Source organism: Aptenodytes patagonicus, chromosome 5 (assembly GCF_965638725.1).
Source record: "Aptenodytes patagonicus chromosome 5, bAptPat1.pri.cur, whole genome shotgun sequence".
NCBI lineage: Eukaryota > Metazoa > Chordata > Aves > Sphenisciformes > Spheniscidae > Aptenodytes > Aptenodytes patagonicus.
Genome location: NC_134953.1, coordinates 27,216,547 through 27,360,725, shown reverse-complemented (window position 1 = coordinate 27,360,725; position 144,179 = coordinate 27,216,547). Strand labels below are relative to the sequence as shown.

The 144,179-nt window shown below is 39.7% G+C and overlaps 1 protein-coding gene across 1 annotated transcript; it reads right to left on the bottom strand.

Annotated features, from left to right (window-relative positions):
- Positions 1-65,593: 65,593 nt before the first annotated feature.
- On the bottom strand, positions 65,594-128,156 carry PLPP4 (phospholipid phosphatase 4). The gene is made up of 7 exons (XM_076339139.1): positions 128,040-128,156; positions 107,657-107,765; positions 103,945-104,035; positions 100,531-100,594; positions 98,907-99,031; positions 74,837-75,007; positions 65,594-68,617 (listed from the first exon to the last, which is right to left on the bottom strand). The coding sequence occupies exons 1-7, from the start codon at positions 128,093-128,095 to the stop codon at positions 68,418-68,420; spliced, it is 816 nt and encodes a 271-aa protein (XP_076195254.1). The 5' UTR covers positions 128,096-128,156; the 3' UTR covers positions 65,594-68,417.
- Between the last annotated feature and the right edge of the window lie 16,023 nt (positions 128,157-144,179).

Here is a 144,179-nt window from a genome sequence, read left to right as displayed (position 1 = left end):
TCCAGTTTCTTCCATAAGTAAACACTGGATCTTTGCCTTTGCCTGTGGATAACATATGCATTTATAAATCCATGGGAAACAGAAGAGAAGCTGTTTGTGAGCAGTAATACAAGGAAGTGCAAATATCATTAAAAAAAGAGGAAGGATTTTTTTTATTATTTTCACTAGTGTTGTTTTTTTTAACTGATTGTATTACAAGCTTTTGAGAAGAAAGTTTTAAAAGCCCACCTCCCAAAGTCATTCCCAATGCTAGGAGAAGAGCAGGACATTTACCAAGAATAAAATTAATACTGATAGCTTAGTTTAACACTGTCACATCCCGTGATCAAGGCTTTCCTTGCCAGTGCTCATTCATTTCCTGTCACAGCCAGTACAACCAGCACAGACTTTACAAGCAGGGCTGAATAAACGCGGACTTTATAAACTGACACCCTATGAGGCAGCCCTCAAAATAATTTTCTTCTCTGAGCAGCAGCTCTTCCTTTCCCGATGTACATGTATGGGCTACAGCCAGCAGCCATGGGGCTCTCTGTGCTGGCCACAATGCTGTGGTCTCCCTGACGCTGGTCGCATGCTGGGCATGTAATATCAGCCCAGCAGGTCCTCCATACCTTAGGCTTTTCCATTTCTAGCCTCAGTAGGTTCCTCAGAATAATTACGTGCTTGAAATGGATTAGAGAATTTCTATACTGCGTCTGCCAGAAGTAAGTGCAAAAATCTGTAGGCACACCTACTTCAGTTGTCCAAGAAATGAAAAATGCCAACTGTTCCTTGTTCTGCATCTGAAAGATGGGGACCATTACATGGTACAAAAGCTGAGCAAAAACGTGTCGCTTTGGTTTAGAGCAACTGTTTTAACTATCTTAAATTTTTTTGTTAAATTTCTTGCTTTAAGATTAAAACTGTAAGTATCTTAACTTGTAAAGGATATTTCCATTTTCATATTTTGCTGAAGCTATTGTCTATACTAGACCTGAATTTGCAACAAATACCTGTCACTCTGAAATCATATTTTCCAACAATAATCTGTTTAGTAAAACAACTTTGCTGTTTGTGTTTTATTCCCTGGTTGTAGGCTGCCTCAGGTCTTTCTGCCCCTTGTCAAAGGAGTGCTGGGAAATGACTCCGTGAGGACACTAAGACCTAAACAGGCCCTCACAGCCCAATGAGAAATATATCACAATCCCTGGGATCTCAGCGTCTTCTTAAGATGCAAAGTCTCTCCTCCCCAGCCTGGATCTTTTCTGCAACATTAATGTATTTGGATTTATCACCCTCCTGGGCCAGCTAGTATGGACTTGCTTGAGTCCAGACTGTTCAAAACTAGCACCCTGTAAGGCAGGCTGTATCTACACTGTCTGCACTGGGAACAGATTAAAAATAAGTTGTTCAGTTCTGGAGTCAGACTCTAATTAGAAGCAGTCTTCCTCCAGTGGCTGAGATCGGGAAAGACTGGGAGTACTGAATTAACTGTAAAAAATGCTTCTGAATTCAGTTTTTAAAAATTCTGTCTGCATTACAGTTTCTTCCTTTGACTTCAATTGAGGTAATTTATTTTCTACTAGTGGAAAATGAAGACTGCTGAGCAACTGATGTATACCTAAAAGAAACTCTAAGCTTCTACCTGAATACCATCTCAAGATCGAGTTCACTGCTAACAAAAACCCAGCAAGTGCTAAGATTTTGAGATGGTTAGAAAAAATCAGAGAGAAAATCAGGGTGCTGATGGAGCTCTTCACAAGGGAAGCTTGTAATCAGGAAAGCACAGAGTCAAGACATATAATCACTCCAAATGTGACAATGTAAAATACCACAGTTTGGTAATGAAAACAAAGATTGCACATATAATGGAAGGTCATCAGTCAAAGAGGGAAAAGGATAAGTGGCAGCCTAACTGAATAAATTCAAGACTCTCCAGTAAGGTCCAAAAATAATGCACATGCAAAGGTAGATGGGGACTGAAGGAGGGATGCCTATCACATCCCACTTGTTTTCAACACTGGAAGAAAAGGTAACATGCAGGTGGTAGCATAAATGATGGATGGGGAAGTGATGAGAATGACCTGACAGTACGCTTTGATCTGGAAAATGGTGTTCCATGAGGTGCTTTAGCAAAGCACAGAACAGCCCCGCTAATCTGTGTTTAAATCAGGCATCCCATGATAACAGCAAACATCCATAATAGAAAAACATCTTGCATAAGGGTGAAGACACAAAATTCTCTGGAGTCTCTGTCCTCCTTACCCTCATCTAATCATTGAAAAACAGTCCTTGCCCAAAGAATCACTTTGATTAAGAAAACTATGAATATAGTGAGGAACTCTTCTATTTTAGCAATTTATACAGGAGTTTCCTAAGGTCAAAATGCACATTATCATTTTCTGTTTGTGTTTTATTTCTCATGCAAAATACATTTTTTGTGTTACAATTCCTGGACTTTACTAACCTATTCCCATTATCTTACACATAATTTTTTTTCTACCTTGCTGGAGGCTTTATATTCACTGTGAAATCTACCTTGGTGAGCAAAAGCGTTGTGCGTTAAATTTTCTGGTAGAAAAAATGCTGCATTTTGTGAAGAAGCCAGAGACAGTTACCATAAACCTGGGAGCAACAGTTTGCTGTAAGGCCAGGATCCACGTGCCTCCATGTGCTCAGGACTTGTTTTCTGCCCCCGGCTATGGGCCATTCCAGTAGTGGGCTGCCCATAGGTCACTGGGACGTTTCACTGATGTCTGTCAAGAAGAGATGGACACTTGGAAGCTCATCCCCATTTTTAGCTTCTCAATAACTGTTCCAATGGATTGCAAATACTGCGATTAAAATTAATTTTTAAATCAATCTGATACCGCAAACTTATCCAAAGATAACTAAGGGTATGGAAAAGACTGAAGAAGAAGGGTCAGATTATGCTGTTCTGTTCTTGTCCTAAGCAGAAACAGATATAGAGAAGTCAGTGTCTACTGAAAATTTCTTTATTACACTTGTCAGTGAAACTTCGGTTTCAGGAGATGCTATGTTTTTTAACTGCTTCAGTAAAGTGCACAAAGGGAAGAAAAGCAATGATCTTACTAGCATGGGGCAGATTTGATGCCTGCTCATGTTTTTTCCCCACCTCTTTCAGAGTTGGTGTGCTTTTATTTTTTCACAGGTGAAAGAGAACAAAAGCAGGAATGGCAGCATGTTTTCCAGACAACACAGGCCTTCTGATTTTTATTCATTAAAGCTTCCATACCTCTTCCTTGCAGCATGGGGATGATTTTTAAGAAATTAGCTGCAAAGGAAAGCTGACAGACAGCATTCGTCATCACTAGACAGCACAACTGCTAGGATGTAGCAAATTTCATAGAATCATAGAATCATAGAATCATAGAATCATTAAGGTTGGAAGAGACCTCTAAGATCAGCGAGTCCAACCGTCAACCCAACACCACCAGGCCCACTAAACCATGTCCCTAAGTGCCTCATCAACACGTCTTTTAAATACCTCCAGGGATGGGGACTCCACCACTTCCCTGGGCAGCCTGTTCCAATGTTTCACCACTCTTTCAGTAAAGAAATCTTTCCTCACGTCCAATCTAAACCTCCCCTGGCGCAACTTGAGGCCATTTCCTCTTGTCCTATCGCTAGTTACTTGGGAGAAGAGACCAACACCCACCTCGCTACAACCTCCTTTCAGGTAGTTGTAGAGAGCAATGAGGTCTCCCCTCAGCCTCCTCTTCTCCAGGCTAAACAACCCCAGTTCCCTCAGCCGCTCCTCATCAGACTTGTTCTCCAGACCCCTCACCAGCCTCATTGCCCTTCTCTGGACACGCTCCAGCACCTCAACGTCCTTCTTGTAGTGAGGGGCCCAAAACTGAACACAGTATTCGAGGTGCGGCCTCACCAGTGCCGAGTACAGGGGCACAATCACTTCCCTACTCCTGCTGGCCACACTAGTTCTGATGCCGGCCAGGATGCCATTGGCCTTCTTGGCCGCCTGGGCACACTGCCGGCTCATGTTCAGCCGGCTGTCAACCAGCACCCCCAGGTCCTTTTCCGACAGGCAGCTTTCCAGCCACTCTTCCCCAAGCCTGTAGCGCTGCATGGGGTTGTTGTGGCCCAAGTGCAGGACCCGGCACTTGGCCTTGTTGAATCTCACACAGTTGGCCTCGGCCCATCGATCCAGCCTGTCCAGGTCCCTCTGCAGAGCCTTCCTACCCTTGAGCAGATCAACACTCCCGCCCAACTTGGTGTTGTCTGCAAACTTACTGAGGGTGCACTCGATCCCCTCATCCAGGTCATGGATAAAGATATTGAACAAGACCGGCCCCAAAACTGAGCCCTGGGGAACACCGCTCGTGACCGGCCGCCAACTGGATTGAACTCCATTCACCACAACTCTCTGGGCCCGGCTGTCCAGCCAGTTTTTCACCCAGCGCAGAGTACACCTGTCTAAGCCGTGAGCCGCCAGCTTCTCCAGGAGCTGGCTGTGGGAGACGGTGTCAAAGGCCTTACTGAAGTCCAGGTAGACCACATCCACAGCCTTTCCCTCATCCACTAGGTGGGTCACCTGGTCATAGAAGGAGATCAGGTTGGTCAAGCAGGACCTGCCTTTCATGAACCCGTGCTGGCTGGGCCTGATCCCCTGGTTGTCCCGCACATGCCTTGTGAGCGCCCTCAAGATGAACCGCTCCATAATCTTCCCCGGCACCGAGGTCAGGCTGACAGGCCTGTAGTTCCCCGGATCCTCCTTCCGGCCCTTCTTGTAGATGGGCGTCACATTGGCAGCCTCCAGTTGTCCGGGACCTCCCCCGTTAACCAGGACTGCTGATGAATGATGGAGAGCGGCTTGGCGAGCTCCTCCGCCAGCTCCCTCAGCACTCTCGGGTGGATCCCATCCGGCCCCATAGACTTGTGAGCATCCAGGTAGCATAGCAGGTCGTTGACTGTTTCCTCTTGGATTATGGGGGGTTCATCCTGCTCGCCGTCCCTGTCTTCCAGCTCAGGGGGCCAAGTACCCTGAGGATAACTGGTCTGACTATTATAGACTGAGACAAAGAAGGCATTGAGTACCTCAGCCTTTTCCTCATCCTCAGTGACAATGTTCCCCCCCGCTTTCATACTCAGCTTGCTTGTCAGCCTTGAGGGGTTTACAGGGCAGATTTTTTTTGTTTAGTTTTCCAAGATGTTAAGCAGAAACAAGAACTGTGAGAGCACCCCGGACTAGCTCATTGTAAGGCTGCATCTGCAGAGAGGCGATAGCGTAAAGGAGAAAACAAAGCCACATCTAATTGTGGGGTGAACAATTACAATATGGCATGGCCAACAGCATAAGTAGATAATAATGTAAGCAGAGTATAATTTCAAATCGGGAAATGGTTTTATTCAATGCTAATCAGCTGCCTCAATCAATTGAGGAAAAATTATGCATGATTGTGTTGCAAAATTCCAAATCCTGGTCTGACCTACTCTTGCAACTTGGGTTTTTTTGCTAGTATCGCAAACAGCCACATGACTGGGTTTTATTAGAGAAGGAATTTAGGGGATTCACAAATGAACAAATCTCTGCATGCAAATGAGTTTGAGTTTTACTTTACTTATTCCAGTTTTAAATGTTGGAGAAAGGACATGCCTTTATTCCACATAAGCAATAGCCGCAGGAAAGTCTATCAAATTCTCTGAGTGTACAGAGATCTTTAACAAATCTATTCTAACTCAGCCAACCCAGTTGCAAAATTGTTTTCTACTGCTTAATTGTGGAGTAAGCAAAAATCCCTCACTAAACCCATCATTTTTGAAGCTTACCTGTGGGAGTAGCAAATCCAGGACCTGCTTTCATCTGGATGAAGAAAAGTTCCAGGTTCCTCATAACCATTTCTTGCTTGTCAAAATTTTAGAAGCAGGATGAGGCATCTTTCACAGCCTTACCAACCTGGCTCAGACACTGGCATTGGTAAGTACGCAGTGACATAACTGTACCATGCTGATGCAGGAGAGATGTCAAAACATTGGGCCACAAATATGAGGAGAGGGAAGGTGGCTACAGATCAGTGGCTGGTTTACTCTTGCATGAGTGCCATACCAGCCATGCAAAGACCTAGAGAAAGAATTCATTCCTTATATGGAGAAAGAACAAAAGAGTCATTCTTAAAGAATTCAGTTGGAGAGTGAGAAAGATGCTTCCTTGCTTCCAAAAAACAGGGAGTCTTTTGCTCCCAGGCCATACTGCCATATCAGTGGTCAGGTAAGACCTTCTCAAAATCCCTTTCACACACATCTTGTCCTAGAGAAGCAACCTCCCTGACATATTTATGTCAAATCAGATATCAAGAGGAGCACCTTGGCTGTAAAAATGGTATCTTATAAAAGTTGCTGAAATTTTAAAAGCATACATAACAGCCACCATATAAAGATATTGGAAGATATATTCTGATGAGTAAGTGTAAAAAAGCAGAGATTTTTTTTTTTATGCATTTGTTTGTAAGTTGGATTTCTTCAGCTTTTGATGCAAAAACATTTGGTTTTGATTTTGGTTGCTTTTTTTCCTAGTTGCCATCTTTGCAGACAGTATCCTGGATGGTGCTAACATTTTACCTATTATTTATCAAAGATTCTGTAATAAGGACTTAGTTCACAGTTTTACGGAAGTTATACAGGTCAGGAAAAAATGCAAGCTTATCTTTGCATAAACATTTAGGTTTTGCAAGGATAAAGCACAACAGGAACTTTTACCATGGGATATAAAATAGGCAGTTGAGTGACTGAGACATTAACATGTGTTTGATAACACTCTGAGTTGCGCATTTGGACATTGGACTATTAATTTAAACACACAAATAAATTTCACCTTAGCGTAGTATTAATTCACAGTTTAAATTAGCTTTATTTGACCTTATTGGATGACCACGAGGTGTGTGGTATTTCCCCCGTATACAAAAAGCAACCATATGCTTGCAATGGGAATAATGCTATATGGTCTAAAAAGAAAATCATCACCAAGAACAAGCCCAAGTTCTCCAAGATAAATTATATACTGCATATGACTGCTGAAAAAAACTGATGTTGACCTGAAACAACGCACAAGTCTGCATCATCTCAGAGCTGTGGTACATTTTTCTCTAGGTAAAACCTTTGCTTGGTTCACAATATTGGTGCAATATTGTACTTGCTCAGAAAGTCTTGTCACCATGCCCTGCCTTCCTGTCTATCTTGTAAAGTATTGCTGTTGTTAAGCACTTCTTCTTAATAGGTTCAAGTTAGAAATACAGACTGCATCCTATCAAGTCCACTGATGAATTAAACACTGAAATGTCAAGGAAAGAGTTCAGGGAGAGAGGAAAGGAATGGAGTGAAGGAACTGTGATTAATCAGAAATTAGTTACCTGGGCTGCCTATACTCACCCTGGATATTTCCTGAAAACATGTTTAAAGACTTACTTACTTACCTTGTGAACAAAACTCATTGTGAGAGCAGTTATAAGCTGTTCTCCTGGGCAATATGCCAACTCACAGACCGTACTTGAAAGCTATATTGCTGTGCTTAAAGAATATAGGTTCTGAATATTTTCTTTACGATAGCACTTTAGCATATTTAAAAGGTTAAATACTCTAAAGAGAAATAAAAGTAATGGCTGGGCTACACTTTAATGCATTTTGTGAAAGTTAGTGTCCAGGTACCAAAAAGAACATTATCTTTCTCCTCAGGTTTGTAATGGGATCAGGTATGGTTTCGTCTTTTCAGGCCCAGATTTGTTGCACTGATGCAGAGTAAACTGGTGCCGTAATTTGCAATGTATGATGTGCAAGTAGATCAGCCGAGGTGACCTTAAGGACCCCTTTCAGCCTTCAATTCCCTGGTATGCCTAAGGTGAGGTATAAAACGCATTGCCTGGGATGGTGCGGGCTGGTGGTGGGCGGAAATAAAAAGGCCAAATAAATGAAGGCAGTATCTGTATTCTTGAAAGTTGCTCAGAGATGAATCAAAAATGGTCAGTTAGTTTAGATAGAAGAAGACAGGGAGATAAATTGGATGACCCCTTAGGATCCCTTCTATCTATTTTTAAATGATGTGTCAGACAGCACACCAACCACATTTCAAGATGGCAACAGGAGTCTCTGCTTCCCTCTGTGTTTTCCTCTTTGCACATCTGTCACACTCACGGGTACCAAATTCTTGTGTATGTTGGTTAGAGGAGTACTTCTTAAAGATGCTGGTGGCCCTTTCTCTCCATGTATGTCATGGCATGTTCATGGCATGTGAGTATTTTCATAAAGAGTGGTAGTTGCTACATGTCAAGAAGGTAAGATCAACTTTCCTAAACAACGTTCCTGAGAAATAGGTAGTGGAGGTAACAAGCATAATTGCCTTGTGATCCATTACACAATAAAAAAAATTGAGAGGCACCCAAATAATAGAAAATCAGGCGCACCACAATACCACGTCTAGTTTCCTAGCCAGCAGTGTTTCATATAGCACCTATCACTCTGCTGCTCAGCTGCCTTGGTAAACCACCAGCCTCTGCCACTGATACTGTTCAAGGGTATTTTTAAAAAGTGACTATTCAAAGGCAACTTTAAATTAACTATAAATTAAAAAAATATCTAATTCTTTGAATAATAGTGCATGACCTTTGTTGATGATTTCAGGATAACACCGTATTAACAGAAGAGAGTAAGTCTTCAGGAGATTCTTCTTTGAGAAGAGTTAGTAGCTCCATGTAGTGTGAGATTTTTTTCTGGTTTATATGTATTCTGTCTGTTGTTGCAAATTTTCATACTGTTCCCCATCCAAGAATTTTCCATACAGTATCATTAGCCTGATGAAGAGGACTTTGAAGAAACTGGTCAGACCCTCATTGCCTGTAATCTTAGGGTAACTTTTGACTCTTACGAATTAAAAAAAATAATCTGGCACTCCAAGCAGAGCTGAAAATAATCTGAGCAATGTTAGCTAAAGGCAAAACCATTTTCTTAAATTTCCAATTAAAGCAAACCAGAAGAAAAAGTCGAGTGATCAAGGCCTATATCTAGTCATAATTTTTCAGTGTCAATGTAATAGAGTTCTGATTAGTATGTCACCCTTGTTTCTTCAAACACTATTTTAGTCACTGACATATCGTTGGTTCTTTATTAATATGATAATTGTTTAAAAAGCACTGACAAGGAACAAGAAAAATCAAGGAGCATTAATCACATAGCCTAATTATTTTTTAACACAGTAAATACTTACCAAGTCACAGACTAGTTCTTATCTAGGTCTACAGATATGGAGAATTGCCAGGCTTTAAGGGAGCTGAGCGAGCAGAGGCTGCAAAAGGAAGCATGGAGGTAGCAGTGCAGAAGCACCCGTGAGGAAGGGGAGTACAGGGACCTTGAGCTCTGTCCGCACCGAGGGGAAGAACTGCTCTTCCAGGGTGTCACCAGCCTAGGGCCGGTTGTGATTTAGTATAATTTCCTCTTTTTTCCTGTTTTTCCCCTACTCCTCAGCTTCCCCTGCAGACCTTTTTGCTGATCTTTCTCTCTCTGTGGACCTGACAGCTCAGGTAATTGGTATTTATACACAGCATCATACATCACTGCTAGATACACCTTTAGTGACCTAAACTCTTTGACATCTGTTTGAAGAACTAGGTGAAATGAATCACTGTTTTTATTGGCAAGTAAATAAGTCTGCACCTTTTATCACTGCCAGAATGATAGTGTTAACCTGTTATTCCAGGTTAACAGTTAGGACACGCTGATGAAAATAATGTTCACGGTCACCCTGACTCACCTGGGGTTGTGCAGTCTCCTTTCTCTGCCATTATTCTTTTTCATTAAATATATATGCTATTATAAGTCTGGTGTTGTGAGAAGGCACAAACAGAAGCAAAGAGGCCCCCAAGTCAGTCCCCTAACATCACTGAGAAGCAATCCTGCAATGTTTGCTGAGAGATTATGTGCTCGCCAAAGGGGGCTGTGGTAGAAATGGATCGGAGGAGGCAAAGCTGGATTCCTCCACTTCCTACAATTGAAGTTTTGTTTCTTTTACCCTACTTAAATATACTATCACTTATCAAACTGAATCTACAGGGGGAATAATCTTCTCTGTAGTTTATCTTTTTCTCATTTACTTTGCGAAACAAAATGTTCCTCGGTACCAGTTTGTTCAACAGATGCAGTTGCATGGCAGTTTTAAATAGAGCTTAGCACTATGCACAGCTAGGGTAATATCACATTTGAGCTGTTTTCTGTTTCCACTCAATAATTGTTGATCTTTGACTTTTAAAGCCTGTCAGATGTACCTATGACTATTATGAAATCTATTATGAAGACTAACACACAGAGCTGATAGTCCTGTTTTGAGATCATTACTTTAAGCTTATCTGGAGTGTGCTACATCGCAGTGTGTTCTATCAACCTGTCAGGAAACTACGAAAACCTTTGCCTTTAATGGACACATGGAAGTAGGAAAGTGCAAAAAAAGGTCCCTTCTCATAGCAACATGTGATCATGTCAGATCCAGTAATAAGTAAGACCAAACTGGTGTGGCCAAGCAACGGATGAAAGGGCTCCACTTGTTCCCAAATGTAAACCCTACACTTCCAGAGGTTTGGTCAAGTATTCTCTAGTTTCCCTTGGTATCAGGACTATGGATTGAGATATCATGGCACTGTGCTTGTGAAACTAAAAGAAAAGCTCTAGATATATCACAGAAAGCTTTCATTATTTCTAAACTATATTTTAGACTGTTGAATATCAGATTTAGGATGTGCTTAAGGTTTCTGCAGAAAGTAATTCAAGAGTTCCATATAGGAATTTGAACCTGGCATAATTGTCTATAATAAAGTCAGAGGTGTTCACATTCTGTTATGGATAATTTTCCTCTGAAGTCTCTGCTAACCGATTGCATCATATGTTTTTACTTGCTGGCTGTCAAACTGGAATTACTTTTCATTTTTTTAGTTCAGTGAGGGTAAACATGATAGATTTTCAAATATATAAAACATTACTGAAAGAAGAAGAGGTGATTCTCCCTAAGCACCCTATAAGACAAGAAGCAGTAGCTTTAAATTGTCATGAGGAAGTTCAAGGTAGGGTAAAAGGAAAAGACTAGTAATAGTAGAGCATGGGAAGAGATTACCAGAGGTGGCTGTGGTGACTTTGTCACTGAGGGTTTCCAAGAAGATGATGGTCTGTCAGGAAAGGTTTACATAATAGTCAATTCTGTCTCAGGATGGAAGATCTGGGTCAGCAGCTTTCAGATCAACATCTGCTGTGACTGTAGCAAAGTCAATGTGGCTCCCATTTTAAGGACTAAAAACAAAATACTTCAGAGCAGATTCAGTTTTGCCACGTGGACCAGTACTGAAACCCCTGGTAGCTTCCATCATTACTGCAGCAACACTGAGCTGCTCACCCAGACCACCTCCTGGATTCCCCGACTTCAGTGGAGCCACGGTTCTGTACCATGTCCTAATCTGGCATGGTCTTATCTGGGGTGGCTGACATGCATGCTAGGACATGATGTTTGCAAAAATGCTACCAATTCTGTGAGCACAATGAGTAATTGCTGAAGGCAGCTATGGTCTGCACCACATAGCAGCAGTAGCCTGTGGAATTTCACAATTTATCTCATACCGCAATCACCATCAGCTGGAAAAATTTTCTAATCCTAAATATGAGTGCAAATAATAAGGTCAGAATCTCTTAAGAAGCTATAAGAAACTGTGGGTTTTCCATAAAGATTGAGAAAGTAATTGGTAACTAATTATACATCACATCGTGTTTCTTTGTGCTTATTTGTACCAGTTTTCATATCTGCAGCTAAAATTGGGTTTTATTGAATTTGTTTGTCATTAAAAATGAATTTATATCTGACAGGTTATAAATCAAGAGATAATGATTTAATGTCCCATTTTAAGGAAATAAAACTGGTAGTAGTAAGTCCTGACATCTTACAATATCTGGTAAAATTGATTCAACATGGACCAGCATTTTCAGAAGTGATTACAGACTCTGAATACCTCATTAGGGAAATCATGCCTAGCATTTTATGAATATCACGCTTCTTCTTCATGTCTAAGGTTGGGTATTTAAAACTGAGACATATACAAATACCAGTTACTTAGGAATTGTGTCATGACCCACAAACCTCAGGGGAGCAGGCACAATTGATCTGCAAATCCATATCTCATTTTCAAGGAACGATCCCATATAAATCCAGTTAAATCTACTATCTGGTAAAACCTACTATTCCTTTAGAAATTGTATGTATTGATACCACTGATCGAATTACAGAATATAATTTCTCCAGATCAGTTGCTCATGATCAGTAAACTTTCTTCTAACTGTTTCAAAATATGTCTGAAGATAGAGCAGGTGAAAAGGGAAACAGCACAAAGGGGATTGTTAATTTTTTCATATATAGGAAGAATAGAGATGGCTGAACTAAACAGACACTAAAATAAAATTGAATGATAAACCATTCTGAATTTTCTATTCTTGTCCACAATTAATTCATCCAAAACAACTAATCATCCCGCATTTGTAACTGTAATAACTTCATTAAAACTGTAGTTTTGAATAAAGTTACAATTGCAAAAGGTATTAATATAAAGGACAACTTTTGCCCAGTTCTACTGTAGCTTACATTTTGGTCACCACAATAATTTATGCAAGCTAGGGCCTCTAGTCAGGCACAATAATATATACCATGGTGAATGGATAACCAGTTGTATAATTAAGGTATTTAGCTACTCTGAAAGTATCTTTTGTTTCTAAAAGCATCATTGTTGAGCAGGCCATGTTACAGCTAAACTCTTCTTTGGAAATTGTTCCCATCATCTGCTGTGGACCCTTGACTTTTCACCACTTCTGGTGTTGTTTCTCTTACCTCAATTAAGAGGTAAGTATTTTGGAAGTAAATAAAGCAGAAACATTCCCTATATTGAAATGATCTTACCACCTACCTGGACTTCTTTTCTTCCTTGTAACAGTATCTGTGTGTTTGCTCCTCCTACAGGCAAACCTTCACAGAATAGATGTTACACGATTTATCTGCTGGTTCTAAAATGGGAATAATCACTGCCTACTTCAAAATACAGATAAAGTCTGCATTTGAGTCTGTGCACTCTTGGAATGGCTATCCTGTCGTCTGCTGGATTAGGAGAAAGCGCTACCCTTGCAAGTAGTCTTGTGTATTTGATCTGGGTCAGTAGGGTCAGGGCATAGGGTGATGATCTGAATGTTTTTATGCTATTTGTTATAGAATCATAGAATCATTTAGGTTGGAAAAGACCTTTAAGATCATCAAGTCCAACCGTATGCTTACATTTCTTGCTATAAAAGATCCATATAGGCAAAACCATAAGGCCATGGGAACGGCAGTTTATGCAGTGAATACTATTCCCTGTTAACTTTCATGCATGGCATTTTAAAAAGTAATAGGTTATAATTAAGTGTGTGAACATGAGACACAATAAAAAAGATAAAAGCCTGAGTATTAGGTAACAGATCTGGAGCACTTAGTAAAAGGTTGTTTTTTTGAGGATACATATGACATACTCTCCACAAGACACACAGATTTTTAACTTTGGTTGTTGACAGTGCATCCCTTTGATTCCCTGCTAAATAGCTCTGATGTCACCATATGTATTTTGAGGCTTTAAGTTAGTAGAGATTATCTTGTTTTGAAAGAGGTTAAAAAAAACAGAAAAAGGCAGACCCTTTGGAATCACAAAACTTTGCAAAAATTTCCATGTCAATACTCATCTTGCTTTTGATTTCTGTTCAGATAATGGCATCTCTTCTTCCTACATTTCCATGACATTTCAGATGAACTGACAGTCTCCTTTCCATCCTAAACTGCAGCAAGGTGTTATATGCCTTGTTAAACAGACAACCAGAGATCATTGTATTTTATTAAGAGCTGTAGTAAATGTTATACAATATGCACAGACACAAAATCTTTATACACACACTTAAATATTTTCTTAAGTATTCTGGAAACTTCTTGGAGAAGATTCGATAAATAGATGTAGAAATAAACTATTTTGCTTGCTTGCCACTCTATAAACTACACCTTCAGAATATTTTCAGACTAGCCCTTAAATATAATTTTTAATTATCAGCAGACTAAATTCATAACTGAAAAAAATAAATCTGGAAACGTTTGTCTGCAGTCTTTGGCTTAAAGCATACTTAGGTAACTGCTTGTGTAAAGAAAAAAGGTAGCGTGGTAATTGCACCTCAGGTAAAGCAACATGCACAATACATTTAGATCTTACTGAATCCAATTACTGAAAAAACCTTCTTCCTTTTAGAATCAGTAGTTTAGCTGAAATTTCAAAATTTCAAAATGTGGCTGTTCCTTTGAGATATTTAATCTGAGCTGCCCACATCAAATGAGCAATTACTTTTTTAGATAGCATTTCCTTTGATTAATATTCTCTGGCCTTTTTAGTTAGAATCTTTCAAGTATTTTTAATTAAACAAAAAAACCCTAGGTAATGCTTGGCAAATTACGATCCTAGTGGTTTGTTTAATTTAGTCTGAGACTAGTTGTTCAGGATAAATAAAAATAGTACAGATTATGAAAACACAGGAGAAGAGACATGAGGGAAAACAAACAACTAAACGAGATGTGCAGTGTCTCTGAACTTTAACAACAAATATTTTGTTCATAAGGACCCATGATTAATTATGTTTTATAACTCTACCAATAGACAAGGAATAACTGCTTTAGAAGAAAATTCTGCTATTTCTTAAAACTGTCTTCTGCCTGTGCAAAGTCACATAATAAGAATCCCTGACTGATCTGTGCCTGTATACAGATGCTTGTAGGCACAACGTGGTAGGATGTAGAAAGAGGAGTCAGCCTACACTGAACTGAGAAATTAGGTCCTAGGCTCATTCCAGGTTTCACCAGTGCAACCGGAGAGCAGTTTTTTATTCTCATACAGACCCTATTGTAATATAACGTGAGGGATTGATCTGTTCCTCTCCTCCCTAATGGAAGCAAAACTGGAAAATGATGTTCAGGTATTTCCTAGGAAGAGGAGGGAGTCAATAAAGGGCTATTGAATTGTAAACAACTAGATAGAGAACAGAAGATCTGACAAAGTGGGGCAAGCGGCATCATGGCTGCTAAGGTAATAAGGAGTGCGTTAAACAAGGTCTGTGGGGGATGGAGACCAAAGCCTGAAAAGAAATGGAGCAATGGGGGCCAAGAGGAAATTATGTAGGGAAACAGAGCCAGACTGTTCTCAGAGGTTACAGTAAAATGGCTGGAGTCAGTGGGCACATATTGAAGCAAGGGAAATTGCTTCAGACATTGGGATAAAATTCTTCACAATGTGAGTGGTTTAGCATTGGAGTGGACCCCAGAGAGGCTGTGAAATCTCCAGCATTTGAAATACTGAAAACTTAGCTGGACAAGGACCTGAGTTACTGGATCAAGCTTGAAAATGGATCTAACATCATAGTTGGCTCTGTCCTGGGTTGGGAGGACTGGAGCAGATGTGCTCTGGATGTTCATTCCAACTTACATTTTTCTATGATTCTGTGATACACATCTGAAATTGCTGCATTGAAACTGGGGAATGTGTCTACATGTTTTGAAGAACTGAGTGACTAGTGACAAAGCCAGTCACTGCTTGAACTATACAGAAATAAAAGCTGAAGAGGAAGGAAGCAGCTCAAAGCTAGGCTGAGATACGGTATTGGCTATAACATGACAACTTTTTAGTGAGAAACTGTACCTTAAGCACCAGAGATGCATGAAGATCCCTAAAATCCAGTTAGCTTAACTGATGATGGAAAGCTCACACAATGTTTCACAATGGTGGGATAAATGAAGATAATCAGAACAGTGGAATAAAATCCTCATAAACTTTCACACCAACACTCCTTAAAAAAAAGAAGTGCCATATATGTTAAAAAAAAACATGTTGTACATCTCTAAATTTGCACATTATTTAAAGTTACAAGTTATCTTAAGAGAAAACTTGTATCAGAATGATTTCTGTCCATGACAGAAATGTCTCTTCTCTCCAAGAATTAATGGAAGCAGCTGAGAAGGAAGGACAGCTGTGAGAAAGACTGAGTAGAAATGCAGACAATACAGCCATAATCTGGGCCTCACCCTTGGTTTGGGCTGTGTAGTTGGAACTCATCTCCACCAGATGAGACACAAGATCTTTCTATAAATAGAAAAGGAAAGAATTTTTGAAAGCATTTTTACTGACTACTACTACTACTTCTGCTCATGCCAGTGGCAGGGACATAAACAGGGTAGCTGAGCTCAAATGCATATCACTTTTTAAAATCCCACCTTAAGATGAGGGGTAGAAAGATGAAGGAGTAGGGGAGGTCATAAGACATGAAATAAAGGTAGTACATCTAATAAATGTTGTCAAGCACACCTAAAGCTTTTTCTTACTTTGCATCATAACTGTATTAAGGCTTCTGAATCTTATAAAGAAAGTGGTCATTTCATCTTGTTCTTTTGGGCAACTTTAATAATTTTAACATTTTGTCCAGTGCATTTTTATAAGTAAAAGTCATGCAGTAGAGTGTTTGCAGAAATACAATACCAAAAAGGTTCAAAAAGTGACTAATATTCCTGAAAAAAAAATTCAGATATTTTTGACATTATTTTACATTACGTCAGTATATTTCTTATGTGGACTGTCTCTTACCTTCTTCAATTTTATGAATAAATACTGCACTAGGCAGGCCAGGCTCGCAGAGTGCCTTTGAAATAAGTAATATTGCCTTCTCCCAGAAAAGTTCCCCACCAGAAAATCTAGACTTTTCCCTTGAAATCTGCTGTACACAAACTGGCCAGTTCAGTTAGTCAAGTAGTAAAATGACCCCATGAATCACACAATGATGAAGAAGGCAAGTAGAGTTCCTCTGTGGCAGGTGATAGATAAATCTGACAAAAATGAAAAGAATTTTCAAGGGTTCGTATTCTTTCTTTCTTTATATTGCTAGCTCTGGGTTATTCATCAGAGCTTAACTTTGGTACATACATCCCCAATACTATTCTTGCCCATGGCTAAAACAACTTTCCTATCCAAGATGGAATAATTTATTTGGTCAGTCATGTAATTTCAGCAAATGCAATTAACATAAGTAATACTTTTTCTAGTCTGAGCATTGGGAAAGCCCAGCTCCCATAAAGAATAATCGAATTTGTATAATTTTAAGTGCCATTGATACAATCTGGTTTTACTTTTTTTTGTTTTGTTACTTTCTTTACAACATCTGGATTAATGATAATGTGGAAAATATTACAGCCCATGCCTTTTAAACTCAAAGAACCTACAATTCCTGATAGTGCTCATATATTCCATTTTATTTGCTATTTGTGCACCAGCTAAACAAAAAACTACATAAAATGGAAAGTGATTATAGTTCTGTTAGAACCATATACTTCCCCACTGCTGCTCTTTTGATAAATTCTATTTCCCACTCTTGCTATTGGGATCAAGTGTTTATAGTGTCCAAAGATTTTCATTAACGAGGCTCTCAGCCTAATGGCTTCCCTGAGCTGTGGTCGCTGCATTCATCTTGGAGAGAATTTTGGAAAGCTGAACGTATGTATTACTTTTTTGTTTCTTAAGATGTCTGTATGTATTTGCTTGTATTCAAATGTTGAATCAGAGTGACTTTTGATCGGCTCTTAGCTTTGTATTTGTTGCTGAGAGGGGAGAGAATACAAACCAGTTCAATTTCTCACCTCAGGGCAAACATTAAATCCATGTACAACTTCACTGTTTCACTTATCTAATGCTTTTTCATTCCACCAAAAGGTAAAACTGTGCAGAAGTGAGTAACACTTAAGCTGAGATTTTGAAACAGGAGCCTAAATCTCATTAAATCTCAGAAGACTTTGATATATTTGACTCCTGACAATTCCAGAATTAAACAATAATATAAAGGAAATGTTTTCAAGTAAAGATGATGTTTTCAGGTACAATTCAACATGGAGCTCGTTGCATTTTTGCATTCATCTGCCAGGCACCCACCCAGCAGTTAGAAAGAACATTGTGTTCACACGGAGGCCACTCAGGAGTAAGTGTAATTGAGAATCTGCTCCCATATTAATTTCCTGATTTATATAATGACAAGGCTGGAAATAACCAGAACCATCAAAGACTGGTTATCAAAAACATCTAAGTTTCTGCCTATGACTTCGTGTACTTTCAACAACATCTGACAAAACAAGGACAAGAAACATCCGCTCTAGGAAAGCTTAAAAGAATGACATATTAATTTTATCTATTTACATATTAATTTTATTTATTTATTTAGTCTATTTATTGTCTATATTATTTATTTATTATTTTATCTATTTGCAAGACATTTTTTAGCACTTCCTAATGTGGATGTGGCTAACAATTTCATTCTTCTTCATGATACAGATGATTCTTTTACACTTACATTTCCACTCATTGTCATTTTTCTATGTTTATTTTACTATTGCAACTCGATGATGTACTTAGTTACTAAAAACCATTCTGAGAGAAATATATAAAAACCAGAAAAAAAGTATTTTTCTCTTCTTTCTAATGAACAGTAAGATCCCAGTAGGTTTTCTAGACATTAGAAGAGTTCTGTGTATCAGTACACCCCAAATTTACTTCACTTGTATCAAGCAAAGTACTTAGACCTAAATTTTCTATGCATGCCTTTCTAAAATGCTCAAGAATTACAGAAGAAGCAAGAAAACAATCCTAGAATCATGTTTTTTCAGTTGATTTCTTTAAACAGTGGGATGTGTAGAAAATTTTTATATTTTATATGGCACCCAGATGGATTGATAACCATGGTGAGGAGAAGGAGGACAACGAAGCCAGAAAGATAACAAACCAAGAGATTAAGTTGTATAAGGCTTCAGAAGGACTGTTTCTCAAAATAGGCTTTTAGCAAAAGCCTAACCTTTCAAAATTTTATATTCAGAGGGAAAAAAAAAGAGAAAGGAAAAAAAAAAAAGAAAAAAGTTACCAAAATCTAATTAGGAAGGCTATAACCTGATTTCTGTAAAGAACAAAATGGAATGATGTCACAAGGGAAAGAACCTCCAGAGATGTATTTTAAAGAGCTTCTCTCAGAAACTTTAAAAAGGAAAGAAGTTCAAATTAGAGCTGAATAAAATGTTCATAGTGAGACTAAAAGGCCAGGCAGAGTTAAAAAAAAAAAAGTTAGGAAGGTGTGTGCACCTATCTTAGGCACTGATTTCCTGGACCGGGTTTTGTTTACTGCTACACCCAGTACACAAAGAGTAGCTCCACTGATGCCAATATCTTGCCCAGATCTTCTCACTAGCATCAGTAAGAGTAAAATAAGCAAAATGGAAGCAATTTCTCTCCAAATCAATTTCTTTCTCTGATCTTAAACATTTTAGCCATTTGCCTTTGTCAATATTAAGTTAAATGAAGTCTGCAGAAGGATAAGTAAGGATGTCAGCCAGACAATTTTTTCCAGATTTTAGAAAAACAATCCAAAAATTTTAAATTTTTTTTTTTAAATATGTTTGTGTAGGTGTGTTTTTTTTCTTAAAGAGCTCCACTCAACCATACTTCTATAATAAGCATTTAGGAAAGAAAAGCAACACTGGAATTTCCATCAGACTGATATTCTGATATTCTCAACTGGCACGAAACTCTTCTGTCTTATAGGGTCTCTTACTATGTCATTGCTCTTCAGATTTGTCTCTGCTATTCCTGATGTTCCAGTTGAGGCTGGAGATGGGGCCAACCGCTCTTCTGGCTTTTTACCAAGGCAGGGGACCTTGCTACAATCTAGAAGCAAGTTGACACCTGTCAACTGTCACACACTCTTCTTCAAGGGGTTGTCTCCACAGAAAATACTTGCTCCCCTGTTTTTTTCCAGCTGTCAGTGAATGTACCAGGAAATTAACAGATGGAATGAATTTATCACCTAATTATAGTATTAATATTATGCAAGCACATCAGAACTGGCCACGGTGTGCATGAAGATAAGGCTGAGGAAACACAGTCTTCAGCAAAGAGCGAGCAGGATATGTCTTCAGACATTACTTATCATAATCCAAAGACATGATTGTTTAAAACACATATAATGTGAAAGATAGCATAGTATCATAGCTATATACAGAGGGCTTATAGGTCAGAAACTGATTCATCTGTAGTTGATTACTTAAAATAAATGGGTTTTTGTGAGTGTTCAGTGGGGTTCCTGAGGCACATCAGCCTAGCAGAGGTTATAGGATTTGAACGTGGAAATTTGATGCAGGGCCATTACAAAGGCACAGGAGCCCACATACAGTGATCAAGGCATGAAGCATGGGGTCTTCAGACTCCATCATGAATGTGTTTGTGCATATAAGGGTCTTGAATTTCAGTCCATGCATACGCATAACTTTTTGCTTGCCACTGAGTGTTGGAAAGGAAAAATTGCAAAAGCAATTAAGCAATAGACTTTCCTTAGATTTTCTAAAATTCAGGGTCAAACATCCTATATTCCAGCTCCCCTACTCTCAAGAACAGAATGACTAGGTGTGCAGTATTAGGAAGAAACGTAGATGCTTTAGGAATGTATGTAGCCGTATATGCTATCCACATGTTAACAAAGCTCCTAGCTATACCTTCTATTTGCCATGTGCTTGGTGCTATGCAGGAGTAACTGGATGCCTGTTTAGCCACTCTGTGAACAGGTTCCCCTGCCAGCTACTCTGATTGTCACTTATTCCCCAATGCTTTTTAATAAGCTGCTCAGGACCAAGGCATTAACACATTGCATCTGTTGGCCAATAATTGCAAGGGATGCCAAGTGCCAAGTCTGAGCTCAACGGTATCTTCCGCTAAAGTACAGAGCCCAGCTTTGCTGCAAGCTGATTTATTGTCACTGGGCAAGGATGCAGATCAGGCAATTCTCTCCACAATCTGGGCCATCTCATCTGGGGTAACCACACAACCCTTGAGAAAGGGAGATGTGCCTGAACAATATACCTCTAAATCCCAGTATCCCAAGGCTTGTAACAGGTAATACTGCACCCACTTCCTTTCATTGCATATTTTTTGCCTTTACTGACTAATATCAGAAAGAACCTAATTTACCCCCTCTTCATCACACACTTCAATGTAGTGAACTTTTGATAATGGACCAAATCTACTTCCCTCCATTCTGTCACCAGTGGGAGTGTAACCCAGAGCATCTGACCCATGCTGAATCTGTTGAATGGAAAGCTTGAGTGGGGATATAAAAATCACCATATGGAATATGTTGTGATAAGGAAATCCTTGTGAGTACATGAAATTTAAAATAACCTGGAGGGTTATAATTTGGTTATTTTCCTCCGTAAATGCTTGAAGCAAAGTTAATTGGCCTGTCTAAATAATCGAGCACTACAAAATTGTATTGCCAAGAAATGTACAGGCAAACATTTACTAGAGAGATTATATTTACCAATAGATGCTTAATATTTACTGGCGCATGCAGAAGTCCTCAGGAAAGCCCATCAGCTTTTAATCTTTGACATTCTAACAAGAACGTTTCCTGCAAAAACTAAACCAAACATTATATTCTAAAGGAGAGACAAAAGGTGGCATAAACAGTGTGGAGGAAGTTAGAACTAGAAAATAACACCAGAAACACTAAGTCCCTGCTTCCAAAATCCAGGCAGTGGGGTAGAGGCAGCAGGCACAGGACTTGTTGAGCACCCTGTAGAGTCACACCCTCACTGCTTATGATCAGACTTGGCCCAAGTATTTTTTTTCTTACAGTACTGCAGGTTCAGGTCAACCAAAATTGTTTGCAGAATTGATTCACTAGGTCCCAAGTCCTCTGACATCCTAGAGGAATGTTATCATTTACAAAATACTGACATGGACCATTTTTATTTCTGTTTATATTGCATTTCTTCAGAAAGAATATTTATCAGATGTACACCAGATAATTTGGTTGGCCTGGCTGGCCAGATATAGCCAATTCATTTGTAATTAAAAGATCCATTAAACACTTAAGCAGTTTTTATTTTTTTTTACTTGTCTTAGAAATACTTTTTCAATAAACTACTTAAATGTAGGAATGGATATAATATCCACCTGAGCTTTAAAATAATAGATTGTACTCAAATATATCAAAACAAGGTGATACACGACAGCATTTTGCCATCACTATTTTTATTGGTTTCTGATACCTTGGATGGTAATTCCGTGTTCTTCTCGTGATTATATCTGTGTTTGTGGATCTGCAACTGAGACATTCTGCTGTGAGAATTGCAGTGATTTGTCTTTCCTTCTTCTGTGACATGATGAGGAAGAGAAGAGTCTTACAATTTTTCTTCAGAAAACAATTTTGCTTGGACCTCTAACAATCAATTAAAGTTGTCTTTTATGTTCTAATTTACATTTCACCTTTAACAATGGAGGCTTACAAACAAGTGAGTTTGTTTTGCATAAGCATACAGATAGCTTAAAGAGGCTTCTGTAATACAGATTAAAGACTCTTCAGTTAGGGAATGGCCTCTATCTTACTAATGCTCTGTGTTGCATTTTGTCTGCATGCAAAAAAATGTACTTGGTGCCTTCTCATTGTAATAGCCACTTAAGCACAAAAGAAACAAATTAAAAATGTAAAAAGAGGTACTTTTTGTAGCCTTCAGAAGTATTTTCATGAGCTTCACAATGACTCTTTCATCTATGTTTTATAGCACTGGGTAGCCCAATATATGTATTTTTAATTATTTGGAAAGTGCTCATAAACTAGTATCCCCATCCTGTAATAGTTCATGGCTGCATGTAAAAGGAAGCAGTATCCATTATTTCAAAGGGAGTGTAAGAGAGAAACTTGCTTAGAAGTATCTGTATTGGCACTGCCAGTAAAGTCAGAAACTTTTTATTCTGATTTCAAGCTAGTTGTATTATTGTGTAAGATATGGTTTTTTAGATTCCTGACACTCAAGACACCCACAAGAGAATTTAATTCACCCTGTATCAAAATTGTTTGGAGGTCTTGGGCACATGCAACCAGCTGAAGTTTAATGAGTTACATGTATCAGGTGAGCTGTGATAATTGTCCAGAAGCAGATGAAAGCTGAATCACTTATCACAGGCTACAAAACTTCATGCCTACACAGTTAATGTGTCTCAAATTATGAGAGAGAATTTAAGCTTCAGTAACTTGATCATTTATCTGAGTCCAATCTGTAAGTGTAGGGTTTTTGCATTAGGGCCTGTCCTGCAGTTCTTTCTGCAGGATAGTCATCACGGGGTGGTGGTGGTGGGGGGGGTAGTACTAATACAATACAGTAGCAGGGATAAGAGCTATTTTCCCCAATACAGATGGATAGATCTAGGCTTTTCACACTTGTCTCTGGCTAAGCTCAGTGGCTAAGCCTATGTAAGGTTCTATCAATAATTAAGGCTATATAATGCTCCTTTGTGCTGTTTATTTACCAGTTAGACAAATTGCTCCTGTTTTACCAGTTGCTATCAATTATCAGGCATTCTGACCATTGCAAAGGAAATAAGTATTTCTTCTTATTTTTAATGAAGAATAAATAACAAGTTACCTCTGCATTCTAGGGATGAAACTTAGCTACTTTTCCAACAGTCTCTTGTTCTGAAGCACCAAGTAAACTAAAAAAGCTTGCCCAATATATATGGTTTTTTATCTCCTGTGAGATATCTGTATATCTGACCTCATTAAGGTGGTATACTAGCCTTTCTCAATATTTCATTGCATGTTTCTTCACATTACCCCTACGATCAGGCTCATGATATTAAACAACTTGTTAATGGAGAACTGAGATACAGGATACATCTACATGGTTTATCCTCGGAAAAATATGAACTTGCTCCACCTGCACTCAAAGCCCACTAAACCCAGTATGAGTTAACAAGGCACTAATGCCAGGCTTAGTATTGCTAAAGCAGAAATGCAGCTTCGTATCACAGCTTACTCATGTCTGCTGGTAGCACGCATATATCAAAGCTCAAGTTTACTTGCACTGTAACGTATAGAAACACTTCAAATCCTAAACTCTCAAGGGGCATGCAGCCTTTACATCATCAAGTACTGCAAACCCTAATTTTTAGTAGCTGCTACAGAGAGGAATCTGTAGTTCTAAATTAGATACTTTGACCTCGGTTTACAATGCCCCAACAAAATTCAGCTGCTAGGGATTGCAGAGCCAACAGTTTGAGCAGGGATTCGTCTAAGTCAACCAAGCTGAGGTCTAAGCTGCCCCTGAAATGGTAAACTCTGGATGTGAGGAGTACCCCTCTTACCAGGGGACATTAAGACCAGAGGAGAGCATTATGAGACCTCACTTTTTCCCCCGGCACCCCATGAACAAAAGGTTAAAACTTTTGGATAGGAATCTGCAGGAATTTACTTTTGTCTGATCTGAAGAACAGTCACTTGTGACCATACACCTTGGATCAGTTGGATTATAAATCCGTAATAGATATACACTGTTACAAGAATGGCTTTCCAAAGCTTGAGGTTAAATACCCCAAACAACCCTTCTCAGCTGCACCAATATTAGATTTCCCTTCTCCGGGTTGTCCTAAGAACGACGCTTTATCCACAGCGTTACAGATGCAGATTGCACTTTCTCTCCTACGCACATCAGACTTTGTAATCACTTTTTCCAACCTATGTTATTGTATTTCTGCCTCCTGATTTGCACACAGGGAGAATCAGGGACCCATAGAATGACTCGGGCTAATGGATTACAAATCACAAAGGGAAGGAAAGGGTAGGAAAATGACACCTCTGTCCTTGTTTTTCCACCTCTAGCTCACTTGGGGTCCTGAGGCAAAGGAGCAGATGCTCTTCACTGACTCATTCCTTCCCCTTGCCAAACAGCTGGGATGAAGGAGAAGCAAATTACACCTCTCCTCAGATGACAGGAAAAGGAAGAGGAAAACTGTACCATGACTTCCCTTGACTCATTATGGACTGGAAATCTCCAATTCGGTCTCCCAGACCAGCATTAGAAAATGGTTTAGTCCTAACAAACTCCTCTATTCTGTAGTTTATACCAGCTCCATCATTTTCCACAAGGAGTCAAAGCATCCAGACATTAAAATCATGTTATGGTTTCATAGAAAAGAAGCTTGCAGACATTTCCAGAGGAATAGGAAAAATAAAATCTATTTCCCAGACATTTTAGAAGGTATTTGAAGGATTAATGCATCCTTGGTTGATATATTGGGTCACAGTATGAAATAGCAAATTAATTCTGTATTAGAAAATACTTCTGCTTAGATTAATCCCTTTTCATGTAATGTTTACCAAGAAAGATTAAGACCTTTGGGAATACTTGTACTTTGTTTAGACACAGCAGATCATTAGCTACTTTATTAGTCAATGCTGGGGAGGGGGGGCTGTAAGAAATATCGTGTTGTTACCTAGAGATAATACAATGGAAATCAAATTTCTTTAGATTCTTTTGTAATAATTCATACATTTTCCCACTTAGTTTGCATAATTTTATCTTTTTCCTTCTCCATTCCTCAGATGTTAAGATAATAAACAGAAATAATAGTGTCCTCTGTAAGCCCAACAAGGTTTCACATCTTTTTTTCTCAAAATCAGTTAAGAGAAGACAGCAAAATTGGGTCTTTTTTGTGTCACTCAAGGACAGCCAAGGAAAGATTATTTATTATTGGATTAAAACACAGGAAAGTTCAGCCCTGTTGTCTTAGGCAAAAGCAAGTAACTCTTTGAAGATCTCACAATCCAAACAGACAAATGGCTGAACACATTTTCAGACAGAGAAGTAAAATGCAGAGGCACTTCAAGGTTAAAGAGAGGTCTCTCTAACCTTGGAGTGCAGCACACTCCAAGACTCCCATGCTTTCTACTTCCACTGATTGTCCAGGACCTTCCACACCAGAGTCCCTTTCCCAGAATGAGCTACAGTGTGTTAGAGACCAGGGGGCTATTACTGGAAGTCCTCGCTGGATACGTCTGACCTATAGATACTATAGTGATGAGTGAACTACAAGAATATATCCACAGTACAGCACAGAACAGAAAAAAAGGGAGACATAAGTCAACCAAACAATTCTTAGAGACCTTGTGGCAACCATTAAAAGCACCTGTCTCTCCAGTTTTGGACAGGATGTCACCATTTGTGGAATAAGAAGTCTAAATTTCCACGAAGAGCAGATTTTTCCCCCCCTCAGAAACAATTCATCCAAATACTACTGTAGTAAAAGAAAAATTTCACTAAAAAAAAATTCCAGAGGAAGTTCTTTGCCCAGCTACCTAAATGAACTGTGCATTGAGCATAACTCCCTCCCAGTCTACCTATAGTTGTCTTCCTTACAGACCTCTAGTAAGCAGCTTAATACTTTGCAACTTCTGTCTCCTTTGTGTCCCAGCTCCCTCTAGAATCTATCCAGATCTTTAGCATTATATTGCCATGGATCAGTTTTAACAGTGGTGTTCATAGTCCTGGCTTTCCCTGCTATATAAATGGAATATTGTCTCCAATGCATCTAGTGCTACAGAGTTGAGTTTTCTTTATTCCTATGCCTTGCCCATCTCAAAATGAAGAACTGCCTGGTTTCAGATGTTTCTCTGCATTCCCTCCATCCTCTGTGTTTAATTTTTTGCGAAGCATTGCCCCTGTTTCCTAAGCAGAAGGTCTACCTTTAACTCTGCATCCATCTTCTGCAGTTTCAGCACCATGTTTCTAAGGAATACAGCTGTTATTAGTAAAGGATAACTAGCATAGAAAGCAAATATTCTGCTCCATGGAGTTTGCACTAAAAACGGTTTGGCTCCTTTGGCTTTAATCCTTCAATGCCTCATTTTCTCCATCTTTAAGCAGGATGTGGGAAGGTCAATAACTGGTGGTTCAGAAATAAAGTAACAGGGCTACCTCTAAACCATATCACTACTGTGTAATATATTGTGCCTGAGTCCTGAATACAGAATTTTTCTTTCATGAATAATGATCATACCTAGCTCTTATGCAATGTTTTGCACCAGTAGAGTTCAAAGTGATTCATAAAAAAGCAAATAACAACTTAGGCTAACCCGGCTAGTTTGCTTAAAGGAAAGAAGTTTACCTTAAAATATAATAGTAAGATATAAATTAGAATTACGCCACTGAATTTTCACACTTTTCTAGGCTCCTAGAAGTTACGTATCAGCGTGACTGGGATTTTATGAAAGGTCCAGAAGCCAGCTTTCGGTGGCTAGAAAGAGCACTGCTAGCAGAGGAAACCGTTTACAAGTGCACTTCTTACAAACCATTTCTGGAATTTGCCCCTCCATCCTTGAAATCTCTTCTCCCTCTATCCCAGGGGCAGCACCCAGCCTGCTCGTTGCCCTCCATAGCAAGCAGCCCCTGCAGTTGGAAGAAAAGTTTTCTTACATTAGTAAGGTTGGACTCCAGGGAATCTTTCTAGAATCTCTTCAACTCAATTGTTTTCACTTTTTTTTAAACCCACAGATGTAAATTGCCATCTCTTTCTTGTATACGCACAAAAATAACAGAAAGAAAAAAGCCATTATTACTGCTCTTCAACTATATTGTTCAGTTCTATCAAGTGTTCTGAGTTGAAGTATGCATGAAAGGCTTTATATAAAACAGTGTTGTCACACAGTGACACAAACCTTCCTTGAAGGAGTAATTGTCATGCATAAATCAACAGACACATATCCAAGGTGCAGAGAAACTCAACTAGACTGCTAAGTATCTTCTTTTTAAAATTGAAGTAGGATCCGATAGGTTTTCCTGTGGTCTTTGGCTCATTATCCAATTATCCAAACAGCTCACTTGCCCAAGTATAGTCTGAAATCACTCAAGGCCTCCCTACTTCTCAGCTGTCTTTGCATGAATTGAAATCCATGCTGCCATGGAATCAGATGCTATAAAGCAGAAATGATTAAAGCTGACAAGTACAAAGGCCTGATATATTTCAGATACAAATCAAACAGATCAAATTGAGCAACACAGTATTTCCTGTCCAGTGCTTCAAAGGCTGCCAGCGCAACCGGGTGGCCAAGTTGGAACAATACTTTCAGCATCCTCCATGCTGAGGACGTGACAGATCTGCTCTAACCCAGCAGCAAGTCTGGCTTTTCAGTATATTAATAGAGGGCAGAAGTGATACCACGACACTGCCACCATTATAGCCATCACCTGCAGGTTATGACTTTCATATTGAAAATATATGTGTTGATCGCTGCAGAAGGCATATACTGAAGAGGCAGTGAACAGCTGTGAGGGTAATCTAGGATGTTCAGGTAGGGTTTTACAAAGATTTGATTTCATGGCACTTCTTATAGAATGCTTCCTACTCTATTTTGGGATCCCACTGTCACTAGCAGGTGTCCAGTCTTCCTTCTTGTGTTCTGGGCATGACCTAACCTATAATTCCAAAGTACAATTCAGTGTTTATACACCAAAGTCAATGCATTCTATATTTTTTGTGATAATCCATTGCAGTGACTTTTCATAATCAAAAGATATTTCACCCTCTCCTCCAACAGCGATAAACACCTTCACCCTCAATGTAATGCTTTTAAACTTCAGGGTGCAAGTACACCTAATGTGCTGCACTGCAATAAAAAAAAATGGGTGTACGTTCAAAGCACTGCACTTCCTTAATAGCTTCAGTCAAAACAGTACTTAATTTCATGAACTTATCTTATGGGAGCTAACTCCTGGAAAAGGCTTCATGAGCATATTTGAGATGGCTAGATGCACCTGGTGGTTTCACTTTTTATTCAATCACCAAAGATTAATAAGTGAGCTTCAGGGAGTAAATTGCTTCTTTTGCAGTATCTTTTCTTGAACACATGGCTCATGTAATGGCAGTGATCTATTTTCTCATGCACCAAATTTACTTTTTTGACTTCTACAACCACAAAACCACTTAATCAAAGTAAGTTTAACCCAGAAACCAGGCTATAATTCAGGGATAAGAGAAAGCAAGTTTTATTGTAGTTAAAAGAAAAGGCAGAGTTAATAGAGTTATCTGTGTGTCTGGGGAGATTAATGGAGTTTTGCTTCATATTAATTATCATGCAGAAAATTTTCTTTTGCCATGTGTGTCAACTATGTGTGTCAACCAAGTGTCTTCAGCAAAGGGGGAGGGTATGTTAGACTAATTTGAAATTTGTCATTTTTAATCTTAAATGCTGCACTGTTGACTCTTACACAAATGGGTTTCTTGTGCACCTTGAGGATTATCACTCAACAGTGGCCTATTTGGATAACCCCCTTCACTATACCTTTTTGACAGTCCACGCAGATGTCTACACACCCTTCAGTTCAGTTAGGGTGAAAGCTTTGTATCTAAATTCAGACAAGAAATGGTTCCACCTTTGAAAGTGCCCAGGGATTCCACAAGTCATTGCACATATGTGGATGCTGAAGTCAGCCATGGATTTATCTTGTATTTACACGTCACTAGCTTATACATACTTTACACATACTGTCTTACATAAGCAATAGAGCATATCTACCTGGAGGAAATGTAAGGCACAAAAGCATACACACTTTTCCTCTGTGGCAACCAGATCCTGACTGGGAGAAAGGAACTGCCGTGAATACTTTGCCAGAAAGGGACTGTAATTAGCACCAAGACTGATAGGCCCAGAATTAACTTGTTTAAAAAAATAAAAATAGTAAAGAAACAGCAGCAATATAAAGAGACTAACTTCTGCTTTTCTAAGTAAAAAGAATGTCTCAAAGAGCTAACTGTGCTATGGGGAGTCTTTGCAAGAGTAATTGGGGATTTATCAAAGCTCTTAGCTTTAACTTTTAAAAAGAAGATAAAGGCAGATGAAAGGAAAAACGCTGATGAGCTGATGAACATGATGGTAGGACCAGAATGGAAGAAAAAGAAGAATTAATGGACAGCTATGCAGCCTAGAGAAGCAACCTCTAAAAGTAATCACTTGAACTCTGGGAGCTCATGCAATTGTGATCAGATTCAGGTGAAGGGGTGGAGATTGCAGAGCGGCCTTCAGGGCGAAAAACAAAAAGGGTAAAGATGAAATGAAAGCATGTCATTGTGAAAATGACATTCAGACTTGGGGTAAGGCCCAGGGACAGAGCGTACCCCAGGTCTCCTCTGTTTCGGTAAGTCACAGCCCTCTCCTGTCTAGTGGCATACCAGGAGGCACCAGGATGTAGGAGAGACAGCTATGAAAGCGATATAGTAAAATAAGTGCACCCAAATCTTGCTAGCATGTCCTATTCATCTTGTTCTGCTTTTAACGTCCGTCAGTGATTTCCCTACCCATTTCTCTTCTCCAACCTGCGGCTGCACAGTCTATGTCATTTAATGAACACACAAATACTTCAGAAACAAAAAACAAATAGGAAGACTAGTTACCAGCTCCCTCTGCGCCATAAAGGTCTCTCTACTTCATTAATTTGCCACTCTCAGGATTTTGCATACATTAATTAATGCATATATGATACTCTCCAGTTCCTACCTGGGCTTCATTATACCCTTGTAGACCCTCACAGCCCTACCCACAAATTAAAGTGATTCCACTCAGCCTGAAAGAAACAGTGTGGGTCCAGCAGTTTGTTATACGTGCTTTTAAAGTGAAGGGTGCGAGACTGTAAGGATGAACTGAGGAAGAATAGTCCTTTTGCTTTACTTGTGCTTTTTTCTAGAAATGAGTAAAGAGGAGGAATGTTCAGAATAGATCCATCAGAAATTGGGAATAATAGAAGGAGTTAAATAAGGTTAAATTCCAAGATTATGGATCTTGAACAACTTTTCCAACAAGAAATCCTCTTTCATTTTCAGTGTTTAAAAGTAAGCTAGTCTTCATTATAAGACATGAGACAGCTTTAGCATGAAGCACTGCCTAGCTAATCACCACAGAATCCTGCTTATTAGCAGAATGTCAAGTTCAAATCCACATGAAAAATCAGGAATTTTACCCATACACAGCTTGCTTAATATTAAAGCTGTTGGGAACAAAATGAATTTTCATTATTAGCAAACTTGGGCATCTTCCAAGGAAGGAAAGAATACTAAACTTTAACAAAATAGGTAGAAGTGTACTGTTTTTATTATAGAGCACAGACCACTGTAGAAATACTTTTCCTTTTGATGCCTCTCTCTCATCTACACATCTTTGGTATTATGATTAAATTATTGGACTGTAAAACAACTTTCTCTCTCCCACTCATTTACGCCCCTCTTTTTACTTGTAAAATACTCTTTATCTTTTCAAATAGCCTATTTGAAGTGTTTGTGTCCAGCTATTCTGGGAGTTACTGTTTGAGATAGGAAATAGCTAAAGAAACTATTTTTTTGAAAAGCACAGAAACACACGAGGGAAATCAGACCCTTCACAAATGATGATTTAATAAAAATTATGTATTTTGGCCATAACCTCTGGAAATAGATTGTGTCTCCATTTTCTGTACTGTAAAGGCTAAACATATTATCACAGCTAATTATTAATTAATAACCATTCACTGAGTAACCCTAGTGTCAATTTTTCTACGTACTTGCAGAGACTGCCAAACTTGTTATTCAAACCACTCACATCCTGCAGTATTATGAGATCATGATTACCCAATTTTCCTTCCATTTACTTTTAGTTTTATCCTCAGTGAATATTTTTAGGCTAATCAGTATCTGTTAAATCAAAGCAGCAATTCCCTCTCTCATCAGCTCATGTAAGCCTTCACTTTCGGCATTTAACTGTGCATATCAGAACCACCTATATTTAATATAAGTTCGGGAATGTTTGTCAAATGAGGACAGAATATGCTGAGAAACTCTTTTAAAAATGCATGCAGCATTCAACAACAAAAGCACAGAACACCACTGTATATATCACTAAATGTTAAAATAAGGTATAGAAAAGCACACTCTCCTACATTGCCATTTACCAAAAAGTTCATTTATTAGCCATTAGAGAGAGTAATGACATTCAATGAGAAGGAGGAATAGACATGGTGTAAGTCTCCATCATCGTAGGACATGCTGAGCAGGTGGTAAGTCCAAAGGTATTAGAACTGTTCTGTTAATTATGTAAGTTCTAAATAGTCCCAAGACTTCACTGAAGGGAGACTTGGTAAGGCAAATTAGACTGGGAGTTTAGGTCATGTAATATTTTGGTGCTTTGAGGCTTTTAAATTCAAGTGGAAGAGTATTTTTGATTCATTGCTGAGAATTATTTTTCTCCTATGAACAATATAACCAAGATCGAAAATATGTTCATTTTTTAAATGTATAGCTTTTGATCTATAACCCTTGTGACTATTTTAATGAAAATTGAAATATTTTGATTGAAAAATCTTTTTGTTCAAAAGCCATTCTGATGGAAATTTATTTGCAGGCTTTTTCTGACTGGCATGCATCACAAAAAAAATTGAGATAACCCCTGTAGAGACAGAAACTCTGAAAACCCAGGAGTACTTTGCTAATATCAAAATGAAATCAACAAATTTAATTAATTGCTGAAGCCAAATGAAGTAAAACACTGTGCAAAACCAGTGTAACTTGTGAAAAGCCATTCGCATAGATGGATTGCCATGCAAGATTGAATCAGAAGGGTGCACTGGCAGATAGCCAGCTGAGGTAGCCCCTGTGCTGTAGGCAAATAAAATCAGTACAGCTGGCAACCAGACAGGACTTGGAATTCATTAACAAAATTCCAACTTTGTGTTCTCAAAGACTACATTGCTCACTACCTGGAGAGAGCATGTGAAGGAGGGCTCTCAGCAAAGCATGCTGAGACCATGGCCACCTCTCCCTACCTGTAAAGAGAACAGAATTTAGTTCTTACTTACCCGAGATGTCTACCTACTTCCCTCAGGTCACTTGAAGCTAGACTGTAATTACAGAACTGCTGCTATTAGTAGTATGTTTAAATAATGTCTGAAATTCACTGATACATAGATTTTAAGGATACAGTGATATACTTGTCATATACACAAGAGAAGATGCAGACCTAAGTTAAAGAATGAGCTATCTAGCATTGTAAAACTTTGAATGCAGCCAAACAATTATCAAAAATGAAAAAAAAATAAAAATTATTGTTTGGAAGCTGATTTGTAGGGCTTTGAGCATGGCTAGATTTCAGAAAGTACTTAAAAATATCACAGAACTGGACTTATGGGGGGCTGTTGACCCCATGTAATGAGGAATCAAATACAACTATATGACAGGGCACTATATGCCGACCGGACCCATCCCACAGGGAAGTCTGCTGCCTCCCTGGGGCCCAGGTCAGAGACATTGCTAGGAAGCTCCCTGGTCTGGTACGGCCTTCCGACTACTACCCACTGTTGGTTATACAGGCTGGCAGTGATGAGGTTCCAGAGAGAAGTCCTGCAGCGATCAAAAGGGACTTCAGGGCACTGGGGCGACTGGTTGAAGGATCGGGAGCACAGGTAGTGTTTTCCTCAATCCCTACAGTGGCAGGGAAGAATACTGAAAGGAGCAGGAAAACACACCTGATCAACACGTGGCTCAGGGGATGGTGCCATCGGAGGAATTTTGGCTTTTTTGATCACGTGGAGGTTTACATGGCACAGGGCCTGCTGGTGACAGACGGAGTCCAGCTGTCTCACAGGGGGAAAAGGATCCTCGCTCATGAATTGGCAGGGCTCATTGAGAGGGCTTTAAACTAGGTTCGAAGGGGGAAGGGGATAAAACCAGGCCCACTAGAGATGAGCCTGGGGTGGCATGCCAATGCTGGGGGCGAAATCGATAGCCCAGCTCAAGTGCATCTACACCAATGCACACAGCATGGGCGGCAAACAGGAGGAGCTGGAAGCCATTGTGCAGCGGGAGAGATATGACTTAGTCGCCATCACAGAAACATGGTGGGGTGACTCTCATGACTGGAGTGCTGCAATGGATGGCTATAGACTCTTCAGAAGGGACAGGCGAGGAAGGAGAGGCGGTGGGGTGGCCCTGTATGTTAGGGAGTGTTTTGATTGTCTAGAGCTCAACGATTGTGGTGATGATACGGTTGAGTGTTTATGGGTAAGGATGAGGGGGAAGGCCAACGAGGCAGGTATCCTGCTGGGAGTCTGTTATAGACCACCCAGCCAGGATGAAGAGGCAGATGAAGCATTCTACAAGCGGCTGGCAGAAGTCTCTCAATCGCTAGCCCTTGTTCTCATGGGGAATTTCAACTTCCCGGACGTCTGCTGGAAATACAACACAGCAGAGAGGAAGCAGTCTAGGAGGTTCCTGGAGTGTGTGGAAGACAACTTCCTGACACAGCTGGTAAGTGAGCCTACCAGGGGAGGTGCCTCGCTCGACCTGCTGTTTACTAACAGAGAAGGACTGGTGGGAGATGTGGTGGTCGGAGGCCGTCTTGGGCTTAGCGACCATGAAATGGTAGAATTCTCGCTTCTTGGTGAAGTAAGGAGGGGGGCCAGCAAAACCGCAACCATGGACTTCCGGAGGGCAGACTTTGGCCTGTTCAGGACGCTGGTTGAGAAAGTCCCTTGGGAGACAGTCCTGAAGGGCAAACGGGTCCAGGAAGGCTGGACGATCTTCAAGAAGGAAGTCTTAAAGGCGCAGGAGCAGGCTGTCCCTGTACGCCGTAAGAAGAACGGGTGGGGAAGACAACCAGCCTGGCTGAACGGGGAGCTCTTGCTGGGACTCAGGAAAAAAAGGAGAGTTTACCACTTGTGGAAGAAGGGGCAGGCAACTCAAGAAGAGTACAGGGATCTCGTTAGGTCATGCAGAGAGGAAATGAGAAAGGCAAAAGCCCAGCTATAACGCAATCTGGCCGCTGTCGTTAAAGACAATAAAAAATGTATTTACAAATATATTAATGACAAGAAGAGAGCCAAGGAGAATCTCCATCCTTTATTGGATGCAGGGGGGGAACATTGTCACCGAGGATGAGGAAAAGGCTGAGGTACTTAATGCCTTCTTTACCTCAGTCTTTAACAGGCAGACCAGGTATCCTCAGGGTACTTGGCCCCCTGAGCTGGAAGACAGGGACAGCGAGCAGGATGAACCCCCCATAATCCAAGAGGAAGCAGTCAACGACCTGCTACGCCACCTGGATGCTCACAAGTCTATGGGGCTGGATGGGATCCACCCGAGGGTGCTGAGGGAGCTGGCGGAGGTGCTCGCCAAGCCGCTCTCCATCATTCATCAGCAGTCCTGGTTAACGGGGGAGGTCCCGGACAACTGGAGGCTTGCCAATGTGACGCCCATCCACAAGAAGGGCTGGAAGGAGGGTCCGGGGAACTACAGGCCTGTCAGCCCGACCTCGGTGCCGGGGAAGATTATGGAGCGGTTCATCTTGAGGGCGCTCACAAGGCACGTGCGGGACAACCAGGGGATCAGGCCCAGCCAGCACGGGTTCATGAAAGGCAGGTCCTGCTTGACCAACCTGATCTCCTTCTATGACCAGGTGACCCGCCTAGTGGACGAGGGAAAGGCTGTGGATGTGGTCTACCTGGACTTCAGCAAGGCCTTTGACACCGTCTCCCACAGCCAGCTCCTGGAGAAGCTGGCGGCTCACGGCTTAGACAGGTGTACTCTGCGCTGGGTGAAAAACTGGCTGGACAGCCGGGCCCAGAGAGTTGTGGTGAATGGAGTTCAATCCAGTTGGCAGCCGGTCACGAGCGGTGTTCCCCAGGGCTCAGTTTTGGGGCCAGTCTTGTTCAATATCTTTATTGATGATCTGGATGAGGGGATCGAGTGCACCCTCAGTAAGTTTGCAGACGACACCAAGTTGGGCGGGAGTGTTGATCTGCTCAAGGGTAGGAAGGCTCTGCAGAGGGACCTGGACAGGCTGGATCGATGGGCCGAGGCCAACTGTGTGAGATTCAACAAGGCCAAGTGCCGGGTCCTGCACTTCGGCCACAACAACCCCATGCAGCGCTACAGGCTTGGGGAAGAGTGGCTGGAAAGCTGCCTGTCGGAAAAGGACCTGGGGGTGCTGGTCGACAGCCGGCTGAACACGAGCCGGCAGTGTGCCCAGGCAGCCAAGAAGGCCAATGGCATCCTGGCCGGTATCAGAACTAGTGTGGCCAGCAGGAGTAGGGAAGTGATTGTGCCCCTGTACTCGGCACTGGTGAGGCTGCACCTCGAATACTGTGTTCAGTTTTGGGCCCCTCACTGGAAGAAGGACATTGAGGTGCTGGAGCGTGTCCAGAGAAGGGCAACGAAGCTGGTGAGGGGTCTGGAGAACAAGTCTTCTGAGGAGTGGCTGAGGGAACTGGGGTTGTTTAGCCTGGAGAAAAGGAGGCTGAGGGGAGACCTTATCATGCTCTACAACTCCCTGAAAGGAGGTTGTAGCCAGGTGGGTGTCGGTCTCTTCTCCCAAGTAACTAGCGATAGGACGAGAGGAAATGGCCTCAAGTTGCGCCAGGGGAGGTTTAGATTGGACGTGAGGAAAGATTTCTTTACTGAAAGAGTGGTGAAACATTGGAACAGGCTGCCCAGGGAAGTGGTGGAGTCCCCATCCCTGGAGGTATTTAAAAGACGTGTTGATGAGGCACTTAGGGACATGGTTTAGTGGGCCTGGTGGTGTTGGGTTGATGGTTGGACTCGATGATCTTAGAGGTCTTTTCCAACCTTAATGATTCTATGATTCTATGACAGGATGATTTAGAGATCTGCATCTCTCGGTCTCTCCTTTCCACACTTCAGCATCTAAAGGTTTATGCCAAAAAACCTCAGAGATTAAAGAACAGTTGTTTCTATTGTCTTGCAGCTGTTCAGACTCAAAAGGTTCCATATAAACAATTAGACCTTATGATATTTATACAAAATGAAATGACTTGAAGCTTTGGTATTCACTTGTCCCTTCTCTGCAGATTGTAATTTTTCATCAGCAGCTCCTTACAGCACAATTAAGCTGGTGGCAGCTCTGACTGGACAGATCATGAGATTAACGATAGCATTAGTTCTGTGACAAATCTCAAGGTTTTGTGCTGAGCTGGTGGAATTAATACAACAAATTGCAAGTGATGGATGTAAATGATCCGAGGAATCCGAGCCTGGAGCATGTAACTGCCTGTGAATTTGCTGAGTGTTTCTGCCTATGGATATCCTTTATAGAGTAGAAGGCACCTACAGGCTGAGGAGCTGTGGGCAGTATTCCACATTTAGCTACCAACTTGCTGCATGGCCTCAGGTGAGTCTGTCCATTTTTCTGTGCCTAAATTTCAGCCTTCGTCTTGTCAAATTAGTAAATTATTAACAAAAGGCCCTTCTCTCCCCTCCCCAAACTAAATCAATGTCCTTACTCGCATGTGGTCTTCATTACACATTACATAAATATTCATAATAACTGTTTCCCATTCACTGGTTAGCTTCCTACTCCATAAACTTGTTTTAATATTTTTTCTTAGTCTGTTTAAAGACCAAAATAATGACAGTATAAACAGAAACACTTTCAGAGCAAAAAGGTGTGGTGCTATTATCTGAACGCTTTCCATTTTCCCTTTCATTAACCTTCTGTGATACAAAACTGCTGCTAAGTCACTTTGTGTGATTTACTGGTGAGACAGAAATGCACCCTTTTCCAATCACTTGGAAGGAGATTATATCCATATTTTCGGAAAGAAGTACTAGTATCCAGACAAGTATGCTATGTGCCCAAGCGTCTTTTAGTGTTTGGAGGTATTCGTGCGGGGACATTTGCTGCAGAAATTTAACCTTGGCAGAAGGACCAGGCCAGGAATGTTCTCATCAACCTTGCTGGGATGCCAAAACTGAACCTGTGGTCAATGCTGTGGTAGCCAGCCATGACAGTCCTCAGTCTCCTGCATGAATTTGCTGTGTTAACTACCTACAACTCCATTTTTTCTAGTTTCAAGTAACATGTTTACCAAGCGAGTCCGTGTTGGAGCTGGTGAAGATTGCTGATGATAGACCTGTAGCAACTGCCATGGGCCGGATGGAAACACAACGAGCCCAAACATCTTTGAAAAGCTCAGGGTAGTTTGGATATAAGCCCTGGCCACTAGGTTCTGATCACAGACTTCTTATTATGGTCTGTCTTTCAGGACAGTCCAGATCTTGCAAATTAAAAACTCCAGGGGGCATCAAGCCTCGCTGCCTTTAGCAATGGATCTGGCAGCACACAGAGATCTAATTGCAGTGTTTGGACCATGGCATGCATGTCCTTGAAAATCACTTGAAGAGCTACACTCCGACTCCACTGCAGCTGCTCATACCCACCACCTTTTATACTTCAAGAAGGTACAAGAATGTGGAAAAAAGACAAGGTCTGATTTGATTCTGGGGACAGCATTGGTGTCTGGATGAAAGCTCTGCGAGTTCCTCTTATTTTCCTTACACAGAAGTAGCACAGCCTCTGCAGGTTGGAAAAAACAGAATGATACTCCCATTTGTGTGCTTATTGAAGTACTTGAGTAAATTCCTGAGATCTCGTTTCATTTCAAATGTGCTGGTGAATATACTATTCATACCACCAAATGGTTTTGCAAGAAACCTTTTGCCCATCTCATGGATTTTAAATTTTTAATCAAATTACCTGATACAAAGCTACAGCTTATTTTAAGATGACCGAAGGTAAGGTTGGTTCAGTCTTTCAACACAAATGAAGATCAAATCTGCATTTGCATCACAAATCCAAAGCCCACCCAGATATTCTGAGCCACTCCAAATTTCCTATCAACTTCAATAGGAGTTTCAGGATTTGGCTATCCCTCGTTGCTTCTTTCAAAATAAACTTGTAGGTGCAAGGCTTTGAGCCACGTTAGCCAGCTCCTCATTATAAAGCTAGTAAAAAGCTTAATGTGCACAGCTCTGTACTACAGAGGTTATTAGGATAAGGCCATAGGAGACAAACTGTAAAAGCTGTTACGTCTGTTTCACAGTTTTGTGTAATTCACATCACACAACTGATGACATGAAATGGTTTTGCCTTCCTAAATGATGGATTTTTTAAAAAAAATGTTAGATTTAACTATACAAAAACTACATCTCTCTTAGATAATGATGAAAGAGAGAACAGAACATTTTTAAATTTCTGTATATCCAGACAGCAAAAGAATGAGAACTGCGATCTGAAATAAACAAGATATGACATGAGACTAAAACCTGGAGAAGTTTTTAAAAAAATAGTAAATTTCAACTAAAATATTAGAAAATATTCCTAATTCAATATGTCTCAGATTGGAAAACTTTCCCAAAGAAAATAGTACAGCCTTTGTTCTGTTAGCAGGATGGACAAAGTTAACTATTTAATGCAGACCTTTTAAAGACTGTAAGAAATTAGAGGTGAAAAACTATTACTTTAAGTTCAAATTTTCAATAGCCTGAAAATTGAAGGTTCATCTGTTTGTTTTGTACTGGAGTCCCTATCTGCAAGTCCAAAAGAGCTGAGAAGGATTTAACTGTCTGTTTAAATATAAGCATGTCATTAGAAGCAAAATTATCCATTTAGAACATGTAAGCAGGGTGTTACAAGGGCCTAAATCATGCACTCACAAGAACTTCAGGTGCATTTTTAAAGCTCCATTATGAAACTGGCTTTCAGCACTTCGTCATTTCCCTTTTCCATTTTTAAATATGTTCTTTAATATTCTATAAATATTAAAGATGACTGTGTTTACTTTGGGCTAAACATATTAGCTTGAGATACCCTTGGACTTGCTGGGCAAATCATCATAGCTCACTTGATACCACTTCTATGAACTACGTTATGATGGTTTAGGGCTCTCCCTAAGATCATTTTCCCCATACAACTGTTTCCTCATTTTATGATAATAGTTCAATATTCCTTAAGTCCAACTTCTCCTTATCAAGTGTATTTATTAAAGCATCAAGATCTTTATAATTACCATTATTGGCAAGGGGAAAGGATTTGTTCTAATTAAGCCCCTATAAAACTAATTATCCAGTGCATTTCTATAAAATTTTAATTTTATGTTCATCTGTGTTTAGTTCCTTTTATAAAGTTCCCAGTAAGCTAATAACCTTTTGTGTGTTTTTTCTTCTCTAGAAGAAAGAAACATCCATCCTTTTTGGGGTTACTTTTAAATCCTAATACTGAAAGCCCATAGTTTCACATGGGCTACTGCTTTATTGGTCTGTTCTGCAGCAACTCTTTATCGAGCCCTCCTGGCACTGAAAACATCAGCAAAACTTGCTTTAAAGGAACTTCCTGAGTGCTGAGCAATCAGACTGTCTGCCAGTAAACCCGACACACCTCCTGCTGTGGTTTGTGCTCTTGCTCTTCCTCAGCTATGCATGGACCTAGAGCCAAAATTGCCATGCATTTTTATCAAGCTCAGAGCAGCCTCAGGGCTTAGGCTGATTGAAATTAAATCTTGGCTGGTGTCTGCTTTGGCTGAGGAGCTTCTCCAGGCTTCATCCTTAGAGTCAAGGTCACTTCTCTGCCCTGAGAGACACTGTTACTCCTCCCAAAAGGACAACACAAACTGTGGAAGGAGTCCGGTACACAGACAACTTCGTAGTTTAAAAGCCAGTAGGCTAGGCTAATGGGCCTTAGGATTGCCCCATCCAAATTTTATCGCCATGAAGCAGAATAAATTCCATGTATTTGTTTTCTTATTTAGTATTTTATATTTTAGTGAGATAAAATGGCACACATGTAATGCTTGATAGTCAGTGTGATTGTAATACAGTCACAATTGACCGTATTAGGCTAACAATATCAGCAAACATTTTGCATACAGACTGTTAAACCAAGATAACTTTTCTTTGGGGTGGATGCTTTCTTTCCTCAGTTATACCATTCATCGTCTGCATCAGAAACACATTACTGTGAATTGCTGTTCTGTTCACACACAGAGCAGCAAGGGGCAGCATGTCCTCTTTGCTCAACGCTTGTTAGCAATGAAAACGGGAATTTGCAACAGGGCTGCACTGCCTGAATGGAGGGGGGGTTTGTCAGCTCAGTGCTGTGCAATTCCTTATATTTGAGTTGATGCTTCAACATCCACAGTCAAGAAGACATTTTTAGAGAGCTTGTAGATAATTAGATTAATGAGTTGACTCTCCTCAAACACATGATTTGCAGTAAGTCTTTCTGCTCATTTCTTTATTGACTGGCACAGTAATGATATCTATTAAACTTCACTCAACCATCAGGTAATACAAACATATTCTTGCAGTTGGATGCAGTCAGAAAGGCCAGGCACACTAGGGTGAGAGTACATATGTATTCTGAGACAATTAGCAACCTCAAGTTGGTATTAATTGGGAAGAAATAGGACTCTAACAAAGGACAAAATTCTTTCTTGCTGGAGTAGAGTTCTCTGAAGTATGATGTCCACAGAAGGATTGTTTTATAGGGATTCATCTAAGCCTTTAACTTTCTATTGGTAATGAGATAAGTCTGTCAACCTTCAGGGTAAAAATCCTGGTTGCTCTGAAGAACCACCTTGACAAGCAAGAGAGTTAGAAACGGCAAGTGCCTTATGCAAAGCACCTTATTCACCTCATCCCAGCCCAGCAGCTGGAATTCAGGTTTTTAGCATGGAAACCTCTGTCAGTGTCCTTCGGTGATTCCCAAATAACAGCTAGCAGAAGCAAAACAAATTAACAAAAACACCTTGAGTAGAAGATAGTAGAAGTAGCAGGATGGTAGTTAAAGCCTCAGAAAAATGAAAGGAAAGAGGATGTAAATAGCAGAATATGTAAGTACCCTGCACCTGTGAGCTACAGATACTAACAAATCTAGTCAGAAGACAACTTGTTTCTGACAATATCTGTTTTTCAGGCACTTGCTGTTTTAACGGTGTTCAGTTAACTCAGGAAGATGAGTTTAAATAATGCAATTCTGTTCCAGGAGTTTGAGGAGCCATGCACTCACATGAAGCATACAAAATATGTGCTTTAAAGGGAGCCGAAAAAGCACTGATATTTTCTTCAGTTTCACCAATTAGACTGAATGGAAAAATTTTACAACTTTGGCTAAGCAAGTCCTTTCTGGGACCTTACTATGACTGGTATGAGAAATGAGAAAAGCCATGCAGAAATGCAATTGGCCCCCAGAATTAGCCCGTGACAAGGCAGTTAGCACCTGCAAGGCAAAGGGACCCAGTCAGTCTCAGCAGTTTGGGTACTATAAATGCAATAGAAAAATCAAAATTACCCAGTGAAGAGGTCTAAGCTGAACAGGCACACAGGGGAAAGAGTTCGTTAATAACAGCAGAAGGAACAACAACAAAAGAGAAGCGATTGACAGCACTAGAAGTGTAGAAGTCCAAGAAATTGACACAGTTCTTGTGACAAGCACAAATCCCCAAAACAGGAAAAAATCCTGCACAGCTGGCTATCAAAAGGGTTAATGAAAGTACTAACTTCTTCCACCAGCTTTTGCAAAGCTGCAAGGCAAAAAGCATCTGCTATAGTATGTTGTAGAGCAGCACATAGAGCAATAGTTAGCTAAATTGCAGAAAGAGATTGGGGTTGGGGGCACTTATTTTAGAGTAAACCAATAAGACAGAGACACTGCTCTGTAATAAATGTGGGCCCTCTCTGGAACGAAACAGGAGACCTGGTTACCCAGGATACGGAGAAGGTGGAGGTATTCAATGACTTTTTTGCCTCGGTCTTCACCGGCAAGTGCTCGAGCCTCACCGCACAAGCCGCAGAAAGCAAAGGCAGAGATTGGGAGAATGAAGAGCTGCCCACTGTGGGAGAAGATCAGGTTCGAGACCATCTAAGGCACCTGAAGGGGCACAAGTCCATCAGACCCGATGAGATCCATCCGCGGGTCCTGAAGGAACTGGCAGATGAAGTTGCTAAGCCACTATCCATCGTATTTGAGAAGTCGTGGCAGTCCGGTGAAGTTCCCACTGACTGGAAAAGGGGAAACAGAACCCCCATTTTTAAAAAGGGGAAAAAAGAAGACCTGGGGAACTACAGGCCAGTCAGCCTCACCTCTGTGCCTGGGAAGATCATGGAACAGATCCTCCTGGAAGCTATGCTAAGGCACATGGAGGACAGGGAGGTGATTCGAGACAGCCAGCATGGCTTCACCAAGGGCAAGTCCTGCCTGACCAACCTAGTGGCCTTCTATCATGGAGTGACTACATCAGTGGACATGGGAAGGGCTACAGATGTCGTCTATCTGGATCTCTGTAAGGCCTTTGACACGGTCCCCCACAACATCCTTCTCTCTAAACTGGAGAGGTATGGATTTGATGGGTAGACTGTCCGGTGGGTGAGGAATTGGTTAGACGGTCACATCCAGAGGGTAGTGGTCAACAGCTCAATGTCCAGATGGAGATTGGTGATGGCATCCCACAGGGGTCCGTATTGGGACCGGTACTGTTTAATATCTTCATCAATGACATAGACAGTGGGATCGAGTGCACCCTCAGCAAGTTTGCAGATGACACCAAGCTGAGTGGTGTGGTCGACACACCAGAGGGACGGGATGGCATCCAAAGGGACCTGGACAAGCTTGAGAAGTGAGCCTGTGTGAACCTCATGAAGTTTAACAAGGCCAAGTGCAAGGTCCTGCACCTGGGTCGGGGCAATCCCCGGTATCAAGACACGCTGGGGGATGAAGGGATTGAGAGCAGCCCTGCTGAGAAGGACTTGGGGGTACTGGTGGATGAAAAGCTGGACATGAGCCAGCAAGGTGTGCTTGCAGCCCAGAAGGCCAACCGTATCCTGGGCTGCATCCAAAGAAGCGTGGCCAGCAGGTCGAGGGAGGTGATTCTGCCCCTCTACTCTGCTCTGGTGAGACCCCACCTTGAGTACTGTGTCCAGCTCTGAAGCCCTCAGCATAAGAAAGACACAGACCTATTGGTGCAGGTCCAGAGGAGGGTCACAAAAATGATCAGGGGGATGGAACACCTCTCCTCTGAAGAAAGGCTGAGAGAGTTGGGGTTATTCAGCCTAGAGAAGGCTTCGGGGAGACCTTCTTGCAGCCTATCAGTACTTCAAGGGGGCTTATATAAAAGATGGTGGCAAACTTTTTAGCAGGGCTTGTTGTGCCAGGACAAGGGGGAATGGCTTTAAACTAAAGGGGGGTAGATTTAGACTAGATATAAGGAAGAAATTTTTTATGCTGAGGGTGGTGAAACACTGGCACAGGTTGCCCAGAGAGGTGGTGGATGCCCCATCCCTGGAAACATTCCAGGTCAGGTTGGACAGGGATCTGATCAACCTGATCTAGTTGAAGACGTCCCTGCCCATGGCAGGGGGGTTAGACTAGATGACCTTTAGAGGTCCCTTCCAACCCAAACTATTCTATGATTCTATGAATATGATATTTTTGGTGAAAAGTAGCAAACTGTTCATACAAGTGATTACCAGTTGGAGAATAGAAGTGTCCTGTCCATGTGTGATGGTGTTGGATACTGGTGCATGTGCCAGGATGGTGCCAGATGCCTCAGGCGATAGAAAGCAAACAGCTGGAGCATGGAGAGCAAGCTCTCACTAAAACGTGGGACCTAAACACATATGGGGAGGGGTGTTTAGTCAAATGTGTTGGCTGCTATGTGGATGAAAAGGATGAGTTCATTAGAAAAGCAGGGGAACAAAACATCCCATACAGAGAGTAAGGATGGATTCCTACAGCAGGCAGAGATCAGAGCTGAAAGGATCTGTGTGGTCCATGAAGCATATAACCCCTTGGCTCTCCTGTTGTGGTGTGTTATCTGGTCATAAGGAAAGAGGACCTAATCCTTATAGACCCAGCAGTTCCTGATAAACAGATACAGAGGAACCCATCCTGCTGCCTACAAAAGCAAAAATTCTGAGTGAGAATTAAAATATTTAAATGCTACACATCACTGGGGTTATGGATGGTATCCCTAAAAATAATTTTTAAAAAATATCAAATTTGTAGTACCTATTTGAGCTACACTTGGCACCCCAGACACGCCAGAAAGAAGCATGGCAAGTAGTGTAACAGTAGGGAGGAGACAAATATGCCAATAATGTAAGGTTGGGAAGAGCAGCTTTGGAAAAGGCCTGAGCTGTTAAGCTAAAGCAGCAATGGAAAACTTTCTTGACAGTTGTCAAAATGCTCTTAAAACAGCACTGCACCATCTTATTGTAGTTGATACCAGTCTCAGTGCTTCGATGATAAGTTGGGTGTTTGTGCGAATAGCTCGCTCTCACTGACCTAAATACACAGAAACAGCAACAGTAGATGCCACTGCCACATACATCTAATTCAGCCAGTTGTCTGGGGAGTCCCCCGACAGCACAGCTCTCCCAGCAGATCTGAGGAGGGTGAGCCCTGCAGGACTCAGGCTGAGCCAGCAGCACTGTCCTTCAGGCGCTGGCTGGGCTGGGAAAGGTCCTGGGACCTGGAAGGGCTGTTACAAAACTGATGCTGGGAGCAATGAGAGCTGGCAGAAAGAGCATGCAAAGCACAGCTTTGTTTGGGGGTCACAACTCCACCACTGCAACACAGGATGCATCAAAAATAGGTGACTCTGCTCATAAGTGGCAGTAGGATAGGTTATCCAAAGTGGTCTGATGGCTACATGAAGTTGTTTCTTCAAACATATGTATAGTATAGGAGGTGAGGTCACCTGCAGTCCCCAAGGTAGATGTAGAAGATGCTAAGTTGGGTTTTTCAACTAAATCTGAGAAACACAAACTTCAGGAAGCAGGGACAGCTGCACTGCAGTCATCATAACCAAAACTAATGGAGTTTGTTACCTGACTACAGTGTTGCTAACACAAAAACCACAGAGCAGTACAAAACAAGGTGATATTGGCAAATACTTTTAGGCATCAACTTTCTGCATTTCATGAGTGTTGGGTTTTGTGAAGGTATTTTGCCTGAAAAGGAAGATAGAGGGGACTGTATCTTCTTAAAGGGTTGTGCCCTAAGCCAGATGAAGGATGGCTGACATCTCCTAGAGAGATTCTTGCTGGGAAACTGATCAGTGACAACTTGTGCGCTGCATTTAACAAGTGACTGCTAATCAGCTTAAGAGCTACCCAAAACTTTAGAAAGTATTCAGACCCAGAGAACTGACAGGATGAGGACACATCCCACACTGGAAATGTTTTTTCTTGCCCTAGAAAACATAGCCAAACTGTACCTCTGTGAAACAAGGCTTCCTCCAGATTTCCCATGTATAAACTGATATTTTAAATATATTATTCATTATTTACCCAGAACATTAAGACTTGTTATGTTCCTAACAGTATACTCTCACAAAGAAAACAGCACAGAATAACGCTGTGTAGGGTATTACCCGTGTAACCAGGCTGAAGATCTAAGCCTAAATCTACCCATATACATCACTGCTAGCCCTCACTTTCTCCTATTTATGTGGAGGATTTGCCTAATTCTCCACCAACCCGAGGCATAAATATGATTGAAAGGGAGTATAAATATATGGCAGAATATGCAAGTCTTTAGGTATTTGGTATGTGTTGCTTCCTGCAAAAGCATCCGTATCAGCACAGGAATTGCTGATAACCACTGTCCTCCATGGGAGGTGTATCATCCTTTCTAAGAACACAGTGAGCTACCAGGACGGTGCATGGCCAAGAATACCTTATCTAGCTGCAATCCAGCAGGAGCTTAGGATACATGAATATCCTTACCAAAACAGATGCATCACTACTGCAAATCCCTGCTTTTTGGGTGTTTAAAAATTTACAGACTTTGTTTAATCAGAAAATTGTAATGAGAACCTTAATGATGCCAGGTGGTGAGGTATTTTTATTAGTATCAAGTCTAAATGAATATAAATCTAAAAATTTGGTTTGTTCTTGCTCCACAATTTGGAGATAGGCTCAGAGATAAGTTATGGAAAAAAGTTACATTTAGCATGTTAAGTCTTCAGTGCAGTGGGTAGATCTCCATCAGGAGCTCATGCATCCAGAGCCAAAACCCACCTAATATCTTTTTGCTGGCAAATTACTACATAAGATATATGCCTATTTGCTTGTGTGCATTACCAAGTTAATACTGCTGAATTATAAAGTGAAAGAGACCCCCCAAAACATTATGTCCTAGTAGATAAAAATATGTAGGAAAAAATACAATAAAAATTCTTCCTGATAGCTTTTGCAATAGATGTTTGGAAAATTAAACGTGTATTTGTCAGTCAAAAAAGACTGTGGAGTGAGGGGGAGGAAAGGGGTTAAAAAAGTTTAAAACTGCTAAAATAAATCTATGATATGCATTTAGCATCCTTGTTCTTCCAGTAAGTCCTGAAGACCTAACCTAACTTCCCTTGCAAACTGATGAAAAGGAAATAATTCCAACCTAAGGAACTTCTCTGAAATTTTTCCTTTGGACCTTTTTACCTGTCAGAGCCAGAGTCCAAATTCTAAGGACAGAGATTGTTTCCTGGTTGCAAGTTTAATCATCCACTTGTATAGATTAATGGATTTTAAACAAGAAAAAAATATGATTATTTTTCTTTAGCCTGACTTCCCATTAACCTGAGATTTCATTAGAGCATATCTTTTAGAAAGACACACAGACCTGACGTATAGTCTTCAAATAGTGATAATTTAACTACTGCTTATAATTAACAATCAGAAAGGGTTAGGAATACACCTCTTCACTTAGGAAAGTGGTATCTTATTTCCAGTTTGATTATTTCTGTGTCAGACTTTCTACCACCATTTCTTGTTCCAAGCTTTGATTTTTACTTTAGAGATTCTACCTTCAGTGTAATAACGTTGTAGGACCTTCAGCCAGGGGTTAAATATTCACCCTGACCTCATTTGGTTTTTTAAGCCTCTGGCCATGTAAGTCTATCCCTCACAACACTGAGGTAGGTGTCAATGTGCGGTGTGCCAAATGTGTGCTATCCCTGGTAGAAAAGATTTTGCTGCCAGCTTTCTGCATAGGTACGTAACTGCAACTAAGCTGTTGCTTAACCTGCTCTGGAATGTAAGAGCTGCACTATTATAGTGATTGGTACACCATCGGTCATTAAAATTCATTAGTAAAGATAAATGTATGTTATTTAGCCAAATTTCCATGTAACTGATCCATAGTCTTTCTTGGGTATTTCCAGACTTATCCCTTGGTGGATAAGTATACCATTTATAATGGATAATTCATTACAAATTAATGTAGAGGAAATAAAAGCCGTTCATACATAAACTGTTGGTAAAAACTCAAGAGGTATGGAAGTAGCATTCAGGAAGCCAAACTTTAGAGCTCCTGCCAAAACTTATCTGATGCTATGTACTGATCAAGAGGCAGAATCCTCGCAAGCAGAGGACATCTGCAGCCAGTCTGCACCGCAGAGTGCTGAGGGTGCAGGCAATGCTGCTCTTCAGGGGTCTTCAGTTTTGCAAAACCTTCTTTCTCCAGAGACACAAGAATGATCTATTAATAGCATCATTAAGGCTTTCACTGAATATTAGAACTTACATAAGCAAGCTACAAAATTTGCTGCCACATGAATGTCTGTCTTTGAACAATGAATTTTGTTTTTATGAAGCAACAGTCTCTTTAAAATATGCTGTTCTGATGGACATGTGCAAAGTACTATTGATGTTAACTGGCAGGATTAACCAGAGAAATGGAACATGCTATGTTCTATGAAATTTAATATACAAGCTAAAAATAAATTAGAGAGGCATAAGTTACAAACAGTGGATCTTTATAAAAGTAGCTATGCTAATAAAAAAAGAGAAGTTTCCTAGTAGAATATCAAAGGCATAACACTGAGTGAGCTGGGGAAGCAAATGCTTCTTTCCAGGAAATCCAATCCCTATTTTGGGATTAATATTAGCTGATAAATGTTCTCACCTTTGATAGTTATTTGCTTATGCAAATAGTTATTTGCTTATGTATTGGCAATAGTTTCCCCCCCTTAAACACAAGGTAAACAGCGGTTTAACTTGGAGAAATTATATAGTTTACGAGTCAATGCAGTGTTTTCTATCATGCATAAATATGGATTAATGTAATTTTAACAGGATATAATAGGATATAGATATAGGATAATAATACGTATGTAAGGTTATTATAGATAACCATCATAGAAATGTCAGAGTGACAGATGACTTTCCAGAATAAATTAGTAACAAATTGGATGGTCACCTAAGGATGGCAAACTCACTGCTGAATTGCAGTGGACTCTTTTTTTGGCTTCAGGATGTGCAAGGGCATCTTCTGAATGCCCTGAACATTGTTTTGAGTCTTTGGATACAGGACTAAAAAGAACTTATTTACTTGGCTGTAACAAGGCACAACAAATGAGCTTGGCTCCTTGCAAAACTCCTGGACCCTGGTTGTTTAAGAGCTTGTACTAACCTGAAGCAAAGCTCTGGATTTGAGGACTGTTGTTGCCTGAAACCCTGGCCATAAACTGCTTCATACCTTCAGAATATGGGTTATTCAAAAGCACTCATCTCTACTACCGTAAGTCACAGGTTGCTTGAAGTCCTAAGCCAAAACCCTTTTGGGCTGTGGGTAAAGTGGAGCTGAGTTTTCATTTTGCAGTGAAAGGTTAAGCTGAACATCACAATTACGCTCCACACTGCACTTCAAGAAAGAGCATTAGAAAAGGTGTGCAGTTTCTTGACACCCAGGGATGGGACAGGGTCCCCAGACAGAAAACCAAAAGCAATACTCTAGACAACTATTTGGGGGTATAAGAACTGCCTTGTTTAGGAATCAAAAGGTCATACAATAGTGATGAATTTGGCCTACTGTTTCAGAAATAAAATATTCTACAGTGATTCTTCATGATTTTTATGATCTTAAAGTTCTGCTCAGAATAAACTTAACTAATCCCACACATTGATTTTTATTCTGCTGAAAATTACAAACTGTATTTAGTGGAAGTCCCTGAAATATTTTCTTTCATGTCATGTGTGATGGAAGTAATCCTCACTGCTTTTTTTTTTTTCCTCTATGTGTTTTTATTTTTATATGAGTAGAACATGTACATTTTAGGCTATTTCTAGAAAATTAGACTGGGGTTTCAAAGGAAGCCACCACTTTCCTAGTGCAGGTGTACTCTGACAGGTAGTCCACACTGCCCTGCCTTGTTTCCTGGTTTTGTATCTTCTCTCCATTTCAGACTTTGCCAAATATTTTAAAGGTCCAGGGTCTGATGTCTTGCTGCAGTCGCATTGTATAACACTACTGCACTTTACACGCTGCTCTGATTTTAAATTTGACCAACAGCTAGAGACACAAAAAGAAACCAGCTTAACCATATGCTAAATGGCCCGCAGCTAGGTGCCAGGGAGTCATTACAGTACATCTATCTAACCAAAGGTAGACAGACTCATTTGCAAATGAGCGACCCAAATTCAGACTGCATGGTTTGAGGGTTTGAAAAAGTTTGCAGGATAATTTATCAGTGTCATTGTCTGCAGCTTTCCAGATGTTCTTGTCCTGGAACATACACAAAGGAGAAGATCCCAAATATATCAATAAACCAGTTTTGAGACTTTTTTCTACTAGGAGGCAAGAAACCTGAAAAATTAAAGATGTTCTCCAAAAGTGACATAATTAATGAATGAATTTGGATCAAGGCCAGAGGCAGGGAAAAATGTCACTGCAGTCCTTCCTGCTTATATCAAAGTAGAGTGGGTGTCTAACCACTATTACATGTAAAGAAAATTGTAAAAGCTTTCCCATGGGAAGAGGGATACCCTACTGAATGCCCAGCCAGTATCCCAGGGAAGACACCTGTTTCCCAGTCTCGCACACCATGTTGATAACATCGTCTCACAGGCTTCCGTTCACAGCAGGACTTTGTTTAATAATGCTGGTGGCTAATCATGCTGTCACCTTCACCCATTTAATGAATGTGCATTCCATGGATACCCACCCAGGGGATGCCACCCCAGCTGAGACACTGGTAATCTCTTATATGGGTCGCTAATGCTTGCAATATTTCATCTTTGTGCACAAAGCCACATTCCTGTGGATTTCACAGATAATTTGCAATGCTAGATGGAACAATTTAATTTAGTCTTACATTTAAAACACAGCCTGTGGAGCTGACAAATCCACGCAAGTAGCCTCTGGAGTTCATTGTAGTCTCTTATCAAATCAGTCTTCTCCTTCATTCACAGGTAACAAATTTCCTGACTTGCTAAGTTGTAAAACAACTAGCTGACATTAATTTGGACCATACAGAAATACAGTAGGTCATTAGTGATTGCTGCGGAGGAAGTGGAAATGCTTCTAGTTATTTCTTGTATAGCATGCATGCTGAAGCGCAAGTTGCCTTTGTTCCTTTTTCTCCTGAGAAGGAACACCTGTTTTGTAGTCCCAGGATCACAGTTTATAGTGCACAGCATATAGCTCTTTTCCATACTCCATGGCTTCCCTCATTAAAATAGAAATGAGGGACTATTGCAGAAATGAGGGACTGCATATAACCATAAAGCGTCTATGACAAATAACTACTTGGCAAGTGAAGTATGGTCACTGAGATTTAGAAGGAAAACCAGACCTCCTTCCACATTACAGTCTAATGAGTCACAAGAATTGGAATGAACAAAAGAGTTGAAGCAAACCATTTCTACTACATTCCTAGCTGTATCCAGAATAAATTGTCTATGCCCCGCCAGATGAATGGTATTAATCTCCATCTGCTTCAGGGAGAGGCTGTTGGAGTGTGCCCTTGCACAAGGGATAAAATAGGCCTTCATTGAGGAAGCCTCTGGGGCTTACCTCAGCCATTCCCCAGCTCAAACTTTCAAAAAGATAAAACGTTTGCCTTGAAAGACTGCCTGAATCTCCCTTTTCTGCTTAGCAATGAAGATAAGGCAGTCAAAATGAAGGCAGCCACTGCTTTCTGCCTGCACAAAAGCAAAATGCTCAGCTCAAAGCATCTCAGTCAGCTGCTGACTTTGTTCCTCTAGCTCAATCCTCTGTTGTGATCCCATTTCAATAAAATAAGAAGTGACCCTGAAGCCAGGAACACTTAGGTAACAGTAGGGTCACGGCACACGGTCATCTAACAATGAAAAGCCCTCAGCTGTTCAATAAAATAATAAGAAAAGGGGAAAAAAACCACAGCCCATGAATAAAACAATCCACCAAACAAAGCAGGGAGTAACCCTATGTTTCATTTCCAAATTCTAATCAGGATTTTCACTTAGCACAAAACCTAAGGAAGAGAAAAGCATAATAATATGTATGATCAATAATTAACCTACTTGATTTTAAGTATGTGAAATAAAGGTTTGTTTAATACCTAGCACTTAATAAAAATTTGGATGATTCTAACTAGAACTAGGCATTAATACTTAATGACTTGAAATATTCCAGACTTATAGCCTATATAAATACAGGGCTCATACAAGCTTCACAGCTTTCGAAGGCTGCAGTGTAATTTTGATTGTTGTGGTGGTGTTAGAATGTCTTTAAGTTTACTCTTCACATTCATTTGCCCTGTTCAAGCAGTTACTAGCTTGGCTACGAAGAAAGACACACTGAAACCCATCCTGGGGAAGTTCTGGAAGGGGCACTTCAACCACATTCTCCCATACTGGAGGCAAGTTTGACCATGGACAGCAGCTACAGACTTGAAAAGTGGGGGTTTGGGTTTTTTTTTTTTTGGAGTTAATAGCTGTCAGTACCAGCAGGATCAAATCCATGCTGAAGGTCCAGGAAAAGGGTAGCAGAACTACATATTCTTAGAAAAGATGATCATACAGCAAGTATTATATTCAACGTGTGGGAAGGGCTATGCATGAGACAACACAGTGAATAGGCCTCCAGCAAGAAACACCAGACATCAAAATGGTACCTCTGGAAGGAAGGCAAGTCAGAGTGATGCTCCTTCAGGCTTTTGCTGTGGAATAACAGGGTGCTATTATGCTCAGTGCCAATAAATTCAGTGGCTCTCCTTTGAAGTTGATGGTATCGATGTAACTCTAGATATTGTCTGAAATATTGCCATGCATCCAGTATGACATGCATATTTTCCTTAGAAAACATACCATGTGAAGGAGGAAGGCATTTTCACTGGACTCATTTAACCATAAAGAAATAAAGTGTCATCTATTCACTTCCTCCTAGGACACCACTTATGTGGGGATGAACAACCCTAAACATGAGAAATTATTTCTGTCAGACTTAAGCAGTGAACAAACCTTGGTGATAGTAAGTATGGCCTCTAAAAAGAATTGTCTAAAAACACAAACCCTCTCATATCAAATTGGGTTTACATTTCATTGAACAAAACCTGCAAGTCAATAACTTGTAATATTAAATTTCTAGTGAGTGTTCTCACATCTGGTTACTGTGACCCTGGAAAGGGTTAACTGGTGAGATTCTGTTGCTTCAGCAATTACACTGCTGCAGATGAAGAGATGAGGCTCAGATATTACAGAGCCATGGGGGACCTCAGAGTACCAAGATGGCAACTTGCTTCTGTAGCATCAAAGACCTTTGTTGTAACAAGCACTGAACAAAGGAAGAAGGGGAAAATGGCTCCTGCCTAGTGGAATTTACAGGCAGAAGAGCAAAAGGAAAGATGAGAGCTACTTTTATCCCTCAAGCCCTTTCATGTCCTTCATTGGAGGTTATCAGGAATTAAAAAAAAAAAAACAACCAACCTTTACAGGTGATTAGAAGTGATTCAACCTATGTGTACCCCAGACAACTATCCATCCCACTATCTGCATTTGCTGTGTAGCAGGAAAGAGTGAAAGATTGTATCAGAGCTTGAGTATCAGGGTGAATAATTGATATTAAGATTTGTTGAAATGGAACAGTTTGACTGACCCACTTTTAGATTTCAGGGAAGTTTATCTCATGTAAAGAACTAATTTGAGTTTATGATGACTTGTTTAAGAGCATAAGCATACCTGCCAGCTCACCTTATCACAAATTTATAGAAAATAATGCACAGTATAATACTAGTATTCCCCAACTATATTTGGCCTCCATTGATTTCAGCAGTGATCAAAGGAAGTTCTAATTCTTAATGACCAGTAATGACATTAATTTTGGTCTAAACTTTTCCTTACCAAGTGCATAGACAGATGTCTGTATTTGTCCTAAACAGAGTCAGGGATTCACTTGCAGCTGGAGGTTTAAAACCTCCTTTAGAGCAGTTTAAGTACTGAATGGTCTGTTGTCTATAGAGAAAGCCCAGAGCCACTAAGCCTCATTTAAGGACCCAATGTTAGGTGGAGCCTGGCTCAGAGCCCACTTATATGAGCCAGTTCCAGCTTCTCTGAATAAAATCTGAACTGCTCAGCTGTGTATCCGGTACTGCTGAAAGCAAAAAAGAAACTGTCATTTAACTGAAATACTAAGAGCCAGCACTTTGCAGGAGAATCTCAGTTTCTTAAATCACCTTTGGGAATCACTGTTTAATAATAGCGAGGAATCGGCACACACAAAAGATACTGAGAGCCCATTTAAAAAACCTCACACTTAAAAACTCAGCTTCTAGATGTTTTTTTCCTCTGTAGAAGCATTAGCTCACAAAAGTTAGTGGGAGCACTAATGTAAGCATTTAGAAATGACCCAAAACATAAACACACAATTTAGTCTGAAGATAGACATGGTGTGTTTTATGAAAGCACATCACTGGACCATAAAATATCAGTTGTGATGCTACACTGAGGGCACTGTGAGAAAAATGTCTGTGAATCTTTCTCTACTTACCTGAACATTGTACGATTAGCTTCCCGCTTTGAACCTAACCTTTATTCCTTTAACACACTGAGAAGAGGAAATTATACCTCTTGCCCTTCTTTGAAACTAAGTGAAAATTCAGCATGATGGCAAAGTGACAGAAAAGCTTTTAGTCGAGTTCAGCTGACAAGAAGATGTATTTTTGTCCTGATCTCTCCTAGCAAAGCCATTGAAATTCAGGTCACAGGATTGTTTTAGATTGTATTGCACCTGTTAGTTCTGGTGTTTAAACAAGTTCTTCACAATCTTGACATACCTAGGTGAATGTCAGCAACGCTACCAGCAAAGATTTAGCAGAGGAACAGCAAGCTTACAGTCCTTAATGTATGATTTACTTCACTAGGTTCTGAGGATGTTACACCTCATGTACGATTCTGAACATTAGTACTAATTACAGCAGTGACTCTAGTTATTTAGTGGATTATCACAACATAAGGAGGGAGTCTTTCTATGATTTAACTTATAAGCACCTTAATTCATAGCTGTGTTAACTACATTATAAATGCTTCTTATTGTATAGCCATTACCAGTGCCATTAAACTCAATAAACCACCCTGTCATGACTATAGTTTTACAGGAAGATAGTAGTAGAAGTAAGTTTCCCTCTTATTTTTAGCAAGGACAACATAATGGCACAATATGTACTTACTTGCCTAACAGTTCTGTGTAACTCCTTAGAAACTACTATAAGCATTAAATAGATACAGGTTCAGAAAACTAGTTGACTTCTTCAGAATAAGCATTCCATAAAAGTAAAGCTGGAAGACATTAATAGTCTTGATTCGTTATAAACCAGTACACTTCAAGTTAGAAGCCAGGCTTTATTTAACAGCAGATAGAAATATGCTTAAGAACACAAACCCTGGTGCTTCTCCATTTATTAAGAGTTACAAAAAAATATGAAGCTGAAAAAGTTCACTAGGTGATCAGCTCCAATTCTCCCTGCTGCAGAAACCTTCCACAAACTAAGGGCCATGAAACAAGGTCAATTCTTCTGCCCCCCTTTACACATAACAAGAAGCTGTTCTACAATTTCACTGCATTAAACCATGCAGTGTTTAAACATCACAATATCCCAGCTGAAATGCGCTCACAACTGATTTATTTCCATTTACCTTGGGAATTCCCAAATAGAATAGAGACTGTTTTCATCTCTTCATGTAAAATGTAAATCCACTTGCAAGTCATGAGTTCCTGTAGCACCTCTTCTTGCACCATAGGCCCGTGCCCTGTCCTTTTCCTGAGCTTGCCAGCCCCTACTTAAAATGTTGCTGCAGGAGGCTGGGTTTGTCGGTGATTGTGCTTGTTCTCCATTAGCCTGAACTGAATACTCAGATCAGCTGTACTCATCTCTCTGGGGGTTAGTAGCACAGGAGTTTTCTTTTAGTATTAAAAAAGAGGGGACTCTAGCTGATGCTAAAAATAAACTGGTCAAAAATTAAAATGAAACTATTTCCCATCAGAACAATTCACAGAAACAGAATAGTTGCACTGACATTTTGGGGCAGGTTTCTTAGCCCAGAAAAGAATTTATGATCAAATTAGGAAGGAACAAATCACCCACGTGAGAATAACCCTGTTACTATGGGCATTTGCTTGACACGAGTGGGTTGGAAGCCTTGAAAGAGCAAGGGTAGAAATCCTTCTCTCCATACGCTGGCAGAGGGCTTTATAGACTGAGCTGTATGGAGAGATCGTGAGCTTTTTCCATTAAAATATTCCTAAAATTCCGAGTTTTATTAACATATGGAATTAAAACTATTTTCTAACCCATCACATGCTTGTGAAATGGAATTCCTGTTTCCCAAACAAGCCTTGGAAACATGATTTCTAGCCCTTTGTTTCATGAAATGATTTGTTTGAAGAGGCCAGCTCCAGTCTTTTTCACATTCACTGATACAGAGGATGTTTTAAGTTGCTTTATCTTTGTCAGACAATGCTGCAGATATGAATTCCAGCACATTCACTCCATAGACAGGCTTACACCTCAGATTAGAGTGACATTGTGACATTGCTGTAATGTTCTTTTCCCCTTCCTCTTTCACAGTGTTATATTGGTTTCAATAAGAACTCGCATCTGAATCTTTTGTTGTGGCTTCAATCCGTTGGACTGGAAATGAAGATGAAATGCAGTTTTGTATATACAAATGCTCTGTTATGCTGATAAGAAATGATGTGCACAGAATACAGACTAATACAATAGTATTGTATATTCAGCCTGTCTGGTAAAGGAGATGATAGTTATTCAGCAGTCTGTTGAGTAACAATAAATCATTTGTAAACATCGCCCTAAATAAAGTGGGGACTCCTTTCTCCTAATGACCCTGATACAAGGGATTGAATACAAAGCTCAATAGAATTTTGACAATAATATGACTCCTGGGAGCCTTCAGTGAGAGTCACCTGCTCTGTGTGTCCAGCAAGGGCCAATGGGCAAGGCTGTTGGGACTAATAAATCAAACATTCCCTTGTTTAGATCTGTTCCAGGAACTGTGTAATGAGCATGTATCTTAATTAGCATCTCTTCACTCTTAATCTTCTGCCTGGTGTCAGAAAGTCACTTTGAGAGAGTGATACTAACTAGAATAGTGGCAAAATTGGCCTTAGCTATGGTTCGCATACCAGAGGTTCCCAGGATGGCACATTAGTGATATACACTGTGAATCTTATTTCACAGATTCCTTCCATTCTGCTGCAGTGACCACACGTCAGAAAGCTGGAGGATAGAAATAGGCTTCTAATTGCAGTAGCGTCACAGTGCTGGAAATGTGGAATAAGGAGAATTGGAACACATTATTTTACAAAGCTTTTGTATTTCACAGAATAATGCTAACAATGTAGTTTCATTTGACAGTGGTCTGAAGAAGAGCAGCTTTATTAGGTATGCTTTGTCTCCTCTTGAAGTAGCCACATCAGGATTCATGCTGTCTTAAACAGATGATAAACTGATACCTGTGCCAGGCTGAGGATGTTTGATGACAGGATAGACTAAGCTTTTTGTATCTCAGAAGGTTCTTAGAAGTGAAACATTAGCCTGCTATGAGTGTAACTGTGTTGTCTGAAGGCATCACGGAGGAAGCAAGAATATTCCTGAATTGTTGTCTCCAAACCACACTCGTAAAAGCGCACTCATAGCATGTCACAGATCAGATGTGCATTTGCTCAACCTAAAACACCAAAAATGTGAAAAGCAGGAATCTGCTTCTGTTCCAGCTGCGGATCAGGATAAGAATTCCCTTGAACTTGAGAGCAAAAGTGCATTTGGACACTTCTCTTTACTTATTACCCTTTCTCACTGCAATATTATGAATTGTAATAGCCATTTCTTAAAAGTGCCCTGTGGCTTAAGAGTGAGAGGTTTTCTGTATCGGACAATGGCAACCTGAGACCTCCTGTTGGAGGTTCTTTTGATTCAGTTGGGCAATTCTGTAATATCTAGTTAAGAGTTGTATTCTGTGTTGTGGGTAAAGATGTTTATAATATATAAGTAAGTGCATTAATGAGACTTGGAAGCTTATAGATATTTATCATAGAATCATAGAATCATTAAGGTTGGAAAGGACCTCTAAGATCATCGAGTCCAACCGTCAACCCAACACCACCACGTCCACTAAACCATGGCCCTAAGTGCCGCATCTACACGTCTTTTAAATACCTCCAGGGATGGGGACTCCACCACTTCCCTAGGCAGCCTGTTCCAATGTTTCACCACTCTTTCAGTAAAGAAATCTTTCCTCACGTCCAAGCTAAACCTCCCCTGGCGCAACTTGAGGCCATTTCCTCTCGTCCTATCGCTAGTTACTTGGGAGAAGAGACCAACACCCACCTTGCTACAACCTCCTTTCAGGTAGTTGTAGAGAGCGATGAGGTCTCCCCTCAGCCTCCTCTTCTCCAGGCTAAACAACCCCAGTTCCCTCAGCCGCTCCTCATCAGACTTGTTCTCCAGACCCCTCACCAGCTTTGTTGCCCTTCTCTGGACACGCTCCAGCACCTCAACGTCCTTCTTGCAGTGAGGGGCCCAAAACTGAACACAGTATTCGAGGTGCGGCCTCACCAGTGCCGAGTACAGGGGCACGATCACTTCCCTACTCCTGCTGGCCACACTAGTTCTGATACCGGCCAGGATGCCATTGGCCTTCTTGGCCGCCTGGGCACGCTGCCGGCTCGTGTTCAGCCGGCTGTCAACCAGCACCCCCAGGTCCTTTTCCGACAGGCAGCTTTCCAGCCACTCTTCCCCAAGCCTGTAGCGCTGCATGGGGTTGTTGTGGCCGAAGTGCAGGACCCGGCACTTGGCCTTGTTGAACCTCATACAATTGGCCTCGGCCCATCGATCCAGCCTGTCCAGGTCCCTCTGCAGAGCCTTCCTACCCTCGAGCAGATCAACACTCCCGCCCAACTTGGTGTCGTCTGCAAACTTACTGAGGGTGCACTCGATCCCCTCATCCATGTCATGGATAAAGGTATTGAACAAGACCAGCCCCAAAACTGAGCCCTGGGGAACAACCGCTCATGACCGGCTGCCAACTGGATTGAACTCCATTCACCACAACTCTCTGGGCCCGGCCGTCCAGCCAGTTTTTCACCCAGCGCAGAGTACACCTGTCTAAGCCGTGAGCCGCCAGCTTCTCCAGGAGCTGGCTGTGGGAGACGGTGTCAAAGGCCTTGCTGAAGTCCAGGTAGACCACATCCACAGCCTTTCCCTCATCCACTAGGTGGGTCACCTGGTCATAGAAGGAGATCAGGTTGGTCAAGCAGGACCTGCCTTTCATGAACCCGTGCTGGCTAGGCCTGATCCCCTGGTTGTCCCGCACATGCCTTGTGAGCGCCCTCAAGATGAACTGCTCCATAATCTTCCCTGGCACCAAGGTCAGGCTGACAGGCCTGTAGTTCCCCGGACCCTCCTTCCAGCCCTTCTTGTAGATGGGCGTCACATTGGCAAGCCTCCAGTTGTCCGGGACCTCCCCCGTTAACCAGGACTGCTGATAAATGATGGAGAGTGGCTTGGTGAGCTCCTCCGCCAGCTCCCTCAGCACCCTCAGGTGGATCCCATCCAGCCCCGTAGACTTGTGAGCATCCAGGTGGCATGGCAGGTTGTTGACTGTTTCCTCTTGGATTATGGGGTTTCATCCTGCTCGCCGTCCCTGTCTTCCAGCTCAGGGGGCCAAGTACCCTGAGGATAACTGGTCTGACTATTATAGACTGAGACAAAGAAGGCATTGAGTACCTCAGCCTTTTCCTCATCCTCGGTGACAATGTTCCCCCCTGCATCCAATAAAGGATGGAGATTCTCCTTGGCTCTCTTCTTGTCATTAATATATTTGTAAAAACATTTTTTGTTGTCTCTAATGACAGCGGCCAGATTGCGTTCTAGCTGGGCTTCTGCCTTTCTCATTTCCTCTCTGCATGACCTAACGAGATCCCTGTACTCTTCTTGAGTCGCCTGACCCTTCTTCCACAAGTGGTAAACTCTCCTTTTTTTCCTGAGTCCCAGCAAGAGCTCCCCGTTCAGCCAGGCCGGTCGTCTTCCCCGCCCGTTCTTCTTACGGCGTACAGGGACAGCCTGCTCCTGCACCTTTAAGACTTCCTTCTTGAAGAACGTCCAGCCTTCCTGGACCCGTTTGCCCTTCAGGACTGTCTCCCAAGGGACTTTCTCAACCAGCGTCCTGAACAGGCCAAAGTCCGCCCTCCGGAAGTCCATGGTTGCGGTTTTGCTGGCCCCCCTCCTTACTTCACCAAGAATTGAGAATTCTACCATTTCATGGTCGCTAAGCCCAAGACAGCCTCCGACCACATCTCCCACCAGTCCTTCTCTGTTTGTAAACAGCAGGTCGAGCGAAGCACCTCCCCTGGTAGGCTCACTTACCAGCTGTGTCAGGAAGTTGTCTTCCACACACTCCTCTTAGAGGTTCCACAGGAACCTCCTAGACTGCTTCCTCTCTGCCGTGTTGTATTTCCAGCAGACGTCCGGGAAGTTGAAGTCCCCCATGAGAACAAGGGCTAGCAATTGATAGACTTCTGCCAGCCGCTTGTAGAATGCTTCATCCACCTCTTCATCCTGGTTGGGTGGTCTATAACAGACTCCCAGCAGGATACCTGCCTCATTGGCCTTCCCCCTCATCCTTACCCATAAACACTCGACTGTATCATCACCACAATCGTTGAGCTCTAGACAGTCAAAACACTCCCTAACATACAGGGCCACCCCACCGCCTCTCCTTCCTCACCTGTCCCTTCTGAAGAGTCTATAGCCATCCATTGCAGCACTCCAGTCATGAGAGTCACCCCACCATGTTTCTGTGATGGCGACTAAGTCATATCTCTCCCGCTGCACAATGGCTTCCAGCTCCTCCTGTTTGCCGCCCATGCTGTGTGCATTGGTGTAGATGCACTTGAGCTGGGCTATCGATTTCACCCCCAGCATTGGCATGCCACCCCTAGGCTCATCTCTAGTGGGCCTGGTTTTATCCCCTTCCCCCTTCAAACCTAGTTTAAAGCCCTCTCAATGAGCCCTGCCAATTCATGAGCGAGGATCCTTTTCCCCCTGTGAGACAGCTGGACTCCATCTGTCACCAGCAGGCCCTGTGCCATGTAAACCTCCCCGTGATCAAAAAAGCCAAAATTCCTCCGATGGCACCAGCCCCTGAGCCACGTGTTGATCAGGTGTGTTTTCCTGTTCCTTTCAGTATCCTTCCCTGCCACTGTAGGGATTGAGGAAAACACTACCTGTGCTCCCGATCCTTCAACCAGTCGCCCCAGTGCCCTGAAGTCCCTTTTGATCGCTTCAGGACTTCTCTCTGGAACTTCATCGCTGCCAGCCTGTATAACCAGCAGCGGGTAGTAGTCAGAAGGCCGACTGTTAACCCCAAATACTAAAACTCCCACTCCGGGATAAGTGTCTGTGAAAGGGATTAAGCTGGGACAGGTTATTATACATATGTATTTGATTCTTAATATTGCACGCTATTTTATTTCAGCGGTTTCCTGTTATTAATTTGTTTAGCCCCAGTATGACTACTGCTACTCAGAGGTCTCAATTTCTCTGTTTGTTATTCATAGGAAGTACAAGCATTCCAGATTTTTCCATTCCTGAGATTTTCCAATGTGCAGATCTAAACTTAGTGTTTCCTCTTACAGGCTTCCTTAGGGCAGCGGCAGCAGAGGCTGGTAAGAGAGAGAGACTTTTTTTTTCCCACTCACAGAGCAGGTCTGGAATGCGTTTCATGCAGATTGGGCAGATATTTCCATTCTGCATGCTGGGTGACTGGAGAACAGCACTGCATTGCTTAACCCAGAAGGGGCAGGGAAGTGCAGGGCAGACTCTTTCAAGTTGCAGCGTTTGTGATCCTGTGAGCTATTTCACTGGTGTTGATCTACGTGTGCAGATCCCTTAGTGTCAGCCCGTTTATCTCATTTACACCAAGAGTGAGTGTTAACCCAAACAGTTGATCCTAAAGTAACTGCTGGCTGCTTTCCCTGTGTGGCAATAACAGAGTTGCAAATGTTAGGTCAAACCATTCCAGTCTATGAATTAAATTGGTGCCCCAAAGGAGGGGTGTCTGTTGTGTATATCAAGCTGACTAAAGCTGTGACTTCAGAAAAAGGCAGTTTTCAAACAGGAACAAGAGAATAGACAGCAAAACAACAGAGAAGACCACTTTGAAATCCTCTAATGTAGAGAGGATGGAAGAGGGAGAGGAGGGAGACAGACACCATCCAGGAGAAGGTATCTGTAGATGTCAGCAAACACTTCTCTTCCCACTCCCTTCATCAGTAGAGTAGCTGCTCTGGAGATGAAAAGAACAAGAAGGGACCTGAAGTTGCTCAGAGGACATGGCGGGTAACTAAAAAGCACAGTTATACCTGTGAACAAGAGGCCAAATAAAAGTGAACCGTATATAAACATTGGAATAAAAAACAGAGCCTCCGTGTGCCCAGCCCCACCCACTCCTGGACATAAACATGTTTCAGACTATGTGAACTGAGTCTTCGTATCAAGTGTTAAATTCTAGTAAGTCGACAGAGTAACAGATGACAGCTGTAAAGCTGCCAGCGAAATTAAGAGCTTTTTTGGCGAACAAAGAGAGAAATTCAGTCCAAAGGTTTAAGGTTTACATAGCTGGCTGAATTGTGTTTCATGCTTGACATATTGCAAAACTCATGAACTGGTCGAATGCATCGCTGTGTTGTTTTTATCAAGTCAAAGCACTGAGCGAGGAGGATTTTCTATTTCATGCCCCATACATACTTTGCTACACAGATTGCATAATGCGGGCTACCCCCAAATGTTTTCCCTTTGGAAAGTTTTCTCAGAATCTGACAGCAAAATAATAATGGGCAGCTCTTTCCTTCTGTAACTTCAGTGTACATCTATTGCAGCTCAGATGCCTTTAGTATAGTTACCTGGGTTTAAACATGATTCAAATCTGGCCTGAATGCTATGAATTATGATTTCTTGGCTATCTCTGCAAGTTTAAGCAAAAATCCTGTAGATCTCAGCCAATGTGCCAGGCGTCTGTAAAGGAATCTCAGTTCAATTCAGTGTATCAGGAATTATCCGCCCAGTCTTGTCACTTTAATTTTATACATTTTATACATGTTGAGCAAGTTTTACCTCAATGGCAAAATGATAATGTTTTCTCTCTGTTCAGAGCACGTTCCTGATCAGGGAATGATTTGCACACCTGTAGAACAGGAGTTCTCTATATAATAAACTGTATGAAACCGGGTGTATCCTACTGGAAACTTCTAATTTAGTTTTAGCCTCTTAGGAGAGCAATGTAGAAATTCTGCTTACCAGATGATAGTAGATGAGATCATATACCTTGTAAAGCTGGGAAATAGTAATATGGAAAATGCCTATAGGTTATGCCTGCGGGTGTTAATTCTAACTGTTCAACAATATGGTCCTGCTTAGCAATTTTAAGATACACTTTAAACTGTGGGAATAAAACCCTGGTAGATGCTTTAATTTTGTATTTAAAATAGAGTCAATTCAATTAACTAATTTGGAACTATTTCTAACTGATCTTTACATTGTGTCTAATCCACTAGCTATCCTGTTGTTTATTTATATAATTTTGTTCTTTTTGGTCTTAAAGCATAAGAGCACACCTTGAATTTTATTTTACAGCATTACCTAAAGATTACCAATCCTACTGAATGCATAGTTACAAATAACATTTGAACAGCATGAGATACTTTTGCTTTCTCTGCGTAAAACTGAACTTTGCAAATTTTGTTAATTTTGATTTATATGCTTAATTTTTTAAATTCATTTATACTGTTCTGAATTTTTCAAGGTGTTCTTAATAAAGGGAGCTGCCTATATGTATAATTGCCTTTCTAAGAGAATTGAGAAAAAAATTAAGAGAAAAACACTGGAACATCCAGAGAGGATGCTTAGACTCTTTGGTCAATGAGAATTCTGGAGAAAAATAACAAGTGTTTAGCATTTTCTCTTACAAGAAAGAAATTATCTGTTATGAGGGTGTATAGGATCAAGAACAGACATTCATGCAGCTTTTAAACATCTCTATTCTCTGTTATACAGATGGACCCTGAAGGTGAAGCAATGATACTTCAGTGTGGTTGATTTTCTCCTGCCCTATTGAAATGGTAACTGTGAATCTCTAGACCATCCTTCCCAAGACAAATGTTTAGGCACACCAGCCCTGAAACTTTACTTTGTTTAGAGCACACCCACAACAGGATGACTACTGCAATGTAACACATGTGCCTGGACAGGGACTATAGGCTCTCCTTTTCACATTTAGGTTGGTGAGAGTTTACTGGAAGAAAGACAACAGTGACAGAAGACCAAAATCTCAAATATTGCTTTGATAAAAGAGTATTATTATGAAGTAACTCCATGCAATACAGCAGTGTTTACACTGGTGTAATGAAGAGAAGAATTTCTGTCTTCTTTCCATGAATTAATATAAACATAGCATAACTCTTCAATACAGGACCCGTACTGTATTTGTCCCAGCCGGCACAGTACTACTGTAAGCAGTAACACTGGTGAGCAGGTAATACAAAATTTTATAATCATTGTTACCTATTGCCTGCGGCAATTCTGAACGCATTCTGAACATCAAAGGCAACAGAAACATGTGTCTAACCTTTTCACTCCCATCATCCTGGTGCTGCTGTGTTCAAGACTTTACCCCTTCCACTAGGTCAGAGGAACCCAACAGTTTTCTAACTCAGGAGAGATATATGCTAACACAAGAAAACACAATTGCAGACAAATTAGTTGCGGTATTTTGCTAATTATACTCCTAGAAATGTACGAGTGCGAGCAAAAACTCTGTGAAGGCTTTATTCCACCTGCTGGATATGATGTGCTTAGTGATCCAGAGCAGTTCCACTGAAGTCAATGGAATTTTAGTACCATGAAAAAAAAATAAGGCTTTTTTAAAATCTATTTTTTTTTAAATCCGTAGTACAGTATATTTTAGTTATGGAAAGAAAGAAGGGAAAATGAGGTTCTTTTTTTCACATTAAATAGAAAGAACTTGCGGTATGCACAGGGAAAGAACAGAGGGCCAAATCAGACTAAATTGCACACAACAAAATCTGAGAATGAATCAGCATAAATGCTCCAGCTCTATTCCTAACACATTGCCTGAGATATGCATTCACTACGGGAACATTTTGCTGACTGGTTCGCAATCTCGTGCTTATCTTGGTTTCAGGATATTTCTGCTATGTTCTATTAGATTTTTTTATTCTTTTCTAGTCTAACCACATTTGTTATTGTGGCACTCCTAGTATTATTTGATATATAGAACTTGACAGATGAAAGGGAGCTGTTGCAGTGTAGCTGGTTGAATATTTCAAAATTTCAACCTTGCAGAATTACACTGTACATTTTCCTGGATAAAAGTTGGATAGTGTATTTTGGTTAAAGGAGGAAGGCTGATCCATTTTAGAGGTATCAGTAATGACTTTTGGAACTGTTGTTTATCAATAATGCAGTCACATTAGGGCTTGTTTTTTTGTAATACTCCATGTGGTTTATTAATGAAACTAACTTGGTAACTTTTATTCTTCTCAAAAAAATGATAACACACAGATGTACAAACCCACATTCATGTGTTGTTTTATTGGTGCATTACAACATTACATTTCCTTCACATTGAGAAAGCATGAGATTAAAATACATTGATTCACAAAAATGCCTTCCCTACACTGACTTTGCACTGGTAATTACAGCGCCTACAGATCCCTCCACAAGTTTCACTTCATTAAGTCTTTCATAATTTTAATTACATTTTAATCAAAGCTTTTACATTGTCTATTTTATGACTTTCAATTTAATTATTCCCATTAAAATATGTTATTCTTTACTGCTTTGCAAAGTTCACCAATTACTCTTGCAACGTAAGTATTTATGCTGCATTACACTTCATATTCCAATCTTTTAATGAGCCCACTACTCATTTGAGGGCTGCATAAGCTTTCCCCATCCCAAAGAAGATAGCTTGTTTGTATCAAAAGCCATTAAAATACTGGGAATGTGTACAGCATAGATAGGAGGCCCCACTCATTTTTGAGAATAAGCCAGATCTATATAAAAACATGCAAAATGCTCTATGCATCAGTATTAAACTTCTAATTTTGATTTAAGATTTTTTTTAACATTTGCATATAACCTGGAAGACTAGGGTTCCTGCTGAAAGAAAAAGCTAATGGCTAAGCCCTACACAATGTAAAGACATGATACCCTTACTCTAGGGCTTTCATTAATCCTCCCATATGAAGTAATAGAAAATGATATCCCTGTTATAGAATTCTGTAGGATGGTTTAAAAACTTTATAGAAAGATTAAACCTCCACTAAACTGTGTGGATTTCTAGAACAAGACCTCAGTCACACTAGAGAAGTGTTCTGTCAAATCCAGTGCAAATGCAATCTCAGAATAATTTTGCTTTGCTGATGCTAGTTTTGTGAACTAGCATATATACACCAGCAAAAACACAGTTATGTTTGGGTAACTGTCTCTATTCTAGAGCTCAGAATAATGTAACTGTCAGTAAAAAATCCTACCTCTAACTGATGCAGTCAAACTGGTATCAGTTTTACAAGTAGGTCGGGCCTAATTTCTACAGAACCCTCCTGGGTTCATGCCTATTACATTCCATTTCTTAATGTCATTTCCTATTTATAGTTACTTCCAAATATCATATAAGTTTCTATATAGTATGGTTGCATCCTCTTGTACACAATTATTACATTTATTTTTAAAGGGATTCTAATTTACTTGCTTTCTATAAAAATTCAAGTGTTGCCAATCAGGAAGTAGCTCTTCTCAAAATATCTACAAAGCTTACCTTTGAGAAAAGTAAATGACAAGCCTTACATAAAGACATTGAGCTGTTTGAATCACAAAATGCCTGCAAGGCCAATACATATTCCAACAGGAATACATAAATTATAATTATGGCAGCAGTCTCCTCCAGTCTAAAGCACCGTAATAATGGTCATTGATCAACGCTATCTTGATTGCTTTAACCAGCAGCTCCAGCTAAGAAATGTTCAACTGCCAAGATGTGGTCTGGAACATTTGCCTGCATTTTCACAGGATATCTAAGAAAAAAATTCTGGAATCTGACATTTTGCCATCCGAAGGTACATCATTTCACAGGAATGTGATGTATACTGCATAGCGCATACATAACAAAACAGGATCCTACTAATAATAAATTAACTAAAGTCATACACTTAGTAATCTTCTTCATACCAACAGTGTTTTGATTCAGGTGAGTTTCAATTCAGGTACCAAGCCAACCTTCGCAAACACCACGCTCAAGAACATGATGAGCTGAAAATGTGGAATGGGTCTAGTGGAAAACTGTCTCCAGCATTCCTCTGTATATGTTACAGTGCTGGAGACCACCACAAGCATTCATGGTTGTGCGCCCAAAGTCACAAATGAAAATCTTTGCATTTCTTTAGATCACCAATGCTGCAGTGAGTCACTACACAAGAATGAACGTGGCACACCAAGATTCACAGAAAACATTGTGTTTCTTTATCCTCACAGTTTTAGGATTTTTAAAAATTTGTTTTAAAGACTTCATTTGTTTTGATGGTAATTACTGCAAGAGCTCTCAAAAAATTGCTAATGATGTAATACCAAGTTTCTAATCCATCCTATGAACATATATGTTATTGCAAGCTGATAATTTTAACAGTGTGGAATTTCTTGAATGTCAGCATCATCCTGTGGAACTACTAATGCACGAGGCTTGGCTCTTACAAACACTTAAACCATTCATACCTTTCGGTTGCTTGATCATTAGTAGCTCAGAATGACCTTGTCAAAACTTGACAATTAATACGAAGTTCTACCAGCATGTGGATATTTTTATGTTAGAAGGCAACAAGTTAAACATTAGGATGATGCCCAACTTATCAAATTATATAAAGAAGTGGCTGGCCACAACAGATGCTGAACATCTGATGAAAAGTGCTGTGTGTACTCATCACACATCAAAATCAATGAGTGCTGAAGATGACCAGAACTTTCTAGGAGACACTCAGTACTTCAGAAAATCTGTTTCCAGATCTACCCTATCCTCAATGACACCTTCTTAAAATTACTCTCTTAACCATTCTTCACATGGGATTGTTTTTATTAATGGTCTTTCCCCTTCCCTCAAGTAGTCTATCTGTTTGCAGTAGGCTGAAAACAGGTAATTCAGTAAGTCGATATGAACTGAAAATTTAACTTTAAAAGTATGATGATATTATGGCATTAAAAATAAAATATTTCACTTTTCTTTATAAAAAGGAAAGAAACAAAAGAAAAAACATGTACAGTAAGAAACACTGTGTTAAGAGACCAGTTTGGAGGAAATGTGAGAAGGCTAAAAGTTCATTCTGCACATTTCTTAAAGTCATACAGGACCTTCAGTTATTCCCTCTAGAGGCAGGCCAGTAGCATTATCTGCTGTAGGTCTCTCTTCTTTCTTCACAGGGTTCTGATCTAGCAGGCTGACGTAAGATTTGTGACAAGCTGTATTACCCAAAGGAGGGTAGTGTTGTCTGTAGCAAATATAAGCAAAAATGAGGCCAATGATCCCTCCAACGAAAGCATCTAGATAAGAAAAGCAATAAAACCAGAAGTATGTTACCATGGAAAGGACAGCCAGTAGTGACAACTGTAAATAAAAGACCTTTGGTTGACCTGGAAGTGTTTAATCCAGAAAAGGTGAACCTCAAATTTTCATAAAGAATTTGGAGCCGAATACCACAATCACGTAGAACACATAAAATCAATATTTTTGGGGGGACATCTCCAACATTTTGAATACCCAAAACATAAATGGTTGGCTATATTTCAGGAGATGAACAAGGGAAATAGAATGGTTTCCATGGGGCATTAAACATTGATGATGTTCCAGCTCACTGTTGACCAGCCTTTAAGGGTAAGCAACCACATGTCTTCTTTCAGTTTGCCATGATTTACAATGACCACCACCAGGATTTCTATTTACGAACAATACAGTTGAACTATGCTGTTTACAGCATCCAGAGCTCTCCCGCTGACAGGTACACCTCCAACTATTGCGCTGACTACAGTCTGCTCCTTGTCTCTGCCTAACTAACCCCAGGAAAGATGGCAGCTAAAATGCCAGATCTACTTTTGACTGGTTTGTATTCCAGAAGGCATTCTCCAATGCAGACAGGGAGCAGGTAGGATGTAGGATGGAAAATTATCTTCCTTCAGGAAGTCGGCCACTGTAGCTACAATTCATTTCACTTGCAGCTCCTGAAAGGCCCCTCAGAAAGACAGCTCTTAAGAACAATTTCAAGCCGGGTGAATTCTTCCTAAAAGCACCTGAAAGGTCAAAGACTAAGCATGCCTGTTAACTGATTTAACACTTTTTCAATATCTTTCTTTGATGCTATTTACTATCCCATACTCCTACCAGAAAATAAAATAAGATAAAATAAAATAAGGCCATTGAATGAGATATTTGCAGCTCTCACACATGGGCAATTTTAAGTTTTCCATGGAAACTGCATAGCACCTGAAGGGTAAGAGGATTTGTTCTGTTGTCAGGTTCTCCTTGCTTCTTGCTAATATACTTGCCTGATCTTGTGTTTCATTTTCAAGCAACCAGAGCAAAACTTCACTGAAAATACACACTGAGTTTGAAAGCCTCAGATTCGAACGCAAACAATAATGAAAGTGAGGCAAAAGGCACTGGCTAGGATATGACTTGACACCATGTTTTATTTTAACAAGGCTACTAAGCACCATATCATCTGCGTATACCCGTGTTTCTGTATTTTACTTTCAGTTACAAAGAAACCAGTGTAATAAAAATAGCTAATCATTGAGTTTAATGACAAAGAAGGGTTAATCAATACAAATTATTTTTGTCTAAAATAGTTAAATATGGATTAAATGCCCTAGTTTGTCAGTCTAGTATATATTAGGACAAAGGGCATGTTGTTCAATTTTCAGTGGGTAATAAATGGCTTGCAATCATTGGAGGAGTGAGATTCTGAAGAGCCTTTTAGCAGGAATAGCTAGGGCAAGAAAACCTGAAAAATTTAAGATTGAGATGGATAAATTTAAGGATGTGATTACAAGTCAGAGTTGTCTGTTGAGGAAGAGGACTAGACTGAACGACCTAGGATATCCCTTCTAATCCTGTGTTCTCTTCCTACATGCAAAAGGACATAAATCTATCACAAACAAATGTAGTAGAGACTCAAGTAAGATTTTAAAAGGTGATTGTGCGTACACAGTATTTGCAAGCAGACAGAAGCTTATCCTACTCATACTGGTAGCTGACTGATTTTGTACCATTCGGACTGTCCCTGTCAAACTGTCATGGTACAAAAGGTACCAAGGGCAAGAATTTTCACTATGGTATACTATTACAATATCAATCAACTAGTAAAATATATAGTTATTATGATAAGATTCATTTTCTATAAACCTGTGTCGGTTGCAATTCTCAGATTACCCTCCTTTAACTGTGGTTGATTGAATCCTGTTCCAGCTGCTTTCTTATTTTGCTTAACAATGAGGTCAAGCCTGTGATTACTCTTTTTAATTACAGAGAAACACCAGATTTCTGCCAGTCCTCTATAAGTTCCCCAATATTTCAAGACTTGCTGAAAACTTGCCTAGATAATTTCTTTCAAAATACTTACATGCAAATTATGCAACTCTGGGCCTCAGTTTGGGCACCACAGTAATACAAATTCACTACATGATTTATGCCAAAGATTTCTAGCTTACTGACCTTGACTGGGAGTACTGAGCAAACACACAGGCAGCTATTTTGACTCCTGTTTTTGAAGACAACAATTCTGTGTTTTGTTTGAGCTCATGGTAGCCACAGCTTCCTTTTTTTTTTCTTTTTTTTTTCCTTTGTCCATAAAGGAAAAAGAATATTCTTTCAGTCTCAGTATTTATCTTTACTTTTTTTCATACAAAATTTCCACTTATTTAATGAGTAAATTAGCATTTTCAGAGTTATAAGTCTATACAGAGATCTAGAGACTTAAAAGGAGTCAATACATTCACGATTCATGGTGAATATTAGGATATTTCATTAATACCAACACTAAGATCTTGAATACTACATTTTCCAGCCAAACTGAAGGGAGCTCACAAAGTACTCATAATATTAACATTCTGAGCCCACTCAATGGCTTTTAATGTAAGGATACTCCATCTTTCACCTACAGTATGCTAAGTCTTGGACATTATATTGATGGTCCTTGTTCATTCCCCACAGCATAGTTAAGAGTCTATCACAAAGCCACCATAAGTAATTTAACACAATCAATTGACTCTGCTGAGCATAAAAGATGAGGCCTGAGCTTCTGTGCTGTATATTGCAGAGTGAACTAGTCTCTCCCTTGGGAATGCACTTTTTTCAGGTAAAAGCATAGGTCACCTGCAGGATAATGTCTGCCAGCCCTGTTCTTAGCTTGGGAAGAGCTGAGTTCTCAGCTCCATCTCCTTAAACTTCAAAGACAAAAATATAAGCAGCTGTAGTGGACGCAGTCACAACCCCTTGGGTGTAGTTTTCTTCTATCATGTATAAAATAACCATACTAATCTGCTTCATGGCACATGTTTCAGTACAAAAATAATTCTTACTCTTGGCAAGAGATAGTACAAACTGCAAATGTGTTCAAAACTTGAGAGTAAACCTGTACACTCCTATTCACATTCATTTACACTCCTCTCGCTCTATTTTTAACAGGGAGTTCAAACCAGCCAAGTGTCACACATTGAGCATGAGCTTCGTAACTCTGCTGTCTGTCCCACCTGCCAGCCTGGCAAGGCACGCACCTCACATTCAGCAGCTTTGTGCTGGAGGCTGTCTCTGACTCCGAGTGTCGGTGAGCAAAGAAGAGTAACGAGCCCTGTAGTAAGACAAGGCCTCTGCAGGAAACCAGGAGACTGCTTAAGAACATGTCAAGGTTAATGGTTGGTGATTAAGCAGCTATGGGAGAACAGGATGCTGCACGAGCACAAAAAACAGAACAAGAAAAAGCATGGATGAGTCTTGCTCTGGTATGCTTACTGCAGTTTGAGATAAGAAATGCTCAGTGGGACAGAGAGATGCTGTACTTAATTGAAACTATGTAGAGGAACCAACAGAATGATACGTCTTAGAAAACACGTAAATAATATATAACCAGTATGAAGCAGATAACTGAAAGGAGCGCTCAGGACCTTGAGGGGAGTACAGTTTGCAAGGCCAGCAGTACCATACCAGCAATTCCACATAAAGCCAAGATGACCTACGTAACAGTATCAGAAATACCAAGTCTGGTATTTCTCATAGGAATATGGGGATAAACAGGGAAAAAGTAATTACAGGCTGGTTTACTTAGGAGGAGACATGAGTGGAGAAAGGCAGGTACAAAGGCAGCGAAAAAGAGGGTCAAGAAATGGTAGAAGAAATAATAGATGGTAGGATTTTCTGACAGTGAAAGTGTAGATGCTGACAGACAGTAGTGGACTGACCTGCAGACGCTGGAAGGAAGCCATGTGGACAACCTGCCAGACTCTCTACCAGGTCCATGTCTGAAAGACTCAGTGTGGGAGGGTAAGGTGTGGTATAATTTTGACTTAATAGAATGAAGTCATAGAATTGTAACTTAGTAATATAAGTGTGTAATTAGTAAATAGCATAGCCTTCTATATCCGTTACATCTCACACCTGAATTTTAAAGGACTCTGAGACAACAGTCTTCCTGTGACAGATGGTCCGACTGTTGTCACACTCTGGAAGTGCCTACCGTGAGGGAAGAGAGGATGCTGCGGCATAGCCCTGAAGCTATGAAGGTCAGTGCTAGTTAATTCAACCTCACTAAGAAACCTCCTGAAAGGTATCTGCTCTAGTTACACTGTATTGTAATAATGCCTCATTTACATGAGAATGCTCACATAAATATGAAGATTCGAAGTTTCCACTAGAAACAATAAGAAGTAAATGAAAAAGAGATTAGGATTAAGCATCCTTCAGACTGTTGATGCTTCACTTAAGAATATCCCCTGTTGCTCATTATATGTAGACTTTTAAGGATGCAGGTGCATCCAAGAGCAGACATTTTATACAACTCACCCACATATCAAATGGTCAAATGCTGATGTTAGAGTCTTACAAGCCATCTCCCATTCTGTCAATAACTGTCATTCCCTCACATAGGTAAGGTTTAAGATTGTGTGGCAGGTTTCTTTAGCTTTGTGGTTGCACTTTATGATCAAGAAAGACACTGCATGCTGCTCCAGTGACCCACTCATCCATACTGAATGCATTCAGCATTTATTTGCAGTTACAAATTAATGAACATGCATTGGTACCACATGTACGGTACCATACTGAATCCATCACGCTAACGTCCAGACAGTGTAACTAAATATCAGCCTTGAAATATTTGCAGCCCGTAGCTATGGAAAATAATTTTTAATAGGATGTAACAAGAAGATGAAACATTTATCTTCCTTAAGTAGGACCTGACTTCGGAAAGTGTGGAATTGACACCACGGGAGCAATTACAACCTGTCCTGGTTTTGGCAGGGATAGAGTTAATTTATTTTCTAGTAGCTGGTACAGTGTTTTGGATTTAGGATGAGAACAAAGTTGATAACGCACGGATGTTTTAGTTGTTGCTAGGTAATGCTTACACTAGCCAAGGACTTTTCAGTTTCCCATGTTCTACCGACTGAGAAGGCTGAAGGTGCACAAGAAGCTGGGAGGGGGCACAGCCAAACTGGCCCAAGGGACATTCCATACCATGTGACGTCATGCTCAGTACATAAACTGGGGAAAGCTGGCCGGGGGGGCCGCTGCTCGGGGACTGGCTGGGCATCGGTCGGCGGGTGGTGAGCAATTGTACTGTGCATCACTTGCTTTGTGTATTATTATTATTATTATCATATTATTATTATTATCATTTTATTTCAATTATTAAACTGTTTTTATCTCAACCCACGAGTTTTTCTAACTTGTGCTCTTCCAATTCTCTCCCCCATCCCACCGGGTGGGGGGGAGTGAGCGAGCGGCTGCGTGGTGCTTAGTTGCTGACTGAAGTTAAACCACGAAATTAACTCTATCCCTGCCGAAACCAGGACACAACCTCAGCCAAAAAAATTAAGAGAACAGAAAACATCAAACTTTGCAGCAAGGTTTTCAGTATGGGCAGAATCTGTTACAACCTGTGCTATGTAGCTTGGTATGCAATGTTTCTATACTTCTCAAGGAGGGGCCATGAACCCACCTCATGCCCAATATACTTTGATTTGAATGAAAAACAGTGTATTACATCATGTGCATCAAATGACCAGAATGTAGACAAATGACTGAGTGCATCTTTGCAATGACTAGCTACACACAGATGCTTCAGTCTAGTCTAATGCACATGCAACCACGTATTAGCAATTACTCACGTACCCAACAGGTACCTGGAAAAGCAGTAGGCAAGGACTAGGCCACACGACAGAGCTACTCTGATGGGCCAGATCCAGCCTACAGCTGGATTCATCCAAGACAGCTATGGCACCGATGTATATTTGTAAAGAATGATGATGTAAAAAACCCACTGATGTAGATTTGTATGTAAGTATGATGATGTACATTGTGTGTATAAAAATACAGAACGGTAAAGGTCCCCTGCAGTATTTTCAGACATTGAAACCCTCATCATCAATCCAGGAGCAAGGAAAATCTAGCATACTATCATGTTGTAACTCATGTGATTTAATGAAAAAAAAAATCAAAGAAATACAGGGCTAATAAAAAAAAAGTAGAAAAAAGGCATCTCCATGGCTCACCTTGCCAGTGATGTTTGTAATCACACATACGTGACAGGGCAATCATCATGGCACAGTAGAGCGGGAGAATTGCTGCACAAAGCCGCCAGCTCTTCCCCCGGCCATTTTCCGTGAAGCAGTGTAACTTTCCAGCTAAGTAGAAGGTGGTAAAGCCAAGGCCTGAAAATGCAACTGATAAAGAAAAACACAGAGTTACAGTATTTTGTCATTAACACCGTGTGCTACTATCCCTTAAGATCCTTTAAGATCTGACAGCAAGATCCTTCTACTGCGGAGGTGTCTTGGACTTTCTAGGGTGATATTAGGAGCTAAGGTAAGTTGAGAAGACCCATCTGCAAAAAATTGAGGGAGTTTCATAATTTGAATGGTGATTCCTATGTAACCATATAAATGATGCTGTTATAACTTAGTATTTTAAAGGTATGTAGCAAATTGCCTACGTATTTTTTTTGTTTTCTTTTTCTTTTTTAATAAAGCAATCGTGATCTTACAAACTTTAAAAAAACACAGTACTTTGGGGGCTGAATGGGAAAAGGTAGTCTCCCACAAGATCCATGATGTACGTATGTTCTCCACAGCACTGGTGTTATCTATGTAGCAATGCAAGCAATCAGGCGAGCAAACGCTGCAAAGCAAATCTACTTCCTTCCCACAGATACTCAGCTTTCACAAAATCTGACATGTCTGCAGATTCTGTGGTACCTCTAGATATTCATCTATCCAATAGCAATTGGATTTTTTTTCCTTTAGCAATTCACCTTTGTCCTCTGGAGGAGACATCGGCTGTGAAAAGAATCCCTGATTTTATTTGCACATTAAATTAAACATTTAGGCAAATTTTAACTTTAACATGCTTAACTTTCAGCACATCTTTCCTGATTTTAGACCTATTCTAAAAAGTTAAGGTTCAAAACAGAAAAGGATTCAGTCAGTTTGTACTGCAATTGAATTACATTTAAATGAGATTTTTAGGTTTCATTAACCTGTTTCTATAGAACATGTTCAACTAGCAGTGACAACAGAACTCAGGCACCAAGTTTCTGTACTGAACTTATTTCATCTTGCAACTGTTCACCTTCCAGAGAGATGCTGGATGGATTTTTTTTTTTAAATATGCATTTTTAAATTTTTCTTAAAAACATTTAAACATTTTTTTTGCTGTAGGAAAATTAGTGCTGCGGCTGAACAGGGAGCTCTGTGAAACATAACTTCTATTTTCTCCACAAATGTCATACGCAATTTTGCTCCTGACTGCAGAGATCAAAATAGAATACAAGCATGTAAAGCACAGGTAACAAAACTGTAAGTATTTATCCAAACATTTGAAATCCTTTTTCTGACTACCTTTATACTTTTTATCTTTGTGATATCTAAGCACCTGTATAAGAGGTAATAGGTCACATTCATAATACAAAATTCTGTTCTAATTCTGCTATCAGTGAATTTAATGGTAAAATCACCATCACTGCTGGGTCAGACGTGCATCTTTTTTCTAATCTCCTGCTAGGGCTTTTCAAATGCCCTCCTCCTCATGTTCCCAAATGCTAGATGTGACAAAGAAGTAATTACTTTGTGTTCTGCTGATAAATCTATGGGATGGTCAATTTTAGCTGGCAGTACGATGGAGTGGTTTCATAAGTTTATACTACACAGCTGTTTGAATGCAATTACTCAAGATTTGCATTTCATCTTCAAACACACAAATAAATCACTTCTTTAGACTGGATGTGGCGGAGCAAGACAGAATGCTGATTAGTCATCAAACCAGTCTTTCAAATATATTGTTTCCTAGAAGGTTTTTCAACCAGTGCCGATTCTGTACTTGTCAGAAGACAGTGGGAGACAAACTTTAAAATATAACAAACAATCCTGAATAAATAAAAGATTTCTTGCAGACTGGGTTATCTTCTTGTGTACAGACCTTTGAGAGTCATATAAACTTGCTTTACCTTTCAGACTATCTATCAACAAGAAGAAATCACTTCTTCTGACATTTCTATGTCATGGTATTCTTGAAATGAATGTATTTTCCTAAGAGTAGCATGTCTTACACAGAAATAGGCTGTCAGATGCATAGTCAGAGCACCAGGCTATAGCCACCATGGAAAAAAAATCAATCTGTAGTCCTGACAACATACCTCAGAAAACTGGAATACCCCCCCTCCCTTTTCAAACATCCTCTCCAAATCTTATTACCCAGTGTAGACTGACACACTTAAAACAAAAATAAACATTTCTTCTTCCTTCCAGTGTACACTTTCTCTTGTGCCTCTTACATTTGCTAGATTAGCCGCTGGAATATGACAAAAGACAACACTGCTCTCTTTTGTGCTCTTCCTGTTGCACTAGATAATTTTTGTGACACTGTCTTCTGTATCAAAGACCTGCAGCTCTTTATAGGGTTGTTTTTTTTTTGGATGGCTAACAACACACATTCGCATCTGTGTGAGCAGACATAGGGTGGTCCATTCTGCAGACATGTATAAACTTACCTGAGACTGCAAGGACAGGACTCATCTGCAACATTCCATCTTCCAGTTGAGTAACTGGAGTGAACAAAACTAAATCTGTCTTGGATATTCAAAATCAAGTGCAATCCTGGAATGAATATTTTCAAATACTTTCTCTCAAAAAATTAGTTTTATTTTCATATTTCCATTTTCCATCCCAGGTTATTATTTTTTAGATCTTTAGAAGAAGATGAGCTGAAATCTGAAGATGGTATTCCCAGGCAGAAGCATCAAGTGCTCTGTCGCTTCATTTTCAGACAGTCTACAATGCCTAGCAATTTTGAGGGCTTAAAGAAATATTGCCCAAACTATCATGTAGGTGTTCAGTTCACACAGACTTGTATACAGGATTACTAGCATTTGCCAGGCAATTTTACTTGCAGTTGTCAGTGTGGTGGACAGCAGCAGCAGATTTAGCTAAATGGGCTTTAGAGCAAACCTTGTGATATTTTTAAAAAGTTATTTCCCCAGAATTCATTTTTATCAGGATTTGCCACATTTGCAGAAGGAGGTGCTCGTGAATGAACACAGAAGTTCAGCAGGATCTATACTTGCACTAGACACAAAGGCAGATTTTGCCTTAGATGGCCGATGCATTCCTCTAAACTGAAGGTCCGGAAGAAAAGAGACTCACAAACACTCCTCCAGGGGAACTTACGCCTAATGTAAGATAGAAAAGTAATATAATGATGTTCTAGCTTGTGCTATGAAACTAATATTCTGCAGAGCAGCTTTACATTGCAACATTGTGACTTCCCTTACCCTGGAGCGTGCACATCCAGAAAGAGCTGCTTGACCCAATAGTCCCCATGTGTGCAGAGTCAGCAGGAAAGAACATGGAATTAACAGCTAAACGCTCTGGGATGTGGGAGTATCCATTATAAAGGGAACTATATATTCCAAGACAACTTGGTTGCTGTGCACTCCAGGCAGGCAACTTCTTTGCTTGATGGCTATATTTTGAAGATGTTGTCAGTCAATAACATTAAGAAACAATTCACTCTTCAAGAAACCTGGGACTATAGGTGATATTCACACAGAAGAATTGGTCAATCAGTAGAACGTATTTGAGCAAATTTTTTCCTGCACCAGCTAGAGTCAATACCTCACTGTATCACAGAGAAAATGCAAACACACACATACACACACATCACATGCCCTAATACATTACATACTGCCTAACATTGTAATAAAAGTTATCATTCTGCATAAGACAACAGATCCCAAACAATCAGCAAAGCAATGTTCCTCATCTACACAAATACTCCTGCTAAGCTGGTTTCTTCCCAGATCGTAAGAAATTAATACTCTGTTTATATAAAGAAGGCAAGAGCAACTTAAAATGCCAACCAGGCCTCTTTGGAGACATTGGCAAAAACGAAAATAAGAAAATCAGTCTGTTAGTTTAAAACAATGTTAACTCAAGACAGATGACGCAAATTCCAGACAGAAATATTTAACTGATTTGAAGCGTTGGAAGAGGAGAAAGGAATGAATCAAACACACAGTATACAGAAATGAGGTATTTTAAACAATTGGTATAGCTAACTCAAATCAAAGTCCTGATGCTACAAGTTGCTGAACACAGGAAAACCTTTCCCGAGACAAGCCACATGCTCTGTCAGGGACTGATAAAACACTGGAGATTTTGTGGACGTATTGAAAGACAGAAAATGGAATATTGCTCTGTAGCAGCTCTGAGAGGTCTCAGCTGAGACAAGGTTACCATTATTCTAAGCGCTAAGCAAACACACAGAGAGGACACTGTCCCACAAAGCTTAGCAACTAAAGATACAAAGGTAAAGGAGGCAAGGTGAAGTGCAGAGAGCAGAAGGGATTTGCTCAGTCAAGGATGAAATGTGGCTCCTGGAGAGCCAGGGTCTGTGCCCTAGCTAGAGGCTTGTGCTGCCTCACTGTTCTCCCTCTGCCTTCTGAAAGCTGTTATTGAACTGTTCTCTTTAAATAAGGCAGCTATGGTTTCTTAAGACATTAACGGAGATGAAGGGAATTTTGGAATGAAAGGGGAAAATTTAAGTCTTACAGGAATAGCTGCTATGAGCTAACTTAAAGGGGATAAAAGACTTGAAATGAGAGGAAAACACATTAAGCAATCTTTGATTTGTCCCCTCATTGTTTACTTCCATTTCCTGGATCTGCTCATAGCATCAGATAATTGGTTTAGGGCCAATGGGGCTATTTAAACACCAGTAAAAATCATGGATTTGCAAATCTTTGTACATTTCTGAACAGAGTCTGAAGGGAGTTGAGATTCATAGTGCATGTTATACATGTTTTGGATTTCTTTAAAGGAATCACTGGAATTCACACGTACTGTTTTTTCTGTATTTATATGGGTTTATTTCAAACTATTATCTACAAAGAATCTTTAATAATGCATACGCACTCTCCAGATAATATTCATGGTACCTAGAAGTCCCTCACCCATGAATAAAGGTTAGTTTGTGAAAAATTAAATCAATTTCCATTCCTTTTTATACCTATTCTAGCTGTTTTGCTTTTTCATAATGTAGACCTACTGGTTATGTAGACCTGCCAGTCAAGAGTGTCTAACTGATTTTGTTTGCAACATGGCTATAAACCATCCAGAGACTGTAATGCAAGTTCTGTCATACGATCCAAGCCAGCAGGGCGGTAGAGAGCAAGCACGTTGTCTCTCCCTGCTCATCAAAATGAATTCCCTATGCCCATTCTCAGAACGAGACCTTTCAATACCAGTTATGTATGAGATCGATCAACTTGAAGTCACCACTTTAAGTCGGTCCAGTTCACAAAGCATACTGGGGTTTTTCTCTGCAGGTAACACTGCTTATTTAGCTTGCTGAGTAAGGAGTGTCCAAAAGTTCACAAGAGTTGGCAGCCAGAAGGGACCAGCTGATCTTTTCATCTGACCTCCTATATATCACACCATTACGATCCAGTTAGCACCAGAATGTGAGTTTGGATAAAGTACAGTTTTCAGAGAAATAATCTGAAGATAGAGGAAGAGAATTATCTCGGATGCAAGAGGACTTTCAACACCTACCACTTGGTGAAGTTCTTACTGACAAAACCACAATCAAATTGTAAACCACCATCAGCATGGGCCACCTCCATCTGAGGACCTTATTCAGTAAAACACTTACAATAGGAAGAGAAATATAAACAGTGCTACACAGGCAAAAAATCAGTAAGGCTCTCCAACAGCACAAGAAGTGCTGTTCCCGCTTCACAATAATCAAATACATGCAGAATTGATGCAAAACACTGTTACAAGCACCTACTGAGGTATAAGCGAAAGGAAGTATCTGAGTATGTTTATTTACTGTTACAGCAGTGACACGAGCAAAATACTTGATAGAAAAAAAATGAAAACCTGGCATGCCTTCTGCCCAAGGAGTTCATGCACTAAGCTCTCATCCTGCAATTGGATCAAAGGGCACAGAACCTTGTCACCATGGAAAACCTCAAAGGGGATAACGGCACGCTGTAAAGGTACCAGGTCAAAGCCTTGCAGATCTGATGAATGAGCAACCAGTAGAGGGTAGAAAATGGAAGAGTCAAAAAAACCCAATTGAATAGGTGTTTAGAACTAACTGGGTAGCTGTAGACTTCTGTGTGAAGACAAGAAAGTGGTGTTTTGACCTTTACATCCTAATAGTTTAGGAAGTACCAACTTAAGAGAGTGCCTTTCGCCTTGTTTTGTGTAGATGGGGTATCTGAAACTGCTATTGGAAGGCACATTTTAAAACTACACCATAATGGTACTTGAAGCATGTCAAAAAACATCTGCTTCTTGCACATTATCATTATTGGAATAAATAAAACTACATTAGATTCAATCTTTCAGTTCGCTTCTATCGCCTTCTTTAAAAAAAAAAAAAAAAACATTCCAGAAGAAATAAAGATGATGATAGTATCTAGAGGCACAGCAGACCACATCCTGACATCTGATTCTCTCCAGACAGCGGATCTGAGTTAGTTTAAAAACCTATCTGTACGGACCAAACCAATTACCAAGTTGAAATGCATAAAGTGAGAAACTGTGAACAAGAATCTGCTCTAAAGCACCCCAAATAAATTATTCATTAAAAATGTAATTGCTTTTGTGGGTGTTTTCTGGAAATTAAACTACCCCATGAGGATCTTCAGCTTCTCAAGTTTTAATGAATGCTTTGCTAAGCACGCAACACGTCTTCTTTACACTAAGCAGTTTTTGAACCGAAGAAAAAATCCTTAACTTATTTAAGTGGCAACAAATAATGAAACTGCAAAACAACCATTCAAATGGCCTATGTAACAATCAGAGAAAATGATCCATCTCTTTGTCTGTAATGCTTTATACTTGCAGTGATTACTATATTTTCCAAATGCAAACACATACACTGAAATTGCACAGCAGCCTACTGCAATTTTAGCTAAGGCTACTGGTGAAGTTTTTCAGCTTCACACTGTTCAAAGACTGAAATATTTATCTTTCCTGAAGGAAAAAGTATGACACCAAATGGCTGCATAAATTTTAATGCTGAAATTCAATTCAAAGAGGATTTTATGGAAGTACAATTCCCAGAGAACGATTTGAGCTTATTATCACAGGCAAAATATTTTTTTTTTTTTCCAAGTGGGACAGTCAATCACCTTCCCTTTGGCTTAGCTTTATTAATTTCTTTTCACAAAGAAAGACAGTTCAGCAGAAGCAACATGAAAAGCACATCACAAAATACAAATGTATGCAGGGATCTGGGAAACAAAAAGGAGATATCGCAGACAGAGACATGTTAGAACAAAAATAGACCTATATTATCTGAAAAGCAAGTAACTAGAGTATTAGTCATTAGGTTGTTTTTGCAGGACTCTCACAGTGAATTCTCGTGAACCTTTTTTGTTTTTTCTGACGTATTTTATTTTCATGCACCTTTCAAGATACCTCATTACACCTGAAATATCTAAAGTGGTCTCAGGATGCATCTCACTGCTACCAAAAAATGAGAACTAAGTTCTGATTTGTTCGGTTAATGATGCCATTTACAAAAACTCCTAAAAGTGAACCTGTTCCTTAGCCTGCTTTGCCACTTCTGATGACAAACCTTGAACAAATCCCCTTTCTCTGAGAATACAGTAAAGACAAGCCTAAAAGGGCTCAGATTCTGGAATTACTTTGAAGAGAAGGGGTCAGCACTCATGCACTAATCAAAGCAGCCTTAGCATTAATATAAGCTACAAGAGACTGTCTTGTAAACTCAGCGCTAATCATACACCTGTATCAGACTAGAAAGACATCTTTCTCTGCAAGGTATGTTTTTTACTCTTTACTCACTGCCAAGATCTCCATGCTTCTCAATTACACTTGCTGAAATTAGGTCCAACTAATGAACTTGTATCAGATTTAAACCTAGGACAGAATGACATCAGGATGCAACTGGTCCTTGAACACCCCCATGATGGTGCTGCTCTAGTGTGGTCCCTGGCTAAAGCACACTTCTCCTTACAGGCATCAGGAATACCAAGTGCTGACTGATTTTTTTTTGTTAGCTCACACGTGCATCCCTTTATGAAATAAAGTCCTGATACTATACCTCTGGTTTCTTGAGAAAAAAATTGTTAAAACTGAGATAAGAGTTGCCAGGTTAATTCAAACAGGTCAGTACTAATTAAACAGCTACTACCTTGTCAATTATCAATAACCAGAGAATATATTTGTCTTTCTGCTAGACCTTAGCATGAATACAGTATCTAGCCACAAGCTTTAGATCATCAGCTCTCCAACTCTAATACAAATTATTGTCACTGGGGGATTTATGAGGTATCTAACTACAAATAATCCCTGTCAAGAGCAGTTTTTTCTTTCCAGTTCAACATTGGAATATACCAAGTCCCACATGTTGGATCAGGGTAACTTCTTGCCTCCTACTTTGCCACACCTACGCCATCAGTAGTATCCTTGATAATGGATCACATCCTGCTCAACTACTTGTCCTCCCATTCACCATGCCAAGTATTTGCATCAATCTTTTGGGGATGTGCATTTAATTTAAAATTTGTTTGAAGCGAATTCGTACAAGCATACAGATTAGCATGTAAAATACAGTTAAAAGACATTTTGAAGAGTACCTTGATGGACAGAAACTTTTTACAGTGGAGGATTGGAACGCTTCTGTCAAACACAAGATGCAGCATGGTAGGCAGTGTCAAGGAGTTTGCTGGATTATACCAGCGTTAGTACTGCCTGCAAATAATGTCCCTAAATACTTCAAAAAGAGACTAGGGAAACCTCAAAACTATGCACAGCTACAGCAGTAAGGGTTATATAGAAGATCTCTGCTTCTCTCTGCATGCTGTGAGACCCAGCAGGAATAAGAAAATGTTATTTATTCTTGCTACACTGCAAAGTGATGAAGCCTGATCTGTCCACCATTTGCAAGAGGAACTTACCATTGCGGGCTTTATGTAAAGAAGAAGAGTTTGGGAGAAAAAAAAGGCAAGCGATCTGAAGCCTTCTTCAACCACGCTTTAAGTAGCAAAGTGAACCAGGACACCAAGAGGAGAGTGGCTGCACAGCTACATTATACCATCACTGAATTCAATGCTGGGCTCCAAACTTGTAAATAACTCTCTTAGAGAAACTTTTAAATAACTCTCTTGAGAGAAACAGGGACTAGAAAGTGGGTATCTTCATTTCCAATTCAGACTAGATCCTCTGAAGATAGCAAAAATAAAGTTGCAGTCCATTCTGGAGTACACAGTAGAACTGGGATTAATCTCTTTAATCATGCATAGAAAAGGAGAAATTACTGTACACTACCATAAAAAAAAAAAAAAAATGTTATCGCGTTAAATGCTACAGTGTAAAAGACAATGCATAGAACATGTTTGCTAGGTAGGATAAATACCAGTGAGGAACCACTGTTTTACACTGATATGACATCATGTATTAAAAACCCACTTTTTTTTTAATTCAGGAAAAATAGAAAGTCTTTTGGAGGTATGCTTGAGACATATACATAATCTGAACCTCAAACAGACTAGCAGGATTTGATTTATTATTAGAGCTGGAAAACTAAACTTTAAAGAGTTCATCTCACAAGCCCTTCATGAACTTAAACAGCCTGTGTTACCGAGTACTGAGAGGTAAATATGTCAGAGAAGAGGTAAAAGCATTAAACACAACCGTTCCTGAGTATACTCACAGTTTGAATTAAGAAGCCAATAAACCCCACAGGAGATTTTTTTTCCTTGCATATCTAAGAAATCCATTCCTTATTTCCCTGGATTCTTCTTTAAGAGGGTGAAATATTTCAGAGAGAGACTGCCATACAGCTGTTAATTAAGAGATTTATCTTGAAAATATGGGAGTAGCAGCAATTACTGCCAAAAACCTGTGGCTTGTAGCTCATCTGTTACTTAAAATGTTCACTTTCAACTGAAGGAAATATGATTATCCTCCATGAAATTGCTAGCTAAAGATAATTAACAGTTCAAATTTAGATACCCAACTATAATTACATGTACTGCCGTAATATTTTATATAAATTATCACAGGATAGCAAACAATTCTCTTGAAATTCAATAATTTCTTCACTCTGAAGCACATAAATCATTGTAATTTTTCAAACAAATGAATGGCTTCTAAAATGTAAAAAACTTTTCATTTTTACAATTGACTAATTTCAATTATTTAGTGAAAAAGGGGAGGAGGAGCTAGCTGTCCTTTCACTCCAAAGACATAATATTTTCCAGTCTCCTTTCTTCTTTTTAGTGACACAGCAAGACACACCACAAATACTACATTCAATTAATTAGCGCTTCATCAGGCAAATCTGATGCAAGCATGAACTGCATAATCAGCTTTGATATCATCAGAGAAGGCAACTCCTCGGGGCTAATACAATGGTAATGCACTATACAGTGACAAACAACACTGAGTGGAACAGTTAATTGTGGAGATAAAGAGAAAATAAAATATTAACCAATCAGCCAGTCAACAGCAAAGGTGCTATTTCTTTTAAGAACTGCTGTAGTAGTCCTTACCAGTTTAAGATGACAACTCACACCAAGGAGACTCCTAGTCTGACTGTCAGAGACTTTATAACTGTTTTAGAGAAGGAAAAAAACCAAGAGATTTCTCTCTCCTTCCCCCAAAACCAAGGAGTGGACTGGACAGAAAACTAATTTAGGAATAATCTTGAGAATGCTTTCTGCCCCAATAAGCAGAGTTTAGCTAGGAGGAGTGGGACACATCCACACAAATGCAGACACTGGTACGTGAACCAGTTATCGAGACTATAATTACTAGAGATAAATAGGCATTTCCAAGGTATGCCATATAGCATTTTTTGGTAACAGAATCAAGGCCAGACCCATGAATAGGCTCATCCAAATTATACTCCTGCTCCTCATATTTAACTCCTACCCATTACCTACCCTACTGCAAGAGGCATTCTCTGTATACAGTGATACTCTCTTTTTCATTCAGACTCTAGCCTCCCTGCCACACTAAACAATACCAGAAAGTGATATACTATTCTATTGCCTGAAAACATAAATATCTTTTAACCCTTGCCTTTAGACTTTTTTGTTATTTACAGCAACTAGTAGTTCCATTTTTCTAGACAGGATCTTGCTGTGTTCACCCACACAAACTTACTGATTTCAAGGAAGTAATGAAGGAAAAAAGCCAGAGCAGACAAGATGGAGAATAGAATGGAACAGAATAGAATAGAAAAGAAAAGAACAGAACAGAACAGAATATTTCAGTTGGAAGGGACCTACAACGATCATCTATTCCAACTGCCTGACCACTTCAGGGCTGACCAAAAGTTAAAGCATGTTATTAAGGGCATTGTCCAAATGCCTCTTAAACACTGACAGGCTTGGGGCATTGACCACCTCCCTAGGAAGCCTGTTCCAGTGTTTGACCACCCTCTCATAAAGAAATGCTTCCTAATGTCCAGTCTAAACCTTTCCTGGTGCAGCTTTGAACCATTCCCACGCGTCCTATCACTGGATACCAGGGAGAAGAGATCAGCAAAGAAGACAGGCTAATACAATGAAGAATAAAATGGCTAATCATATGATAGAGAACCTGCATCACTGAGCACTGCTCACCAGTTCAAATCCGTCTTTAGTCCTGAGTGTCTGTGGAAATGCTATGATACAAAAAATATCTGGTCAACCATTCTGATTTCTATTCTCCGATTAATTCCCTCAGTAAAATCGTCCAAAGATTTTTCCTTCCTCCCTCCTCCCCCGCAAGAGAATTTTTTTAAAAAGACCTCCTATGCTATTATCCACTGGCAGTTTCATCCCGTGAGTCCAACCTACATTGCCTTCCAACACGATCAGAAACTTCCAACATAATCATTTTCAAAAAGTTTCTGGTTGTTTAAACAGAATGTAGGAACGCCAGAGAGACTTCTAAAACCATTGTCTTAGTTCAGATTGAAACAAGCAAAAACTAAAAGTCTCAAGAGAAAATCACCAGAGAAACCAGTTGATCGCAACAAAGCAGTATTAGTTTTAGAAACATTTTGCATAAACTTTTTTGTGTAGGCTTTGTTAGTTAAAATACTGATTTCCTTATTTGCTCAGTCCTCTGCAGAAGGGAGGGGAAAAAAAATTACCTACCTACTTACCTGTAATAGCTGGTGCTTTCTATGTAGAACTGACAGTAATAGCAAAATCCAAATGAGGCTTTCTGCAGATGTTATGCACTTTTCTGACATAAATAATATGCTTGATTTCCTGCTTTTATCTCAAGAGACTTTTAATATCCCCTTGTTTTCAAGAGACCTAAATTAATGTTTTCAGAAATCTTTATGGCTGAGATTTCTGCAATTTGATAAATCAGTCAGCCACCTCTAAAGAAAGGTGCCTAGCATTTTAACTTTATAATTCAATTTCAAGGTTTTTATTGATTTATTTTTCTTCTGCTTACAGCAGAATTGTAATTGATACTCTTGTTTTTATTGAAATAATTCTAGATTGACTCAGGGTTATTTGTATTACAAGAACATGTACTTATGTGAGTCAGCTCTATAACTCTTCCTGCTCAAAGAGGTTTTGACTCAACCAGTAGCATTTGGAGACCAATCGCAACTAGCTCTTGTAGAGTGGAAAACATACACCCCAACTCATGAAGGTGACCACCCTGTAGACAGATTTAAAGTCCCCACGGAAACAGAATGGTCGGTTTTACTTCCAAGTAGCTCTAGTCTAGGCAGAACGCTCTCATACATATTCTGGTTTATTCTTATCGTGGGCTCCAAGACCACACCGTGATGTGAAACACAGTGCTACAAGAGGGGACCGTCATAACACTGTCTTCAACAGCATACGCCTGATCAGAATGAAAATGCTGCCACAGAAAGTCTTACCCTTAGTCTCTACAGACATAGAAAATTACCCTATCAAGATTAAGAGCAAGGACTGCTTCTAGCAGTCATTCCTGATCGAACCTGATCAAAATGTTTCACAGCTGATGGGACTCGGGGCAAATTCACACACAAATATCAGCTTCTAGTTCTCAAAACAGGAATTCTGACTAGACCTGTGATTCTCTATTTTACTCTTTGCAGAGGAGGATGAAGGGATATCCTTCACGAGGCCAGGGTTTGACCTGAAATCAAAGTTAGAAGAGTGAAAAGAAGCATGTTTATGCAGTGAATACAATGAACATGCAACCAAGCCATGGTTTTGCTTGGGCTATTTACCTGCTTCTCATATACAGTGCAGTAGCCAAGCTTCTCTTACCTCCCAAGTGCTGCCTAAAACAGCCCACTGTTGAGCTTACCTACCCTAAAGAAAACTCCACGCTGAAGGATATATTACTAAGGAAGAGCTAACAACACACCTGTTTTAGAAATATCTCTACATTTGGTTTGTTCTTACACAGAAATGCTACACAAAACCACACCGAATGGATTTTGGAGAGTGATGTCAGTGCTATGCTACAATGGCAATTTCAAGGAATCTCAATATTTGCCAGGGGTGTAATGAGACTTCATTCTCATGGTCAGAAATTGATGTGCCAGCCTCCTCTGTCTGAGTTGGTTGATAGACATCCATTTTCAAATTAGTCTTGAGCTTTCTGACCCATTTTGCTCCAGAGAAGAGCTGTCACTGCAGTTCACAGATGAAAATTGATCTTTAGATCTCTAGTGTAACTCAAAGTCCTTTTAACTGAAACAGTCAGAAAAACAATGATTTTAGCTTTACATACAGCTAAAGTCTACAATATCACAACGAAGTCTTCTGCAGGCTGTTAAATCAAGCATATACTTTAACCTTAGCTTACTAATTTTACCTGAAAACTTAGGCAAGAGAAAAGGGAGAATTAGACTGAAAGATAATTAAGCTTCTTCCCTACACAGATGAAAGCAAACTGAACAGCTATAATAACCAAGAAACAGCAATAGCTGCGGGAAAACTGGTTTATCGAAGCTAAGCTCAGAGATTTGCTCATACTTCCAGCTCACACTTTAACTTCAGCTCTCCAGCACTTGAGGAAGAACCATGTTGACTCGCAGAGTCATTCGTTCTATTCCTCATGAATGACCCAGGATTCAAGATGATTCCATGTTTTTGCTTACTCTCCTCTGAAGTCTCACTCTACTCTTAAGTTCCCTGCATGATCTGGTCTCTAGATTAGGAAAAGCCAAACCAAATAAAAAGCCACACACACACCTCTTTGGTATCCTAAGTGAATCACAAATTACAGTGGACTGCAAGTCAGCAAATCACAGTCCTGAGATCAAGAAAGCAACAGGCTCATCTGGTACAATTTCTGATTTTGCATGCAATCCTTGGTATTGCTAAATAACATGTTACTATGAAGAATCACATTACTTTCAGCTTTTCTTCAAGAAGGTCTGCTGAATTTTGCTAGAGAGCAGAGAGATGTAACACCTCATGCTTCAGTTCTTTTAGTCATTTTAATGAAAAAGGCTGGGTGCTGGTGAGAAGCAAAGAGCTCTTACACGGCTTGGAAGTAAGCCTACTGTTTGCAGAGGAACTGATGGAAAGATAAGGACATGTCCTTTCACATTAAGATTTGGTATATTCTCAGACAGATAAGTGGTAAGCATTGACAAAGATGAATAGCATACCTGCGTGGCTATATATTTTCATAAAGACAATAGGCAGGTAAATAGCCACCTTGTTTATCCCAATAATATGCATTATAGCTGCTTGATAAACTGGCACCTGAGCCAGCTTATACTCAAACTCTTTTAGCTTGTGGAAATTAACTGTTGATTCTTCCTAGAAAAAGGGGGGAGTGCAAACCTTCAGCATTTACCTTCTCTTTTCTGGATAAGGGAACTATCTCCTGAGTACTGCCTCTAAAGTTGCGTATACTGCCATTCCTGGACAAGATGGGATGCTCTGTAAGGCATGAGGCTGGTGATGCACATGGTCATTTCCCTTACTGCCACCTGCATTCTATCATCAAATGCAAATTATATTAGCTTTCCAGTCCCTTTCATTCTGCTCTTTAGGAGTCTTACTAAAAAGCAGTCTCAAGAAGCTAACACAAGAACTCCACTTCTGGGAAATATGTCAGTGCTGGAGGGAAAGGTATGCACATTCCTAACATCTGTAGGATGTGGGGGCTGACCTTGCTCACAAAGGAAGAAATGGTAGTGCGGTGGAAGAAGTCAGCTGGGATTCCTCTCCTTATTCGAAGATAGGGCTGGGGGACCTCTGCAGAAGAACTTTTCTTGTATATTCTTAAGCTTGTTACAACAGATTGAGCAATTACTGCTGTCATTCATAATGGAATCTGGCTACTTAAAGTAGGAAATTACTATTCAGGACTGGTCTGAAGATGTAATCTCATTTATTATGCCAGCAGAAAAGGGTAACCAATTACTTTTTTCCTATTGATGTTTGTACTTCCTTTCTTGGAGACCCTGTTCTTTCTCCCAACAAATAAGCACAGATGACCTCATATCCAGTACTCTTACAATGTGCATATCCTACTTTTAATATAAACGGAATCTACAATGGGTAACTGGCACACTGTGTGTAAACTGTAACACTGGCAATATTTTCTTTAAAGATATATTAAAGTGCACAGTAGGTATTAAGATCCTAATTCCTTGGTCACTGCTCCCATTAACCCTGTTTGCTGATTACTTCTTCGATGTAGTAATGATGACTATTAACAGATTAGAATTCTCCAGCCAATTCAGTTCTGGCATTGATTTTGATCAGAGCAAGATTATGCCCTGTGGTGGAAATGGATGTTTACCTTGATTTGCAATGAGTTCATACCTGCAAAGGCTCATCCTGAATAATGAAACTGTGAAAAATCATTCTTCATGATGTTACAACCTTGCAAATCTGGCCACTGCTAACGTTAGTTACATTAATAATGACATATTACTACCTAGGTCTTATTTGTATAAAAAGTGCAAATTATTAAAAATACACTGCGAAAGGAACTGTTTCTTTTAAAAGCATGAATTCCTTATAAAAATGGGCTCAACCAATACATAGAAGTTGAGTGTTTACATATAATTTGCCATCTTGTCTATGAAGACTGTGAGGTAAGTGTAAACTATAGCTTGAAAGGCAGAGAAAATAATTTTCTTCTTCACTTCTAAGAGGCCATTATTCTCTCAAACATGTCGAGACCCCTTCATTCATCAAGGAGGTAATTACAAAATATATGACATAACAGTAGCTGTTATTGTCCCTACAACCAAACATTCTGATTACATGCTTCATTTCAGATTTCTGATTAAATTCTCTGATTTCTTCAGCTGTATTCTACAGGAATCACTACAACTCTCTTTCAGCCAATATAATACAAGAAGGAAAAAAAACCCCACCAAACCACACACAAGAAATAACAGCTGTTGTATAGCACTATGTTGACATTCACTCTGGAAGCTGTACAAATCAAATTGAGATGTTACCACAAAGTAATTTCTTCAAACCTTGATTTTTCCTTGCAAAAAGGAACCTCTGGAATCAATAAAGATTTCTGTTAAAAAAAAAAAGGCACAATTTAGCCAGAAGTCAACTTTTCAAACTAATTTAAGTAACGAAATTGCAGCTACAAAAATAAAATCACATAAGTATTTTATTTCTTCTACTGCCAGTACAGCATTTTTATACAGAAAAATGTTACTTTTTTACTGATTTTATTCCCATGAATCTATCGAACCCAACATGAAATTGTAAGTTTAATTATCTCCGCGGCCACTCCATTATTCAACTGATTTTAATTTTTATCAAGTTTGTCTTTCAGTCAGTTGATGTGAAATCCGCTAGCATCACTTTGGACCTTTCTATCTGAGATCAATGGCCGACATGAATCTCCTGAAGTTCAACACAGGGAAGTGCAAAGTCCTGTTCTAGGGGAAGTTAAGCCAGACTCTTCTCAGTAGTACCCAGTGAAAGGAGAAGAGACAATGGGAAATTGCATTTAAACATAAGAAAAAACATTCTCACTGTGACAGAAAAAATATAGGTTTCCCTATGAGAAAGGTTGTGGAATCTCCATATTCAGAGACATGCAAAACTGAACAGGACACAGTGCTGAGGAGCCTACTCTCGCTGACCCTGCTTTGATGATTTCCAGAGGTACCTTCAACCTAACAATTCTGTGAATCAAACTATAAGCTGATAGAAACCAGACTAGCAAGTGATTACTCATTTATTCATAGCAGAGACACCAATTTCAAGCTGCATATATGGGTATTCATGACAATCATGGGCTCGATCTGCCACTGACTACTGATACTAAGCAGTACAGGCTCCAAGGAGGTTAACAAGAATAAATTAAACCCTCACCAAGCCATTCTTCTTTTCTTCAGCACAAAGATATCAAACCCAGTTTCATTCAACTCCCTCAAATCTATGACAGCAATCCCTTAGCTGAAAAACACAGCTTAAATAGTTCTGACCAATTCAGAATTAACACATTTAAAAATAGTCACTAAATAAAGCTGAGGCCAAAACTCTGGGAATTGCAATCTGCTTGCAAATGTTTTGAGTAGAATAAGAGCCTAAAGGGAGTTATATCATGATGAATTAATCACTTCCTCTAAGAAAGGAAACAGGGTCATGAATTTGGCATTTCATTCACACAGGATTTTTGGTGTTTCTACATGAAATGTGTTGTGTTACTATTATTTACCCATACTTGCTTGTACAGGGACTTCATTACTACAGTGATGTCAGCATATAAGATATCTGACTGTCTAGGAACTTTTTTTTTTTTTTAACCTAAATAACCTATTTTACTGAACATTTGAAGCAAGTCTGTATTGCAGAGTTGCTACTTTTTTCTAAGAAAGCTTCAGGAGATAATCCATTCAGAAATCATTTACCTGGAAAGCAGATCAGAATACAATACTATGGGGTTTGCTGCTGTTGCAAAGCTGTATTTACATCAGAATGGTCTATTGCTTGTTGAGCTGAGATACGAATTAGGTCTCTGGGCATACCCTTTCTCTGTACACAATATGGCTTTGGACATTCCTTTAGCAATTTAACAATAATAAAAAAAAAAATATTTTCTTATGACTACCCAATAAACAGTCAACAAATGCGAAAGAGAAGGCAGGTTATGACAGTAAGAGCCCCACGCTCTGAGAGCACTATGCTGTGCTCCCCTCAACCCTCTCTACCATCACAGTTCACAACATTCATAACCAGACACAGGAACACAAGACCGTTCTGTGGCTGGATGCAGTACAGCGGTATTTCTGACTGCCAGCTCAGTGGTGTCTAGTTCCTTTACTTTGTTTACCTACTTACTGCTCTGGTAAGTAACATATGAACATAAGCAAATATTTAAGGTCAGATCTAATCAGGAAGTTGACCCAGTTTTGGCAACGGGTCAAGACTCACTCATTAAACTATATTAACATAAACACCTAATACTTTTGCAGCACTTTTTTGCTTGCTGTTGGTGGCTTATCCTCATTTATACAGATGAATTCTGGGTCAAAGACTGAGTTAAAATGCTGGTCTTTTAAAAGGTCAGGTCTTTCTCCCTCTGATTTAGAGCTCTGTACTCAAAACTTGGTATCACCAACTTGGGAAGATGATCTGGATTCGTATTTTAAGCCAAAATCTTCACAGCTAAAAGCTTAGGGAAATTAATTTCAGGCAGCAATTGGAACAAGACTTCGATTTCTATAAATTTGTGCTTCTAAAATATGCTTTCCTTGACAGCTGTTTTTTCTATCTTTTGTAATATCCCTCAGTTTCCACCTCTTCGTTCCCTAAACTGCCTACTAGTCTTCCTTCATCGTACACACAAAGTATGCTCAACTCCTTCTCCACCTGAAGAAATCTACCTGCAGTCCTGGTAAATGGTGCTTTAAGTCAATCACCAGTCAGCATACAAATAGTCTAACAATATCCAGTAAAGTAGATGACAGGTGTTCATTCTTGGTCAAAGACTCCATCCATTCACTGCAAAACTGTAGCTTTTTCCATAAAGATCCTTCAAAGGATCTTACATAAAATTATTTTTTGGCAGTAGTAATTAAACTATTTGTAACCGACAGTCTCTTTTGTTAAATAAATCAGAAAAAGTAAAACTCTACTGGATACTAAGGCCAGCCTTTCAAAGATTTCAGACCTAAGGAATGGAAATCTGCTTCAGTTCATTTGCTCCGCTTCTAAAATTGCTAGATTTTAAATGCATCCTGAAATTAATTTCCTTGCTTTGCATTACAGAGTGCCTTATGGGATTTTCAGAAGACTAGAGCATATATTGTGATAGCATCTATTTTACAGGGCATCTATTTGTCTTCAAACACTTGTCCTTCACAGCATATTCCACAAGTGATACTACCTGACAGGAACCCCACATCTAAGCTTACCCTTATATAGGCAACTTACAGCATGTACAATTACAACATGCACTGATGATCATTCTGTATCACTTGCCAAGAAACTATAAACAGGCTTTAAAAGAGAGTATCAGTGATACTCTCACAGCTCCTTGTGTTAGCTGGCAGTCAGCTCTCTTTGCACCAGTCCCCACAAATAGTCTAAGAACCAAGGGAGACTGTAACTTCTCACCTACTGCTGCTCATTCCAGCACACCATGCATCCCTCCCTCCTCTTCCTCATCATATCTAGTTCTACCACATAATTCTTTCAGATATGATCAGATGTTTTCCAATGTTTTTGATACCTGGAGAGTTCCACAGTGCAGTAGCCCAAAGAAGTATCTCCTGAACTCCTTATTAGCATACTTGGTGAGAAAAACAAGTAAATGTGCTACCCATGATACACATAAGTACAGAAAATGAAGTTAACATGACAGCAAAAAAACAAATTATGCAGCAAATTATTGGAACGCATAGTAAACTGTAATATTAAACTGTAGCTTAATAGAGAAGAAATGTACTGACATGATGAATTCAGAGCAATTTGAAATGAGGCACCAAGCTCAGAAAAGAAATGTCCAAGTAGGTGGCTCAAGATCAGATCAGAGAGTATTTATACTAGAGTGAACTCAAAAACCGTATAATAACCAGCCTAATTTTAAGCTGCAGGAAAATCCTACTGTGTAAGATGCTTAAATTTAATATAAGAAAAGAATTTTTTTAATTAGTCAGGAATCCTGTGTACATAGCAATGAACTGATGTACTGTAAATGATGCAAGAAGGCTTTTCCATCTGCAGTGTCTATGAATCTATGTGTGGACCTGAAAGACGAAGTCTGTTTCCAGACTGAATTCTGTATGATTTCAGCGTACATGGCTTCCAGGCCAAACCTTCCAAAAACAGGTAGAGGATGGCAGATACTCCCAAACTCCACATGCAAACTCTGAACATTTTTTGCGTATTAAGGGTTCAAGAGTTTAACTGGGCTCTACTGTTCAAAACATGGGGAAAAAAAACAAACCCACACTATTTGGTAGAACTAGTTTATATTTGTGACATTACCAGGACCATAAAATGAAAAGAGAATTTGACCCTTTAGTTCTCCCCCTACTTACAGCCACCTGACTGGTGATATAGCAACATCACAGCTACCCTACTGGTCATATTCTTTTCTTCTCCTCTGCCTCTCTGTCACGACCACCACTTCCTCTAGCAGCATAATTGTAGTGTATCACCAGCTACAGGTGTCCTGCAGTTCATTTGTTCTGCTTGTAAAACTACTAGATTTGAACGTTCATCTTTTGCTGCTTCAATTAATGGAGTAAGAACACAGCGGGGTTTAAAACCAAAGTCAGCATCAGCTGATAAAGTACTACTGTGGTTCAAAGAAGTCATCACTCTTTGTGAATGGAACTTCTAACCAACTGTGATGGGTGACTTGCCGTGCATCTTCTGTCCACCCCAGAATCCTTGTGATGATAGACACCTGCCAGGGATCTGGAAGGCAGTTTACTATCTAACCAGAGACAGACAACAAATAAACTTACCTTTTTATATCTCCGACTCCTGGAAAATAAAGGTTTAATCTCCTATATAATGAAGGAACGGGCATGTTAATGACTTCATGTATTTTAAAACATTTCCCCGTGCTTAGGAAAAGAACTGAATTTTGACTGGTGTGCAACTGAAATCTGGAGATGTCAGCATCTCTTAAAGTTATAATGTATGACACTGATTTAGGGAGAACAGCTACATCTGTTGTCACTGTGTGCACTTCTCCCAGAACTCTCTAGAGTTCCCAAGGCATTCTTCTCCCTTCTTCCTTTGCAACAAATGTAAGCTGCAACTCATGAACTTTACTTCTGTGCTTTACAGAAATGTGAGCTCTCATATCAAAAATATGCTCAGTATTTCTGTCACCTTAATTAAACACGTACTTGACATATAGTCTTCTATTCACAAGTAGAATCAGTCTTCCTAGCGTCTGAAAAAACCCCGATGATTTGTAGGCTGAACACTTTCCCTGAAGAAATTTAGATATATTCTCTAAACAAAGCTATTTGTCCGATTATAGCAATGGTAATTTAAGACTAAAACAAGGACAAGAAAACTGACTTTATTCCTCAGGATCTCATGGCAATCATAAAAATTCCAAATTTTGTCACCAAACTAAACTCAGACCTCTCTGTCCGCATAAATACTGGACAATGAAATCCTCACTGCTTGTAGCCTATATAAAGAATAGCATATTGTGAAATCTTCCTTGAACTAGTAAATGCATAAAGCTACTTAAAGTAACAAACAATTGATATTGAAAAGAACGCTTCTGATTTCTTTTTCAGTTTTTCATCACTGAATATCTGGTCTACCTGGAATTGCTCCACTGGATCTAAACCTGGTATTATAAGCATTTATTTCCCATGCACATAACAACATATTGGGCAATAATTAAACTTAACAGGAGCTTTCTGCATGATGGTCACTTTTCAACAACAAATATTAAGAGTTAGATACTATTGATTTTCAGATAAATAACACTACAAGACTCTTGGTTCATATTTTGTTTCTGGAATGATCTTGTCAGCCTGATGCAAATGTCAAAATGACATCAGTCGTGAGATAAAAAGGAAGAAATCAACTACAAAAAGCTTTCTGTCCACCCCATTAGTATAAAGTACGCCTGCAAATTCAGTGATCTTTTCAGCTACCAGCTATGCATGTGGCTTATCCAATTAACTGTTCTGCGTTCATTCACCGTATTTTTCCTCATCCATCGGTTTTCATGCGTTGCATTCAATTAAATACTCTTTATTCATATACTGCATTTTTCACCAATTGGTATGCTGGGTAATCATTACACTTATTAATTCCAGGCAATAAAAGTTTTATACTGATTTCAGCATAATTTGTTCTGTTTGTTTCATTAAATACACCAAATCGTTCTGTCTGTATGCCCATCCATTTTGTTGTTCATGTTTCATTTTTTATCTGTTGCTTGCTGCTGCTGTTTGAATCTTGCTGCAAGGAAAGAAAACAAAATTTGAGACAGCTAAGGTGGTTTATTGTTTAGGACTATAAAGTTTGTAACATATCCACAAACATCTACTACCCACTTATCTGTTTCTGGGACTCAAACGAGAAAAAGGGAGCAAGATCAGCTTAGAATTTCATTCATCCCATTACCCAACTTGTTTGCAATATGTAATTCTGCACAATTAGACAATTTGAAGTTATTACTCTAAAAAAAAATCAGAAAAACAAATTCCAGAGATATGACTTACTGGTACTCAATTGGCAGTTCTCGAAAACGGAACAGTACAAGGCAACAAACAATACCAGCCAAAAAAAACCAAAAAAGCTCACAGTAATCAAGTTATTTTACAGATGAAGTTTTATTAGACACCTGACATAAAACACTCTAGAAGTCAGCTCCTCAAGACAAAGAAAGGAACCTTTGTAAACGTCTGAGTTAATACAACTAATTAAATCAGACGTACAAGTTTTCATAAAGCCACCTAAACATCTGTCAGGATACAGCATTAGCTAGGAGTAACGGATCAAACCATCAGACCTAGACTGAGGACCACGTCAAAGCCAAATGGAGTGACAAGTGACTATGCTGTCCTAGGAGCAGACAAGAAACCACAGACACTCCAAACTGTGCCAAATTTACCTCTGTTTCCTGCCCACCTGCTCCTCTAAATAAGATACTATTGATACACCTGTTCCCCCATTACATGCTACTTCTGCGCTGTCATACTGACAGAAAAGTCAGGACATTCTACCTATTCTCCTCTGCTTGCTTGAGCTGGGAACACAGCTACCATGTACTCCTGCCTGTGCCCAGGCAAAGCAGTCCAGCGGCAGTAGACATCTGAACACGGAAGTGTAAGAACCCCTCAGAATAAAGGCCCACACAGACAAGGATCACTTCTTTAGCCGCAGCCAGCAGTGGATACTGTCAAAAGCGTAAGAAAACAGGGAATGAAATAATCATCCTTCTACTGGCACGTTATGATAGCTTCCAGTGCCAAAGGGACTTCTTGAACCTGACTTTATACCCAGTTCATTAGGATGAATAGCACCAAAATAATGCGACATGATCCCTGTGTATTCCTTTCTACCCCTCCCACCTTCAAGCATACAACCTCCCATGAAGAAAAGCAGCTTAGTAATGGACCTTTTTTTTTTTTTTTTTTTTTAAACAAAATCGTAAAGGTAAAAGCAGTGGAACTGTCTTTGTGACTTGAACTTTGGTTTAACAGATCTAGTATTTGAAAGAATTAATGAAATCTTGTCAAGATTTTGGCCTATGCAGGCCAAACATGCCCTGTCACATTTCATATTTCAATGGAATATAACAAAAGAAATATTTACTATATAGCCAAAGGCTGCATACAGAGGTCTGCATTAGGGAACAGATACCCCCTCAGAACCACACTGTTTTCTTTAATCTTGAACAGTGCTTCACTCTACTGATAGTCCTGCTACGGCTCTCAGCGAAGTCAGGTGGTTCTCAAGATAAGGAAGGGTGACGGGCTCACAACTTTATTTCCAGAAGGAAATTTCTGGCAGTGGTGACCTAAGACAGAAGTGCAGGCCCCTCCCCCCAAAATCAGGTTAATGATCTAACAAAAAAAGAGCAATTCCAAAACATAGATAGGACAGCTTTTTACAAAAAAAGCACCGCATTTAAATGAACTTACAGGAAGAGTGGATACTTGGAAAGCTTTTTCTGCCTTCAGACACCAGATCTGGATCACCTGTGCAGTGCATTTCAGAGTTCATTACTCCATCTGGAAAGCAGCGGTAAAAGAAATCGGGACGCGGTCTACAAAAAACACCATGGATATTAAAAATATAAAAGCTGTAGTAACAAATAAACCTCAAAGTGATTATTACATTTACTGCTTATTACATACAGAGTTCATTCCCTCCTGATTTAACACAGCAACAGAAATGCTTCATTTTCCTTGAATAGTCAATTCAAGGTCACTTTTTTTTTTTTTTTTTTTTACAGGCAGGCTCTCTCAGGGAAGCTTCCAGTGCAGCACGGAAGTGGGAGTTGTCTCTGAAAACAAACATGCAAGGCTACTCTTGCCTACAGCAATCAATCTTGCACAGCACTTCCAGTGACAGAGCAATGTAGCATAGCAACCCCAGAAAGTTGCACTAGTCTTGCCAACACATCTACCTGAGAACAGGACTACAACTTAGGCTACAAGATTGGCACCAAAACAACCACCAAATTCTAATGCCAGCCCTGATGCTGACTCTCTAACTGCATCGAACAAACCTCTGAGTTTCTTTTGACCCTGCTCTGAGCTGAATGATAGCACGTAGGCTTGACTGGTGTCATAGTGATCCTAAGCTAATAAACCATGTAGAGAAGCAAGGTGAATGACCACAGATTCAGAGACAAGCTGACAGAGCAACTAGTTGGCTTGGAGTGCAAGCAAAATGAGCTCATGTCTGCCTGAAGATGATGGTGCAGACATTCTTAATTATATTTCAAAAGCACTCTTAAAATAGAAGCACCAAGTACCATTATTGTCAGGGCATCAGTACTGTAGCAGAGAGAGTTAATCAGAAACCAAGCACAAATACTGCTTCCTCAATGCTGCAAAACAGATGAACAACAAACGCAGCATTGGACTCTATTAAATAGTGTATGAATTCAAGTTTTTCAGCTGAAATTATTCAAAATTTTGATAAAGAGCCAAAAGATATGTAAAAAAAAAAAATTCCAAAGAGTTTTGTTTGCTAGTATTTTTCTGAGCTCTTCATTCAAATTTTTGCTTCCCTAAAAAATGGCCTACCTAGGAGTCTGCTTATTGCTTAGCTCCAAGGTTTGTTCTGCCATGGGTCTTGATGTTACCTGGAAATACCATTCAGTAATACGCTTCACACAAAATGCAGGCACTGGGTTATATAGAGACTCAGTGGATTCCTATTTAATCAGACTAGTGGCACTGGCATCTAAGTTCCCAAAGTTCCCACGTGCTGTGACTCTTCCTTTCTGTGTTGCCAATTTAATGAACTGATTTCAGCTCACACCTTTCCTTTCAAACTCCTCGTTTGTCTGGATCTGCCAACCGGTCAAACAAATAACAAAACACAAGGGCATAGATTCCTACCACAGGTGGATGTCACATAATGAAGTTGTACAACACCTGCACCAGGGAAAGGACAGCTTCACAGGGGCCTGTTCTAATTCAACGGGCTTTGGGGCAGCAGCTCTCTTTTTATTAAGATGTATTGTATTTGTCAACTCTGTCTTCATTTCTCTTAACAGTTTAAACCAATCATTTATAACATGGCAAGACTTACCTTCCCACTATTAATTTAATAGTATTTGTGCAGACACCATTCAGTGCTAGAGCCAAGGAAACAGCTACAAAACAGAATGAACAAACAGAACAATAATAACCTAAATACCAAGCTATAAACTGCAGCATTACAGCATTTGATTTATAAGACTGAAACCTTTACTGGACTGAAAACTGAATGTTCTTTGCAGCCCACTGTTTTTCTTACTACCCAGACTAAGGACAGACCCCAGAGCATGATAATAATCACATGACTGACTTTGTTCTGCTTTTACTCTTGAGAAATCTTATTTCCTTCTGCAAAGCCAGTTTTCGTATCATGCCATTTGCACAGGCATAAATCATCAGATGGAAACAATTATTAGAGAATCAAGTACTGTGTTTATCAGTTTTGTAATTTACTAGATGAAAATCTTACACTTTTTCAGTCAAGGAGAATTCCTGTACGTAAGATATATATACACATATGTGTGTGTGTGTGTTTATGTATGTATATGTATATATATGACCCAATTAAACAGTCCACTTTCAGGCTAACAAATTGCTTTTTGGCTAAAATTAGAATTGGATGATTTTTTTATTTCTCTTTCAAAAGGATGTGGATGTTTTGACTAAAAATCTTGACATTTTCCCCTCACATTTGCTCCCAGGATTAACCAATTTTCCTAATAAAACTGAAGTAATAAACAGGAACTGTCATACTAGGTATGACAGAATCATCTTCTTTATTTGTACTTGCATGCTGAGTCCCTAGACTTTCCAAAGAACCTCATCTAAAGCCTGTGGAGATCTCTTCCTTGATTTCACTGGCATACACTCCTTTTAGATTAAAATTGATTTAATGTTGCAGTCCACACCATAGCTCCCTGTTACAACACAAGAGTCATTGAATTTTATTTCCCATCAGAAAAAAAACCTATCAGGCAAATCTCTGATTTCCAGCAGAACAGTTACAGTAATATAACTTTTGATTATGACAGCTACACGAGCTATTTTCTCATTGGACTGCTGCCCCAGATGCTGTACTTCAGCAGCCCTCATCCTGTCTCCATAAAAATCTTTGCCTGAGGATATTATAGATCAGAAAAATGTGTGTGTTATAGCACCTATTTTTTCTTTAAGTTAAAAAAAAAAAGAGGTCCTCCATCAAAGCAAAAACAAGTTTTTTCTGAGACCATAGCAATAGCTGCCAGCAAAAATAAAGGAACAAGTCAATCCTAGAGACACTGATATTGTTCAGAAAAGTCTTCCACTTTCAACACCTACGTTCACAGTAACCACTCAATCCCATGCTCTCTTTTCATCTCAGTTGTTTTCTCTTAAATTATTTATGGTGATTGCATGGTGAACTGAAATTTTCCACAAAGCCAAATGCATATGACCAGCAGTGTCACAGCACTACATTCTCCTTTTTAAAAAATGGGAGATGTAGAGGTATCTGCTTTCTAAGACATGCAGTAAAGTTTACTCTTTTCATTGACTTTTGTCTTGATTGTTCATTGCACACCTGACTGAACCATGCTTTCACTGTTGCATATTCCTTACAATGGCAATCCAAGTATCAAATGACAGTGTGAATATGTGAATATAAGCTGATAAACAAATTACATTTGCTCTCATTTTGTTCCCTGTAGGAAAATTCACATTGCCCACCAGAAGTCATATAATCTAGTCAGTAGAGAGAGGGTGGAAGGATTAAGGGCACCTACATTAGGAAGCTAACTACTCCTTACCCTAGATGCACTGAACCACCTTCTTTATATTAATGGCTGTATGAGGGGCAAAGCAGTTTCACATCCTTTTAACCTTTGATCTCTTCTACGTATGACGTCTAATGAAATTCACCTTTTGGGGGACTTCCTGATCATTCATTATGAACGTTATGTGCCAGATCTCAGCAAAACAGCAAAGCACCACCACAGTTAATGAATCTTCACATCAGCTTCACATCGCCAGACACATTAACATACTGAATCATATTAAAATACAGTACACTTGAACATAATTAAGCCACAAGAAATTCCACACTTATGGCACATACTGAGCAGGGATACCCTGTAGAACAGAACATCGAGGCTGGGGTTTCCCCAAAGTCTGGGTAGCAAGGAGAACACTGGGGAAACTGGCAAGTTTTCTCCTGGACATTATAGAGGGAGTCATAACAGAAAGCAAGAGCAGCAGAAAAAATGAGTGTCTCTTTAGAACAAAAAGGTGAGAATAAGTGATGAACAAACTAATCCAAAGCTCCTTTCCTTCTTAAACAACAGAAAGTGAAACGCAGCACTGTGACTGTATGCATTTTATGAATCAGAGTTATTTCTACTGAATGGACTTGTCAGTAAAATATCACTGTAAGACATTTCAGAACTTACTACAACTGACTGGCAGCAGCTAGGATCTCTTCACACTTATGTTAGAGCAACTGGAGAAAGAACAAGCTATGGGAACCCAGACTTGTCTAAAAAAAATTTTCAAAGGCAGATAGTACCATTTACATCGTATCTAGCTAAGGCAAGGCTGAATATCAGTTTGACCTTACAATCCAAGGGCTGATAAATTAAAGTGTAAATTAGCCAGTAAAACAGAATTCCAGAATTAGGCATATTTCAAACATACTGCCAACAAACACATTTGCAGTTCTTAGTGCTCCAAAGTATCCTCTGCCAGTGAAAGTGCTTTAGTCAATTTTGGTCTCTGGCAATATCTATGTAAGAAGGATCTGGGCATATATCACTAAAAGATTTCAAAAGATAGGTGCAGACAGAATTAGCTGGAACAGTTTAAGACTTACCATCCCCACAGTCTACATGCCTCTCTGCTTGAAGTTGCTGCCTAGAACTGTAATTAGACCTCACCCATAACACAGCCATAGCAGTTCACAGTCCACGATTAAGTGCACATCCAACTCCACTGGCAGTTTAAGATGAAACATCAGCTTGTGAATAAAAAGGCTAAGCCACGCGCACAGATTTTGCAATGGGGAACAGTAAACTCCAGGAGAAGGTCAGAGAAAACAATGAGAGGAGTAATTTCCTACACTAAGCAGCTGAGTCTCACAGGACTTTCCAGTCAAACCCTTAATTTAGAATAGCTGCAAGTGTAAATAAGAGGTAAGTAATAGATTGGCTGTGACAGAAAAATATACATCTGAACAGTCTCTCAGATGGTCTTGACTTTGATGATCGAATTCTGGCCCTTGCTAGCTAGACTGTGGAATTAAGGCACAGAATTTGTACATTTAGAAACATACATAAAAACAAAGGCTTTTGTGAGATGGCTTGCAAATATAACTGCACTGAAAACTACTGTAATGGACTGTAACGAAGACAGGTTTTCTTCAAGGCTTAGACTACAATTGGAATCAATCTCTGAGAGCTATCACACATTTTCCATCCTGAACTATGACATACATTACCTAAGAAAGCCTCTTTAATTTCAGTCTTGTCTGTTCGCCGGATTATTTTCACCACAAAAATGACTGCTAGTGGCGTAAGAAATGAAATTGCCTGTAAGAGATAACAAATACCATGTGTGAGAGCATCAATTCCTTTTCAGTCCAACTGATTAATAATTAGTTCCAGTTAGCTCCATTTAAACTGGAAGGCTGAATGATCTTTATCAAACTCCTGACCTTAGGCAAAGTGGGGTGACTTGTCTTTGCAACTACAGGGCAACGAATACATTAAAATTGTAATATAACTGTGGGTTATAATTGATTTGTAATTGCCTGGAGCGGCATTTAAAATGTCAGCTTCATAAATGAAAAAGCAACAGTATATAAAGTCCACAAAATTCATACACTGATCCAAACAGATCTTGTACATTTTTTCCACACTAAGCATTGCTCCAGAAGGCAGCCAATCCAGGCTCTGCTCTCAGTAAGACCCTATTCAACAAGACCCTGGAGTCAACAGACTCCAGCACCAACTTCCTGACATTTTAAAATGCTCTATTTTACCTTTTTTTTTCTTTTTAACTGTCGTTCTTGAATGCATTGTGAAGATCGTGGCTTTATGATTCTTCTGTTTACAAGTGTTTGGAAGTGGAGCCAACTGCTTGATTTTGTGCAAAAACAGAAAAACAATACCTGAACATCTACAAGTACACTCATTGGTTAAGCAGAACCATATTCTTTTATTGTCAGTGCTATAGGACAGGATTCCTCTTACAAGGAACCTGAAATGGCATCTGCACATCAATGCACGCACTTGATTTCCATGAACAGCATCTCCATCATCATAGGGCAATTTACCTGGACAAGCTCGAGAAGTGGGCCCGTGTGAACCTCATGAGGTTTAACAAGGCCAAGTGCAAGGTCCTGCACCTGGGTCAGGGCAACCCCCGGTATCAAGACAGGCTGGGGGATGAAGGGATTGAGAGCAGTCCTGCCGAGAAGGACTTGGGGGTACTGGTGGATGAAAAGCTGGACATGAGCCAGCAGTGTGCGCTCGCAGCCCAGAAGGCCAATCGTATCCTGGGCTGCATCCAAAGAAGCGTGGCCAGCAGGTCGAGGGAGGTGATTCTGCCCCTCTACTCTGCTCTGGTGAGACCCCACCTGGAGTACTGTGTCCAGCTCTGGGGCCCTCAGCATAAGAAAGCTGTTGGAGCAGGTCCAGAAGAGGGCCATGAAAATGATCAGGGGGATGGAACACCTCTCCTCTGAAGAAAGGCTGAGAGAGTTGGCGTTATTCAGCCTGGAGAGGAGAAGGCTTCAGCAAGACCTTATTGCAGCCTTTCAATACTTAAAGGGGGCTTATAAAGAAAGATGGGGACAAACAAGCCTGTTGCGCTAGAACAAGGGGGAATGGTTTTAAACTAAAAGAGGGTATATTTAGACTATATATAAGGAAGAAATTTTTTACGCTGAGGGTGGTGAAACACTGGCACAGGTTGCCCAGAGAGGTGGTGGATGCCCCATCCCTGGAAACCTTCAAGGTCAGGTTGGACGGGGCTCTGAGCAACCTGATCTAGTTGAAGATGTCCCTGCTCATTGCAGGGGGGTTAGACTAGATGACCTTTAGAGGTCCCTTCCAACCCAAACTATTCTATGATTCTATGAATTTGGACTATGGTTGATGATTCACTGTAAATGTGCCAGTTATCCAAAAAGCATCCTACTTTGTGCAGTGTCTGTATACTGCAGTCTGTCCTCACAGAGCAGGTATTTTTTTACTTTCTCCAGAGAGACATACCAGTTTCTCACAAGCACAATACCAGGGAATTTTTCATTAGTAGCCTGCCATGGAAACTATGATTTTGTTCCCAGCTGGTCCTTCCATCATCCCTTCTGTCTCAGACCTTCAACTGCAGAGGTAAAAGGCAACTTGTAGGCAAGGTAGTCCATTTATGCTTCTTGCTGGTTCCAGTCTAAGTTAATCAATTCCTTTCTGGAATCTACAAACCTCTTCACAATCACGTGTTCAAAAACAAATCAAGGTCTTTCAAAAGCATTTATTCTCTTGAAGAAAAGTGAAAATGACTGTTTTTTTTTTAAACAAGGCGCTAATTAAGCTATATGTGGCACAAGGGGCGCCAGGGCTTAAGTAAGGTTATGCTATCTTTACTGATGCTCTCTCTAGCCTCAGCAATAGTGTAATTTCTGCTTTCAGAGACAAAGAGTGAAATAAAAATGGTTAAAGCAAAACCTAGAATTATTAGTTTCATTCTAAAAAGTAAGGAGTGCCACCAGGAAAGAAAAGAAGAAAGATTTTTGCATTCCATTGTTGAAGAACATGTAGAAATATAGCCAGGCTGACAGGCTTATAGTGGTGGTTTAATGGAGATAGAAATCTTTTGAACAAGCAAGAGCAGCAGAAAATATCAACAAAGAATAGAATTCAAGTGGCACCTTGTTCCAAACCTTTCACAATCAATCTTCAGAAATCTGGTAAAACTGCAGATTTCCTCATACTTCACAAGCATATGGATTTTTGAGGGAGATGAACTATTCATGTTTGCAGTACTTTGCTGTTCCTTACACAAAAGCACTAGCTGGAAGGTGTTTTTTATTCTGCAGCAAAATGCACGTATAAAGAAAGTTTGGCTTGCTGAAGACTCCTTTTTCTTTATTTTGCAAAAAGATTCTGTATGGCTCATATCCATAACAGATTTGGCAACAGCCTAATGAGCAATACTCTCCTCAGATGCATCTCAGTAATGTTTTCTTTTCAGCAGTGAAATATTCCAACATTGCTTTGTTTTTGTGAAACATGGACAAAATCTCTCTCATTCATTATTCATCCTGGCAAGCCAGAGATATGCTTCACTGAAGACACATGAAAAGATGCTTTGGTGTAAGCGTACTAGGATCTGACCTCATCTGCCATGCCCATTCCTGCAAAATCCACACTTTGATTGATGAAGCTTTTGCAAAGACTGACCTACTTGTTTCGAAAGCCTGAACTATACCCGTAATTTCTTAGCATTTCTGTAGTAGTCTATCTTACTGTACTCTTGTAGTTATATGTGTAGATTATAATGATTGTTAATCATTGCTAGTGAAGGTTATCAAAAAGATGAATTTTGATAACCAGACAAACCACCAAAATCAGACAGCCAGTCTGCATGTCAACATGAGTTGGGCTGGGGAGAGTCAGAAGAACGGTGCCAGCAGAGCAGCTCTGTGATATATTAAGTATGCTCCCAATGACCTTAGGATTGTTGGCAGAAGCTGAAACAAAGGTTTTGTCTCCATTAAAAAAAAAAACCCACCACCAAAAAGTATTTGGAGGCAAATATCTCAGAGCCTAACATGCCTAGAACAAATCGGATTTCAAAATTTAAGCACTTAACCTAATAAGAGCATGGCAAGGTCTTGTCAGGTCACCCAACCAGCTAATTCAAAAAGCTTCTCTAATCATTTCTCTAGCATCCCTCTAACTTAACACTTGCTTAAATCTTAAACTGTAAAATCAACATTCCTAAATTCAGTCACCTGGTAATGCTGCTTTTTAGAAACTCCCCACGATTTCCTACATTTTGCCATGTTGGACATTTCTGGTTTGGAAAACAATTGTCGTTAGAATAAAAGGAACATCCTATACTTCTGACAGGTTTCCTACTGCTTATCAAATGAAAATGTACTTAGTTTACAGCCATCAAATGACCAATAAAACTTTAGTACTTACAAACATAAGACGCGTAGGTATGTTGTCTGATTGCACCAAAGGATTTTTATACAGCCAGATCTCTTCTGGCTGGATAACCCGCTGGAATGGATCCAAAAATTCTGTAAAACTGAAAATAACAATTAAAGATTTTTTTTTTTCCCCCACAATTTGAAATGATCACCAAAAACCCCAGAAGAGTCCTGCTGATTTAAAACTTCCCCCAAAGTTAATTATGGTATAGCATGCATGAATTATCCTTATAATACATTGCTATCCTACCTCACTGCTTTTTAGTAATACAATCTTCATAAATATACACCTAGGAAAATGATTTTTAAAAGTCTATATTCTACAACTTTATAAAAGTTCCATGAACTTTACTGTGGAGAATAAATAGTAATTTTATTTTTTGTGGGAAAAGTGTGCAAAGAATATTGTGGGATTAGAAAAATCACATGTAGCAGATGTTTTACACTGAAGAAATTATATACCAGGTATCAAATACGAAATGTGTCTTTCAAACGTCAAGATCCAGACTTTGAAGTATGACAGTTGTATTTGCAGGATCACAAAGCAAGGAGAAAGAAGCAGCCCAGACAATTCCTTCTACTGATAGAAAGAACAGGTAACTTCAGAGAATATCTCCAAAAGAGACTTACTCCTAAAACAGTATTGGGCTCGTAGAAACACATTTTTTCTTTTTTCAGATTCTCAGTATTTTGATTTGCTATCAAGCTTAAGAAGAATCTAGCTGTACCAGAAACGTCTCATTCTACCAAAACTGACTGTTCTAATTTCATTCTCATGTCATTTAGCTCTCTTCAAACAAACAAACAAACAAACAAAACCAACCAACCAAACAAAAAAACCTCACAGTTTTGTAATTATGTTATTTTGAAATGAAGACCATCAAAATAAATTGTTGAGGTTACATTGTTATACAGGAAGTAAATTATTTGTGCAGGTATCTTTTGTCCAGCACTAAAAGAGGAAGCAGGAATTGTGATCTTTGACTTCAGTCAGAAGTTTCAAAAGCTTTTCAGGACTACATAAATCGCCCCTCTTCATTTACACCATACTCTTTTTCCCACAAAGTCCTTCACTGTCCTTTAACTCTTCTTAGCTTTGAAGTCATATCAGACTTCCTGGGAAGTTTTGCCTTTACATTACTCACTTCCAGGCTAGTTTACCAGGAGTGAAAGAATGGCTGCCCAGAGAAGACACAGGGACCAGTTTTATGCAGGTTGGTCTTACCCAATAAGCCCATGGAGCCAGAACACAGAGGTGTAGTGGCCCAAAGCTTTTTTTACTGTAAATTTCCCAAAGCCAAGGGCTTTAAACCCCTCCAAAATCAGGTTTTATACAAGTAACAGTTATAACAATTGACTCTGTAAATAGAAAAAGCTCAAAGCAATTTGTAAAGCAGAGTAAAATTAAACCATATATATGCAACTCCCCCCTGTGAAGACGAGTCCTCAAATCTAGCCAGGTTAGCAATTTCCTAAACAACAGCAAGCCTTATCCAGTCTTCCGGGTCTTAGGAAATCCTTCTTTCTATCCCTTCTGAGGATTGACCAGCTGTTCTTTGTCTTCTCACTGTAGCCTACGATCTCTGCATTAGCTAGTCTCCCACATCCCCAGCACACACTACTACTGACCCCCTTTACTTCAGCACACTCAGACTCCCACTAGACAGAAGGTAGCAAACTCTCTGTCTGCTCCAAAGAGCCCAACCGACCTCTTCTTCCTAAAGGAAAATAACAAAATCTGAGGATCAAACAAGTCAAACACAGTCTTGCCACTTGTACCAATGGTTATGTTTCCCTCGCTGACCTACACGAACAACTACATTCTTCTGGAAAGTTAAGGAGCCTAGTATTGCAAGGAGAATATTTACTATTATATTCAGCTTCTTCAAATCCAGAGTCTGACCTTGCTCTCCAAAGAAGGTGCAAGGTGAATTTCAGAAGTATCAAAACACTTTGTTTCAGTGTTTTCAAAATGAAAACTTAAATCTTTTTTAAGTTTAAAAAACAATGGCTTGTGCAAGACATGAAAGAGGGAAACATTTCTAAAGAAGACCATTTCCAGGAAATAAAACACCTTATATACGAAAAATTCATTTTACAATTTTTCTCTTCAACTAGAAGAGATTTCTAGTTGATTGATTTCTAGACAATGCAAGCAACTTTGTTTCCAAATTTCAACTGAGAGTCCTAAAGTATATTATTTTTACTTTCAGTCTTTAAAGATATTGACAGCAGCTAGAAGCAAGTAACTGCTGGTTGAAAGGGTTCTGTTGCCAAGTAAAGTCACAGGCCTAGGTATGACATCCAACACACATCACTTGGGAGAGTTGAATAGCAAAGTTCACAGCTATATTGCCCAGGACTTAACATTTGTTATGAAGATGTAATACAGGATCTGTGGCCAGGAGGTACTTCACTGCTCTCATCCAAACGTAATTAAATAGGCAAGCACATGCATGTCTGGGCAGACATGAAATTAAAAAGCCAGCTGAGTTTCAATGACTACACCTTTCAGCCAGTCACATCTTTTCTGACATAATCCCTCAGATATCTGCTGGTCTGATGACTGTTTTGAGGCAGTTCTCAAAGCACTGGGACTGATGGATATGCCAAGGAATGCCTTGAAGCAGAGCCAAGTTCTTCGACATATCCAGACCTTGAAGCATTTCTACTAACTGCAAAAAACAAACAATACACAAACACTTATGCTTCAAGGTCATCACAGTATATCCATGCACCAGTGCACTTTTGGAAAATGTGTCACATTAAACCAGAGATTTAATTAATTTGACATTAAGACATTTGACATTATGAGCAAATGCCAACAGAGTTAAAGGTTTGGGGCTCTTCTTGTTCTTTCGTTTCCTGTCTCCTTGTTATGTAAGAAAACTAAGATTAAAGTATAGTTGTTTAAATCTGAGAAATTAAACAAAAATCAAATTCATAGTTCTCGCAAGAATCATACTATGACACTGCAAACACATGCCAAGTCATAAGATTTAATTCCTTTAAGAGCAAAATAACACATGTGCTAAAGAGATGAAACTACAATAAATAACATACACAGTATCTGATTCCAATTGAGGACTGATTTTCTGATTAGTATATACTCACTATCTTTGAAGTCTTCTAAAGAAAGATTCATTTCAACAAATCTATCAATGACTAATAATTATTATAATTATTTTTTATTTAATAAGAGCAGTTTTGTATCCACTACATATTAAATCTGATTATGTATCCATTTCTTCCTCTGACTTGTGTTCTGAATGTCTTCCAAGAACAGTGTTCAAATATGCTGAAACATAATGCAAAAAAAAAAAAAATTGCTGAAACTGGGTAAAATAATTTCAAAATCACTACTGAAGGAGGAAAAAAAATAGATGTTGAAGGCGGCAGATCTTGTCTGTGTGAACAATACAGAAATACAGAGTAAACAGTTAAGGGAAAGCGACTATATAAAAAGAAATCACTTTTTTTTATCCTCAGAAAAAGCTCAGCTGCTAATTAAATTTTTATGCCAAGACTCATAAGAGAACAATTCTCTTCTTTTTTTGAAGCAGCCCCAATGGGCAACTGGATACGAGGTTTCACTAGCTTGAAGGCAATTCCCTTTGTACTCTATTAAACAATCATGAGGACATACTGGTTTCTAAGCTGCCTGACAGTGATTTATGTTCCTTCATCCTAACCAAAAGTACAGTCTATTACTATTCATAAGCCAGCACAAACTTGTTTAAATGACTAGATGCTATTAGAAATGAATGTAGTCCTTGGAGAATGAAAACTGGTTTCTAGACATTTTCTATTATGGCTGAAAATACAAGCTCAATCATTGAACATCCCCTGGTAGCAGATGGACAACTTAGGAAGCTTACTTCGTACTAGTACATGAAATTTTAGTATTAGCTTTTTGGCCTTACACCTTCTGCATGTTTACATACTCATCCAACATTTTTAACAGTTTAACAAGCAAGAATTTGAACACTTCAGCCTGATAACATATATTTAAGGCATAAAAGAAGTTCCATTAACTTCAAGAGCCTTTAACTGTGACTTTCAAAGCAACCTAAGGGAAACAGGAGCCCTAATTCCATTAAAAACTTCAGTGAGGAACAGGTGCCCAAGTGCCTGAGGTTGCTTTGGACATCCCAACTTACTGCCTACAACACCACACTAAATAAAAATGTTGTTCTTTTCTGAGGACACAAGCACTTCTAGGTTACATTAACTTCATTACCATTTAACAGCATGTAGCCCTTTAGGATAATTTCTATGCAAGCACCACATCACAGACTGATCAAGGTAAAGGTACGCAGTACTTTTGTGATAATATAGACTAATAATTTTTTTTATTAAACCATTCACTGGTAGTGAATGAATCAAACATTGCATAAATATCCTCACAGAGTCTTTGACCTGTACTTCCACTATGGTCTTCATCTCCCATAATTAACAGGAGGGTATTGTTTAGCACCTCACCTTACTGTTTCAAACTCTGCTTACAGTAGCTACCATTCCCTGGCATTCAGCAGCATGAAATCAAGAACCAATGACATTTGGAAGTTGCTAAGATCAGAGAAAGAGCAATAAGCAGTACTGCATTGTCAAAGTTGGTAAGGTAGAAACCTTTAAATGTTAAGAGTAGAAAAGTATGTTCCCAATCTAGCTACAAGAACAGGACAGGAATAGGATAGATGGGCCCAACGTTAGGATTGTATTGTTGTGTCCTGTTAGCATACGATACAAACTACCAGCAATGAAATCATGACTAGCATTCACCTGAGAAGCACCTACTAGTGTTACAAGGACTGCTGCTGGCCAACAGCTCCATTTTCAGAGAGTAACAATATGAAATCACGCAGGAGAAGACACGGGGGCTTTTGTCCTGGCAATCTTGGGGACCTAGATACCTGCTCCACGAGAAGTGTTCACAGCACGCTGGAGGGTTAGAGATTGCTTCTTGGTTTTGAGCATCAACTCAAGGATGTACAAGGGGGGTTTTGTTTGGTTTTTGGGAGGGTTGGGGTTTTTGCCTTCTGCTTTGAAGAATTTCTCTTCTTCATAGATGAAGATAAGGGTTGTCCCAAGTAACAAGTGACAATAACTAAGAAAGGAAAGGACAGAGAAGTACATATGGCTGACAAAGCACTGGAAGAGAATGAACATGAACTTGTGATTGTGATACTCAGTCTTTCATACCAGATACCTAATGACCAACCCTCCTCTTTTCTAAGCATCATCTGTTGATAAGCAGATCTGATCCTAAAATGGCTTTGTATGCAATTCCTCATTTGAGCAAGTAATGAAGAGATAGCAGCAAAGCAACACGTGTTCATGAACCTCTTATAAATCACTTCTGAGAGCTTGTTGAAAAAAAAAGTTTGGCTCTGACTACCATTCCCTGACTGCAGAACTCTGCGCGAGCGAACTCACTGCTGCCTCTCCCACAGAAACAGATTAGCTGTCACTGTGCTATTGGAACTCCATTCTGCACTTTCTTACTGTTTCTTTGAGTATTCCCCAAACCAGGTTTCAAATCTAGTAGTAAAAGCTTTTATAGTGTACCTGCCATGTTAAATTGTGCAATCAGATGTCCTGACACTAAAACTGCATAGTCGTGAGCAACATCAGTGAAGCTGAAGTTAGTAGGGCTCTGTATAGGTTGGCCTAATTACAGGGTATATACACAATACATAACTCAGCAAGAGATTCTCACACAACTGATTCGCAGCCCCAATGTTTTGAATGAAGAGCCATAAAATGGAACACATCATAGGGCACAACAGCTGTGGAGATAAGAAAATTGTATTCTGAAGGACAGAATTTGCTTTTCCAACAAGTGACGTAGGCTAAACAGAAAGAGCCCAGTGTTTACATTGGCTGGGTACATTGCATTGAACACTGCTTATTCACATTGCCTTTGCTCACATTTGAATCCAAGACTTCAACTTATCCATTCTGAAACATACTAATAGTGAGAAAAGCATTCATGTCATGTTATTTGATACACCGGGAGAGAATAACTTACTGTCATGCCATGAGGAAAACCTGGTCTTGTTTATTCCCTATAGGTAATATTAAGGAAAAAATATAAAACTTTTTAGTGGTTATTTTAGGAACTCCTGCAAAGACAGACAAAATATGAAAAGCTTGAAATGGTCTGTGGCTGGAATGTAAAATTAACAGAACTGAAGCAGACAGGATAGTGATGAGGTGAGATAAGAAACAATGCCTGTGGTTTATCACCATCATTCTGCTCACCACGTGAATGTTGGAGGAGATCAGTTTCTGAAATGCTGCTGTCTATGCATATTATGGTGATGAGATAGCTTTGTGTTAGCTCAGAGGTTAGCATAAGGAAAGAGATCTGAGCCATTTAATTTCGGAAATCCACAGTTCCTCAGCCATCAAGAAGGGAATTATGTATTGGGGTACAAAAAATATGACCAAGGCCCAATTATTAACGATGAACTGCAATTTCACCAAGGAAGAAGCTGACATGAATTAAAAATATAACTTCAATAATATAAACTCTAGTTTTGATAGAAAGAGAAACTTTCCCTATAGTTAAGGCACAACACTGGTTATCAAGAGATTTGATGTTTTCTGCCACCGTTTTACAATGCAAGGTAGGGCAATTCATTCCAGCAAGAAGTGTCAATATCAGTATCAAAGCAAGACTCCTAATGCTGTAGTTTGCTCATTAACTGGACTGGTATTCACATATGCCAAGTGTGCACTGCTGACAAGCATTTAAGTAGGAAAGCAACAGCTTCAGGTTCTCCACGGAAATCAAAAGTAAAGAGTTAAATTCTAAAATATATTAGAATTTATATTGCAGTAAATATTGATTGCATAAGAAGCATGTACATGAGAACAGAAATTAATGTTTTATTGGTTCTTCATAGGCTTTGATGGAAACGTTATTATAACCATCATCTTGTAACTGCACTAAAACCAATTCATTAAGTAATTTATATTTGCACTAAGAGATACAGAATCAGCTGTATCAATAAATTATCTCTACCTTTTTAACAGCTAAAAAGTTTTATTTCCCAATACAATGCCATGCAGTGTATACACCCACCACTTCTGATTAACAATCTATAATCCTAATATGGAGCTTTAATGGGTTTGAGTGTCCTGCAGGATACAGGGTAGTTAATATTCACCAGGAACACCCTACAAAGATAATTCAGAAGTTTTTATTGCTACAGAAATTAGAAGATCTGATGCCTCTCTTCATTTGCAGTAACCTTCTGTTTGTAGGCAAGTATTTATGAAGACTCAGAGGAGTACTGGCAGAAAGTAAATGGTAAGAAAAATGTTGCAAGAGGCTTTTTTATTTCAGTCCCTATTCAGTGCCCAATACAGCTCTGGGAATACTGCGAGTTGATAGCATTTTTTAGATTTCTGTACTTTTGAGAAGCTAGAAACAAAGCCTTTGTCCTGGTTTCATCAGGGATAGAGTTAATTTTCTTCCTAGTAGCTGGTACAGTGCTGTGTTTTGGATTTAGGATGAGAATAATGTCGATAACACACCGATGTTTTAGTTGTTGCTAAGTAGTGCTTACGCTAGTCAAGGACTTTTCAGCTTCCATGCTCTGCCGACTGAGAAGGCTGGAGGTGCACGAGAAGCTGGGAAGGGGCACAGCCAGGACAGCTGACCCCAACTGGCCAAAGGGACATTCCATACCATGTGACGTCCTGCTCAGTACATAAACTGGGGGAAAGCTGGCCGGGGGGGCCGCTGCTCGGGGACTGGCTGGGCATTGGTCGGTGGGTGGTGAGCAATTGCATTGTGCATCACTTGCTTTGTATATTCTTTTATTATTATTGTTATTATTACTATTTTATTTTAATTATTAAACTGTTTTTATCTCAACCCACAAGTTTTCCCACTTCTACTCTTCCGATTCTCTCCCCCATCCCACCGGGGGAAGGGGGGAGTGAGCGAGGGGCTGTGTGGTGCTCAGTTGCCGACTAAGGTTAAACTACGACAGCCTTCATACCACTTCGCAATAACATTTGATATTCTAATCTGAATGTATACAGCTTTCCCCACTTTTAATTCTGTGGGTGCACTTTTATGTAGGGAGGAGCCAAAAGTCAATGGAATTAAATCCTGGGACTGTTAAGGACAAAGGGCAGGGCAATTTTTTGTGTTTTTTTTTTTTTTTATTTAATGTCACTGGCAAGTCAAGAACTGGTTCTCAAGGGTAGGTTTGGCTTCAGATGAGTCAGTATCACTTGATGTAAAAGATTTCTAAATATTTTAAATCAGCTAGCAATTGCAGTGTTACATTTAATTAGCACATATGCCCACATTAGCCCTTCAGATATATAAGAAATCATTTTGATTAAGAAAGGATTGAAAATAAATTCTGATGCAGTTTTAAAAATATATATATTACCATGGCTGTCATATTTCCCAGATGTGCTGAAAAAGGAGAGTTTCCGGTATTTTTCTTCAGTCTTACTAGCAGGTTTCCTAGATTTGCATCATACATGCACTGATTTAACAGATATACATCTAGGTGTGACTTCTTCCAAAGATGAATGGCCACCCTGTTTACTCTCCTCCTCGCAGCTAGCATTGCACCCCAGTCAGGGTGAGCTCTACTATTACTGGGCAACAAAGCCAACCATGCTGCGAGACAGGTTCTTCAACCAGAATGTGTCTAACTAGATGATGTATTCTGTGCCAATCAGTGTCTCTGAATGATTATTGAGACACTGGACCCTTCTCTGATACAGCATCTGCGTCTGTATTTATAAAGGCTTCATCAGCTGTACCTGAGATTAGGTTCAAGTCTGCTACAGCACGTGACTTGAGCCACATGTACCCATACTGAATATATGGACAGAAACAGGTTAAAACCAGAGCCAACCCCTCTGCTCAAATTTTCTCTTCCTTGCTTGGTCCACATTCAAGAAACAGTATGAATTAAATGAATCAGCAAGGAGGCAACAGCTGGGGAGTCTGGGCTCAGTTAAAAGCTCAGATCTTGAACTAACAACAGTATAGATTCACAACAGGAGTCCTGCAGCTTATGAAATAATACATAAATTATAAGTAAATGTTCTTAGAATACCTAATACGAAATAGTGAACAAGCAATCTTTTCACAGTGCTGAAAAAAAAGAGAATAGCCTGGAGTTTTAGAACCTAATGTTGATTTCCTTAGTACCTAAATTATACCTCTACTTCTTTCTCAATCCCTGGCATTTGAACTCTCTCTGGGTAAACGATTTCCTTCCTGTGATATTATTTCAGTCATATTAAACCTAAGAGGAAAGGGAAAGGATTATCTGAGCATGCACAAACAGCACAAGAACAAGCAATAAACACAGCCAGTCGGTTGTTCTTGTGCACCTGAAAGAATCCAAGAACTTCCAACCCATACATTGTCCTTGCTCATGGGCTGAGCACTTTGAAAGCAGGTGGTGCTAAATATTGCTGAGTATCATTATTGCCAGTATGAAGCAACTGAATCTAGAAAACTCCCATTCAATGGCAATAAAAATGGGTATCCAGGAATTAAACGACTTAACTACCTTAGATACAACCTTTTCACCATCATTTCTTCCTTGCAGAAGTGTAATACTTGGAAATGAGAAAAGTGGAAGGAAGAAAGAGGGAACAGCTGGTCACGCTGCATTGCAGCTTCGAACAGAAGAGCAGGAGACAAGAGTGTCTATACTGAAACAGGAAAAAACCACTGTGAAATGAGTCAAATTGACATATTTTGGCTGGTTTTATATTTTTAAAACTTTCTTTGACCTAATATTGAAAGTGATCTTTGCATCTTTTGCTTTCTGGTAAGCAGAATATAAAATGAACTGTTCCAAAACAAAAACATACTTGTTTTGGCATTTAGCTGCTCCTGAGGTGAAGAAGCAGTTCAGTTCTTCTGATCCCTGCTCCCATGGAGCAGTGGTGCACTGCAAGTACAAGGCAAGCAGGTCAGAGCTGCTACTTATTATTTCAATGTACAATACTTAAGGCAATCCAGTACACCTGCACTACTGTAACAGAGATAATCAACAGTGGTAGTCTTACAGAAATAACAGACACCAACAAAGTGAAAACTATTGGCTACTGGTTTTATTGCATTATCTCTCATTTTAGTTAATAAAAAGCATGATTTATGGTATTAGTTGTTGCCTCTGTGCTCTGTTTTTATTAAATATACCGTATGATGTAAGCTATTTCACAAAAGCCATTTCAATGTGTGTGCGTTTTGGAGGAGGGAGTAGAGAGAAAGGAAATCATCAGTATATGAACATGGATGTAGCCATTAGAAGTTCCAAAGCTGGCAGTTGTGCATTATTCTAAAGTGAAAAACAGAATTCATATTACAGGCTTAAATCACCTAAGCACATAACTGAATAATGAACCAAAACACACTACAGACAGTCAAAATTTTGCTTTTGAGGTTTTTTAATGCTTGTTTTTATTACATCTGTAATAACAGCCAACATATTTGGTTGTTTTCAGCCAAACAACTCTCAACAATTCCTTGGACAACTATCCTCGCTTCATAGCAATTTGATAGAGCTGAGCAGTCTGATAAAGTTTCTTCTGTTTTCATACCTGTGTGCCACACTCCTATTGACTACAAGTTTGGACCTGAAATGGAAGTCAGGGGTTAAACTCACAAAGATGCTGAGTTTCTCTTAGCGACCAAAGCTTTCCCTCTCAGTTATTTCTGTCCCTCCATCACTCCTTCTCCAAAATTCCCTTTGTAACTCACTGTTACGTCAGTGATTCTCACACCTGTCCCTCGTGCGATAGCTCTTTAAGATCTTGCTTGGAACAAGGTTTAATCAGTTGGAAGTGACAGCTTGGCCCTAGCAGCTTATTCAGGAGCAATCTCTGAAACACCCTAATACATTCCTCCATGCTGCAGGATCTTGTCTCCGTTCAGCCACTGACCCCCACCCAATCTCTTCAAAAGCCCCATATCAAAAACCTACCACTTTTACACAAGAAATTTTCTTTCTCACTCACCCAGCTTTTCACCAGAACATGAATTTTATTAATATGAACACGACTTGATAATTTGCTGCCAAGTTATTTTTAGTCTAGAGTATGTTTATTATATGAATGTTTATGATTTGTATCCCATTCGCTATGCACCACATATGATGGATAGACAGAGACATGACCTTGAAAGAGGACCTGTATGGCAGTGAAGCCTATCCCCACATAATGCTGTACCTGAGGGGTATAGGCTGAATAAAAATGAGGATTAAGTAGTATCAAACAAATTGTCCACAACTAGACCTAAGTGCCAAAACACATTCTCAGACAGTTTCTTCAGACCAAAAACTCATGAGTTGGTAAGGAAGTGAGAGAGGGAAGAAATACTATGGACCAATCTAGAAGACTCGATCAAGAGTTTCTTCATGTGAAATTAAAACAGTTTTTGGTCAAGCAGGAACATATCATTTTAACCTGAACTGAAATATTTTGTTTGGGCATCTATTAAACTCATTTTAATCTTAATAAAAAATACTTTTAAAAATGCAAATTGTAAAATAAAACACTTTTTTGGTCAAGTTATTCACTAAATGTAATACAAATTTACAAGTTATTTTGTTCCAGTTTTTCCTTCACAGTTGCTGTATGCAATGACTTCACTATTCTCTGGGGAAAAAAAAGAGACCTGCCTAATGATATTCACAATCAAATCCAACTATATTAAAATCACTCAATCCAAAAACACTTGTGTGAATAACTACATGTTCCAGAGCATTAATAATGATTAAAAAAAAAGAAGATATAAAGATATAGTAATGGGGAATAGGAACAACACTTTTAGCACTTTGTAGTGCTCACTAAAGTCCAATAGCAATAGTTACACTCCTGTAAAGCACCTTGGACACTAGATGAATGAAATTATTAATGGCCTCTCTGCAGGCTATGAGAGTACAGTCAGGCTATTAGATCTGCTCTCCCATTAGTGAAAATTGGCAGCTAATGAAAATATAACACTTTATATCAAATGATACTCTCCTCCGTTGTTTTCGATTTGCAAGGCTTCATAACACTTGGCAGGGTGCCACAAATCCTTCAAAGCTGAAATAATTCTGAGCTAACATTTACACGTCCATTATAAATTCTAAAGAAGTAATAAAACTTTTCACTCAAAATAGAGTAAAATGGTGAACTGCAAGATTGCAGAGTGAAACATTTCACCTAATCTAGGATTTCATTTTTCCCACAATCTCGTCAATGCAGAATATTTAGAATATAGTATCTGGCATGGCAATGCCCTCCAGCCAGAGGGATCATCGGCTTCTGCTCAGCCTTTGCTAAAGTATTCTCCAAGTAACTACAAATTGTTAATGCTGTTTCCTTTTCTGCCCATCATCATGAGCCAAAAATCTCTTACAAGGGATTTTGCTGTAATGTCTTTCAACTTTTCCCCACACACTGGGACACTCTCAGACAGTATAAACCTCAGTCCGCTAAGTTGATTCGTGTGAGCTTACGAGGCCACCTAGTCTGTCTCCTTGCAGCCATGCAGCAAAGCAAAACTTTACATAAAATACTCCCAAGATACTTTAGTGTAACTTGCTTTTTAAAATTTCCATTGGTGGAGATCCTATATAAGCCTCAGGCAAACTATCACAGCGTTCAGAAGTCCTTACAATTAGGTTGTATTTCCCCACGCTCAGCCTAAGTTTCCCTTGCTACAAGTTTAAAAATCTTTCCTTTCTGTACAGTTCCCGAAGGACATGAAAAGCAGTTTGCCTTCTTCATACATCTTTACAGCAGCTGCTTACATGTGAAGATTACTGCCATGTCTCCTCAGATTTCTAGAATAAACAGCTCAATTATTTCTGTCTTTTCTCAGAAAAGGTGTTTTCTATACCCCTCTTACCATCTTTCTCAGTCCTCCTCAATTCTCTGAAATTCACCTGCATACGTAATCTTAACCAGCCACTTACTATGAAAACACCAGTTGTAAACCCTGTTACTCTAGCCTACGGTAAAATAATTCACACTTATTGCATTTTATCTATATGCAATTTTAATTAAAATTCAGTGGTATTTTAACAAGGAAAATATTTAGCCACTTGGCTAGTAAAAGCTAAAAATGTTTTGTAATGCAGAGAAATAAACAAATACAATACACAGTGACTGTCGCAATCTAATTTACAACAAAGAAACATTCCTAATCTAGTTTTCTGCAGAATCAGATAGATCAGTCACAGTTTCTTGCATAGCAATGACTTGTGGTCCAATGATCACAAATTTACCATTTACAAGGCAAGGGAAAAACATGAAGGGAAAACACCTTAAAATCCATGCAGTTATGAAAAGCTTATTTCAAGTGCCACATCTGATGACAACTTTGTCTCTTCTACGAAGACAATCTAATCGGATCATCTGTAAAGCAGTTATTCTGATTCAGAAACCAGTGAAGCTTTCCTTAATCATCCAAATGAAAATCCCTGATGTTCATCAGTGGATCACAACCAATACTTCAACAAGGGACACATGCATCAGCTTTAGCTTTCTCTCTCTGTCCACCAATCCTCACCAATATGGATGCAGCACTGAAATGTCCCCTGTTCAGTACCAGTACAGTGCTCATTACAGAAAAAACATTATGAGACACACTAAATACAATCCTTAATCCATTTACAGTTTCAGTGATTCTGCCAACTATTTCCAAGCAGTCACTTTTCAAAGTCACCAACAGATTGCGAGACCATAAAGATCTTGGTTTACCATGTCAGGTATGAGCGCACTCTCAGCAGTAAGACCGTACTTTTTATTAAAGTCTTTGCTATAAGAAACACAGTTGTGCAACACCTTGACTGTGCTTAGATCAAAGTATAAAAATCAATTTTTTTAAAGAAAAATTCCCCTTACAGAAACCCTGTCAGTCTTAGTGACATTCTCACTATAAAACATCCTCAATTAGGGTTCGGAGCAAATAAATACAAAGTGCCAAAGTCAGTGAGTAAATAGGATTCAACAAGAAGAGACACAAAGTCACCATTTACTCCTCAAAAATCTGGAACAGATGCTGTGGCATTTACAATAACATGCTAAAAAGCATGTATTCAGCTGCAAGCTTAGCCATGGACATTAGCTGTAAATCCCATCCTATTAACAGGACAATTAAAATTCCTGCCATTAAATCCCCTTTTTTCCTCCCTGGGACTCAGGGAAGACAAATGAAATAAACTTAGTTCTACGATCTAAACGTATTGATACAACAGTCTGTAAAACAGTCTATCTTTTGCACAGACCAAAATCTGCACAAAAAAGAAAGGTACACTTTTTCTTAACTAGCTGTTAGCAAAGTCAGTAAAATCCTACCCTAGTTTCAAAAAATAAAATAAGAAAACAATGGAAACAGAAGCTTCAGCTCAGTGGAATGCCAAGTACCAAGTGTCTCTGTTAGCTTGGTGATATTTCATAGATATTAGGACAGGCACACCGTCGTTTTGTTGCATGCTTCATATTACACTAGGTATAATAGGTATTTATGGCCTTTTGTTTTTACAGTAACCTCTCAAGGACGCAGAGCTGAGCAAAGTTAAAATTCGGGTTACTTTGTGATGTATCAACTGCATTCAGTAAGTTACAGAAGCTCCATGGCATTCTAATTCTTCCATCTCTTCAAAGGTGTAACAGACTCTGCTGAGCACTGGAACAAGTCTGTTGCTTGCCACTGGAGCTTGATCTGAGAACATATGTTCTCAGATCCTAAGCACCAGAGAGGCTAAGGTCTTTTTTATAGCAGGTCTTTCCCTTAACTGTTCATTAACCCTACTCGGTGAACTAGACTTCAACCCGGGCCACAAAACTAAATCTTTCCCTCATTTCAGTATCATCTAAATTATGTTTTACAATACAGTACCCATTTTTAAACAGGTTAGTAATCAAACATGTTGATGCTCTCACTTCTTATTATCATTGCTATTTGTGAAACTAACACTGACAAAGTTCCAAGCATATTCAACGTTCAATGGGTTTGGCTACTGTCCACATAACTCACGACAAAGAATTTATCAACTAAATGAACAAAGGGTGAGAAAAAGAAGTATTACTCTCCCTTTCTTGATGAGAAATTAGGGTACAGAGAAATGAAGTCCAAGACTTTTAAGATCACAAGTCAAAAATCAGGTTCCAAACAAAGTCAGAATCATGGGATACTCAAATTGAGAATGTAGGACACAAAAAGACTGAGAAGCTCATGTGGCCAAATACCTACTTCACTTTGAAACATTCAGCTATAGAGCCTAGGCTTAAAAGGTGCTTTGAAATCTTGGTCCAACTGATTTGTGTAATTTGGCAGCATTTGTGTCAGCATGAGGAAATAAATCTTAATGTCTCAGACTGGCGACTTCTTCTCAATACCGTTTTGCTTATATTACCTACAGATCTCCGACTGCTCATGATTCTCAGCTCAGTCTATCCTCCGAAAATCCGATAGATATGACAGAGAAAAGGCAGGCACAAACTGTGAGAACAGAGTAAAGCGGAACTGCAGCATTGTGGAATTGCCTCAGCTAATTGATTTTCTGCCTGTGTTAACAAGACAATACATAGTATCATTTATGAAGGCAACATATACAGAATATCCAGAAGACCACCACCTATGACAAAGAAAGCTACTTGAAAGAGCTTTTCAGCCTAAATCATTTCATGCATATTCATAACGATTAAAATCTTAATACTGTAAACTTCTAAGAAACAGAACATGCACAGAATCAGCTTTTATTTACTTAAACCAGAGTCTGAACATTGCACACATACACACACGAAAGATGTCAGCATTAGTCAATACTATACACTCACATGTGTGTAATACATACGTATGTTAGCCTGCAGATAGACATTTATTCCCAAGGGAGGCTGCTAATGAGACTATGCTGTAGGGAAGATATCCAATTACTCTGAATGACATTTATATTTTAATCACATCACACTCACTGAAGAGCTGGAGGTTTGATGAAGCAATCCTTGAAAGACTGTCTTTTTAATCAATTAGCTCTAGAAACATCAGTGATATGCTGTTGACAAGTCATTGGGCTAAATATACTACAACACATGCAAATTCTTCTATCTTCCTACCAAGATGATGATGTGGTCTTCTAAAACTTCTGAAACAGATGAAAAAGTTTTCCTTGTAGGAAATAGCAAAATACATACTGTTCTGTTTTAGGTAAGAAACAAAGACATCCCTATAGGCAATTACAGGCTCACTCTGAGCTACCACTCAATGAATTCTTTTTAGGACAGATGAAGAACATTGTTTTAAGGGCATCACTCCTGTGTAAAAATATCAGACTTGCTCACCAATCTCTTTTAAAATTGCCTTAACTGAATAAAACCAAGTCAGTCAAAACAATTTGCTTTCATCAAGCATTCACTAAGTGACAAATGCCACTGTCCACACAGAGCAGATGAAAGACTGGCCACATTTAACATGTTTTAGCATTAATCAGGCATCTTAAGACGCTCCAGGTCATAGGAATAAGTGCAAAATGAAGAAAACAGAGATGCAAGACCCTAATTCAATCATTCTTCAAATTAGTGTTTGATTTTTTCTATAAACAAAGTACATGCTCACAGTTATAATAAACAATAGACCGTTTCTACTTCTGAGACCTTACATGAAAAATTTCACTTTAAAAACATCCAATTCTGTACTCACAGATATTTCTTAATAAATAAAAAACTAGACAAACAAAAATATGAAGTGAGAATTGATTAAAATCAAGGTTTAATTGAAAAATATTCAAAACTGCACAATGTAGTAACAATGTAATGGTCAAATTATGGCGTGAGAATTTTCTTTGCCTAGTAAGTAGCAAACCATCTATGCTCATTAGGATCAGTTCAGCCCAGTCAAAAGGTGTAAGGCTAAATATTTTGAAAACTAAAAATGAATTTGTTAATGTTAAGGAACTGGGAAAAATTGTAGGGCAGAACAGAAATATCACTATTCTCCTTACAGTTTGTAACTTGTGGCTTGAGAGCTATTTTGCTGAAGGTACGCAAAAAACATCTATTTACCTTCCCAGTAAAGTGTGCATCAAGCATGTTTTTGACTGCAAACAGTTGTGTTTGGTTTCTGGTTTGGGTTGTTTGTTTTTTTTTTTTTTTTTTAACTCCTGCTTCTAAATTTCAGGCAGCTGTAGTTCTTCTAATAAATCTCTCCTAACTGATCCTTCCTTCAATAGCAGTAAATCCTGAGGGCTAAAATGCCCTTCAGCACAGATCTTTGTAAATGCACAGAAGCTTGAGTTGCTTAATTTCAATACCTAAACCAGTCTTAATTGCTAAGTGAACACTTAGCAATTGCTAAGAACACAACATCTAGAACTGAGTCAGTTGTTATCATTATCCTCACTGATTGTCTGTTGAATTGGTGTCCAAACCAATACACAACCATCAAAAATGTGTATTACTTAGAATGGTGTACATTTGCATGACAGAAGAGAACTTAAATAACAAGTATACATTTTTGCCTTTGGTGGAATGACTGAAGCTGATAATTATGGCAAGTGGGGGAAAAAAGGTTGCCAGTCTTAAGTATAGAAAATATGGCTGTTGTTGCTGTAAAATACATTCAAATTGGCAATACATTCAAATTCAGCAATCATCAACATAAGTTTTCACACCTCCATTTTTATGAAGTGACATTTATCACCAAGCAAAACTACAACATGGAATATGCACCTTTTTCTTTTGCATTTTATGGTACAAAATATGCCAGTATATTACTCTGAGTTATATTAATCAGTAGGTTGAAGCTAAAAAGACATCTGGGAGGCACAGATGGCTCACGATTGGCAAATAACTATGGAACCATTATCTTCAAGGTCAGATCTCTAACGCTACAAAGGTTGGTAGTGACCCAAAGTCATCAACACCTTTTCAGAATGAACTAATTCTCTTCAGTCCAGTTCCTGGTGGACAAATATCTATGTCGCAGCTGGCATTCACAACAGAGATGATCTCAGACCTAGCCTCAACTCACTGATGTTAATGGCATTCCTTTCCAAGGAAGGTGGGAACCATACAGCCTTTTCATTCCTAGAAATAGCTTCTGCAGTAGAGCTTACATGCTACTGCCTGGATTCCAATCCCAGGGCTTCCAAATTCACCAGTAATTGTTCATACTTGAAGAGATATTTCAATGAACTCAACACTCCGTAAAAATCCTTGCCCTGGCTGCTTACAAAACCACAGAAAACACAGAAGTTCCAAAATATGAGTAACTGCCTCTTCGGAAAAACTGAGAGAAATACTGAACACTATTTCAATAGCAAAAGATTACTTTGGTGTTCAGATTATCTGAATATAAAAGCCATTCTTCTGGTCTAGCTAGAGATTATATTTTTGCAGCCATTACAAACAAAGTGCAGTTCTTCATAAAACTAAACACCAACCTGGATGTAAATTTAGAATACTACATGTTTGGTACTTTTAGATGTCAATGAATGCTCCAAATGACCTCTTACAATGCCAGAATTATTCCCCAAAATTCCAAGAAAGAAGCAGCTGAGCTATGTGAAAATATGAAAAGTGCTTGTGCAGTCATTTGCCATTTGGCATTATGGTGGCTCTATCAAAAGCATTTCCTTTAGCCACCCCTCAGTTGATTTTAGAACCACAGCATAAAGAATAGTGAAAATTACAGAATGTTTTAGAGAGGAAATGAGGACAGAAGACAAGTATAACCTAGAGATTACTACTTATAATTTACATATCATGGTAATAAGCTATATGAAGACATCTCTTACTGCATGGTGTAAGTGATGAATTACACATGCAATCGTAATGAAGGGAAAGGTTCTGATGTAGCATCAGTTTCCAGGGTTTTTGCTCACCCTGTAATTCCATATATTCCAGAAAAGAGTTCTGTTGAAAGGAACAGGTCTGCTTTCAAAGTAAGATGTGACCGAACTGAAAGGTATCAAAGGTACCTTACAGGTTTTTGAAGGTATCAAAGCTTATCCTAAAATGAAGAGGATGACACTTACCAAACACGTTGCAAATCAAAAGATTTGCATCAATATTCAAGAGAAATGAGCACTGAGGAAAAACTCAAATACCAGTAATTGGGCAAGTTATTCATTAACCATGAGAGGTTCAGAAAGGAATCGCATCAAAGCATTCCAGTATCACCAGCTGTAAGTCAGTATGACAGCTTAATAGATGCCCTATACCATTACTGCCCGCACCTGTGACCAACAGGACCCATCGTTAAGTAGACAAACAAGTAAACAGTAGCTGAATCTGGTCTAGTTTCTGTGATACTTCAGAGGGATCACAAAGATTGAGAATACTCATCTTTAAACGTTAAGCAACTGAAATGCAAACTTAAACGAAGACCGTAACTTTTCATTGTTCAAATGCATGGAGAACACAAACTGCCAGAAAGAAGAAACAGGTACAGCCCTGAAAAGAAAGGGGGAAGCCTGCCTGAAGTATACAGAGCAAAATAATACGTAACTGCTTTCTCCTAAAGAAGGCAAAAAGAGCGTTCCTGCAGCGATAGCTGCACATCTTTCAGCAACCAGATTTTCATGACTTTCCCTCCTACATACCAGGGTGCGGATACGCATCTCAAACCCAGCTGCAATACACTACATTTCACGTTCAGCCTGAGGTCCTTCCTCAGCTCCCAGCACCAGCGCTGTAGCCCTCCCGCGAAGGGTGCCTGCCCCGGAGCTCACTCACTGCGGGCTCCCACTGCTGCAAGCCAGCTATTGAGGTGCATTTACAGCCCTGGCAGATGAGACCTTACAGCAAAAGCTATAATCGTTCAAACGAAAACAGAAGCAGGGGTTTTTTTGTTTGGTTGGTTTTTGCACACTTCTCTCACAAACTGTAGTTTCTCCGACAAAAATTTCCCGCAGGTCCTCAGCAAAATCCCAGGGCAGAGAGGGCTCCCCGCTGCTCCTGCAACGACTCACACCCCGGGGAAAAATCGCTCCCGGCACAGCGGGTCCCCCGACCCCCGGACGCGGGAACGGCGGCAGCTCCCTCTCGCTCAGGGCTCCCGAGAGGGCCGGCATCAGCCTGGGGGGCTCCTCCGCCGCGGGGCCCGCCTCGCTGCCGGAGCCCACCGGCGGGTAGCTCTCCGTCAGGGGCTGCGGGGCGGTTAACCGCCGTCAGCCCGCGCTGAGGGCCGGCCAACCCCGCACCCCCCCACCCCGCACTCCCCTGGCCCGGCGATCCGACGCCGCGCTCGGGTGCGAGGAAGGACTCGGGCGCCAGAGCGGCCCCGGGCGCCGGAGGGAAGTTGAGGCAGTCTCGGAGGTACCCGCTGGTGCCGTTCCGGCAGGAGCCGTCCCCCCCTCTCCCGCTGTCCGGCGGGTACTCACACGAAGACCCCAAAGAGCAGGACCCGTATGCCGATCTCGATCGCCAGCTCCCGCATGGTGGGTCCCGGCGGGCTCGGGCAGCCCCGCGGCGCCGCCTCTCATTCCCCGCGCGGGGCGGGGGCACCCGGGGCGAGTCGACCGCCTCACGCCGCCCGCCGGCAGCCCGCCCCGCCGCCCCGAGGGAGGGCGGCCGCGGCGCAGAGCCCCGCGAGGTGCAGCCCGGGCCCCTCCATCCCCCCTCAGCCTCCGCGGCTGCCCGCGCCTCCCGGAGGCGCCGCGTCCCGTCGGCGGCGCGGCCGGGCTGTGTGGGGAGCGGGGAGCGGCGCTGCCGCCAGGCTGACGGGGCCGCTGCCGCGGCGGAGCCGAGCGCCGGCACAGGGGGAGGGTCCCGGTGACTAACGCGGTGTCTCCCCGCGCGGGGGCCGGGGGATCCTGGGGATTTCCCCTCCCCGCCCCCGCGGCGCTGGCGAGCCGCTGCCGCGCCGTCCCGCCCGGCCCCCCGGGGCGCCTCGCCACCCGCCCTGGGTCCCGCCGGCCTGGGGTGGCCCAGGGATGGGTCCCTGGCGTCCTTTGGTGCCGTGTGGGCGCGAAGGGACGTAGAGAGCGCTCCTCCTGTCTCATTTAGTGCAACACGCCACCCATCCTTAGCTGTAAAGAAATTAAGCCATTGCCCGTCAGCGCAAAGGGCTGACATTGTGTCCCCGGGAGCTCCCTCATGGCACAGCCTGCAACATGCTGACTTTCAGACCTGGGTACGGTACAGCTCGGATGAGGAGCTGGGCTGGCATTTCTGTGTTCATCTCTGATTCGTAATGAAAGACTACGCTACCGAAAAGATATAGCAAAAAAAAAAAAAATCGGGGCGTAGCACCGCTGGACACAGATAATAGCAGCTGTTCATAAAGACTTAAACTGCTGGTCGTTTGTGCAACGGGCAATTGCATCCCAGACCACCGATGCTGACACTGAGCTTGGCACATTTATGTAATCTTTCCACAAAGGATTAACAGCGTTTGAATGCTTTCTGCAGTATGTATATAACAGGCTTTCCACCCATTTAGACATTCATGCCATTTTAAACCTTACTTCTTATTGTTAATGCAAATAACCCAGCATGCCACTCCTGCTTCACTTGGTTAGATTCTGCCCAGTATGTAATATTATAGCCTAAATGTGTGTTTAGTTCAGTGTCAGTTCATTCACAGAGCTGGGTCCAGCTCAGCAAATAGGCAGAGGAGGTAGTTATGCAGGACTGCAGATTGCTGGGATGGGAGAAAGGCAGCAAAACAACCATGGCCTTGGATTACTCCTGTGATTCCTCCAATCCATCCTCCATTCCTCCTAATGGCAAGCTCTGAGCCTTGTATTGCCTTAGCCTAGTTTTGTAGAGTTCATTTAACTTCCTCTTTGCATGGAGGGATTGAATCCTGAACATCTTTATTGTAAGAGAAGTTCAGCCTTAAACCACAAAATGCAGCAAACGAATTCATATTTAAACGTATTTAATTATCTACTTTCTTGTGGCCTTTGAAGGCATGTCCTTCAGGAAAGTGTTCATAGCTATTAATACTGCACATAGTTACAAATCAACTGTCAGTATTGCAGTAGGGATCCAATTCACTTTAGTACATCATTATTGCTAGAGAATTAATGCCAGAGAGGCTTTATTAAATCTATCTGCTTAATATATCCACTATGCATCAGATAGAAGCTTTGAACTCTGAATTAACTACCATGTGTGACGGTGTGCTCCCCCGCCCAACCTGACCTTTATCTCCTGTAACCCTGCTCAAGTGATAACTACCAGGGGTGATCGTAATGGATGCTGGTCGTGATAGCTGCGTCTGGCTTTGGGAGCCAGATAACAACACAATAACCAAGGGTTATTGTGAGAAATACACCCACCTAACCACAGTTATCAGTATGCAAATATGACTATGAGTCAATCATCTTACCCCTATAAATAGTGAGCAGCCCAAGGGCCCTTTGAGCTCTCCTGCATGGCAGTGGGCTGCATGACAGGATCTCCCCTTGAGTAGTATCCTGATTTTGGCTGGGATAGAGTTAATTTCCTTCCTAGTAGCTGGTACAGTGCTGTGTTTTGGATTTAGGATGAAAACAATGTTGATAACACACCGATGTTTTAGTTGTTGCTAAGTAGTGCTTACACTGGTCAAGGACTTCTCAACTTCCCATGCTCTGCCGACTGAGAAGGCTGGAGGTGCACAAGAAGCTGGGAGGGGGCACAGCCAGGACAGCTGACCCCAACTGGCCAAAGGGATATTCCATACCATGTGACGTCATGCTCAGCATATAAACCGGGGGGAATTAGCTGGGGGGGGGTAACCGCTGCTTGGGAACTGGTTGGGCATTGGTCAGCGAGCGATTGCATTGTGCATCACTTATGTTGTATATTCTTTTATCATTATTCTTTTCCCTTCCTTTCCTGTCCTATTAAACTGTCTTTATCTCAACCCATGGATTTTACTTTTTTTTCTCTCCGATTCTCTCCCCCATCCCGCTGGCGGGGAAGGGAGAGGAGTGAGCGAATGGCTGTGTGGTGTTTAGCTGCCTGCCAGGTTAAACGACAACAGTAGGGACACCACTCAAGGTTACTCCTCGAGGTTGAGAGATTCCTTGCTGCAACAGATACTCAGTAAGTGACTAATAGCATGCTAAACTTTGAAATCTTACCTAAGTCATATAAAGGATTAATTGTGCATATATAATCCTTTAGACATAAACTGTTGACCAAGTCTGGGACTAGGATTGGATCTAGCCGTGCCTAGACTCCTCTCTGAGAAGGTGTTTAGAAGGCAAGGGGGTCCTTCCTGAACCTCATGGCTCAACGGGAGGGTCTCCCTGACAGTTTTGTCTGACCCTGTCCTCTATGCAGTAAATAATCAAGTGTACCTTGCCATCGAATCTTGTTAACTCACTGTTGCATTTACCATTGAACTTTGTTAACTCACTGTTTTATATCAATAAAGTGTATTGTTGCTTCTTTCTTATGGGTGAACTGCAGTCTCACTCCATCTGCGACACCATGTAGTAAAACTTTTGTTGACCATTGTGGAAGAACAGTCATAAGCTTCTATACTAACAGCATCTACAGGTAACTACACCAGTGCTACATTTGTTGCAAGAAGGGTGACTGAAGCCCAGAAAACACAGGTGTGTGACTGGCATTGAAGAGAGCACTTAGTGTTACTGAAGTGATATCTGCCTCCCTTGTATGCCTTATTTCACTAACTTTCAAGACAGAGCTTGATCAACTATTTATATTTTGGATATGAAAAAATGTGATTCTGTTTCAAGAAACAAAGCTAAATTGTGAAATCTCCATATTAAGCTGCTGTTCTTGGTAAAGGACGTCCCCTTCCTTTGAGGATACTCAATTGCTTTGTCTTTTATTGTCAAATATTTGTACTTCCTCTAGTTTGTGCCCCAATGACTGAATGTGTATGTACATTGTTGCTAGGTACGCACAAGAAAAATCTGTGTTTTCATGAATAGTCCTTCCTTACAGAAGTAGTCTCATAATTTGTGTGAATCAAGCCAGTCATGAAACAAGGAGCTGTAGGGACTATCAGATAATGCTGGCAGCCTGTACTGTAGTTACCGGTACCACACATACTGTGGAGGAGGCAGGTGACCGAAGTGCGTAAGCTGTGTTTGCCCTGCTTGAGCATCTAGACACTATGTATATACTGTTTAAAGGGGAAACAGTCACACATCTTTCCCCTTTTCATTTTTGTCCTGGAGTTGTTTATATCTGTTCAACTGTGGTGCCTTAGCCTGTGGATCCTTCAGCCCCTTTGACTTTCCTACAGTACCTTTGCTACTATTCTGCTACAGACGAGGGGATTTTCCTCACAAATTTGTATTAGTGTTTGGAATCATTCAACTGTTATCAGCAGAGCTAATAAACAATACTAGTTATAAATCAGAAATTAAACAAAACTTGTCCTGCTGCAGCTATCTGCTTGCAGTGTTCTGATTCTCCAATATGTATCAGCTGATGGTGATTTGTGAAGCATAAATCTTCAGATTGATTTTTTTCGAAACTAGACCCAGCTTGCAGCTGGCTGCTGAACAAAACTTGCTTTGACTTTTAAACCAAATATGAGTTATAGGGATAATTGGCAAGGAACAGATTTCAGGCTACATTGTGGCATTAAGCTACAACCCTGCAGTAAGAGCAGTGCAGAGTCACTGCGCTGCAGCAGATTCTCGGAGCAAACCACAATGACGCTGGGAACGACCCAATTTCCTATTCATCCCATCCCTACAGCAGGCACAGCAAGTGCTCTCAATGCTATTCATTTTCTTAGGTGCGACTGCAAAGGAGAGACAACTGATCCCACTCTGATGGAGGTAGCTATCAAGCCTTTTAGGTGGCTAGCTAGGCTTCTCAGTATGTTTCTCTCACAAGGATTAGTCTCTCTTTGTACTGACTCCAGTTGAGGAGCACAAAGGAGAAAGCTACTTGAATCCTTTCCTCAACTGTATACTTAGAGGAAGGGTTGAGCCACCTGCAGCCTACTTTTAGTCTACAAAGAGATGTTCACAGGCAGAAACAGCTGCATAGCTGATACGGCTTTCCTGGAGATTACAGCTCTCTGCCAATGCAGCAGGACGTGTGAGTGCTTCTTACCTGCCTTGGGGCAAAATCTTGCAGCTCATGGTAAACTGAGTTTAAAAAACACTGATTTTTCCAACAAAGCAGGTAAACTTTGTCCTACTAAAAAGCTGTGGAAAATAACAAACTTGCAGCAAAAGGGACATGACAAAAACCTAAGTGGTAGTAACAACTGAAACTGCAGAAGCTGTTTTTTCTGACTGTTTCTTAAGAGCTTGTAACTCTTCTGGGATCTTAAGGACAAAAAATACTCACTAGAAGTAATGTTGTCTGGCCCATTCTTAGGTCTCGTAGTTGTGGTAGCTTTTAAGCCCATGGAGTTTCATGGGCTGATGATGGCTTTTATCCTATATAAAGGATTCTTAAAAAGATTACATGAAAGTCTAACTTTTTTAGTCTTATGTGGCTACATGCACTGGTTAGCCAAAGAAAAATCACAGGTCCAGCCCAAAATGTTTGTTAGACAACTCCACCATCTCCATCTATGTATTTTTTATGGTTTTGTATCAGAGACAAGTATTACCTATAAAACTTAATAAATCAAGCATTCCCAGGCTGCACAGGTGAAGAAAAAATAACCTGTGAAGATTCACCGGCAGTGTTTCAAAAGTTGAAGAAAAACATTTCGATCTTAAGGAATGCATCATCAGTTGGAGGATTCATAGGTTTCAGGAGGGGAAGCGATAGCAGGATTAATTTAAAAAAAGAGTATCGTTCAATTATTTCAGAATTCAGAATAATACTTTTAAACAACCTCTGTTTTTCATATCATTGCAAAAATGTAGAAGATTGAAAGTCATATTTAAGCCCCATTGAAGTTGACAGGAATCTTTCTACTGGTTCAGGATGTTAAAATCTGTCATATATCTCCAAAATGAAACATAGCAAAATTATCCTGAAAAATTCCTCTCATTATGCTCGCTCAAGAAGTTCCACTTAAAACTAAGTTTCACAAAATAGCTCATTATTATCATTGATAGAAAACAAAGGATGTTTACTATTAGGACTTTACATTTGTTCATTCTTGAATCATTTAAAGTAGTGATTATGTTCACTCTGTTTTTAAACTTTTTGGGGCAAAGTACTTTTTTTTTTTTTCTTTCAATGCTAAATATTAGTGTCTAATCTATGAATAGAAATACAAATACTTTGGTGTGTTTTTTACAAAATCACGTCAATTAAATTATAATGTCAGAAATTAAAATAAATTTCCAATGGAAGAGCCATTTAGATCCCCAAAGTGTACCTGTTGATTGAAAACATATCAAAATGGAATATCTCCTCTATTTTAAATTCTGTCACTTTCTTCTCCCCACCCCACCCCCCACCCCCTCGAAAGAAGAATTTTGTGGATCTAGGCACTTTTCAGAAGTCCAAGTTTCCATTGTAAGGGTCACATATGTAAGGGTCAGCACTTGCAAGCTTGGGGCCCATCTGCACAGTAAAACTAGCCCATTTCTTAAGTAAAGGTTTTCTCATACTTCCTAACTCTGTCTGGTTTAGCAGAATGCAGTGGAAGTTGATTGAGCTGCACTCTGAGTATACCTTACCCGTGGGTTCAGGTGGCATATGTGTACAGTCAGCTCTTTACCCAAATGAGGTAGCAAATGGGCAATGACAGTATCAATGTCCCTGTGCTACTCAACTAATGTACTAAAAGTGTTGTCCCTGTGAGTAAGAGGGATGTCATAGTCCTGCTGAGGCAGTGAGACTGAAGGCAGCGTGCAACCTGAGGACACAAGCACAACTTGAGGATTTCGTCCTGCGCAGGCAGGCCCTTTTGTGTGCCTGAATACCTAAGGAAAACCAGAGGGCTTTGTATAGATTTAGGCATCTGCCCAAGTCAGTCTCATTGATTCTGTGGTGACATTATTAACCATGTGGAACTCTTCCATTAAGTTGAACTGGTGTGACCAGTTCACATAAGTCAGTGAACAAGAGCCACAGTTTTTTCTTTTTCTTCCCCAAACTTTTTCCAAATTGTTGTAGTTCCATAGCCCTCTTCTGTCTGTCATTCACTCTTTTAGGTTACTTAACCTAAACCAAAATGATGAGGAATGGAGGGAATAAGAAATCTGGAACACATATAAGCACATAATTTATTTCTGAGAAAATCTCTATGTATATGTATGAGTACCTCATGGGAAACTCTTAAATCTGCATAAGTCATTTCTTAATTACTAGAACTCATTCCAGAAACAACCAGCCTATATTTTTTGTTGCTAATTTCTATGGTACAGAGCACAGCTACAGAATCCTTTATCTGAATGCCCAGAGAAAGGTTATGTGACAGGTTTGTACTACATTAGGTAGGTCAGATCTACACAAATACTTCAGAACCATGTTACTTAACAGTGAAAAACGGCCATTATTTTGTGTTATTACCAAATTACAGTTATTACCAGTAATTACTGTTATTACTAATGAAATTATGATTCCTTGAGATCTAAAAGATTCCCCAGAAAAGAAAGTCAAACCTAGAATTTTAAGATACTGTACAGAGAAATTTGTCTAGAATATCTGAAACAATCATGCTGTCTATGGACCAAACACCCTCTCTCTTACCCTTTATAACTTTACTGAGGCTTTTTGCTGAGTAAATGCCTCACTGTTGAAGCCATGAAATCACTGGTTCTTATTACCTTATATATAAAGGAGTATCTGAGAGCTGAAAACTTTGGTTTATATTTCCTCATAATGACACCGCTACTGTTGAAGTCAGCAGGAGGTGTACTTTCAGGAAAAGCCTTTCCTTTCAGAAAGTAAGAATTATGCCTCCAGCATATAATAATATCTTGCACAGATATTAGATAGGACTTACTACATAGCTCAAGTTTAGTGCTACCTCTAAGTGATACAGGTTTTTCATAGGACAAAGGAGGCAGAGCATTGATTCTTTGTAAAACCACGTAAGGAGTTTGGAACGAGCCCTGAAACCAGGCAAGAGTCTCACCCCAATACATATATGTGAAATAATTTTGTGTGTCTTAAGAATGATTCAAGTGATGTTGACTAAAGCTTGACAATTTTGTCAACTGTTCATTGTTCTGATGCAAAATCAGGTACAGCTTGGCAGCCAACTTTCATTTTAGTTATTTACATTCAGATTTGTCACGTGACATAAAACTGACGTGGGTTCAGATCCATTCAGCTCATATGCTAAGACTTGTCTGGATGAACAAACTTTCCAGTTTCCCATTGCCTGAGTCTGTAGACAACCAGATGATTAAGCAAAAACAGTTGGCCAAACAATCACTAAAATCAAGCCTGGAATGACAGTTGAGTAGCTTTTTATTCTTCAGAAATTACAATCTATTAAAAAAATCTACTTATTCTTTCAAAGATATAAATGAAAGGCTATTTTAGCTCTTTTCTTATACTGTCTTTATTTCTGTCAGTATTTTTTTCTTTTACCTTTTACTGCTTCTCTTATTCTTCTTCGTGTCTGCTTGACTATTTAAATCTAGGTCACCATGGGGAAAAGCCCTCATTTTCTCTTCCTCTTCTGCACACCACATATCCAGATTCCCTACGCATACTGACAAAGTTACCCTGATGTAACTGCTTTGTGCTGATTGACATCTGGAGCAATCAAGACTGAAGTACAGGCAGAGCTCTCTTCTAGGGGAGTGGCAGCCGAGAGCTTGAACTTTAAACTGTCTTTTGCCAGTTTATGTCAGCCAAGAATTTTAGCTTTCTGAATTGGTTAGACTTCTTGGAGTAGTGGAACACTGCCAGCACAAAATAGTTTAAAAAGTTTAATTCAGGAGATTTTGTCTATTACATGTTATTAGTCTATTACAGGTTAGCTTGCTAATTTTGGTAAGTTAATTTTGTATGAGATGTAAAAATTCCATTTGCACCGACAAAACCTGTTTCTAGGGCCTAGCAGCAATCTTTGCCTAGCATAGGACAAATGTCTTTGGGTGCCAACAGTTCAGAAATCAGTATATGTCAATGAAAAGACAGACTTCATTCTATTCCTAACCTTCAACAACTTCGTAAGGATTGACTAGGGGAAGAAGTGTCCTGGTCATTAGAGAAACATAAGTAGCACTGCTGGTCTTACTGGAGAGTTTGATCTACACTGCACACCCAGATGCAGTGCAGAGCCCTCGGCTGCAGATTTAGCACTAGAGTAACTCCAAAGTCATGGAGGGTTTTGTTAAGGAAACCAGAGTCAAGACTGAGAACATTTTACTTCTTCTGTACATGTCTAGACAGATGCATATGGCAGCTGGGAAGTTCCCATCATCAGTGGACTTGTTTGCTGTGCCATATATACTGCTGCTGATTTCTTTCCTGAGTACCTATACTCTGATGGACAAAAGAAACTTCAGAGAACAAAGCTCAAAGGAATTACAAACCTCAATCAGTATGATGTAACCAAGCACATCTTAATTGCCCTAGATAACATATTTAAACATTTATAAAAGCAAATTGTTAACGTTTCTGTTTAGTTACAATACAAGTGCCTACAACTGACTCACAATTGTGCCTAATTATACAGTTCTTCCAAACATTAATGTATCAGCGTGTTTCAGTAGTTGCCATTTAATGAAATTGTGTCAAGTACATCGCCTGAAAATTTATTAGGCTTGAATGTATGTGCTTGGAGCCATCTTGTGGCCCAGAACTACACTGCAATAAATGTGCTACTGCCCGTACGGGGCCACGGGCAAACCTGGCCAATACCCACTGCATCCTGGGCACCCCACCCTACCAAGGCAGCGAGCCCTGTGGACTCCACTTCAGCTGCTTTCAGTGGAATTTCTCTACTGAACCCTGGCTTAGGTGTTTCCAAATATGTCATTTATAACTGTGCTTGACCGTGATGGACAGGGACGTATTTTCAGCCGGCACACTATTGCACCTAATAATCAGCATCTCGGTGAAATTTGGTAAGTCTAAATAATCAAGTTCATGTATATATGAAATTGATATATATTATTTATGAGCCAGTTGACATTTGCAGCACTGTAGCTTTAGTACTCAATATACTGTGTATATTGTTGTGGGGTTACAGCTGTAAAAGTATTAATGCTCCCATAATAAACTTGTGATAAATTCAAGTCTTTAACATTTACAATATTTAGTATTCTTGTGCAGTATTTAATAGGAGAGTGTGACTTAAAGCAGACATCTGCTATCTTTAATCCAAAGTAACACTTCATGCCAAGAATGGCCTTATTGACTTCAATGAAATGGTTGTGTAATTACTTTTTTCTTTTTTTTTTTTTTTTTTTTTTTTACTTCTAAATGTAGTAGAAAGTTGCCAACAGTTGCCACAGTCATTTCAAATGACTCTTGACCCAAAAAAGAACATACTGAAACAGGGTAGTTAAATATAAGAGGTAAAGGGAAGAACAAGCACAAACAACATGAGTAGTGCAAAACAAAATAAAATGGCCACTTGGATTGGACAGAAGTTGCAAAACAAACACTCCAAAGTTTGAATATGGCCTGATGGTTTAGTACTCAGTAATAATAAAGGACCATTTGTTCAAGTTTCACTTGGATTTTTTGAAACTACTAGCCATTTCATCTGGATTTTGTGCAATAAAGAAGCCAGAATATTGAAGCTACTCAGAGCAGGATTTTGTTCTAACCCAATTCTATTGGAAATAGCCCCGGGAACAGCAAAATGGGATGAGACAGCGTATTAATACAACTTCAGACTGCATTTCCCTTTAAGCATGCCATTTGTTGCATAGCCTTAGGAATCGCACTCAGTAATGGCACACTTGAGTGCACAGGGATCTGCATTCCCAGCACTGGAAGAACACTGTGTTCTGGTGACTGTGCTCACTGCAGCGGTATCTGAGAGCTTCAAAAACAATGTGTCAGGGGTTTCCCAGCAGGAGTCATGTTTTATTGCTGTTCTGTGGGCTTCTCAGCCACCGATCATGTCAGTGATATGTAGGAGGAGAAACAGAATTTTCTGCTAGATGAGAACGAGTTTCTAAGTTGTAGCTGTGAGCTACTGCAAAAGCGATTTCTAAACCCGGAACTAGGAAACACCACCAGGGACTTCATTCCTCTTTAAATTCTGTGATGTTGTGAGGTTGGGTGCATTCAGCCACGTTACGGCAAAAGTAGCAATTTACTTTATCCTCACATCAATATTTTACCTTATTGAATGCTGAACTTTCCAGTCAATAACTGCAGAAGTAGAAGTGCTCTTAATTCCATGGCTAATCGGGATACATCAACAATGTTTTGTCAGACAAGTAACACGGGTCAGAGGAGGGCAGAAACATCCTGATTTAGTACCAGTTTCCATGAATGCCACTGAAGGCAAACTGAAATTAGATTTGAACACTTTATGCTACTTGTGACTGAGGTGGCAAAACTTTCTTCCCCAGCTTGAACCCTGGAATTCATGTTTCATAGCACGCACTTAGTCATAATTTATGTGCTTGTTTAGATACAGAAGTCATTGCTGTCTGGCCCATCTAGCATGATGTAGATTTCTGTCAAATGAGGATACGTGGTTTAATTTGTATAATTTCCAAGATATAGTAAAGGATATATTTTACCAGTAGTCAAGAAGAGGAAGGACAGGGCAAGTGTCAAGGAGTATTAACCTTTTAGATGCCTAGAAAATGTATTCATAATTTCATTATTTTCTGCAAGGTAGGCTGGGAAAGCCTGAGAGAGCTTGGTGCTTATTTTTACTTCAGCTGCACTGTGACAGCCTCAGTACTTTCTTTCATTTTCTTTGCCTTCTGTATTATCTACATATAAAAAATCAGCAGCTCTGCAACTTGAATAGGCTAAGGAGCGGATTGGGTGTTTATGCGTGTGTTACTGCTAATTTTGCACATCTTGCTGTAGTTCCTCAAAGTGAAGACTACTAATTAATTAAACACAGTGGCTGAATCCCAGCTTACAACATAAAGCAGTCTGTGTTCCAAGCCAGTTTGATCAGCAGCCATTAATGTTGCCTAGCAGGGAAAGCACACACCGTTTACGTAATAATCCTATAGTTCTGGACAACAGCAGCTCCATGAGTTGGCAAATCTAAATGCACTTCTCTAGGTAAGCCAGTGATTGATTGCCATATGTAAGTGGAAAATGGTAACTGTTGTTGATAACGATGCAGTAAAATGATAGGCAGCTGATTTAAATTAGGTCCACTAAGCTTGGTGCCAGTCCAGGCTATAGCAATGTGGATGCTGGCCGCTTTAGGTACGTAATCAATATTTAGGTTTCATTTTATGAGGCAACTGTGTCTTCTCTTAGAAGTAGAAATAAGCAATTCTGTTGCTGGGCAATTTTCCCTGGGAAAGCCTAAGGCAAATATTAAATATTTATTTGGTTTTTAAAACATATTATGAAATTTTATGTATTGATTTGTAAATAATGATAATTGAGCAAACTAGAGCAAAATCAGTTCATATATATATTGCTTTCTACAACTGCAGACAGATTTTAATCGACCTATTCTAAAGAATAAGCTTTTATACTGTTTGATGGTAGAAAGAAAGCTGTTTAACTTTACACTATACCAATACTGCTGTGTGTAAATACTGAACTGTAGAACTATTTTTGGCAAAAAGATCTCCTTCTGCTGTGCAAATACCCACAAAAGGATCCTATTGTGGATTCAACCACAAATTACACAGTTTTGAAAGGGATATCGATTCAAACTAGAATGAAATTGTGGGATTCCTACAGAATTCTATATTTATTGAAATTAGTTCTGTGTATTTATCATATTCAGTGTGGTAGCACAGGAGTAATAATGTTTAGCTACTTATTGTTGGGTTTTAGGAAAGACCCGAATATTACTCTGAATGTTTAGTCTCCATGAACAAAAAAGAACAGAGCATCTTTGTTAGCAATTCAGCCCACAAATATAACAGGCTTTCTGTTAAAGTTTCCAAGGCTTTTAGTGGAAGGCTTGACATGTTCTGTGCTCTAATTTGTTCTAGAGGGAATATTTAACTCAACTTCATTGGAAGTGGGGTACGAGGAAGCAGTAGGTACTTACCAGAGTTAATTCACTGGGCTGGCACTGTAAAGTTGCAAAGATATACATTAGCTAAAATGCTTTAAAATCTTTAGGAATGCATTTAATTAAGCACACTGGAAAACTCCTGTGAAAGCAACAGAGCTCTTTTTTTTTCCTTCCATTAGGTTGACTTCACTGATTATTCTGAGAGAATTTTTTTTTCCTTTTCCTACTGAATTTTTTATGTAAAAGAGTAGTACAAATAAAAGAGAATTGCTACTTTTAGAGGAAGATGTGAAAAAACAATGTCTTCAAGTGTCTATTTATACAATTTTTACTTGACTAATTCATCCCTCTTTGGTCCCCAGTGTTGTTAATGATAATGTATGAATGTGGTAAGTAATCAGTTATGCTAGATTTGTGTTGAATGTGGCAAAAAAGAACACATGAACACATCAGACTGCTTTCTAATTATTAAAATTCTTAAAAGAATTTCCCTTTCTCAGGATCCTCAATCTTCTCATTTTGTCTTCCAATCTTGTAATTTTTTTACTAGTTGACTATTGGAACTCATATCATCTTGTCTTGTTTTCTGCTAGTAAAAAATACTGAGTATTTTCTAAACAGTGGACATGAAATATTCATTATTTATATATACCAAAATAGAAGTCTAACTTTAGTAATAGTAATGAAAAATGCACTTTTTTTTTTTTTTTAGGTGGTTCCAAAACTGTGGATCCCCATTTTGCCCAACATTCCTGACATTTGGACATAGTTTTTTGGATACTGGCATTCTGTCCAAGTTTCCTACACTCAGGTGGAATAAACTGAATGAATGAATTCTTGGAGCCAAATTACAAGTTCAATTACCCTTACTTTTCAGTCCTCCGTGATTTTCTGATTCTCTTTTTCCATATCTCTTCTGAGTCTTCCCTTTTCTTCTTCTTGTTCTTCTTCTTCCCCATTCTTTTTTGTTTCTTGTCCTCCTTCAAAGAATTATGTTTTTTCCCAGCCCCATTTTCTTGCTCCAGATAATTAAAACACATTTACTGGACTGCAGTATAGATCTTGATGGAGAAAGGGGATAAATTACCAGCTGATGTTTTAATGCTGGTATTAACATAGTTAATAGGAGTGATCCTTTTCATACTCAAGAACTGGAATTGAGAGAAGTTTAGATTTATAGTTGTACAAAAATATCAAAGCATTCTTACATCAATATAATCCGAAAATAACCTCAATTTCTCATTATTTCTGAAGGGACTGTGACTTGTCCTCCACTGTAAGTTTCTGCAACAATAAAGAGCAGTTGAAAGGCTATGTCTCTAATTCCTGCTAGAGGCAGTGAAAAAAGCAGTTCTTCAGATTTACACTAGCAAACAAAGTATTTAGCGGTGTAGTGGAGGAGGCCACTGTTGAACAAGGGATTCGGGTTGTGATTTGTTTCAGCACTGTTTTCAGCTGAAAATTTGGGCTGAAAATTCCCATCACTTCTTTCAGGACTTTAGATCCTAGCCTAGAAAACATTGTTTGGGTTTATTATTGCCTTGTATTTAAAGGAAGCATCTGGATATACCATGAAGTTAATATTTCATTAACTTGTGGTGGTGTAAGGGTATAGATATTTTTTTTTAATGAGAAGACATTAGATGCAGTTTGACAAGCTACTTATTGGCATACCAGTGAATCTTCAGTGGTCTCTGAAGTATTGGCAATATTCCCACTTATTTATTGTTGTGTTTTTGTGACACAACAATTGTGTTATTTAATTATTGCGATAATCTGATTAGTGACTTTTTGAGAAGGGCATTAAAGTTTATGTTTACCTTGTTTAAATTTAAATTTACATGATGAATGATTTAAAAAAGCATAATCTCAGTTTGCTGTAAACTGGGAAAAGATAGTAATGGAAAGGTGTAGCAAATATTGCAGAACAAATGTTTTATAGGTATAAAAGGTGCATTTTTCCATCTAGAAGTACTTGTAGGTCATGAGCATTGGATTTTAGCTCACAATTTTCCTTTCAGGGAATGAGGGCACAATAGTTTTCTGCAACTGTATGAGCTTCACAGACCTGGCAGAAAGAGAAATTTGTAACTGGTTTACCAGGGATAATTTGAGAGGAAAGTGCTATGCTGAAGCACTTAGTCTTTGAAAAACTGAGACTGTGCTACCTGCTGTCTAGGTAGACACTGTAGTAACGGTAATCCAAATTAGCCCAGTTTCAATTTATATCCAAAGCACTTTCAAAAAGTCATGCGGAGCAGGGTTTTTGAAAGAAAGTAAGTGTTCACTGGTTTCCATCTCTAAAGGTATCACTGGGGGATCTGAGTCTTCCTTTTGTCCTCCAACAGTAGGTCACAAGACAGGCATACATCTTTGCATCAGACACATGATGAAAAAGAGTCCACAGCACAAGTTTCTGCAAGGGAGGAATCTGTGTTTCTTGATTGTGGCACAGAGCCACAGCTTCTTTTAAATTTTTCATGTCTTTCAAGCTCTCAGAGCAATGCTAAACTGTTGTCAACAGAATAGAAAAGTGAGGCTAAAGCTTTGAGGTTTCCTTCTAGCCAATAAACCTGTTAGAGCAACTTATTTTGTATCTAGAGACAGAAAATAAGGCTCAGAAAACATGTGAGCAGCCAGTCTGGGTGTTTAAAGTGCCTGAATCACTCCCTGAAATGTAAAGTGCCTTGAATAAATAAATCAAAAAAATAGAGGCATCAAAAATCAGGTATTAAAAAAACCTGCAGCTCTGTATAGATGATAATGATACATATAGATCAAAATGAGGTTGAGAGAGAAAAAAGACTTCAGTTCAACTCCTGAGATGTAACTGTATATTGCCATTATGTTTTGCAATTTTAATTGAGTCATCCAGCTCTCTTTTATAAAGCCCCTTCTACAACAAAAGCCCCTTCTACAACAGTCTGAAACTTTTGATGTTCAAGAGATCAGACATAAACAGTTCTGTGTACAGTGGGCACCTGTTTTACACAGACACCATGCAGTATTTATATTAACATTTTAAAATTTAGAACACTCTTTTTACTCAAAATCACCCAAAATTCATTTCAAAACAGCTCCAAGCTGAAAGAGGGAAAAAAACCCCAACATTTAAAGCTCTTTTTTCTTTGAAGAGAATATCAATTTCAAAGGCATACAAAGCCGTTACAGTCTAAATTGAGATGAAGCTACCAGTTTCTTACCAAAGCACCGTAGCCTCTGGAGTTCTTAGCCTTGTAAGAATTACTTGTAATCCTTAAAAGAATTGCATAAACATTAAATAACATACTTGATATTACAGAATGTATCATATACACTACTTTGCATATATACTTATGAAAGTAATAGCGCAAATTGTTGAATGAATCAAACCTTGCCATGCCATATGGGAAAGCTATCTATTATTTCATTTACTGTTATTTACTGCATAATTTTAAATATATTTCCTGCAACGTATCTGTAGTAAAATAGCTTTTGTCATACAGGCTGCCATAGTAAACACTGTAATACCTACTCTCAAAAGCTTGCGTTTTGT

Bases quoted from the DNA above. Each gene is read 5' to 3' on its own strand.
- PLPP4 (XM_076339139.1), bottom strand. From the start codon at position 128,095: ATGCGGGAGCTGGCGATCGAGATCGGCATACGGGTCCTGCTCTTTGGG. The intron at 75,008-98,906 runs GTAAGTTCATTT...TTTCTTTATCAG, and splicing joins TCCAAGTATCCACTCTTCCT to TTGCATTTTCAGGCCTTGGC. The intron at 68,618-74,836 runs GTGAGCCATGGA...TTTCTTATCTAG, and splicing joins TTACAAACATCACTGGCAAG to ATGCTTTCGTTGGAGGGATC.